The sequence below is a fragment of the Erigeron canadensis genome, chromosome 4, assembly GCF_010389155.1.
Source record: "Erigeron canadensis isolate Cc75 chromosome 4, C_canadensis_v1, whole genome shotgun sequence".
NCBI lineage: Eukaryota > Viridiplantae > Streptophyta > Magnoliopsida > Asterales > Asteraceae > Erigeron > Erigeron canadensis.
Genome location: NC_057764.1, coordinates 37,621,609 through 37,757,050, shown reverse-complemented (window position 1 = coordinate 37,757,050; position 135,442 = coordinate 37,621,609). Strand labels below are relative to the sequence as shown.

Here is a 135,442-nt window from a genome sequence, read left to right as displayed (position 1 = left end):
GCTTCAAAAGGTGTCATTTTTATGCTTGAATGCCAAGAAGTATTATACCACCACTGAGCCAAAGGTATCCACTGCACCCAATTTAAGGGTGCATCTAAACACATGCTCCTCAAATAAGCTTCCAAGCATCTATTTAAAACCTCAGTTTGACCATCAGATTGTGGATGATAAGCACTGGACATAGACAACTGAATACCTTGCAGTTTCATGAATTCTTGCCAAAATTTGCTGAGAAATATAGGATCTCTATCTGATACAATTCTGACAGGATTGCCATGGATTTTGAAAATGTTATCCAAGAAAAGCTTTGGTACAATCAAAGCTGTGAATGGATGACTTAGAACTAAGAAGTGACCAAACTTTGTGAGCCTGTCAACAACCACCAAAATAGTATCTTTACCCTGTATTTTGGGTAATCCTGAGATAAAATCCATTGATATATCTGTGAAAATAGAGGTTGGTGTAGGCAATGGTTGCAGTAAGCCTGGGTAAGGTACTCTTTCATATTTAGTTCTTTGGCATGTAGAACGCTCCCTAATAAACCTTTGCACATCTTTATGGCATCCCTTCCAATAAAACATTTCTTTAAGTCTAGCCAAGGTGGGAGTAATACCTGAATGCCCTCCTGCAGCAGATGCATGTACTAATTGCAGAATTTCAGTCCTCAAATTTGGATCTTTTGGAATTAGTAGTTTGGATTTCCTTTTTAATAACTCACCATTCCAAGATTTATTTGGAATGGTACAACCCTGCTCCAATTGAGTGATCAGTTCTTTGGTTTGCTGGTCTTCCTGCCAAGCCACTTTTAATTTCTCCAACAATACAGGATTAAGGGTGCTAATTCCCATTTGCAATAATGTCATACCCTGAATTCTGGACAAAGCATCTGCAGCTACATTTTCTTTCTCATGTTTGTAGCAGATTTCATAACTGTAACCCATCAATTTACATAACCATTTTTGCTGTAGAGGCGTTACTATTTTCTGTTCCATGAGAAATTTGAGACTTTGGTGGTCTGTTCTGATAATAAATGATTTGTGATCAAATAATGGTGCCAATGTTTGACTGCCAAAATAATGGCCAACAATTCCTTTTCATAAACTGACCAACTCTGTTGCGTGGCAGATAATGCTTTACTGATAAATGCCAAGGGATGATTATCTTGCATTGATACAGCACCCAATCCTTTAGAAGAGGCATCTGTTTCAATGACAAAAGTCTTTGAGAAGTCTGGTAGGCTTAAAACAGGTGGAGAACTTAAAGCTTTTTTCAGATTATCAAAAGCTATTTTTGCTTCTGATGACCACTTAAAACTATCTTTCCTCAGCAATTCATGCAATGGCTTTGCTAAAATTCCAAAGTTCTTGATGAATCTCCTATAGTAGCCTACAATTCCCAAAAATCCTCTTAATTTCTTCACATTATTTGGTTCTGGCCACTTGTATGGCTGCTATTTTGGCAGGGTCAGTAGAAACACCCTGCTTGCTGATAACATGGCCTAAATATTCCACTTGATTGCTTCCAAATGAACATTTAGATCTTTTTGCCTTCAATGTATTCATCCTCATTACTGCAACACTCTTTCTAAATCCACCAGATGTTGCTTCCAACTGTTACTATATACCAATATATCATCAAAGAAAACAAGTGCAGATTTCCTCAAAACCTCCTTAAATGTGGTGTTCATTAAAGATTGGAAGGTAGCAGGTGCATTAGTAAGGCCAAAGGGAAGTACCAAAAATTCATAATGACCCTCATGAGTTTTAAAAGCTGTTTTATGAATATCCCCTTCATACATTCTCACTTGATGATAGCCTGAGCTCAAATCCAACTTTGAAAAAATTTCTGCCCCTTGCAATTCATCTAACAATTCTTCTATTAAGGGAATTGGAAAAACATCTTTTTTGGTGGCATCATTGAGTTTTCTATAATCTACACACATACGCCAAGACCCATCTTTCTTTCTCACCAACACTACTGGTGCAGCAAATGCACTGTTACTCTGCCTTATTACTCCTGAGTCCAATAATTCTTGGGTCATTTTCTCAATGATATCTTTCGGTGTACCTTGATACCTATAAGGTTTCAGATTTAAATTCACTTTTTCATCCTTCAATTCAATCCTATGATCACATGGTCTAGGTGGTGGTAATCCAGTTGGTACCTCAAATATATCTCCATATTTTTCCAATAATAATTCCAAGTCTTTATTTCCTTTACTTTCTCCCAAAACTGGTTGCATTCCATTATTGTTTGACCCATCATTTTGCAACAAATATAACTCTACTTGAGTTATGCTGCCTGCATTATCTATCATGTTGGATAACTTTTCCATTGAACACAAACTGACACTTTGTTGTTTCATTCCTTTCAATTCAAACTGATTGCCATTTAATTGAAACTTCATAGTTAATTCCTTGAAATTCCATATGATATCATTCAAGGTTTCCAACCATTGAATGCCCAATACAATATCATAGTTAACCAACTCCAATAACAACATATCTGCTTCAAACCAATCTCCTTGCATCATCCACTTAAATTTCTCACATAATGCTCCAGTAGCCATATTGATTCCCCCTGCTACTGCTACCTTAACATTTGGAATGTCCAATAGGAAACACCTCAGTTTAATTCCTAATGTTTGACTCATGAAATTGTGTGTTGAACCACTATCTACCAAAATATGCAACCTCCTGGTTCCTATAGTTCCCACAATTTGCATTGTTGAATAAGAAGGAATTCCTCTAAGAGCATTTAGACTTATTTGTGGTTCACAATGCATCACAAACCTTTCTACCACTCCTAATTCCTCTTCTCCTTCTTCTTCTTCCACTTCAATTACAAACAATTGTTTTTTACCCTTACAAACCTTACTGTGGCCAGCAGTGAATTTTTCATCACAGTAAAAACACTCATTCTTGGCCATTTTTTCCTCCATAAACTTGGTATTTACCCTCCTTGGAACCAATGCAGTAGAAGTTGTACTATTAATGGGAATAGCCAATAGTGGTGGTTTTGTGGCATTAGGCAATTGATTAGTTTTATACCCAGACCCTTGTAACCATTGTTGTTGCTAGTACCCACCCCCACAGTATGATGAAGCATTTTATTAGATTGATTTTGTAATTTTGCTAGAGAATAAGTGTCTTTCAAAGTCTTGGGTTGAAACATCTTTAATGGACACTTAATTTCGGGTTTTAATCCCTCAATATACAAACTGATTGTATATTCCTCACACAAATTTACTTTATTCAAAAGTTTATCAAATTCATCATTGTATACCTCCAATTCACCAGTTTGAGTTAGTGCCTTCAAGGTTCCCATAGCATCCTCCATCGAAGAATCTCCAAATCTGGCCATAGTTGATCTTGAATATACGTCCCACTTAATCTGATCAATTGTTTTCCCACCTGATTTGATGTATCCTTGATGCCAAGAAAGTGCTCTCCCATCCATATGAACTGCTGCATACCTCACCTTCCTGTCTTCTGGTGTATCATCAATGGTGAAGAAGTGATCACACTTGTATAGCCATCCTTCCACATCATCGCCTTCGAATCTTGGAAAATCTAATTTTGCCAAACGGTTATTGCTGAATCTTTCCCCACCTTCTGTTCTAGTCACCATTGTTGTTCGTTGTTACTCCATTTCCGCCATTTGTGCTAACAAGGTTTGCACCGTTGATCGAAGAGAAATCATTTCATTTTGCGTAATTGTAACTTCTTTTGTTAATCTTTCGTTGTCTTTAGCCAGTTTTTCCATTTTTTGGCTTTGATTTCTGGTTCCCATGGTGGAATTGTTGTGAAAAATGGTGGATTTTGTGTTTTAAATTGTGGAGTTTGCTTCGCCGGAAAACAGAGCTTGCCGGAGAAGATGATCGGAATCTAACCGCCGAGGAACGGACAGCTCTGATACCAAATGATAGAGAGAAATATAGAGATAGGAGAAATGTATTGTATTGATTCCAAACTGAAAATGAATTTACAGAGATATATCGTTTATATAACCCAAATCAACAACAACTTCGTAACTAACTTATAACAGACATTCAAACTATTTCTAATTGTGACACTTTCAGTCCCTGTACTTCCGAGTTTCTCCATTTCTTCCTTAATTTGGATAATATGTGTAACAAACTGGGTGAATGGTGACGTTGTTTTCTTGTAATTTCATGTTTATTTTGCTGTAGGATATTAGTTCATCTAAATATCAACTAATTAATTGCCATGAGTGCCGATTTCAAATTAGATTACTTGAATGTCAACCTTGTTTTTAACAAAATTGTAAATCGTATCAGTAAATGGTTTATAATTGATAACACCCACCCCAGATTTTCTCTCGCGTCTTGAATTACATACCACAAAGGCACAACCCACAACTATGTTCTGATCGACAATGCACTTGCAAAAACTAACACCTTTTGAACCAACCCGAAGCAACAATGAATTTTCGTCCATCCATTTTATTATCATCTAAAGGTTAAAACCTTATTTTATTTGTTCTAAATCAATATTTATTTTACAATAATCAATATGTACGTACGTAGTTATTAGTTGATTACCCCTACATATACTATCAAACACATAAGTGATGGATTTTTTTTTTTACAAACTTCTGTGTTCAAGCGATTGGTAATTTGTTATGAGTAGTGTCCTTCGATTAATTATAGTGAAAGTTGATCAAAACATCTACAAACCCATTAATTTGGCTTTAGGAAAAGCTGATACTTGAAACTTGGTTGTATAGCCTATTATGTCAAAAATTTACTAATGTAAGACATGCACGGACCCAGACGATGAAGTGGTGGTCGTGACAGCGATGATGTGGTGGTGAGACGTCTGTTAGTGGTGGAGACGACGTAAAGTGATGCATATAATTGGTGTAAAAGTAATTGATGTAAATGGTTAATTGTATATTTTAAAAGATAAATAATTGATAGTGCAATTTAATCATTAATTTTAAAATGATAGTTTATGCGAAAATAATTTAAAGGGTGTTAAGTGAAAGTATTACATATTTTTCAACACTTACCAAAATGAGGTGGTGTTTTTTCTTATAATATAACTAGCATAGTACCCGCGCAATGCGACAGCAGTCGTTGTGGTGACGATGTAGTGGTGGGAAGTGGAAACGACTGTTAGTGGTGGAGACGGTGTTGAACGATATAAATAATTGATGTAGAGTAGAATAGAATGTCGTTCTAAAATAAAAATAAAAAATATGATGTAATAATTAATGAAAATATTTTGAAAGATCAATGATCGATAGTGTAATTTAATAATTAATGTTAAAGTTAATGTACATAAAAATATATTAAGGGTTGTTATGTATAAATATTACACAAGTATCAACATTTTTCAAAAACAAAAAGTTATTTTTTTTATAGTATATTATAGTTGGGCGGCTTTAATCATTAATGTTAAGAGGATTGTGTATGTGAAAGCATTTTAAGAAATGTTAAATGAAAATATTACATATTTTTAATATTATCAAAAATAAAAAGGAATATTCTTTTTATAATATAGTATAGATTATAGATTATATTATATATTATAGCTATACGATTGAATCTTCACATATTTTAGTCAATAGAATTTAAGCAGATTAGAGATAGGTATTAGAGATAGGTCTCCGAATTCCCGAAATTACATGTAGCACTTGTGGAATACTCATATTTTTCTTTTTTTATGAATGGTGTTATTTTAGGATGGATTTTTACTTTTGTAGTACAAGTGTTGGCAAATAAAGGCGCCCTTTTCGTTATTTCCTTCATGACTTTTCCAACTAGAGGTTGTCAAAATTTTCCATTTCATATTATCAAGTTTCATTCATTTAGGGATGTTTGACATTGCGATTACAAAACAAATTTGTGTTTTCAAAATAAATTATGCGTTTTCAAAATTGCGTTTTGAAAAAGCATGTAGGTACATGTTTTTCCAAAGCTGCGTTGTCACAACCAATAATCATTTTTTAACACAAACACTTTTTTAGATTATTTGCGTTTTACAAACGTAATTACCAGATAATCACTTTATAACGCAATCTTGAACACCTTCTTATTTTATTTCACGTTATTTCCCTTTGGGTATATTATATTATCAAGTTCCATCCATTTATTTTATTTTATTGTTGTTCTTATATCATTTAAGACAATTTTTTTTTCATTTAGGGATATGCATGGTCCGGTTTAGACGGTTTTAGTTTAAAATCTCAACTAAACCAATAAATACGGTTTAACGATTTTTCAAACCAATACATTCAAATTGTTATGTCAAACCAAACCAACTAAAACCAATTAATCCCGTTTAGTTTGGACGGTTAAACGTTTTTTTAAAAAAATTAAATTTATAAAAGCATAAAATAATACGTAGCATTTAAGATTTGATATCATGACATAACAAAATATTCATAAGGCTTGTTAGACAAAACAAACATAACAATTTAAGACTGATATCATGTATACAACTTTGACAAATAATAAGTTATATATATTTATATGATTAACTATTAATATAAATATAAACTTACAATTATAATAACTAAATGGTCCGGTTTGGTTTTACCGGATTGTAAAATATTTAAAACAAAAACCAAATCATACAAATGGTTTACGAAAAAAACAAACCGATGGTTCAAAATTTAGATTTAAAACTAACCAACCTGTCTAAATAACTCGGTATAAATAGTTTAGCCGATTTGGGCTGGACCATGCACATCCCTAGTTTCATTACATACTTGTCACCTTAGCGAATGTTAGTATGACTCTGCAGTATTTTACTTTTGAAGGTATGTAATGAATCAATAAGTCATATTAAAAAAATAAAGGGATAACTGCAGAAAATAGAAATGAACTTTACTCAATTTTACGAAATTAGCAATATCCTTTGAAAGTTTTATTTTTTAGAAAGCATCTTTTGGTTATTAGCAGAAAAAGTAACATTTGACCTGGTAACCTGTTGACGTGTTAGTTTCATTTTTAATTCACAGAATTAGAAATGAACTTTGGATGAATTCACAAAATTAGCAATGTTATTATTTTAATTAATTAATAATAATAATAATAATAATAATAATAAAAGAACTTTTATAAATAGTAATAATAATAATAATAATACAGTGAATAATTATTTTATATTTCTTAAAATAAATTTAATAGATAAATTAATATTTGATAACTTTATTTAGCATTATATTTCAGTCATTTAGTTTTCTTGCATTTATCTTTACTTTATATTTGTTCAACTGAAATCTGGATCGTCTCACTCAGTTATCAGATTGGTGAAGCTTGCGAGTCATTGTCATTAATATTGAGGTGTTTTCAAGTATCCATACAGAATTACATTAAAATTTACTTAAAACTTAATTTAAATATCATTATTATAATGAGTATATTTGTTGTTGCTGTTGTTGTTGTTATTGTTATTATTATTATTATTATTATTATGGAGAATTACATATATCTCCAAATATGCAAGCAAAATTACTAATATCCCCAACTAAAAACTTAAATAACAAATATACTCATCATTTTCTTTTAAACACACATGTTTACCCATTTCATCATATAAATTTTATATCATGACCATTAAACCCTTTTTTATTAACAAACTTGAATTCAAGCATCTCATATTAGCTAGCTAAAATTTTCACCCACACATAGAATCTATCCAAACTCAATCACCACTCCAGTCAATTGCAGATTACCAAGTTACATAATTGATATTCCAAGCTATGTCCCAACTAACCAAAATGATAAAAAATAAAAAATAAAAAATCGCTAATTTTTTTTCTGATGATATACCGCTCTGAATAATCATACGAAGGATGTTTTTTACAAAGAATAGTAGCGAAGGTTATAAACTCGAAAGAACATAATTAGATAAGAAGATATTTTATGAAAAAAGAGTAGTTAATAGTGAATATCATTTTAGTGGTACTAGTTGGATGCATATGTGATTTTCAATGGTTGTTTGTCTATAAACAATTATCATTAGTTCATGGTATGATAGTGAATATCATTTTAATAAAAAGAGTCATTTTGTCAACGTGTTTTATAACGGTTGGTGGTACCACGTTATCTTCACATAGGTACAATTGTTAATTCGATAGTCAATCAAACTAATTGTTGGAAAAGTTGTCTAGGCATTGGTGGTACCGGCTTGGGTAATTTAATTAACAACTTGAGTGATTGGGTAATTTGTTCACGGTTGGTGGTACCACGTGAGCACCTTAATCCTTTCATGGTTATCTTTTCAATTCAAATGAATTTGGTCCTAATTGAATGCAATCACATTTGAAGTTAAATGAATTGAAGGTGGATGATCCTTATTTATATTTGTGACATCCGTCACCAAAACCAGTCATTTATTTTAGTCTGTAACTTACATTTTTAATTTCTTGACTAGTCAATGTGCCTACATAGTATAACAAACGTAGAGATGTGTGATCATTCTAATATGTGACTACTATTATTTTATTTTCCAATAATTTAAGATTTAGTCACTTTACATGACATATAGTTATGTGTCATATTCATTTCGAGAAATTCATAAATCTCTATACATTATTTAATGGTGAGTCAAAATTTATAATCATCAAGGTTAATAATAATAATAATAATAATAATAATAATAATAATAATAATAATAATAATAATAATAATAATAATAATATAGCCTAATTATATCCAAACTCAAACACTTATCTCTATAACAAATATAATTGAAATATCCTAAATAAAAACTAAAACCCTTTGTTTTTTTTTTCTACCATCGAACAACACAAAATAAAATGGAGCACCATCATCAAAATCTTAATTACTCTTTGTCATAGCAATCTTGGTGAGTTTAAATAGTTTTTATTATTACTTTAAAAATCTTTTATATATAAAATCTATAGTTAAATTCTTATAGATTTATATTCAATTTTGTCAAGGTATCTTAAGGAATGATCATCAATCTTGGGGTAAATTACTTATCTTTTTTTTTTATATATAACTATATTTTTTATTTATTAATCTTTATTTATAAGTAACCTATTTGATGAATATATATTATGGCATATTTATAATAATGAATGAAACGGTTTTTTTTTAGGGTTAAATCAAAAGCTTGAAGTATAAATCATATTAATGTTAAAAGTTTATGTATTTATTGTATCATAATAATTAATGTAATTAGAAAAATTCAATTATAAAGGCATGAAAATCATAATAATAGATGTAAATAGGTGTTGAAAAGATTTGAAAGTTTATATATGAATATTAGTTGTAGTAGTTTTTAAAATAGTAAGTTTGGGTTATTTCAGAATCTGGACAGATTCGGTTTGTTAACTTTGAAAGGTCGTATCTTGGTCATGGAAGATGGTTAAGTCACGTTTTTGGTGTCTAAAATTAAGTTCAGAAAGTCTACTTTCTGGTGGAAGTGGTTTCGTGTCAAAATATGAAGTTTAAGTTTGTCAAACGAATTTTATAAGAAAACTGCGCAAATCTGAGTTTTCCGAACAGATTTGAGTCGACTTCAAATAGTCATATCTTGGTCGATTTTATGAACTGGAAGTTTATTTTTTTCCAGAAATATTTTTAAGATGTTAATAGTGTATAGTAAAAATTTGGATTTTTTTTGAAGCTTCGAAGGCCCTTAACGTTTATAAAACTTTTCTGCGCGCAAACAGTGAATTTTCTGACTAGTCTGTGATTATGGAATTTTTTAAAAATAGTTAACGTGCGAAATAAATTAAGTAAAAATTCATGTAAGTTTATAACACTCTAAGGTTATAGTAGTTAAGATTTGAAAACTTAAATTGTTCGTCTCATCCTAATAAAAAATAGATAAAGTTACCAAAAATTTCAGTGAATAAGAGCTTGTAGAATTAAATCATAAATCATTAAAACAAATACTCTATATTAAGTTATGTGACTTATAACTTAATAATATATGACAAATCAGTTGGGAATATTTTCAAAGTAGCCACACATATATATATATATATATATATATCATCAAATACGGGTTACAATGGACGGTTCTTGACCATGTCCATAATTGTAACTTGTTCATATATACGTTGTGTAGATTCTAGCGACCTTGTTGGACTTCGCACAACTGCTTGCTGATTGAGGTGAGTTTCGTGGCCCCTTTTTGTGTTATTTCTTTGGGGGAAAATGATGCTCAAAATATTTATATTTCTTTACTAGCTGTGCCAAAGCTAGTTTGTTTATTGGACATATACGTGTACTTATGAAATGTGTATGTTAGCTTGCTTGTGTTGATTTCTATGATGCAATAGATGTCTGTTGATATCTATTGAAGACTATTGGATAACTATCGACCAACTTTATACTTCAGCTGGTAGTTGTTGGTATTTAATGTGTGATTGAGTTGTTGGCAGGAGTAATGGGGATTGTGTTGTTGAATAACTATGATGACATTGATCAGTATTCACTATGCATACATGCTACTACATGTTAATATTTACACTATTGTCCAAACTTTATATATCATGCACAACAAACTCATTTGAATTACTTTAAACCTACGAACTCACCAACATTATGTTGACATTTTCGAGCATTCATTTTCAGGTAATAACAATGCTTAAGGAGACTGAATATAAGGACTTTAGGAAGACTAATAAAGAGATACTTCATGGACTCCTAGTTGCATTTGAACATTGAATTCTATTTGCTACATCATTTGCTATTTGTTGGGCGTGTTGCCTAATCTTATTCCGCTTTTGGGAATTACATTTATGGATTTCATTTAGTATAACTCTATTATAAATTCCATGTGCTATGTTATGTCTTTTCGTTATATCCTACAATTCCGCCTAAGGTGGGGTGTGACAATATTGCTTGAAGATTTCCTTTACTTTTATATGTTTTGTCTTTTAAATTTACTTTAATTTAATAGTCAAAGTGAGATTTGAAGTAACACCCTTGTAACCTTGTTTCCAAACTACTTTACTAAACAATTATTTCAAAACCAATCCCCGCGAACGAACACGGACTTACTTTTTAACTATATTGCATACGAACGGGTCCACTGCCCGATAGTGTGTAGTAGTGAGTTCAAGGTATTTTTAGTTATAAATTTAAAACTCAATTTTGCACATCAATAAGCTAAATAAAATAGATTACATATTAATATTCTATCTAATAGATTTGATACATTTATATGAAGTTGATCATCTCATAAATAAAAAAGAATATTTTCATAATAACATAAAAATCATACGTACACCAAAGAATAAATCTTTATTATATAAAAAGAGAAGTATACAATAAATGGTGGCAGATTAGTGATTTAGAGCAGTATGTGACATTGAAAATAATGACTTATTCTATACTGAAGTCGGAGAACACACATGATAAGTTGTCGTCTAAAAAGAGAAGGGTATAATTGTCTAATTAATAAGATTATGTATATTTGTTATTTAAGTTTTTAGTTGGAATCTTTGTAATTTGATATCATATATGGGGATATATGCAATTCCCATTATTATTATTATTATTATTATTATTATTATTATTATTATTATTATTATTATTATTATTATTAGTATTTTTTTTTAATAATAATAATGATACATCACTTTTAGTATTACTATTATTATTATTATTATTTATTAATTAATTAAATTAATAACATTGCTAATTCTGTGAATTCATCCAAAGTTCATTTCTAATTCTGTGAATTAAAAATCAAACTGACACGTCAGCAGGTTACCAGGTCAGATGTTACTTTTTCTGCTAATAAACAAAAGATGCTTTCTACAAAGTAAAACTTTCAAAGGATATTACTAATTTCGTGAAATTAAGTAAAGTTCATTTCTATTTTCTGCAGTTATCCCAAAAATAAATACTCGTATAAAATGATGAAACTTGATATTAAGGTATAATTCAATTCCGGGGTACATAATGAGATTAACCTTTTAAAAATTTTAGGAGACCTAGAGGAGTAGTAATAAAAAAAAGATAGACCTTTCTTGCCATTTTTTAATTAAAAGGACAAAGTGTGAATACGTAAACAAACTATAAGGATCATCAATATAACTAGCTCTCTCTACAGATACAGATATATAATGGTAACAAGTAAATTAAATTGACTAGGTTTTCGTTTCTTCCCCAAATAAGTAAATAAATATATCATGTCGATGATGATTAGTCTCGTGGGTAATAAAGATGGGGCGGTGGTCCCGAAGTTTGAATATGATTATATGGGAGGTGAGATGGCAGTGGTAGATCTAAGATGCTGCTTTGAAGCTGCTGATATCCTGGAATATGTCCAAAGGGGATTTACATGCGAGATACCTATCAAGCTCCCTAAAAATATTGTTGAATTGGTTAATGAATTCTGTGTTAATCGTTGGGAGACTGCCAACAAAAATGATGATGATGATGATGCTCGTCTTGCCGCACTGCAGAAATTTGATTGCAAATTTGCCTCAAAACAATCTTTGTCGGTTCTTTTTAAGCTCTATAAGCTACGTCTTTGCCAAATCTAACTTCGTTCCCTTTATTATATATCCATACTAGTTACTTTGTCATCTTTATGCATGTACATTTTATAACAAGAACGTCAACATCTCTTATTAGATTAATTAGGAACCGTACCATACCAATTCTCTGGCCAAACCCACTCCCCGTTCCTTATCAGTTGCCACATTAGCTTTATGAGGGCAACCTTAATCATACTCTCTGTCACAACCTTAATCTGAAGCATTCTCCCCAACTTACTTACTAACGCAATGTCTTCTTACTATGTCCAAATTTCCCTTCCAGCTCCAAGCCGCATTCCCATGAGTCTTCACCTGCCCAAATGGATTCACCCTTTATTCTCTTTCTACGAATCCATCTAACCTCTAAGAATTCTTTCCTAGTACAAATGTTCCATCGAGGTTTAGTTACTAGCCTAACTTTTGCTCCTGATTGACTTGGCTCTAAACTGCTCTGTTTTCATTCCGGCTTATTTTTATTTTTATTTTTATTTCCTGCCTTAAATGGATAGTCCAACAATAGCTGGATCCGACCAGCCACAGCTGAGTCCTATAACCCAATATGGTCTGTAGTGCTTTCTTAGTTGTTTTTTTTCTTTAAAACGGCAGAATTTATTATAAAATAAAGAGTAAACTAGCAAGGAGCTAGTCACCAATTGTACAAATACAAAGTCTAGAATAGCAACGAAACAAACAATATCTAGACTCGTCCCGAGGCATTAACTGCGAGGACTTCAAAAGGAGTGAAAAAAAGGAATAGTAACTTGTCGATTAACTTTTACCTCAGATCCTTCACTAAGCCATTGCAACTTGTAAGGACGGGGATGCTTAACTGTAGGCAATTCCAGTTTTTTCACCATATAAGTTGAAGCAACATTAGCACAACTCCCACCGTCAATGATCAGACTACACACCTTGCCTTTAACAGTACATCTGGAATGGAAAATATTTTCTCTCTGGGCAGTGTCAGCTACAATTTCATCAGTATGCATTACCCCTCTTACCACTAGCATCTCTCTAACATCTGCACCTATGCATGTCTCTTCAGTTTCATCTTCATCATACACTGGTTCGTCTTCTTCGGTGTCAACATCTGGTAAGCTTTCAATCTCTTTAGCAGTGAGTGCTCGTTGGTTAGGACACTGTGCCTGGAAGTGACCAAAACCATGACACTTAAAACATTTTTTTTCCAACTAGCTCCTTGAATCCTCCAGTTTCCTTTTTTTTTGCCTCTAAAGGACTGTTGACCAGTTGTACTGGGTTTCAGAATTGGTTGACTAACTGGTTGACTAGAACTGGAAGAAGTCTTAGTAAAAGGCTTGTACTGGACCTTCTTCTTCAGTTGCTTCTTGATGTGTGAAATCGAGTTTAATAATTTATAACAAGATCTACCGCTTACTGACTACCACACACTTACGGGCAGTGTACTCGTTCGTATGTAATATAGTTAATTGGTAAGACCAGGATCGAACACAAGGACTGAATGATGTACTTAAGGTTGTAAAAAAATGTAAATCAAGAGAAAGTTTGGTTTGTGACCGAGTTGTCACTTTGCGTTTCAGAAAGCTAATTAATTGACAAGTAAAATAAATGAAATACTCAACCGGTGTCAATCGAGAGTATGCGAAAATAGTTTCAGTTGTAACAAATAATTAAAAAGCTATCTATGTTGAATCCGCTACACAAGAAGTTTAGGTTGCATATGGTTTAAGCTCAAAATTCAATAATGTTGGTGACAATAATCGTGACAAGTCCAAAACACAAACGGGTGCACAACGTTTGTGAAATTCACTCAATCACCTAATCAACCCAATTTCTTGCAACAAGTGGTACCACCAACCCTATTACAATTCTTTGAACTAACTAGTTTGTTTGATTATCTAAATAACAACTTTATCTTTGTGAAAGAAACGTGGTACCACCAACCGTTAAATTCACTTGACAAAGTAATATCTATTAAACTTATATTCTTTACTATCATATCATGACCTAGCAAAAGTTGTTCATAGACAAACAACTAAAATAATACTTGCATTCAACTAGTACCACTATTGAAGAACACAAATATCACCAAGAACATAAATTTAAGTAGAAGAAATCACTTCATTAAGATCTTGACAAAATGTTAAGTAAAACCAACTTGAATTCAAAATACTATGCAACCATAACTAATTATTTCACTTCATCTTCATAGATGTATAAGGATTTAGCTACTCATAATGTTAAAAGCTAAAGATTGAAATAGAAAGGAAGACATAATGTACCCAATATAGAGAACAAATCCAAACCGAAGTTACAATCGAGCTACAATGAGTAACAATAGCTAAAATTAATCTTCAAGTCTTCAAATGATGTTGGAGTAGTGAAAAACTCTTGAAAACCTTGGAAAGACGGCTGAAGTATAAGTGTGTGAGCTAAAGTGTCCAAGACTAGGGTTTGGGTGGAGTGGTGGATGGTATTTATACCCCAGGAGAGACAAAATGGTGATGTCAGATAGATCTCGTGCCGCTAGAAACTTGGGTCGCGCCGCTAGAGGTGTTCTTGAGCATTTCTGTCCGAAAAACAGAAAAATCGCGCCGCGACCTCCCATTCTCGCGCAGCTACTGCGTTGAATTACCCTGGCTCGCACCGCTATCTACTTCAGGCTGAAGTTCTGACTTGAATGTCCTCCACTCGCGCCGCGACCACCCTACCTCGCGCCGCTAGTTCTTGCCTGGAGTTGCCGTTTCAGCTTCGTTCTTCTTCCGTTATTGCATATAGACCACTTCTGAGCTATTTTGTACCATTTGGGAGCAATATACCTGTTGTAGGCCTGAAACCACTAGCAAATACCATAACGCACCACAAAACAAGTATAAACGGCTATAAAACTAGTACAAAACGTCCAATTCGGTGTAGGGAAACATGTACAATTTGAGGCTTATCACTTCTCAATCTGGAGAGCCAATTTGCAAGCACCTTCATATGTCCAGATGGGCTGCAATTCTATCTTCTCAGTAATAGATGCATTCAACCCACCAAGGAATCTGACAATAGTATGTTCTTCAGCTTCTTTCACACCAGTTCGAGTCTTCAGTTGCTCGAATTCCCTGATATACTCCACAACTTCTTTTGAGCCTTGCTTCAAATTGTTCATCTGAAGATATTGATCTTGCTTGTACGACCGAGGAACAAATCTCTTATGCATAACTTCCTTCAGTTTGGACCAGGTCTTGATTCTGCTTTTCCCTTTATAATTTCTTTCATCTTTCATATTATCATACCAGGATGAAGCATACTTTTTCAACCTACTAATGGCAACCTTAAAACTTTTCTTATCATCATACCCTTTTATCTCCATTATTCTATCCATCACCTGAACCCATTCAAAATAATCTTCAGGATTTGAAGAAACAATAAAATCTGGTGGATCTATTTTAATATCTTTAGTATCATCCTTATGTCTCCTATGCCTTCTTCTAGACTGATTAGACCCATCATCAGAATCACTAGAGGATCTATGAATACTATCAGATCTATCACTAGGATCTGGAGATTCATCATCCCTTTCACCTACAACACGTTCCCTATTGAACCTTAAACCACCATCTTCTAACAGATTAACAACCCCACCAAGTGTTTCTTGTAGATCTTCAATCTGCCTATTACTCCTAGCATTATGAGCTTCTTCTAATGTCATATTTCTTCTATAAGCCATTAATACTTAACAATCAAACTCAACAATAACAGATCAAAACAATAGACAACCAAATAACAAAACCCACGGACAAAAAGATTAAGAAACCTTTTTTCAAACCTGGCTCTGATACCAATTTAATGCATAAAATCACGCGAAAAACTAAGCACAATGGAATTTAAAACAACTAATTTTGGTATTTTCTGATTTTATATGAAAACAAACAACAAACAAGACAATAAAAGTAAAAATGATAGATAAAGAATCCACCACCAAGACTCGTAAAGGCTAAGCCACCAGAATCAAGGATAAAGAAAACACTCCAACCTACCACTATGTTTGATAAAGGTCTAGCCACTACAAACACAGATAAAGGAATCGAAGATTTAAGACCTCACCACTATATTTGATAAAGAACAAGTCACCACAAATATAGATAAAGGGGTCACTCCAGACCACCAAGATCAAAGATCCATAAAGGTAAATGAAGATTTTGTAAGAATTAGAGACTACTCTATTAATTTCATTCAATTCAACATAACTTAAGTTCTTACAAGGAAAATGAGCCCCTATTTATAGATAACTACCTGTCTATGAATCATCGAAATTATAAAAATAGTAAGGAAATAGAATAAATAAAAGGCTGGTACATGGTGGGGACAACCACTAACAAAATGGACCAATAGAAAGCACACATAAAGCTTCTAGAAATAATCCTTTTGTAGCCGGGCCCACAAACCGTTAGAAATAACGTTGTCACACGCTCCTCTTTTTGTCTTTATCACAGCTGTCATCCACCTTCTCTTATTGGGTCCACCAGACACATGACTTCAGAACCATTCTATTATTTGGAAACTGGAATATAAATCTGGAGCATTCATCTGGAGTGCTTCAGTACCACTGGAGTGCTTCAGTGGACTTTACTGGCGCGTCACGGCTTATTGTCACTGGAACTCCCTTCGACTGGAGAAGTGTTATCACTGGCGACTGGTTCCAAGTATTATACTTTGTAAGTTGTAGTACAATAATCACAAGTTGCCACTGTCATTATTAGTTGATACATATTGATAGAACTGTTTATCGCAGTCATTCTACAAAGCACATGTTACAATAATTCCTCTTATGTAGAATATTTTGAAACTAATTGTACTCAAAATGTGATTATTTTAAAAGACAGTTAATAATTAAAATATATACATACTTGTGATCGTGTACTTGAAATTCAAGTATATGTATTTGATCGTGATGTGGACCCATAACATGAATCTGTTTATTTTCAATCATTTGTCATGTGATAATTATATAACAATTACGACTGTTTTCATATCCTTTGATAACAATTAGGACTCTTAATTTGAGTGACAATTGTAACTTTAAACATTAATATACAAAATAATATATAAAAAGGAGAAAATTTTGTACCTTCTTATTGAAAGATAGACTGAATCATGAATGAAGTTCATATTGATTTAGAATTCAAGTAACCATATATTGTAAATCGTGCTTATAAATTAAAAAAGTGTAAACTAATGAGACTTTTCTACAAATATTAATATCAATACTAATATAATAATATATTTAGATAATGATTATTATGATTTTTAATTTATATATAAATTAAATGATGACATAAGCGTGAGTCAATTTGATGAAATTGAACGATTTGATTGGTTAATAAGTTATTAGGGTTTGAAATAAAAAATTTTAGACAATATTTCATATGTTGACATTTTTAAAACTAATTAAATGATCAAAAAGTTTAAAATATCCTTTCAAGTTGATAGCTAAAAATAAATATAAGTTAATTATTCATGGTTAAAAAGTATAAAATATCGATGAAAAACAAAAAAAAATATAAATTGATAAGACTTTTTTTACAAATTAATACATATATTAATAAAATAGTATATTTGGATAATCATTATTAGGAGTTTTATGTTATAATTAAATTAAATAATGACATAAGCGAGAGTCAATTTGATGAAATTAAACGATTTGATTGGTCAATAAGATATTAGTTTAACTGTCTTATAGAGTAATATATATTATATTAAGATTAAGATTACATTTGTTGTGTATATCATAAGAATTCCCACTTGTATAATGTTTTTTTCGCTGAATTGAATTTTTTTAATCAAACCGTAAACTATTAGTTTAATAACTAATTTAGTACCGTGTCAAATAAACAAAATTCTTGCACATTTTCAAGGTAAAATTAAGTATATGTAATCAAAATAATCTCATACATTTTAATGTAAAAATACATGAAAAAATAAACAATTAATCCAAACGTAAAGAATGTAACTATAAAATGTACTACTAGAATATTAAACAATGACCTAATAAGTAATATTTTCTAAGATAAATATATTTTAAATTTAAGTGAGAAAATGTGAGTCCACAAAATATTTAATTATTAATTATATATACATAGATGTAACACGTGACATTTAAAAAATAAGGATTTTCAAAATATTTACCTAACGGTGTCAAAAGAATAACGGGAACAAGCTTTAAAAGAACAAAACCAAAAAAATATGTTTGGTTCATTTATTAAATGATGTTACTAGTCATATCATCACAATAAATTCAAATGTGAATTAAACAGTTGTTCAACATAAAAAAACTCACATCAAAAGTAATTGCAATGTCGTTAACATCTAAAAAAAATCAAATGTCCAATGAGAAGCTAGTATGGATAAACTAAAGTCATATTCATTTGAATTTATCCATGTCTCATACTTTATTCATCGTATAGCTCAAGTTTGCTAAACCTAAAGAGAACAATACATTTCAAAAAACAAATGTTAGCTAAAAATTAGATAAATAAGATAACACATGGTTAATATATCATTTATCCATTTAAACATTAAAGAAATGTCATAGTATATCGTCAAGACACACATATCACATCAAAGCATCACATCCCTCATTTGGACTATTCAATACCTCTAGTGATGCGACGAGTTGCCCATTTGATGTTGTTTGGTCATTTCATGTCCGTTTGAGCCATTTTAGTTGGTATAAGTTTTGAGGATGACCCGGGCTTATTAGGAGGTGTCATTAGAGTCTGATAACGATAATGTATGGGTATATGTTGTCTGGATCTTGTAGCTTGAATGGTATCTACGTTGGTGAGTTGTTGTGCATCTTGTGAGGTATGATACATGACTTTTGACACGAAGAACACGATGAGAACCTAGCTTTCACAATTAACGTTTTTTAAAGGCCCTTCATACACTCGTTAAGTCCCTGATTAACCAAATTCAAGGTACTAATATTCGTTTTCGCCAAACCAAAAAGTGTAAACTAGCAAGCCTTTTTATAAATTATAAAATGTAGGAATTACTTTTCTTAATTAATGATTATATTTGAATTTATTAAGTTGAATTTAAACTTTATAAAGTTTTAGAAGACATGTAACATCATATAACTTTAACTGAAATTAAACTTTATCTAATAATCAACCCTTCTCAGACTATGAATTAAAAGTTCTCATTTATTATCTGTTATCTTATATTATATTATATAAATACATTGTGACTCATCTAGAAATGATTAGAAATTATTTTGAAGTTTTCTTAATTAATTAAATAATAATGATTGTAAATTTTAAAAAATTCTTTCAAGTTAAGGGCTAAAAATACATATAAATTAAGTATCCAGGGCTAAAAAATGTAAATTGTTGATGGAAAACAAAAAAAATATAAATTAATGAGACTTTTTCTACAAATTAATTTAAATACTAATATAATAATATCTTTGGATAAATGTCTAATACACGGGGCTTACGACATTATTAATATTGAATGTTATTGTTATAGTTTAAAATTTGATATACTATTATGAGAAATAGAAACTTCATGTATTTGAATTTTATAGTGAAATATTTTTTAAAATATTTTCATCGAAGTTGTAAATGTGACATGCTTAACAATATTTGAATATTACAAAATATAATATGTCCATCAAAGTTGTAAATTGTGACATACCTAACGATATTTGAACATTAAAAACCATAGTAGGTTACTATCATTTTATTTTCTTTATTGTTAGACATGGTGTATTACATTTTAATTTTACACTAATGAAAATAATATCTTATTTTCAAATTAAAGATATATCTATATGATAAAACATATTATTGGATATATATTAGTTATTATTATATTTGATATATAATAGTTATTTTTCTATTGCATAAATATTAAGTATTATTTTATCGGATATATATCATCGATTATTATTTATTTATTATATTAAAACTATTGGGTAAAAAGTGTATATTTATGATGGAAAACAAAAAAATATAAATTAAAGTTAAAATTGAAACAAAAGTCACTTTAAAAAATCCTAAGTTATGATTTGTCAATAAATTATTAGAGCAAATGTGTTTTAGTATAATAAAAGGTATAAATAGATTGTGACTTATCTAGAAATAGATTGTTAATTCTAACATGTATATATGTAGAGACAACTTTTAATATTTTTGGTCCAAGTAGTTCAACGCTTCAGGTGCAAGAAACTCAAAAGTATCGAATGTAAAGGGTATAAATACGTGTTGGTGCAGCGGGTGATGCATAGTAATGTTATGACGCCACGATCTTTGAATGTAGTTTTTAAACGCCTTAGTTTTGTTATACAAAAAGGTGTAGCGGCGCAGCTTGTTGCCTGTTTACCTTCTATCTTTATGTAAGTATACTTAAAATTAAAAAAAAATAAAAAATTTACATGTTAGAATTGAAATAAAGGCTAACTTGATGGTCAAATTTATTTGGGTTATATTTGGATACCCAAAACCCGATCCAACTATAACAATCCGAATCCAAATAACCTAACTTCTTATTAAGTTTGGGTAATTGGGTTGAGAGTTACGTTATAATTTTTAATTAAAAGCCTAAATAATCCAACCCAAATAACCGATTAGCGAAACCTAATACAACATTCATGATACATGTATGAACTTTGATATGAATGATATATTCAAGGGGGCATTTAACTGATACTAAAACCCGAAACCCACTACTTGACTTGTCATTCTCCATTCTCTGCCCTCCTAAACCCTAATTCTTATAAACCCTAATCCATATTATCCGTTCTCGACCGAAGACAACAGGTAATGGTTCCTCTTCCCCCCTAATTCCAATCTCTGCTTATGTGATTTTTAACCTCGATATGTATGATTAATGTATGTTAATTAAATTTCGGGTAAATAGTTTTGTTACCTTAAAAGACTCAAAATGTCGGTCCAATTTGTAAGTCAGTGATAACAAGTTAATCAATTTCCGACTTTATATATATGATGTTGCTTATACAATCTGCTCATGTTTGCATAGGGTGATTTTGCATTAGTTGTCTGTAAATCTGTAATGTATTTTGTTTCTTGATTGCTGCTGATGTATTAGTTTTGATTGCAGGCCAGCCAGCTTGTTAAATTATCATGAGTGAAGCAAAAGAAAAGGCTCGTATCAGCATTGCGGTCATTGGAGATGCAAATTCTGGCAAGTCAACCACCACAGGCCACTTGATCTACAAGCTAGGTGGAATTGACAAGACTGTGATTGAAAACCTCGAGAAGGAGGCTGCTCAGATGGGAAAAGTCGAGTCAGGTATGCTTGGGTATTGGACAAGCTCATGGTAGAGCGTACAAAGGATAAAACTGTTGACATCAAACTTTCGAAATTTGAGACCACTAACTATTACTGCAATGTCATTGATACTCCTGGGCATTATGATTTTATCAAGAACATGATCACTGGAACCTCCCAGGCTGACTGTCCCCTTCTAATCATTGATTCTGTAAATGTTGATGATGGAATGACCATTGGGAATCTACGCGAACACATTATGCTTGCATTTACACTTGGTGTCAAGCAAATGATTTGCTGCTGTAACAAGGTACCTGTTAACCCCCCCTTCCCTTTATGCAATTGAAGGAGACAGATGTTCTTATTTCTTTATGGTTAAGTAGCTAGCTTTGTTATTTTTGTTTTGCAGATGGATGCTACTAGACTCAAATACTCCAAATCTAGGTTTGAAGAAATTGTTCAAGAATTGAAGTTATACTTGATGAAATTCGGATACAACCCTGACAAGATCCCGTTTGTCCCAATTTCTGGTTTTGATGGCGATAACATGACTGAGAGGTCACCTAACCTAGCCTGGTATGAGGGCCCAACTCTACTTGAAGCCATTGACGGGATCAGTGTGCCAAAAAGACTAGTTGACAAGCCTCTCCGCCTTCCAATTTCTGATGTCTACCACATAGGGGGGATTGGAACCGTGCCTGTGGGACGTGTTGAAACTGGTGTGCTGAAGCCAGGTATGGTGGTCACTTTTGGCCCAAGTGGATCGACAGCCGAGGTCAAATCTATTGAGATGCACAAAAAACCACTGCTTGAGGCATTGCCAGGAGACACTGTTGGTTTCAGTGTTAAGAATGTTGCATTGAAGGATCTTAAACGTGGGTATGTTGCTTCAAACTCTAAGGATGACCCTGCAAAGGGTGCTACTAGTTTTACTTCTCACGTTATCATCATGAACCACCCGAGTCAAATTAGAAAAGGGTATGCACCAGTGCTTGATTGCCATACTTGTCATATTTCTGTTAAGTTTCATGAGCTGTTGCGCAAGATTGACCGCAGGTCTTTTGCTGACCTGGAGCTGAAACCTGAGTTCTTGAAAAATGGCGAGGCTGGAATTGTGAAGATGGTTCCAAGAAAGCCGATGGTGGTTGAGACTTTCTCTGAGTACCCTCCATTGGGTCGGTTTGCTATGAGGGACGTGAGTCAGACGGTTGGTGTGGGTGTGATCCAGAATGTGGAAATGGACATGAGTCAGACTGTTGGCGTGGGCATGGTCCATAGTCTGGATAAGAAGGATGTATTTGGATGAATTTTCGCATTGTTATCTTGTACTTTCGTAACCGTAGGACATTAATGTCATCTAATCGTGTAAGCAATTTCTTCCCCCGAGTAGGGGTATGAAGGGTGTGAATGTCTGCATTCCACCCCATACCCTTATTGCTGTTGTACATCAGTGTCATATAATATTTAACTAATTAATTAACAAGTTTCCTTTCTGTGTGTTGATTTCGAACTAGATTACTTAGATGTCAACTCTGGTTTCAGCAAGTATAGTGATTGACGTGCAGTTGGTATAAACTTAGGAAACAACAAGAGAAATTGAGCTACACAAAGAAAACGAAGGGGTTTTTATTAAAAAGAAAATCTTACTGGAATTTATAAACAAGAAACTTATTGGATAAGAGAAAAGAAATAATGGAGTTTTTGGTAGGATGAAGTTATGAAGAATGGAAATGAATTTGACAAAGGACATCTATTTGATTGTTTGGTTTAAAGATGGAATCAGAAATGAAAAAATTGATAGGGAATGGTTCTCATCTCTGTTAGGTTATGTAAGCAACTGCTTATAACGCCGGTGACACGAAACAACGCCGCCCACAAACTTGGGACTAGGGATGGCAATGGGGCAGGGATCTTAATCTCCATCCCCGTACCTGATTTTCACTTTTAATCCATGTTCCCGTCCCCGTCGGGGATTTAAATTATATCCCCGTCCCCATCGGGTATCGGGGATCCTCGTCGGGTATCGGGGATCCTCGTCGAGTATCGGGGATATCTTTTTTGAATGAATATGAATTTCTCTTGATAGAAAATACGTAGGAGAATGTATATTTCGACATTTTCTTTCTATGTATAAACTAATGTATATGTTAAGTAAATGATTAATAAAGTATACCACATAAAAATTATTAAATAAAAGCTCTAAACTTAAAATTGATTTTAGAATATTAGTAATAACTTCAAGTGATTCTAATAAATATATATAGTATTTTCGGGTTTCGGTATGATTTTAATAAATATATATAGTATTTTCGGGTTCGGGTATGGGGATTAGATTTACATTCTCATACCCGTCCCCATCCCCGGTCAAATCGGGTGCAGGTATCGGGTTCCCTATTGGGTACGGGTATTTTTGCCATCTCTACTTGGGACTTAGGAGACACGTTGTGTAGACAATGTAGTGGGGCCGAGTAATGGTCAAAAATAATACGTAATAATAATAATAAATATATTTTCTCAAAATTCAAACGGTTACTTTTTTTCACTTCTTTTTCTGCACCATAACATTATATAAACAACCATCCATCTGATTCATTATATCCACATCTCATACAACTTTCATAGCATATCACATTTGAAAAATATCGAGTTCATCATCATATCCTCTTTATGAAGAACTAATGGCGGTCTATACGGAGGTAACTATCGCGTGACGTAGTAGGTTTTTACTCGTAAGAAGTTTTGATTAAATTAAAGTATATTAAATATAAAAAATAATAAGATATAAAATGTAAAGTATAGAGTATAACATGTTAATGTTAAAATATAAATAATATGGAATGATCACTGGAACCTCCTCTACAGGGGAAATCTCTTACTCGACTAGAGCGGATCCCAAGACTTCACCCGTTCCTCTCATCGTTGATTGACTTGATTCTGAACATTTTGAATATGGAATAACCACCTCACTTATTCGTGAACACATTTTGCTTGCATTTATACTTGGTGTCAAGCAAATAATTTGCTGCTCTAACAAGGTACTTGTTTTTTTTTCCCTTCCTTATGTATGCAATTGAAGAAGACAGTTATAGCTAGCTTTGTTATTTACTGTTTTGCAGATGGATGCTACTAGACACAAATACTCGCAATCTAAGTTTGAAGATATAGTCCAAGAATTGGAGTCCTACTTCATGACAGTCGGATACAACCCTGACAACATCCCATTTGTCCCAATTTCTGGTTTTGAGGAAGATATCCTGACTGAGGTTACCCAATCTAAACTGGGATGAGGGTCAAAAGTTATTGACTGAATCAGTGACCCAAAAAAACTATTTGACAAGTCTCTCTGCCTTCCAATTCATGATGTCTACAACATTGGTGGGATTGGAAATTGGGAACCGTGCCTGTGGGACATGTTGAAACTGGTGTGATGAAGCCTGGTATGGTGGTCACTTTTGACCCATTTGGTTTGACAACTGAGGTCTAATCTATTTTTATTTTTTTATTTTCGAACCGCAGAATAATATTAAATAACCAATTGATCAACTAGCAACTTGCTAGAGATGCAAAACAAAGCATTGCTTGAGTCATTATTATGTAATGTTAAACACATGCAAAATTGTTAGTAACTACATGCAAAATTGGGTCTCTACAGGGATACATTCAGCTTTTCTAGTTTGTTGGTCTCCTCATAAGCTTTCCCTTGAGAAAAACTATATCTTGCCGGACAGTATCAAAAAAAGAGAAATGAACTAAGTCATACGAGTTGTATCTGAATGGTCCGTCCATTTGCTACGCATGGCACAAACTATCAAATGTTGCTTTTGATATCTATACAACTTTGTAGCTCCAAGTTCAAAATGGACCCTTTTGATTTCTTGAAAAATGTAACTATGACACCAATCTCGAACCCATCTAACAGAAACGGTTATAAAAATGAACTGTGACCACCCCCAAGTGGTAATCTGGGACTGAATTCAGCTGATACCTTCAAACATTGACAACCGATGAAGCAAACACTCTGTACATAAATAGCAAAGTTTGTTACAAGCCAGAAAATGGATATTCGTTCAAGAATGTGTGTGAAAGCACAACCAGATGTTTCACTAAGCAATGGGAGTCAAAAGGGGATGGTCTTACCGGGATGCTTAAAATCTGTCCTCTAGGATTGACCAGAACAGGAAGGCTTCTTCTTGCAGCAACTGGAATTGACTTTAATAACAAAAAAGCTCGGTGTGCTGATTCTCTAACTGCATTTAACTTTTCGAGTTTAAAACCTTCCAAATTATCGCTCCTGCTTAATTTAGAAAGATACAGCCAATCAGCATCAACCATATGGTGCACCTCCATGACCGAATCTTTGTCAAACCCACAACAACAAACAATTTTTCTATCACCAAATTCCCATGAAACCAAGAATCTATCCATGAAATGACCTATTTGCCTATGACGAAGTTCTTTAGCTTCAACCAATTCCACAACCTTCTGGGACTCATGGTCAAGTAAAGCTTCGGGTTTTAATTTGAACTTTTCAAGTTCAGTCTCGTGCAAAGAAAAAATTGCTTGATATGTTGGTTCACTAAAAATCTTGACCCGTTTGGCTTCGGTTAAAATAGAATCAACAGACGTCGTGTTTAAAAACCACACGTCTGAGTTATTTAGTACCATTCTATTTGAATATGATCTTCCAGCTTCTATAACTTGTGCTAGGCCGCTTGGAGTGTTGTCTTTCGGTTCATTAGAAGAACCGACATAGAATGATTTCATCCTCATAGGTAAAGCAGAATTGACTGAACAACAAATAAGGATCTTTGTGCCTTTGGAACCAGGTGCTGCACATAGGAAACAACCAGCAGCAGTAAAAGAAGACTGCAGTTAAAAAGAATAACAAATTATTGAATAAATTAACATTAAAAGATGATAACATTACTGACCAAAAGAAATTTATCCAACAATGAAAAAATATCTACGAAAGAATTAGCAAAAACTATATAGATGATAAAAATGGGCTAATCAATATATACAGATCAGGAGTCCGATAGAGGTGATGTTTCAACTGAATACTTAGAATGGGTGGATTTGGATTTTGTTTTATCTCAAATGGGTAAAAAAAAGGTGCAAGCTAAAGAGGGATAACTGAATAGGGTTTGAACATGAAGTCACCCAAACTTTATCCCTCATGCAAACAACCTCCTAATAGTTTGTGATAATATTGATGTCATTGTCATGATTAACACATTTAATATTTATAAATAGACAAAAATGTGTTTCTGGCAACTTGGCGTGCTTAGGGACATACTAAAAAATGATTGTTTGAACATGAATCTGTTTACTAACTACCCCATCTTACCACTAGAGTTGAAGTTGATAAAAATAAGACACCTTGCATGGGAATGTACGAAAGTAATCCAATAGCAACTTCTGTGCACTGCCTCGGACTGCTCGATCTTTGCAGTTTGCCTTTGGGATATAAACTAGAATATAAGATCAGGCAGAATTAGTATATCTTGAAAACTGCTTGTAAAATTTTTAAACATATTTTATTGATATACCTGCAATAGAAGTGTCACAAACTTGGAAAGACAGATATCTGACACATTTGAGGGATTTAAAATTTCTAAATCAATTATGGCATATCCTTGCTGCATTCAACGAGCAAGAAATTTACTTGATTGAAGAATGGGAGAAGTAGAAAGAAAGTCAACCCTGTGACCTTCTATTCACAATTGATTAACCTATTCTTTTATTTCTTTGATTTATCTATTTGTGGCTCCATGCATCTTTTACTGCCTCATTTTTATATATTGTGAGGTTGAATGAGATACTACAGAAATAAAGAAGTATTTACAGGCATAATAGTCGCTGCTTGATTAATCAAATCTTGAGTAAGTTGGTCAACATAGATACGAGTTCTCCGACAGGCCAATATGATTGCTTGCAACTCAGATTTGAATATAGCTGTAGAAACAAGTGTAAATTTGTCAAGTGTGTAAGGTACGCTCCAATAAAACATGTAAAGGAACCTTGCATCATCGATTATATAATATGTTACAAATTCCAGAATCACTATAGTTATCAAACTCACATGACAGACAGGTTTCCTAATGACAATCGAATCCTATTCCGAGCAAAAATCATCTTTTGATTTGTGGGATCTTCCACCCACTCCTGTTTGGCCCCTTCAGTCCTTCACATATCTGGCAAAGAGAGACAACATTTTTAAAAAGATTCAGGGTAACAATATGATCATTGACCGACGGTTTAAGTGTGATATAAATGAAAAGTAGACATAAAAGCAAGAACAATAGCAGACTTTATACAGATCTTGTTTCGAAATATCCAGAAGTGGCCGAACTATTAAAATACTATCTGAATGTCCTTTAAAATTCGGATTTATAGCAAACAATTGTGTGGCCAATGCCATTCCAGCAAGTCCAAGAACACCACTATTGCGAGATAGTCTAAGGATAAATAATTCTGCCTGCATTATATTAATGTCTTAGGGTCATGAACCATCTAATAATGAATCCAAATTACAAATTAAGATCTTCGGTGTTCCACTTCAACTGTTCATTTTAGAAAATGCTTTTACCTGATCATCAGCATGATGTGCTATCAGTAAAACCCCCATCTGATGCTTACTACAAACATTCTGTAATTTTTCATACCTGCAAAAGATACAGGTCACAAATCCATAGTGAATGTTTACAGTAAAGCCTAATCTTGTGAAAAATAAGAGACATTTGGCTCAATCAATAGGCCAAAAGTAGAGAATAGAAATTGTGATGTACACATATTGAAGATAAAGACATGTAATATTGCGGAATCCTCTGGAAAACTTGTTATGAGAGTGCATATGTTTGTAGATGATCCTGGGTCTCCTGGAGACAATGATGCCAAAAGTAGAGGTGGCAAAATGGGTGGATCAGGCAGATTAAGAAATGGGTCAAAAATCAAAATGAATAGGCGGAAACATTGCAGCTAACTTTCGACCTGTTTGACCAACTTGACCCATTAGTTATTTAGCTACTCTTTATATCTGACCCTTTGGAGATAAAAAATACATCTTGTATCAACCCATTTTAAGTATATGGTTCGAATTGGCACCTGCTGCACCTCTAGTCTGAGATACAGTCTTACAGGAGACGAAACACACTCATACACTCTCACAAATATATATAACTCTTATACCTCATATCTCGAGCTGCTTCTTGTAAATGACCCATTTTTGGTCTACCATCTGTCCAATTACAATGAGCAATCTCACATCTGATTCCTACAAAGATCCTACATTAACCATCTCGTGTCCAGATAAACAAACTTTAACTTTTAACACGAAAAAACAACTTAAACCATGCATTGGATAATATCAAATACCCATATCCAGGACCCGATGTCAGACCATCTGTGCCTCATCTTTACTCTCTGCACGTAATCCATGATCAACAATTATTGCCAATAACCCGTCAACAAAATCATATTTCCCACTGGAAGCAGCATTTAGTCCATTAGTTTTCCAATCCGCAGTTAGTAAGCATAATGCCATACTGTCAGGGCCACCTGAGACACCCACAGCTGAAACAAAACAAATTTAGCAACAGCGATAAATCTTCATCAAAATACCCACCCATTTATGCAAGTTCAAATACTTTTGCCCAAATATCATATCTATCTATAGAAAGATCACATCTTTAATGTAAGCTTCGTGAAGTTCCTGCCGAATTATCTGAGACACAACATCCATTTCTTTTTGGCTAAACAACCCACCAACATTTTTAAGTATCCGATAAGCTACACCCTCTATTCGCCTCACCTTCAAACCCAATAGCGAAGCATAAAGATCAAATCTTATCGATGTTAGCTTCTTACAAATCGTCTCAAATCCAAATCCAACTTTAGCTACTCCCACAACCTCAAACTAAAAATTTACTTAGGGGGTGTCTAGATTAGCTTACTTTTTGGATTTATTCGCATAATTGTATCTTTTCAAAAAAGGGGATAAGCTCATCTTCACACATGTTATCATATATCAACTTGAACTTAAGGGCTAATATAAGCAATTAACTCAAACTCATACGCAGTGTTGTAAAATAAAGATTACGGGCGGGGGAATTGATACAAGGTCAGTAACCACTCCTGTACTGCTTAACCAGCCAAAATAACTGGTTTGGTCACAAAAAACTGGTTTGAAGTATTGATCAATTTATGTCAATATTTCTAAATATATTTCTATCTTCATGTGTACATGACATGCATATAATTTCTGTATGTATATAAGTCCAATCTGAGCACTCCCCACCTAGGCCAAAAAATTTGCGATATGCGATTTGCGATTTTGAAATTTTTTAAATTCATGCTTGATATAAACAGATCGATATCCAGCTCCATTACATCACCTAATGTTAGTACTTTTCTTCAAGTGGCAAATGCAAACGATGTGTCGATGCTTTGCTTTAATGAAAAGGGAATTCTATTTTTATTCAGCTCCATTGTCCACTGTAGCAATGTTAAAATGTCTACTTGTCTTCTAATCTAGTACAATACAAACCCATGAAACAAACCATAACTTGATGATTTGATCGATATTAATTTCGGCTATGACAAAGTGGCAACTGGCCAAGTTCACGTTCTTCATTAACCGTCTCACTAGCACAATATACCGGATGCAGACATATTCACCAAAGTTCTACAATCATCCCCATGGACCCTATTTTCTTAATTTTTCGCTACAGTTTCAATGCAGGGGCGTATTGATATTTACTATTACTACTATTATTGATATATTTAATGGGAAAATGATCCGTACTGCAGACTTTACCTAAGCTTAGGTAATGCCACATTAAAAAAAGTTACATATTAAACCTTTGAATTTAATAAACATACATAACCCCCCCTGAATTTTACATAAACTCCCCTTGAATTTTACATAATCACCCCCTGTTTTACCTGAGATAGGTATTACATGCTTTACCTAACCTTTCCCCATATTTAATACGAGTAATTTTGGTAGAATAATTTTCTTGTTATGATTGAATTACTTGGTTACAGAGTTTAATAATATCGATATGTTTATATGAAACTTGTAGCTCTAATTCAAACCAAAGCATCGACACATCGTTTGCCTCTGCCACTTGAAGAAAAATACTTACATTAGGTGATGTAATAGAGCTGGATATCGATCTGTTTATATCAAGCATGAACTTAAAAAATCTCAAAATCGCAAATCGCAAATCTGATTTAAGATTTGCGATTTAGGTAATGAGATTTGCGATTTAATGGGTATTTTATGAAAACTCAAAGAAAGTTGGGTGTTTTCGTATATTTAAAATGATTTTTGGGTACTCATGCTATTTTCTCTTAAAAAACACTCAATGTAGGAGATCTGAAGTAGAGATTATTAGTTCTTATCAAAAGCTAAACATTCATATATATATATATATATATATATATATATATATCATACTTCTTACATAAAATCATTACTTTTATATTTATTGAATCTTAATCATTAATTATAGCATTTTCCAACAACGTATATTTATAAATTTATGAAATTAATCATATCTATATATAAATTTATAAACTTTTTACAAAATATAATTTTCATCAATTAAAACATTTTTATGTATTATTTTGTTTTCCTTTGATATTTTTTCTCCTTTTTCACTGGATCACTTCACACGCCAAAGGTATTTGTAAAAATTAATTTGTAACATTATTTAAAATAACTGAAATATAATTACTGTATAATACGCTACATTGTTTTTCTATTTATACTACTTATTAAAAAAAACACCCCTCATGTTGAAAATTACATTAAGGAAATGTCTAAAATGCCTTTCCATGTAATATTTTTATCGATCATACTTAAGATATGTAATATTTTTACTTAGCACTAAAATATTTTTACTTACACTATCCTTTTACATTAATGATTAAGTTATACTATCAATCTTTTATTTTTTAAAATATCCCCATTAATAATCTACATCAATCGACGTATCATCTACCACAAATAGTCGCATTTACCACCACATCGTCACCGCCACGACTACCGTTACATTGCGCGGGTAACCTTTTAATAAAATTCCAACATAATGTCAATATTTCATCATGACAAAAGGCTTCATTTCTATTTTCTACATTAAGTATAAACACCCCAACCTGAGATTCACTTAAATCTTTCCGCTTCCAATGAGTGATTTGCCCGGCCACTGTAACCAAACTCCGGCGACCGGAAAATGATTTTCAAGAACACCATTTTTAATCTTTCACTAATCATTATCTTAATCTCAATCTCTAGTTTTCATTTCAAGAAACCCATAAATGACCAAACCCTAATCTCCAAATCACAAAACCAAACAAACTATATAGTTAGATTCATAGAATACAAGAAAGTAGAGCAGCATAAAAAGTATCTTGAACAAGAAACAAGCAAAAAGATTCAATCTTTGAAGTGGAAATGGGTCGAAAGGAATAACCCAGCTGCAAAATTTCCAACGGATTTCGGGGTTGTGTCGATTGACGATGAGGCGGTTGGTTCGGTTATCAAGGAGTTTGAAAAGCTGAAAATGGTGAAAGATGTTAGTGTTGATTCAAGTATTCAGCTAAGAAACTTGCTTGGTGGTGATGAGAAGGGAAAGGATGTTAGAATTGGCGCGTTTTCGGATGGGAAGAAACGGGCTGGAAAGATTTTTACTTCAATGTCATTTAGTGAAAAAGATGACGATAGTAATTATACAATTCATTGGGGAAGAGAGCTACTTTCAGGGGTAAAAAAAAGTTATATGTTAAATGTGGTTAGTGTTAACAGTTTGGTACTTGTTAAGATATTATTGATTAGGCTAATCAAGAAATGTGCTTTTTTTCAAATAAATGTGTTTAGTTTAGTGCGCTGAAATTTATGTGATTAGGGTATCGAAGTTTTGGTACTTATTAGGATGTTAATGATTGCAGTAATCAAGAAATCATTTTTCTTAAAATTATGTGTTTACTAAGTGTGATCTGTGTGTATATAATTATATATGTTTACTTGCAGAGATCACAAGTTACATCGTTGTTTGGGGCAGATGCACTTTGGTCAAAAGGGTATACAGGGGCTAAAGTTAGGATGGCTATATTTGATACTGGGATTCGTTCAGATCATCCGCATTTTCGTAATATTAAGGTTATAATGGTGATATTTATTTGGATGGATATGCGTTATTTCATTTGGCAAGAGTGTGATTTTTGTTTGGTTATGTTGTTAGGAGCGAACTAACTGGACTAACGAAGATACTTTAAATGATAATCTTGGACATGGTACATTTGTTGCTGGAGTGATTGCTGGTGAAGATGCAGAATGTCTCGGGTTTGCACCAGATACGGAGATTTATGCTTTTCGAGTGTTTACAGACGCGCAGGTAATGCATAGTGTAAAGTTTCGTGAAGCTTACGTCACCTTTAGTGTTACTAGGACAGCTATTTTGACTTTATGGTATTAATAGATTAGGTGTTTAGTCATTTTTATAATTTTCTTAAGAGAATGATAAGTTTTTATTCAGCTTTTTGTAGGTTTCATACACATCTTGGTTTTTAGATGCGTTTAATTATGCTATCGCAAGCAATATGGATGTCCTAAATTTGAGCATTGGCGGGCCTGATTACTTGGATCTTCCTTTTGTAGAGAAGGTTAAAATCTTTTTGATTTAAACCCCTTTTGACCCCGATTCCCCAAAAATGGTCTGTTTTGACTTATATCACTGAATTGGGTGTAACAGGTTTTGGAATTGACAGCTAGCAATATTATAATGGTATCTGCAATTGGGAATGATGGGCCCCTTTATGGTACACTGAACAACCCCGCTGATCAAAGTGATGTTATTGGTGTTGGTGGTATTGATTACAATGATCACATTGCCTCATTCTCATCACGTGGTATGAGCACGTGGGAGATTCCTCATGGGTAATCATCTTTTTGGAGTTTCATGGTTTCTTAATAGGTTTGATGATACATAATGTCTGCTGGCTGACACAATATTGAACTTGGCAGCTATGGACGTGTTAAACCAGATGTAGTTGCCTATGGACGAGAAATTATGGGGTCCAAGATTAGCACAGGTTGTAAAACTTTATCAGGAACGAGTGTCGCAAGTCCTGTGGTTGCTGGTGTAGTGTGCCTCCTTGTCAGTGTCATCCCTGAAGGTGACCGAAAACAAGTCTTGAATCCAGCAAGCATGAAACAAGCTCTAGTTGAGGGGGCTGCAAAGCTTTCGGGTCCAAATATGTATGAACAGGGAGCAGGCCGGGTTGACCTGTGAGTTTTCTTATTACATAATTACATATATGCTTGTGCAGTCCTGATGTAATAGAGGGAAAGTGCATATATGGTGACTAGTTTTTAATGATAAAACTATAATTGGTGATCAAGTGTCTAAATGCATTGACTAGTATCTTTTTGTAATTTGTGAATGGACGAATCAATCATAATCATGTGATTTCTATGCATGCATGTTAAGTATCGTGTAAGGGGTTACGAGTATGAGTTTTGAATGATAAACGAAAATAACTATAATCATGTAATTAATTTTAATGGATGATTATAAAATAACTTTTATAGAGTAGTTAAAACAAGTATCAGGTTCTATTTAAAATTCAAGTCAAAATTACTAATTTTTTAAAGATAAAATTAAACAGTTTTTAGATACCTATTTCGTTTCTTATTTAAATTTTATACTAAATAACCCCCTACATCATACATAAAATGCATACTGAATTATAGATTAATTGTCACCATTTATGAATTTAGGCACTTTTTTTGTAATAATTATAAATGCAAAAAACATTGATTTTTAACCAGGTTGTCATCGCTTCTACTACTAACCTTTTTATGATATATTAGGTTAGAATCATATGAAATATTAAAGAACTACAAGCCACGAGCAAGTATCTTTCCGAGCATTCTTGATTACACCGACTGCCCGTATTCATGGCCGTTCTGCCAACAACCACTGTATGCGGATGCAATGCCAGTTCTTTTCAACACTACCATATTGAATGGAATGGGTGTAATTGGGTATGTTGAAAGTCAACCTGTTTGGCATCCTTCAAATGAGGAAAGCAATTTTTTAAGTATTCATTTCACTTATTCTGACATCATTTGGCCTTGGACCGGTTATCTTGCACTCCACATGCAAATCAAAGAAGAAGGAGCTCAGTTTTCTGGAGAAATCGAGGGCAATGTAACGGTTAAAATATACAGCCCACCAGCTTTAGGTGAAAAGTCGTTTCGACACAGTACGTGTGTGCTTCATTTGAAGTTAAAAGTGATTCCGACACCTCCAAGATCAATGAGAATTCTGTGGGACCAATTTCATAGTATCAAGTACCCACCTGGTTACATTCCCCGGGACTCGTTGGATGTTCGTAACGACATTCTTGATTGGCATGGGGACCACTTGCATACTAATTTCCATATTATGTATAATATGCTGAGAGACGCAGGGTATTTTATTGAAACACTTGGTTCACCTTTGACATGTTTTGATGCTCGTGAGTATGGAACTCTTTTGTTGGTGGATCTTGAAGATGAATATTTTGAAGAAGAGATTCAGAAGTTGAGGGATGATGTTGTGAATACTGGACTTAGTTTGGTTGTTTTTGCTGATTGGTATAATGTTGATACAATGGTCAAAATGAGGTTTTTCGATGATAATACCCGAAGCTGGTGGACTCCGGTTACAGGTGGTGCTAATATCCCCGCACTGAATGATCTTTTGGCACCGTTTGGTATTGCTTTTGGAGATAGGATATTAAATGGCGACTTCAATTTAAATGATGAATTGATCAGATACGCTTCTGGGACCAATATTGCTAAATTCCCGGGTGGTGGCTATGTGCATAGTTTTCCATTTTATGACAGTTCGGAGAGTGGGGCCACACATAGCTTCCTAGCATCTGGCACAGACAATGTAAGCAAACGTCAGCCTAGATTTGAATTTATGTTACGAAACTGTTCATCTGGTTGTTCAAATTTTCGTAGCACATGATGCTTTTGATTATCATACTAGATGGGGTTTAAGATATCAATTTGGATATTATGCTTTACACTAGTTATAAAATATAGCAATTAACTTACCTAATCTAGTTTGAGCAACACTTTTTCGTGAGATGAATTCCATTTTTTTGCACACAAGTGTCCTTTTTAGTTGTTGGATGTATTGCTTTCTTAAATGTCCAGAAGTACAATACCCTTAAATAAATTGTTACCTGATTAGAATGAAAACACCAAACAGCAAAAGCAGATCTGAATATCATCTCCTAAAAGCTACAACCCTTTTGTTACAGTTGAGTATCTGGTTTTTACTATCCAAAATCATACATTCACTTTCATAGTATCTCTTGAATATATTATGTCCGAGTGTTTGAGATGTAAATTACTTCTAAAATAGTAAATAATGGCGTGTATGACCTGTAGCAGGGAGACTCAGCAATTCTTGGACTATTGGAGGTGGGAGGTAGCCGAATTGCTGTATATGGGGATTCCAACTGTTTGGATAGCAGCCATATGGTTACCAACTGTTACTGGCTCCTAAGAAAAATACTAGAATTTACGGGCAGGAATATGAAAGATCCCATACTTTTCTCAGATTCGGTCAAACAAAAAGTACCCTTACAGCAAGATGATGACCAGTTACCCTCCCGGAGGACTGATTTGAACTTTTCGACATATTCCGCGGTTGCTGGAAAGGAATTGGTTTGCAGGAGTGATTCCAGGTTTGAGGTGTGGGGAACAAAGGGGTATGGATTACAGGTTAGAGGACGGAATCGTAGATTGCCAGGGTATAAATCAATTGATCTTGGCAGGGGCTTAAATTCTTCATCTGATATCCCTATTCCAAAGGGTCCTAAGATTCTTGACAAAAACAAAGAGAATTCGTCAGGCAACAAATTGTTTGGCTTGCTGTACAGAGATGATGTAAGTAAATCAAATATCATAAATTTTTCGTTTTCTCATTTAATATCTCAAAGTATTATTATGTCATCTGGACAAAGAAGTGGATGTGAGTTAATATTGGTTTGATTGTATTCCATCTCCTTCTCTCAGTTGGATGCTCCTGTTGTGTTTCCGAGCCATTGGCTTGTTCCTGCTGCTGTTGCTGTTTTAGGTTCGTAAACTATTAACTATTGCAAAGATATAGCATGTGTTGAGATTTCCGTTTGCTTACAGAAGTTTATATGTATGATTTTTCTCTTTTTAGGGATTTTGCTCCTGATAAATTTCTGGAGAATCAGACTAAAGAGGCGTCGAAGAAGGAAAGGATCTACATCTAGCCGTTATACTAACCTCTAGGGATCAAATTTTGAGTTGAATCTGCTTGTGTAATACTAGTTGAAATACTGGGGCTAGTGGTAGTTTTGCATAAATAGTAAAAACCAGTAGCATTTTTATATAAATGGAAAGAAACTATATGAAATTTTGCAGTGATATTTATAAGCATGAGTTTTTTTTTTGCTTTTTTTTTTTTGGATTTGCCAAACCTCAAAATCTTTTGATGTGGCACCAGGTCGAGTAATGGGACAAAATGGCTAATTATCTTCTACATTGTCGTCATTGGTCGGTTGACAGGGAAGGTTTCTTGTCCCAAGTTTATACTCATGGTGTTATATAGGATTACAAAAACTGGAAGCTTTTTTAGGTTGAAATAAAATATATTAGGAGGTTTTTACATCAAAATACATTTTGAACAAATATTGACATGTTTGAACTTTTAGATTGTGCAACTTCTTCGTCACGCATTTGACATGCTTGACAAGTTGACAACATATCTTATTTGACATTTTGACCTTTCAGATTAAAAACATAATCACCCGAATTGAATGTTTTAAATATGTTACATTTACTAAATTCCATTACAGAAGTGCAGAAAAGATGGATTTTGGAATGCCAGATCCAGACCAGACAATCTTCTTTTTTTTTCCCTCTTATTGTTACAAGGCACATGATCAAGTTATTACCAACAAAAAACTGGAAAAGAAAAATAATAAATAATACTCCGTAATTACCTAGACAGTAGACATGCATTTTTACAAAAAGGAACCTTTCAAAAAGACGAGAGTAAATGACAAGATATTGGGATGGAATACTAGCTTTCTTCATCTAAAGTCTTGGTTTAGCTCCATTTGTGAGTCAGTCAAAGTCAATGGTTTCAAAGTCAAACCCCTATCAGATCATATTTGAAAATCTAAAACACAGTCACCAAGCTTCTCTGCTGCGGCTATTCGAGTCAAAGTTGCACATTGATTTACAGGAGATGACGACAGAGTTTGTTTGATTTCTTGAGATGTACGTTTATGGCTCCCATGGTTCTGATCCTTCGCCAAAGGTGCATTTAGTTGAACTTCAGTTTCAAAATCAGATCCCGAAATTCCTTTACGTCCTAATTCCGGTCATAGAAGTATTAACAGTGTTAATAGTTTCATAAACTAGTTCAATAAGGAAAATAAAACCGACGTTCTAATATGCAAGGACTCTGATTCTAGCAATAGAAAGAAAAGAAAAACCAAACATATGGATAAATAAAACTCAAGAGATGGAAAATTTAACCCATTTACTTATAAATGGTTAGATTGGGTTGTGTTTACTCCCAAACAAGTGAAATGGGTTGAAAATGGCCAACAGTCAATATTTGATCCATAGTTGCACACAAACTCTTAGTTCACTTAATTCGAAGAATTGGATTATTGTAGAAATAATAATCACTTTGTAAGTATAACTTAAACATGAGTTATCCATACAAAAAAATTGTTGGATCAATCCTACCACTCCACTCCCACACTAAAATGACACTCTTCAATCTCAGCTTGTTTTGACCCATTACCCAAGCTGCCTGACCTGACACGCCCATATTCCCACATCCCACCTTTAAGTACACTCAATTAAACATCATTGTTACCTTTGGTCCCGTTGATAGACTTTTGGTTATCTTTACTTGACTTATCACGTGTAACACATAACCATACTCTTTCCTCTTCAGAATCTTGTTCTGAAGCAATAGGAATATGCCAATGGCCTGTTCTTGACTCCTGGCGAATATCAAAAGGTTTAGAAACTTATCCTTATCTTTCAGTTAATGAAAGATTATACAACTCGATAGTTTTCAATGTCTTTGACTGATTTCTATCATACATCCAACACCAAGATACCAGCAGAAAAGTATATCACTGACCTGAATCACAACCGAACATGGAGGCGGCATGTGATACACTGGACCCATTTCAGAAAAGTGGAATCGGACCTAAGGAAGAGAGTTATAAATTATTATAACTGACAATTTGTTATTTACCCCCTATTTAATCAGATAATTAAAAGTAAAATATGCTTTATCCAAGAATATAAGCATCACCTGATGCCTTTCTTTCCATTTAGGGAAAAAATCATTCCCCAATAGCTGAAACAAATGGTCTCTCATCTCATCGTTAGTCACAAGCAAGCACTTAAACTTTATAGCTGCATACAACCAGTACCTGATAGAAAGAATGTCAATCTTCACAATTGATTTTTTTTTTTTTTTTTTTTAATGGCAAATTTGGGCTTAGCAACATTGCCTCTTCATATACCCAACTCCAATTCAAGGGGAAATCCATTATGGGAAAACTCGTGTCATTAGTCCTGGGAGCATTTTGCTCACACCAAAATTTGAACCCAAGACCTCTAAGTCTTCACAATTGATTTGCAAATGAAAGAAAAAAATTGTGATAAAACCAAAGCTTACCAATCATCATTCGATCCTGTAGGTGTTGCATAGAGCGAATCAGCAGTTTTCCACTTCTCAATTAAGGTTTTATTCAGTCCATCTTCCATTTTATCACCGGTTATACGCCTATTGTGCAAGATAATAAGTGGGTATTTCTTAGAAGGAAGTATCTGCCTGATGCCATTTGCAATGGTATTGACCTAAAAGTATACCGAAAAGTTAAATAAAAAACATAAACTATGGAACAAACTTTGGACCCATATCCAATTTGCCACCTCTAAGAAATTTTTAACTTGGAGCATGCTTAATGAACAATCGCCAAACAACTTGCCTTAGATGGTTTAAATCTTCTCTGGCTGAAAAGGCCGACATTTGCTCCATCTACAACAGCTTCAAATGGTCCGTAGTAATCAAGCCATTTCTACAATAGAACCATAAATATGTATAAATAACTTTTCGACTATTAATATATAATTTAACTAAACTGAATAAAGTAGTTCTCATTGCAAGTCGATTAGAGAAGGTTTTATGTGTTTTTGGCTTTGAAACCAATTTATGAAAATTATTCAAAATGCAAATTTATAAGCTTGTTTTATGAAAGTATATTTTATTATCCTGATATATGTATGTATATGCTGGTTTAAGGAAGCCATGAGCTTATTAGGTTTAAGACTGACAGATAATGCATGTACAAATAACTAATATTATAACGGTAATGAAAGTAAGTATGTTAATATGGGCTCCATACTTGAAATTTCTTAAAGCTTGAATGCCTATCTCTTTGTTTAGCAATTTCTGCGACTGATTCAGCAAATTTTTCCGTCTCTATTGGATCAAGATCAATGGTTACAAGTTTCTCACCGCAACAACTACATGATCCGTCTTTTCCAACAGATGATCTCAAAACATTCCATTTCCCATTACCCAACCAGCCTTGTCCGTGCCACCCTCCACCACCATTTTCAATCGCTTCACTAATCTCATGTTGATCCCATTTTCTTTTCCCAATTCTTGTAGCACCCTTGCTTGTAAACCACTTTTCAATCACATCTGCGGTAGAAGGCAACACTTTTCTAACACTTGTTCTTAATTTATGCAACAAGTAATAAACTTTATCACTCCTATTAGCTTCTATACTCACTCTTAAGAGTAATTCCAATTCGGGTTCCTCTGGGTAAACACCATGTGACAACATATGTTCTTCGATTTCAAACGCTTTTTCAAGGTTCCCGTTATTGCAAAAAACAGATAATGCAGGACCGTATGATCTTAATCTAGGGTTTATGCCCAAGTCTTTCATTTGTTTTACCATCTCAAATGCCATTTCACCATCATTTCTAGACATTGCCATTCGAGCTAAAGATGTCAAAATCGCTTCATTCATTGGGACTTCATCAGAAACCATTTCTTCATAGATTTCAAAACCCCTTTTGAGCGCGTACTCTTTGATATTATCTCCTACTTTAATTCTATTTCTTACTTTCGAGTTTTCATGATGTTTGATCAACTCGGTTAATCCATCTAAGGTCTGACAATAAGTCTCTAATCCAGGAGTTTGTGCTTCAAGATTTTCAGAATCTACGTTAGAAGTGGTATCTGATCTCCCGCTTTTTGCAGGTTGAACAACTCCTACAGCCGCAGATGAACAAAGATACAAAATCACAGCATAATGATACTGCCCTAAACTTATACCTTCTTTTTTAGCTAAATCAAAAATTCCAATAGCACCCATAACGTCCCCTAATTTCGAACAAATTTCTAAACTTATTCGCAAGATAGTTACAGGAGATTCAAATTTCCCCTTCTTAGGCCTTTTAAACCTCTTCACATCCGAAACTGTATCTTTTGAAATCTTTTCACCAGAATCATTAAATTTCATCTTTTTACTATCAAGTCTATTTCTTGAAAACTTATCTTTCTCTTTCAACACCATTTTGTCAATTTCTACTGGTTTTCTCTCAAAATTTTCATCTTTAGTCTCAGAAGATGAAACCCCATGTTGAAATTTACCATATTGTTCTGATTTTTTCATAAAACTTTCATCTTTAGCCTCAACCCCATGTCGAATATCGCCATTTTCTTGTGTTTTTCTCATAAAGTTTTCATCTTTAGAATCAAAAGATGAAAGCCCATGTTGGATTTTGTCAAGAATTCTTCTACTAATTGTGGGTTTTGAGTGGTGTTGGTCTGCAATTGATGATTTTGTTTCAGAGTGTGTGGTGGTGGTGTGTGCTTGAATGTAGAATAAAGGTGAGTGCTTTTTTTGTGATAAATTTGAGAAATTGTTGAAATTAGAAGAAAGAATAGATGGAGACTTACAGAGGGTGAAGGAACGAAGTTGAGTTTGGGGTTTGAAGGTGGAGGAGAAGGCCATTTGAGGCCTGTTTTTATGTAGCAAGCTCACTGAGTTACCACTTATATTTGGATGAGGCTAAGTTACAGTATATAAATCTTCCGGATGGACCCCTTTTGTATCAAGTTGGTGGATTAAAATGGGTTTCATATCAGCTGCTTAAAAGACGAAGTGAAGTGATATTTCTACTAAAGGTGTAAGAAGCGGTTAACCGATTTCGGTTATTAATTTTAATAATTCGGTTATTTTTTGAAACAGTAATAATCAACTACGGTTAATTTGTACCGGTTAATAACCGGTTTCTAGGTTTTAAAACTGGAACCTATTTAACCGATTTCGATTAATAATAACCGGTTAACTGTTACCAGTAACCTATTCGGTTTTTTTTAACCGCCCATTATAATATTGAGAAAATGGTGAACAATGTGAAAAAACAATCATTTCTGACAAGCTTAAGCGACAAACCCATATTCCGAAAAAACTTATATTCCAAATAAAACATCATTTTCTAAGCACAACAAATTTCATCATCCCAAATTTCTAAAACAACCAAAATTGATGTTGGATCGGATGAAATAAGCATTAATCTATATATAGTATAGATATATTGAAAGCAAATGAAATAATCTGATAGTGCGATCTTTCTGATTATATATAAGTGTATGTATATAGTATGATTGATATTGATATATATATAGATTTAATTAATAAAATGTATATAATATGTGATTAACCGGTTAACCGGTTATTATTTGGAATAATTAACCGGTTATAGGTTAACCGATCAATAATCGGTTTTGGTTTTGAAAAGAGTAATCGGTTAGTAACCTACGGTTTCTGGTAACCTATAATCGGTTTTTACTATCCCGGTTATTAACCGATTTCGGTTACCGGTTACAAATCGATTCAGTTCGGTTAATCGGTTTTTTCTTGCACCTCTAATTTCTACATCAGAATTAGGCCATCTACAATAAATGTATAGATTTTTATGCACCGAATACAACTGCATGATGCAGTTGTAGATTGGTTAAAATGTGTTGTATGAATACTATTTTCCAAATATGAAACTTATTTATTAATCGGAAATTATACTATCTTATATATAGTTTTTGTTTGAAAAACAACCCGTCAAAAAAAAAAAAAAAAAAAAAAAAAAAAGAAAATCAGGCTATTAGCTTCGTGTTTATCCAAATAACTGACTTAAGACATTAAAACAATATGTGTTGGTTTTAGGTTGGGTTCATCACGTATTAAGTATTGTTAGCCTTATATTGTAATATTTACATGTTTTTACATCCCTTTTAAATCATCAATTCCCCTGACTTTCTTGATGAACTTATGATAGGTCTATATACAAACTGAACGAACACGGATGAAACTTGTTTATGTTTGTTTTTCTTGAGTTGAGATGAACAAACGAATAAACACAAACACTTGAATGAACATACACACAAATGTAATGGTCGGACATAAACGAACAAATAAGACACATGTTAATTTTTATGTGTTTTAACTAAACGAACAAAAGATATTATTCATGTTCCTGTCCGTTCGTTTATTACATAAACAAACTTCTCCCTATACAATTTCATGAACTGGTCACAAAACTTTCTGTTCATTTACAACCCTACGTCACAAAGATCAACTTGCATGAATATCAAGCTCAAATACGTTGATGAAAGTCTATGTCATGTATGGTAGTTTGAAACAGTCGATGGCTCGACGCAAGTTCCCAGTGGCAATTTATGTTTATCCATCTTGAGTGCTTTATTAAAAGCATCAGCTCTTTATGGTTTACACATGACAATACACACATTTGCGTATCATTCTCTTTGATTCAAGTATTGTCATCCCTCTATTGACTTGCAGTTGTTCAATATTTGTTAACTTTAAATCAAAGATGTCAATCCACTGTATAGTTTTCCCAGCTCACATGGAATTCTTTGACATTTGAAAATAGACGATGGTTAACACATCCAGCATTCCAGCAACTGAAAATAACTATGAAAGCTTAAATACAATCAGATAGACACAACGATCATATATGTTTGTGTAATTGTACTTTCGGGCAACTAGTATCTTGCTAGTTTGTTCTCATATATATATATATATATATAATTTTCTGCCGTTCAAAAAAAAAAAAAAATCATATATGTTCATGCAAGATTTTTATCCTTTGGTGTAGGTTCATAAATCATAAATAACACTTGACATTTGTAAATGCATAGATTCATGTCACCTCCACATTAGACATATGTACCATTATTCTAAATTTAGTGATGCTTTCTGAACCCCCCGTGTATATAGTTAGCATTAGTAAAATATCGATAACAAAAACAGAAGAACCAAAATCCAGTGAAAAATGAAATTTGGGCTTTACCCTCTCACTTCTCAGTGAATATCCTTTGTACAATCTTGTATTTATTTTCAGAACAACAGAAAATTCAGGCTGAAGGGGAAACAATCAAGTGAAAGATTCAAAACATATTAAATCTGATTTCTTGTGTTGACTTGAATGACATAAAACTTTTAAACCTAAGTTGCATTACATGTCAAAAGAAAGAACTTGTATGCCCTATGTTCCTACTCAGCAGACCTCCACATGGCGTAAGAAACCAAAAAGGAGCTGTCATAAAGGCATTGAAATGCCTGCAATATCAAACCATTAAAGAACATCAGAGTCATATTATCATCAAGATTACTAGGCTTATCAATCCAAGATTATGTAATAAGTAGGCGAGATTAGAGGGTGTTTGGGATTGCATATTTCCAAGAGTGTATAGTTTATAGCTTTTTCTAAAAGCCAAGAATCCATTAAAAGACATACAATCAGTTTATGCATTTTAGCTGATTTTCAATTAAAAAGATGCAATTTCCAAAAACACAAAAAGAGGTGCTTACTTCAAATGCAATGAGAATACAGATTATGCACTCCTAAACACCCCCTTAATATAAACTTCATTAAGTAGCTCAAGTAAAATCAACCCCTTTAATAAAATCATGATATCTCAAAACATGATGAATATACCAACATTCTGAACTTCAATAAAGAGAATGATCTAACGGTTATTAATTCATTATTCATCCACTTTAAGTGTTACGGCAATAACTCAATATCAAGCACTATAAAATGACAAAAGCCAACATTGAAGGACTAGTCCCTGGTTGTGAGACTTTAATGATAGACCAAAGTTTGATCACGATGTGATCTCACTGTATTCGTTGACATCATAAAATACTTCTGCCGAAAAAGTTGAGTATAACTTGACGAAAGACGAAAAGACCAACGTTTGGTAATTTAGAAGATCATTAAGAGATGGATCTAGTGATAGTTAACTGACTACACATATTCACTTACAGTTTTGACTTTTGAGTCTCAATATACAAAATTAAACACTATGAGATGATAAGTCAAGGATCAAAAGCAAACCTTGAGGAACTAATCCCCAACTTTGGGACTCTAGCGACAATCCTGATTTTAAGCAAGATGATGCAATGGCACTATGCAATGGCAACATTGTTATCAATGCGCTCAGCTCCACTGGTAACCTATCACAATAAATCACAGTAATAAGTAGGGTCGTAGAGGCGGCAATTCTCAACTTAATATAGGCATATAGCCCAAAAAAGACAATACATAGATTAAAGTTGGGTTTAAACAGTTATGGGTTGTAAATAGACGGACATACTCAACCGGATAATCCAATTAACAAATGGGCAGCGTTCTTGTTACATTGTGGATCGAGAGGTCACTGGCCAAGCCGAAGCCATTGATAAATAAAAAACCATATATTCTAAATTCTCAATTGGATTACAACCCCCTTAACCCAACAACCAGTGAAACCATTAACCAACACGAATTTCCAACCCAAAATGAACCAGATACTACTGTAATCACATCAACCATGTTTTAAACTCTTTAACTATATTTATCTAAATTCAACCTGTTTGCAACCCAATTAACCCGCTGACCCATTTGAGTGGTTCGGGTGAGTTGGAATTCTGTTCAGGTCAGACGATACCAACCCGTGGACCCGATACAAATTGCCAGCCCAAAGACAACAAACTACTACAACACTTTTACCCAACCATGCATTTCTGCACCTTTCAACCCCTAACTAAGGTTTCAAATCCATAGCCATATTTATCAAGAGTTAACATTTCCTATTGTCATAACCAAGATTCACAAAATTACTAAGAACCCAAATCAGCAAACAAAAAAAGATTACATTTTGATATAACATTGCAAGATTGACATTAAACATAACAAAAAAAAAACTCAAATGAATAAAGATGACTTTTTTATTGCAAAAAGATCAAACCTTGAAGCAATGCGAGATGATGATGAAGAAAGTTGAGGGCTTAATGTTGATTTGATGAATGATGGTGGAACAGAAATATTATGGGTTCTGAATTTGGGAGATAAAGACTGAATTTTAGAATATAATCTTGATACAGCTCTAGTAGTAGATCCCATGATGAACAAACCCTAATTAAAACCCTAGTTCAAATAACACAAATAAAATAGTATATCTATAGATATTTGGATTCTTTTTTCTTGTTTTTTCACTGGACAGAAATACAGAGGTTATTGGGTCGGAAAATAAGCCCATTTGTAGTTGGAGCCTAAATATAGCCCATTAGTTTGGTTGTAGACTACTTGTAGAGTTGTAGCCCATAAACTTTATATATTATTGAGTTTATCATATATTATTGAGTTTATCTAATATATTTTTTAGTTTGCCAAATGTTTTATAAAATTGAAAATTATAACTTTATATTGCCATCTCTTTATTTTCATCATAATGATAACATTCTTAATAATTTTAAAATATATTGATATACTATATGATTGGAAAACTCTACTTCGAACGTATGACAATAATGACCAAAAGTTTTCATTTGGATGATAACTTGGATTTTAATCAATCGTACTCATTTTATATTGATAGGCATACATATAAGTTCTATGATAAAGAAATCCAAAATTACCCTCTATTTGGGGACATCAATGCTTAGAAACATAGAATTGATATCTCTCCTTTGCTTACTCGTGAAATCCATTGAAATCAATATATAATGATTCGACTCTCATATATACTATCTACTAGTGCTTAGGTCCGTCTATTAGACGAGTCGTCTCAAAATATATAAATCTTATAATAATTGTGAAACAAAAAATGTATGACAATATCACAATTTGATGAATACGAAAGTTAAAGAATAAACATGTGAAAATTAACTTCATATAAATATTGATTTCAGTTTACCCCTTTTTTTCCAACTTTAGTTAAATAAAAAAAAGAAACAAAAAGTGTATGACCAGTAGCATAACTTAATCAACACGAAAGTTAAAGAAAAAAAATATGAAAATTAACTCCATATAAATATCGATTCCAGTTTGCCCTTTTTTTTTAACTTTAGTTAAATTAAAAGAGAAACAAAAAGTACAAAGTATATAATTTGAAAAATACATACAAATTTATCAATAAAGACCATCTCGATCGTTTTGATTTTCTTCGGCTTGTTTCACTCTGAAAAAGTCCACACATGCACAACACGGAGCTGTAGATGATGGTTAACATGTATTGACTTAATATTTTCAAGATGAACAAATGTGGTCTTATTTACAAGTCTTACTGTTTTGAATTTTGTTTATTCCGAAAGAAACAAACAAGCTTTTTGTTTGGTTAACAGAAGTTAGTGTTTTAAATAGCAGCCCAAAATTCGTTTGTTGGCGGCTTTGGTCTTCTAATTCTTCATTGGCAGGTTTTTTTCAAAAGTATGATTATTATCTTAATTAGTTTAACATCATAAACTAACAAGTGACAATTACTTTATAAATTTCTTCTTTCTTGCTATCTTTTTCTTTTTCTAATCCACTCACCAACTATTTCAACACTATAATAAATGTCAAAATGATTATTAACATATAAATGGCCCCAAAATACAACGAAGGTCACTTTCTTACCATTCTATTTCTTGCCTTTTTCACATGTTCTCATAAATGTTTTATTATTATAATTGATATATATTATTTTGTTGTTGAAAAAAAGAGTAGTTAGCTTATGCGTTCATATACCAACTTACAGGGAGGCCTAAAGAGACAACTTCGATTTTCGAACAGCGCATAATATTGAACGGAGCATAAAATTTGAACATTTTTAATATATATTATATATAATAATGTAGGGTAACACTCCAGTGAGAACAGTTTTAAAATAAGAACAGTGAGAACACCTTAAAAACATCATTTTGATACATTAAAAGTCCATAAAACTAACATAGTGGAGAACTAATGTAAGAACCCAAACCTTTTTAATCAAAATCGAATAATTTTTTTTAACCCACTGCAGCGCAGTGAGGCAAAACACCTCCACTGCGGCGCAGTGGAAAACTTCAGAAAACAAAAAGCAAAAGCTCACTGCGGCGCAGTGAGGCATAATACACCCACTGCGGCGCAGTGGAATCCCACGGATCAAAATGACCACATGCCCACTGCGGCGCAGTGAGCTGGGAATGACTCCCACTGCAGCGCAGTGGGACGACCTGCAGAAAAACCTCTTCTTTTAAAATCAACTTTCCTGTACCATAACACAAAGTGGTTTCAACTAAAAATGTCAATTTCCTTCAAAACCTGCTTATGACATATAATACACCATTTCAAAAGACTTGACATCTATACAAGCTTTACAAACACATTGTTCAACAAGTGGGTCGGATGCCCAACTTGGATAATTCATCAAGTCTTTCAAGACTTGCATTTCCCATTTTAATACAATTTTCCAGAATTTCCAAAACAAGATAACCAAAAGGGATTTGTATCAAGAGCCAATAAGTACCAAAGGGATCATCTATCCAAATCATCCAAAATGCCTACCTTCCAATGGCAAGAGCTTCAAATTCTAACTTCACTCAATCGCTTCTTTACCCTTGCTACTACCAACTCCTATAAAAAGGGTCAAACAACTAAAACATAAGCAACGTTTAGTGAATGCATACACATATAATCATAATCATGTCATTTCAACTTTGTGCACCAAGCACCATTTAAGCCTAGTAAGCTAGCCTTTTCATACAATTCAAACAACATACATTTATTTTCAACATGGCCATGGACAATTTGGCTAGTAGGAATTTACCCACCTACTAGCTCTTACAAACAAATTGACTAGTAGGAATTTATCCACCTACTAGTTCTAACAACAACTATCAAATGGGTCATAGGAATTTACCCACCTATGACCTCTAATAACAAGAACATGATTATATGCATATACACTCACCTCAAACTTGGCTATTTGACACAATAAGGCTACAAGTTCAACAATTTATTCTTCAATACCTATACAAGAATAATCACATATCATCTATGAGTTCCATGTCTCAACTACTTTCAAACATCTAGTTGCATTCAACAACTCTAAGATTATGGTGTTTGGTTACTACACACTTTTCCAACAAACTCTAATTTTTCATGATAGAACTTGGTTTCATGATTTATAGCCAAACACCGCCAAATATGGATTTCTTATTATGGGGGATTTTCCATTATCACCAACTCTTTAAATCAAACTAAAAATTCCCAAATCAAAATATTAGGGTTCTTCTTGGAAATTTCAATTAACATAAACCCCCAAATTCTAAGGTTAAGAACCCTAAATTTCAATAACAAATAAAACTAGGGTTATGAAATCAATACTTAAAAAATGAGAGACAAAGAATTAGGCTTTTCAAATGGAAATTCTTCCCCTTTTTCTTCCTCAATATTTCGGTCACCACCACCTCCAAGAAAACCCCAAACTTCAAATTTTTAATTCAATTGGAGATGATTATTGTTATTATTTCAGGAATACAATTTTTTACTTTTAGTTTTGAAGTTTCAATTGCATGGATTTGAAGGACTTTGAGAAGAGGGAGTAGTTAGAAGAGAAAAGAGTTTGTGAATAAGAAAGAAGTGGAATTGTGGCTAGCTTATCTCCCTGATAGCCACGTCCCAAATCATATTTAGTGGGTAAAACACCCGCTAGCCACTAAAGTTCCATCTAATTTAAACCCTCATCTCAAAACAAAATACAAGGAATTTATTTTAATGTCAAAACTACAAAAAAGGTTAATTTTCTATTACCTTAAAATATTGGGATGTTACAACTAATTATCTTTATTTAAGTGTTTAACAACACATTCATCCGTCAAAATCGAAATAATTATGTTTTTTGTATTGTGCATCCATCTTGGATGCATAATCATCAAAAAAACATGATTTTTTTGGATTTTGATGAATCAATGTATTGTTAAACACTTAAAAAAAGATAATTAGTTCTGCACTATGTTAGTTTTATGGACTTTTAATGCATCAAAATGATGTTTTTAAGGTGTTCTCACCGTTCTTATTTTAAAACTGTTCTTATTTAATTGTCCCTCTAATAATGTATATATTATATATATAGAGAGAGAGAGAGAGAGAGAGAAAAGTGAATATAAGACTGTCCGTCATCTAATATAATAATCTATATATTATTATTATAACATTGTTATGTACATATTTTATATTTTAACATTAGTTATCATTTATTAAAAAAATATATTTGTATATTTGAATTCGCTAGAAATTAAGAGCGTTTTTCTCCATAGTCGACTTGGGTGTTGCAATTCTCAAGGCCGTCACTGTCAATCTTTAAAAAGTGTTTTGATGAAAAAGTGATTATCTGCTGTGAAAACGCAGTTTTGAAAAAACATGTACATGCATGCTTTTTTAAAACGCAGTTTTACAGTTTTGGTCTTTTGGAAACACGAAATCTATTTTGAAAATGCAAAAAAATCATTTTTGAAAATACAACACCAAACACCCCCTAACGCGTATCATGCTGCATTATCTATTACGAATGATGCATTTTGTTTCTCGACTCATCAAATAAAAAGTTGGATATATACAAGTGTTGAGGTTGATTATTGTAAAACAAATATTAAAGTAAAACAAATAAGACAATATTTTGAACTTCAGATTATGATAAAATATTCATGAAGCGCGCACGCGCGCACACACACACACATATATATGTATGTATATATATGATAAAATATTCATGAAGCGCGCGCACACACACACACACACACATATATATATATGAGAAAATTTTTATAAGGTTATCCAACACCTAAGCTTAGGTGTGGAACCCCTCATATACTAATATTTTATTATTTATTGTTTAATAAATAAATGCATGGGCCCCCATGATTTTTATAAATTAAAAAAACAATATGTGAATGTTCCACACCTAAACTAAAATACCCGACAGTCTTATATTCCCATCCACACAAAATATATATATATATATATATATATATATATATATATATATATATATATATGGGAAGGTAAGGTGGGGTAGTCCTACACCCAACTTGGGTGAAAAACCCCTCACATCTTGATTTTTAATTCCATAAAAATCAGGGGGCTGATTATTTATTCATTAATATTAAAATATTAATATGTGAGAGGTTTTTCACCAAACTTAGGTTTGTGACAACCCCACACTCACTTTTTCATGATACACGGTGATTTTTCAGTGAAGATAAACCTATTATATTATTTATTTTAATTTGATACTAGCTAATATACCCGGGTTCAACCCGGGCACATTAACAAATTGTAAAAATGTATCCTCGCTACTCTTTACTCATAACCTCAAAATAATATACATTATGTTTTAAATAAATATAATTTGTTTATTAACCCACATAATATGCACATAATTTAGAAATTTGCTATGTACAAATTATTAGAGTGTTCAAAAGAAAATAAAAACATTTTTTCTTAAAATGACATTATAAATAAAATAAATAAATAAACTTCAAGAAAGAAAGTATTTATGAATTTATAATTAAATTATAAAAAAACAAATTTTAAGAAAAATATTAGAAGTGACAAATAAGATAACTTTATAAAATGATGATGTCATTACAATCCCTTTTTATTTAATATAGAGATAGAGATTTGTTTTATTATACCTAGTTAATTAAAATACAAGTATATTTGTTAATAGTAGATCTATTTTCTTTTTTTGAAAGGGTAAAAAGGGCATCATTCATTTTTAAAAAGTTCTGTTGAATTGGTAACCTTGGATTAAATTTTATTTAAAAGTTAAATAATAATTTCTATATAATTTTGGATGATAAGGATGAATTAATATGCAGATAGAACAAAACATTTCATTTTGGATTAAATTTTATTTAAAAGTTAATAATCATTTTTTGATGATAAGGTTGGATTTAATACTGTAGATAGAATTTAAACATTTCAAGTTTTCAACTTTCATGCTAAATCTATTTTAGGCATAGAATTGTGAGCCAAAAGTGATAGATGCAAATAATTGCTAAACACATTTTTTTATAAATAAAATAGATGCAATAAACAATCTAACACACAAGCTTGGTGAGTTGTTGACTTCCTTTGGTCAAGTTTTTCACACTGACTCTAACCAACCCTCACCCTTTTATATTGCTTTTTCAATCTCTGTACGAATCTTCATATATATACACACACCTATATATAGTGATCATCTTCTTCTTTGCATATTGACTTTGTTAGGACTCTCTATCACTCTGTCTGCTCAACAAACAAAATAACCAAAAATGGCACAGATATCTGTCACCATGGAAGTTGGTTCTGATGGTGTTGCTTTGATCACCATTTCTAATCCTCCTGTTAATGCTTTAGCTCTCCCAAGTAAGCTTCTTTCTTTCCAATTGGATTTTTTTTTGATAAATAAAATGATAATTAAATCTCATAAAAAGCACCTTACTTTATCAATTATTTTCTCTGGGCTTTTGTTGTATATCTTTTTCTTGATTTTATTTCAACTGGGTTTTTAATCTTTCATGAAAAGCACCTTACTTTATCAATCATTTTTTTCTGTGATTTTGTTGTATGTAATTGTCTTGTTTTGATTTTAATTGGGTTCTTAGATCTAGTGATAAAGATGTAGTTTGTATTTGGTAGTTGGAAAATCTTCAGTTTTTATTTCGTGTTAATGACTAACCATTTTTTTTAAAATTTTTTTGAAAGTTCTTGCTGGATTGAAAGAGAAATTTGCAGAAGCTATGAGAAGAGATGATGTCAAAGCAATTGTTTTGACTGGTAATTTCTTATATTCATCTTTTACTTTTTTTATTGGGCTGTCATTGCTATGGTTTACAATTAGTAAAATGTTGTACATGATGGTTGATCTTTAACATTAGCGGGCGGTTATGGTTAGCAAAAGCCTTATAATAAATATTTACATTTAGGATCTGTCTGGTAAAACCAAACAAAGAAAGTGACTGCCAACCACTTGAAATCTTGAACTCGAAAAAATTTCATCAAGATAGTCTGTTTTGGTAGACCAATATGATTTAGGTTCGATATAGAATGACCAAACTTCCATTTGTTAATAAGGGTTTTTGATAGAACTTAATAATATAATGAGTCTTTGGAAAAACTATTTGAAAATATAGTTATGACTTATGACTTATGGTATGTTTAGTGGAAGGAATTGTTGTAAATAATTCATCTATTCAAAGTTTTAAACACTCGACAGTGTTAAGCCTTTGAGAACACAGGTTTAACTTGGCATTTGATATGCATATTATCTAGAGACTAATATCACCAGTTTGAAAGTTTTAATGAGTAATAGTGTCATACCCAAGTAAACATAATGATATAAGATACAAAGTTTTTGAGAAAAACACTGATTTTTAAGACTTATGTTAGGATATTCGAACGCTCTTTTGCCCTTGTTCTTGAACAAATGTGATACCCATATGATTAACGTCAACAAGATCAGAAATTCAAAAAATAGCCAATTTTTATTTTTCATAAGAACGATTCATTTTCACTAGTGGGTCATAAGATGAGATTTATCAGAACAAAGTAAATTGATTTGCAATTTCCTACACTGTTGATGCAAAGTTTGTTACTAATTCATAACTAATATCTTCAACTGTTATTCTTTTGGAATTATGCTTTATATATTCAGTGGATTATCGAGTCAAACTAATAACTTGCATGCCTAAAGCCGATCTTTCTTTCTCTATGAAGGGAATAATGGGAGATTTTCCGGTGGATTTGACATCAATGTGTTTCAGAAAGTTCACAAGACTGGTATAACTTCTTCGGCGTCACCTTCATAACAGCTAGCGTTCTATATGTTTTTTCTCTTTGATATTTTTCTGTATGCTCCTCAAACCTGTGTTGAGAATTGGCTTTTAACATGACAGGAGACATAAATCAACTACCTGATGTATCTGTTTCCTTGGTAAATAACACCCTTGAAGGTTAGTTTCCCAATCACTAATATTTGTTGTAGAGGTGGCATTTACCTAAAACGGATTGACTTGGGTGTTTTTTTTCTCCAAAGTCAAATGGGTGAACTTTTTAATTCCTTACTGGTCAAATGAAGTCAACCAAAGTGAGATCAATTGCTTAAAATCATCTTGATTTCTTTTTGAAATTTAAAAATCTGTTTTAATTAGAGATACAAATTGTTATTTTGACAATAAATATTTTATTTCTAATAGACATTAATAATTCAAATTTAGAAAGATAGATGTAAAACTGTAAAAGATGGAATGGGTTGGTTCAACTCAACCCTAGGTAAGATCATCTGAAATGAGAAGTTACGCACTCATATTCTCACCTCCTCGGCTCCTCCTTTTTGTGTAAAGGTCTTTATTCATTAATACAATTTGCTTCGCTGTATCTTTTGGGTACACCTAGATGCCAAGAAGCCCATAGTTGCTGCTGTACAAGGACTTGCACTTGGGGGTGGCCTAGAAGTTGCAATGGTTTGTATTTTTGTTTTTGTTTATTTATATTTTGCCTCAATATTTACCTAAAACGAGTTTATCTTATTGGTTTATGCAGGGGTGCCATGCCCGTATTGCAGCTCCAAAAACTCAACTTGGCTTGCCTGAACTGTCTCTCGGAGTGATGCCAGGTTTTGGAGGTGCATATAACTTTAATAACTTTTTGTAAATATATATTAATATGATTTTATGAAGGGAGTTTATCATATATGTAATATGGTTTTGAAGGTACGCAAAGACTTCCTAGGCTTGTGGGGTTGTCAAAGGCGATTGATATGATGCTGGTGAGCTCTTCACTCCTAATTTCAACCCATTTAATTATCACTTATGAGTGGGTCTATTAGGGTTAGGTCTACTGTTGATAGGTCATATAATCCAACCATAACGCTTAGCTTAAATCAGAACAGGTTATATGGGTCAAATTGTTCCAGCTGTAGTGTTTAATCGTCATGAACTTTTAAGTAAATCTGTGATATTAATTAAGAATTTCTCTTGTAGACATCCAAACCGATACTCTCCGAGGAAGGTGCAAAACTTGGTCTCATTGATGCAATTGTACCTCCTCAAGAATTGTTGAATGTGTCTAGGCAATGGGCTTTAGACATCGCAGAAGGGCGTAGACCTTGGGTGCGTTCACTTCATCGTATTGACAAGATCGGTTCCTTATCAGAAGCACGCGAGATAATCAAAAATGCTCGACAACTAGCCAAACGAACAGCTCCTAATATGCCACAACATCAAGCATGCCTTGATGTGATTGAGGAAGGCATTATTCATGGAGGATATGCTGGTGTTCTTCGGGTATTTTTGTTTAACATTTCTCTCTCTTGCTGATGAGATTGGAAATGCATTTGAAAGTGATCATCTAATAATTTGGATAAACATATTGATACCTTCTACACCAAAAGTTATTCACTAATAAATAGAGTCAATTTAGCTATATACGTGTATTTTATGATTTTTTAAATATCATATAAAGTCTGTCAAGTATTCAACGTCGTCAAAGGTTAGTATTACAAATTCAGGCAGAAAGAAACACATCTTTATAATTTATTGCAGTACAGTTTATAACAGCCGGTCATATGATTCTAATTATTCAATATTACATATCTATTAATACAAGCTAAAGAAGATATAAAATTTTGTTCTTCAGGAGGTCAAGGTGTTCAATGAGCTTGTTCTTTCAGACACAGCAAAAGGTCTTGTTCATATATTTTTTGCACAACGTGCAATTTCCAAGGTACAATCTTATATTTATGTACATCTATTATCTTGTGCCCTCAAATTTCAATATATCTACAATCTAAACTTTGTATTCTTCAATCAACAGGTACCTAAAGTTACTGATGTTGGTCTCAAGCCAGGGAGTGTCAAGAAGGTTGCTGTGATTGGTGGCGGTCTAATGGGCTCTGGAATAGCTACCGCCCTTATCCTTAGTAATATAAATGTTGTTCTCAAGGAAGTCAACTCTGAGTATCTGCAGAAGGGAATAAAAACAATTGAAGGTATACTTTTATCCATTTTAGATAGGTGCCAATATTGACCCGTTAATAATTAATGGTCGATTTAGGTTCAGTTTTATCTCAAGGGGTTAAATAGAAAAATATTGCAAGGGGAATGGGTCAAGCAGGTCAAAAGGTTAAAGGTGATCGAAAGTCTTTCAAACGCACTCCTAAATTGTTCTATCCAAGATTTAGATTCTGAATTTAGTACTATCATGTTTGTATTTTGTAATCACATTTAATGCATTGTATTATTTTTTGAATGAAGTAAAAAAAAAAAAAGACTGTTTTTACTAAATCAGGTTTAACCTGTTATCTTACCTGCCCATCTTGCGACCTGTAAATTTAGAGTGTCTTAGTTGATTATGTAACTTACCTATATTAATAAAAGGGATTTCTGTTGTTATGAATCTTAATGTGATTATACTTTGTGGTGGTAGCAAATGTTAGAAGTTTGGTTGCAAGGAAGAAGTTAGGACAGACTCAAGCTGAGAAAGCCTTGTCAATGGTTACAGGGGTATTAGACTACTCACAATTTAAAGATGTAGATATGGTTATAGAGGTATGCTCTCCTTAAGATTAAGTTATAACATCCTAAAAAAATTAGAATATGAACCTTATACGTAACACTGTTTGATAACTCTATCATTGCTAAATTGAGCTGTTCTAATCGCAGGCAGTTATAGAGAATGTTCCATTAAAGCAAAAGATCTTTAGTGAGATTGAGAACATATGTCCTCCTCATTGCATTTTGGCAACCAATACGTCTACCATTGACCTCAATTTAGTAGGACAGAAAATTAAATCTCAAGATCGAGTTGTGGGCGCACATTTCTTCAGGTTAAATAACAGAATCCACATCTTTGTACTATTTTTTGATGTTTTTGTTATAAAGCAGATAACTTGAGAAAACTTACCTAAAATGGGTATTAGTGGTACTCTTTGGATGAACCTCCGAGATTACTAACACCCGTGGTATAAAAAAAATGAAGATTAGAGGTGGCCACTTTAACCCATTTAGAGTTGAATTGGTCAATTAGGTTGTGTTTTATTTCAAATGGGTCAAATTAATCTATTAGTAAAAAGCCGAACAAACTAAATCTTTTTAGAATATTGTTATTGTAATCATGGAAATGCATCAATTTTTTCTTAAGAAGTACCGTTTCAAGGATATAGTAAAAATGACATGTTTCATCTCTTGCTGTATTGACACGAAAATCTTGCCATCTCTACTCAAGAATGAGAATTCTGAACTAACCTTTATTTCTCTTTTATTTTTTTTAAAAGGCTTATTTCTCTTGTATAATGATTACAGTCCGGCTCATGTGATGCCTCTACTGGAAATAGTCCGAACAGAGAAGACTTCTGCACAAGTCATTCTTGACCTTATGACAGTTGGGAAAATGATAAAGAAATCTCCTGTTGTGGTGGGAAATTGTACAGGGTTTGCTGTTAATCGCACCTTCTTCCCATACAATCAGGGAGCACAACTTTTGCTTCATTTAGGTGTCGATTTTTATAGAATTGATAGGCTGATCACCAGCTTTGGACTCCCCATGGGACCACTCCAGTAAGTTCTTCACCTTGGCTTTTATATGAGGTTGACACCTGCTTTTAAACTTCAGTTTGATATGAGTTCCTTACATTATTATTCAAATGTCGTATCCTTAAATTGAGTGTGTCAAGAGACACGTATACACGATAGGGATGTGTTCTAAAATTTTCCGTATACTCTATTCAAATTTGAACTTGAAAACTACTTTTATATGCTGTCCTGCAATTCAAACTACCATTGTGGGGAAATCGGATTTCAAGAATATCGTTTGCAATTTTGATTATAGACTTCAGGATTTAGCTGGATATGGTGTAGCTGTTGCTGTAGCTAAAGAATTTGCTACTGCTTTTCCTGATCGCACATTCACTGCTCCTTTAAATGACCTTCTGATTAAAAGTGGACGAAATGGTAAGGCATTTTATGTGTTATGTTACGTTCATATTGTCATGACCTTGAAAGCAATGCTCTTTTGTTTACACAAGACCTCTGTTCCAGGTAAAAATAATGGAAAAGGATATTACATTTACGAGAAAGGTAGCAAGCCAAAGCCTGATCCCCAAGTGCTCTCGGTTATCGAAGAATCTAAAAGACAAGTCAATCTTATTCCTGGAGGGAAGGTAATATTTATTTCACACATTTACCTACCAAAGCACACCATTATTAATTCTACTTAAAATCCTGCGAAGGTAATACAAATTGACTTTCACCCCATTCACTTATGAAATTGGTTACTTGTCTCAAGTGGATCACATAAAAAGAAAGCTAATCTAGGACTAGTTTGAACGCGCCAAATGGGTTGAAACTTGAAAGTCGCCAAGAGCATATGTGTTAGTCTTGTTTTTGTTATCATTAACTATGTTTAATAAGTCGTGATAGGATAAAACGTGTTTGTGGTCAACACAACTCTACCTGGCCCAGATAAAAATAACTCATTTTCACTGGAACCGCTTTCGAACCCGTCTGGCCCACTCTCTTTCCACTTTGTCGAATTACCTAAACAGAGAGCACAAACTTGCAAGTAATATGTTTCCTGAAATATGTGTGCCAGTCTATAAATATCACTGATCAAGAAGTTGTGGAGATGGTACTGTTTCCGGTGGTGAATGAGGCTTGTCGGGTTCTAGAGGAAGGAGTTGTGGTTCGGGCATCTGATCTTGATGTTGCATCTGTTCTTGGAATGAGTTTTCCCTCTTACCGGTTAGTTATTCTATCTATATATGCCATTCTTGATCTGATCATTTTAGGACAACGAAAAACATGTTTTTATAATCTATCTTTAATTTATTGCAGTGGTGGTATTGTGTTCTGGGGAGACCTAGTTGGGGCTAAACACATATATGCAAGTCTCAAAAAATGGTCTGAAAGATACGGAAACTTCTATAAGCCGTCAAGATTTCTTGAAGAAAGAGCCAAAAACGGGGTCCCACTGGTGAGGATGAGCCTTTCCGTTCGTTTTTGTTCACTTTTTTCCGGGGTAATTTTTACATAAGATTCTGATATGTTTTTGGCTTTTGCAGAGTGCTCCATTATCGACATCTGCAAGTTCGAGGTCTTGTCTGTAGGCAACGGCAACACGTCAATTATTATTTTACAAGAAAGATGCTGCTTTTGTGATTAATAAATATAGTATCTGCTGTTAAATAAGTTTGCTTTACTAGTCGAGTTAACTATTTGTACTTGGGTTCTTTATCGTCTTTTTCTGGATATTTGTACTTGGGTTCTTTATTTGTACTAGTCGAGTTAAATATATTTGTACTTGGAAATGTGATTTAGCAGTTCCATTTTCTTCTATGTATATCTCTGATTTTAGTTCCATATACATGAAATAAGTTTCAAATGTGTCAGTGGCTTGATTTGTCTTTGTTATTGGTAAGGCGACTGTTTTTAGCAGTTGCATCATTTATTAGTGGGTGTTACCAAATTACGGAACTGATGGCCAACTATTTGTACAAATCTAGTCCTGATTTAATAGCTTTTTCCGAAACGAAGAACCATTTTTCAGACCAAAAACCGTTTCTTAATACTCATTCCGTCCCAATTTAAATGTCATAGTTTGACATTTTGGGTCTTTCGTGCTTAACTTTGACCGTTAATATTTTTGTTTGTATTATATAATATTTGATATAATATATATGATTGGATAGGGTTTTAAATGTATTTTACATTGATATGATTTTCATCAAGTAATATATAACATAAACAAAATTATTTACGGTCAAAGTTATGAAAGGAAGACTTGACAAGTCAAAATAGGACATTTAAATTGAGACGGAGGGAGTATAAAACTTAGACTGGTATCATTTTGTCTGGCACCTCACCCCTAGCATCACTATGAATAATGTATATTTACGTCCTTGTTCATCATAGTACAAATCGAGTTCGACTAGTCCTAATTTAAATAGAAAATGGTCTCCCAGATAGCACTTCAAAAAGATATTTTGATTTTACTTGAAAGTTCGCCGTCACTAATTAAAAATGAATTGCTTCAAATAAAATAGCAAACATTAAGTCACTCTTTTGTCCTGACCTATCAACTCTGAGTGACAGCAAATTGAGGTTGCTTTTTTGACCGTCGATTTTGTATTTACAAAACTATCATGTCTAGATAGCCCTTTTAAAAAATGAAACCACCAAAGCGGCAAAGCATAACCATTATCTAATAAGAGTTCACAACATTTGCAACACACCTGAACCACATGAGTCAAGCATTCAACACAAGTTTACACTCTCCTAAACCCAAAACCTCTAAATAAATCTCAAATCTAATATGGACCACGTTCCACAGCCCTGCGCTCATCACGCCCCCTGTCCAAGTAACCATCTCGCCTATAATCTTTAGGTGACTCTAGCCCGCCCCTAACAGGAGACCTGCTTCGTTCTCTTTCATCACGAACCCATCGTCCACTGCCTGCACGCCCCAAAGAAGGTGGTGGTGGTGATCCGGGTGGGGATAGAGGTGGGCGCCTGTCATACACTTTTCTGTCTCTTCCCCAATCCAGTGGTGGCCCTGGCCTGTCAAATCTGTTCCTCTCTCGCATCTCATCTTCGAAGTAGTCAGGCCTGTGATGATCCCTGAAAAACCGCCCTTCATGCCTGGGGTGGTGCAGTGGAGGAACTGGCATGCCAAAATCCCTAGGGCCATCTCTACCAAAACCTCGAGGAGGGGACCGATAGCCATTGAAAGATCTCCCTGGTGACCGGTCAAGTGGAGGTCCAGGGAACCGGCGTGGCATGAGAGGTGGGCCAGGGTAGCCTCTTCTAGGACTCCCTAGAGTGTAACGGGACCGATTGCAGTTGTTACAGTATTCACGCCTTGCAAAGTTCAGATTGTTGCATCTGAGAGATAATACCAACAAGAAACCAAGTAAGAGAAAAATAAATTTGCTTTAAAAAGGGAAGCATATATATACCAAAATAACAATCCACGAACCATGCACCAGGTTTCAAAGCATAAAAATCACACTCTCCTGTTTAATATTGATGCACAAACCATGCGCCAGGTTTCAAAGCATAAAAATCACACTCTCCTGTTTAATATTGATGCACAAACCTAGAGGTGGAGATTTCAATCCATGATGGGTCAATTTGGCTTGATGTCTAGCAAGTTAACCACGTAATGTTAACAAAAGGCTAGTGAAAAAGGGAATGGCTCAAACGGGTAAAAAGCTGTATTTGACACACTAATTGCCTACTTGTTTAATATATTTAGAGATATGGATTATAAGTGGACAGTTCAACCCAGCCCAATATGACTTGTTTTTAGTTTTAACCCATTACCCATTTTGCCCAACTTACAGATCATGCAACCTCCATAAAAACCCAATGAAACAAAATACGTAAAACCACCCATCATTGAGCAAAAACCTACAAAAAATGTTGTTTCAACTTCCAACTGCTGTTCTACGCAGAATAACAAATAGAAGGGCTCGGAACTTACGTCGGATCAGTGCACATCCAATCTCCCTCTCGTGGGCGCACATTAGGGTTATTTCTAGGTATAACATCACCACCTCTGAAGCCAGCGTGAGGAGGGCCATCAAACCTACCACCAAACCTACCACCACCAAATCTGCCACCCCCAAACCTACCACCTCCAAACCTTCCGCCTCCAAACCTGCCACCTCCAAACCTGCCACGGCCATAAGGAGGTGGCGAATAATCTCGATACCTACTAGTATCTCTCTCTCTGCCAAATGCACGGTTGCGAGGACTATCTGTATGATCATAGTCAGGACTGTAGTGACGACTTCCATTTCCACGGTGTGCTGGAGAAGTAGAACCTGCACGCATTCTATACCCTGAAAGCCAATTAAATCCGAAGCATTAAAAGAAAGTCACACCAACATATATAAGATGTAATACCAAGTATCTCTTCCATAAACAACCCAATAAACTAAACCATAATCAACATTCACATGTCCAGTAATTAGCAAGGAAGTTGCATCAAGCCCATTTACTAATAGTCCACATTGTACCTTTAGATAACCAGCCCCAATCAGTTACTGTTTGGAGTCTCGAGTAAGCAAGATACAACTGGTCAACTACAATACCAGACCTAGCCACTTAAGTGTATATAATTGTAAATTTACCATTAAAAGACCTGAAAATGAAAGCCCGCTCATTAATCTCAAGCACCAGGTGTCAAAGAAAGTATAACTACCAGAAGATCTCATCTATGCTAAGCCCGTATACATATAATGTGAAGGCACAGTTCAGTGAAATAGTGTCAGTACAGACAGTAAGATAAAAAAAACCGTCCAATTTTGCTAACCGCCTGCAGCGAACAGCAATATAGCAAGGGAAACCACATAGAAAGCAGATACCAATTCCCATCGGACATTAACTATTTAAACCTAGTCATGAAACTCACACAACCCAGCTATTTATTTCCCTTGAAACCCTCTGTCTGATTCGAAACAATGACCCAAAAGAATGTAATGAAACAAACCTAAAGTTAGTCTTTAGTATGATAAAACATGTGGTCAGATCACAAAAATGTCCCAAAGTTACTACAACCAGATAGCATCTCCAAGCAAGCATGCCTAAGAACTAATCCAGTTAACCACCGAAGGCATCCAGATGGTTAAAAGCATACATTCTCCTGCAACCAGTCAAACCAAGGTAGTGGTGCCCAAGTTCTTTTGTCCCTAAATTCTAATAAAACCACCCGTAAGTGACCAGAATAAGTTCTTCAAGATGTGTCATACCCATTACCATTATCATTAGACCCAAATATATAATAACCCCCACAACAGCTTTGTAATCCTTTTCAAACCACACGGGACCATTCATTGGTGTCCTAACTAAATTTCCCCCCTTCAAAACCCAAAAAAACAATTCCCAGACCCACACTCATATATATCAATACCGGCATTCAAATCAAAATAACCGGCTTCCTCAAGACCTCAAGTTCTTGCACCAGCTGTCTTTTATAAGCTGTAAAACACAATAGTAAAATCAATGACAAATTTAACACTCCAATTGAGTATTGCTCCACACAAGGAAAGGCATAAACAACATGCTGCAAACACCTTCTTGCAGCATAATGATACTGTTTCATATATTGATATAAATGCCACATGAATAGAGTTAACAATTGCTTGAGTAGCAAGAAAAGTTCCTCAAAATATTAGATGGAGATCATGAGTTTTAAGTTTGATCAAGTAATGTCATCCACAAGTTATTATAGATGATGATATATTAAAAGAACCAAGTGACGAAAAAAAGCAGCACATTGTTGCGATGAGAACCTTATGGGGTTGTCATGTACATGCTGCTTTAACATAATTCAATACTAAAACTGCTTCTCCTGACCATAGATATAAATGTCCAACAGAAACAAGGCATACCAAATACCAATCCTTCACTTAATTGAGTGGACCCAACGTAATAGTCTTTTGCACACAAACTAAAAAATCCAAATCAACTGTGTCTGCTGCTAGACATACGACACAAGCAAAATCACAACAAAACTAGAAAAGATCATGTGTCTACAATGTTACAAGAACAAAATCATAAACCAACACATGCTTTCCAGGATTGTCAGGAAACAAAATTTAAGTACATTTGAAGCAAACAAAGTCAAGCTGAAGCTCTTATTGGGTCTCAGCCACCCGAAGCTTTTGAAAATTCCGTTGCAAATGTTTATAAAGGGCAAAGGATCACCATCCACTCAGGTTATAATAAAAAGACCGGTCTTGTTGTACTTGCAACAAAATAAAAAAATTGTGATGGCAGCAAAAAAAAAACAAGTTTAGTTTCAAAATACGAGAACCATTTCGATTTTATGTTGCGAGACACCATGACCGTTTAAAGCATAGTTACAAGTAGCTAAGTAAGTTGAACCAGCCGTTTAAAAGTCAATCCCAAACAAACAAATAACATTTCACAGTTATAGCATCTGAAACAATTACATTGTGAAACCACAAATGCTGCAGGAAAAACTATCTCACCCAAAGCACTCCATAATCAATGATGAATTTCTTATCCCTTTTTTTTTTTGATGTTTTTATCTACGGTTTAAAAAAAAAAAAAATTGTCAATCGACTTAATATATTTTATCATATAATAATTAGCATCATCAAGCAGATAAACAGTTTCAGTAATCTAAATTCTAAATCAATTAAACAAATAAATGCAAATGCAAAAATTAGGTCAAATTATTAACCTCAAACTATTCCTGTCAATATATATTCAAAATTATACATATATCTATATCAATATATATATATAATTAAAAGCAGATCTATAAATAATAATAATTTATAGAGAGTAAGAACGAACCATGAGGAGAATTGTTATTAGTATTATTATCAATAGTATCAGAAGGGAAACGATCAGGACGGACTTCGCCGGGCTCGTAATCGCTGCCGCCAGGGCTGTCGTCGCCGTCGTTAGGTGGACGGACGACGAGGCTGCTGAGTAGTGGCTGATGGTGTGCAGTTGTTGGATCCTTGTCTCGCGAACTCATTTTTTTAAAAGAAAAAATTTGATAAATCTGTATCTGTTTCCGTTTCACGGTGGATGTGTGTCTGTGTATGTATATATATGTGTGAGGTAAATAAACCCTAATTTTTTAAATCAATTTATTGCAGGTTGTGCCCGAATAGAGTCGAATGTATTAAAACTGGATCGGGTCGAGATTTCATGTCCGTATCCAATCAAATTGTTTTCCTTTTTTTTTAAAAGTTTTAATTAAAGGTTTTTTAATCACTAACTCATAATATTCCATTCATTACCTTTAATCACAAACTCATAATATTCCATTCATTATTAATTCATTAGCACGGAACCCGCGTAATACATAACAGTGTCAGCAACTCAACATTGATTGATATAAGTTAATGTAAATATAATTAATGTAGAGTTGATAATGAAACTATTTTAAAATCTAAGAGTTTAAGATGTAAGTTAGTAAAATAATGATTTAAATGTAAATTGGTTAATTAAAAACAAAGTGGTTACTAAATGGCTTCAAATTGCTCCTTTTCCATGCATACTCCTTCTAGTATTTCAAATTCTATTGATAACATGTATATTTCGTTAGAGAAAAAATATATGATTGAAGCTATTATGTGGTGTATGTGGTAGTCGATTTAGAAGTATCGTAATGATGTCGTTTTTAGTAATGGAAACCGTGCTAGAGAACTGTTGTTTGACCTTATCATTGCTCAGTTGTATGTTTGGTACTCGATTAGATGAACATATTTTTTTGGTGAACTGACTTAAATGTCCGTTGCTTGTCACTTACTTGGTAATGTACTTAGGATTTGCTGTTCTTGTTTGATCCTATATATTGTAATTGTACTTACTTGTACTTGTACTACTATTTTTGGCAGCTAGTGCTTTGCTAGTTGCTTGTTATTTTAATATAATTTGCCGTTCTTAAAAAAGAAAAAACAAAGTGGTTAATTGCTTAAAATTCTTTTTAAAAATAGTTCATTATAAGGACAATTAGGTCATTTTTAGACTAATTTTTGTTTATATCTTTAGCTAATTATGAGGTTGGAGACTTTTTATATATAGTAATATAGATAAAGATAATTAGGTATTTTCAATGTCATTAATAAATCTTCCCTAGTTATTAATCAATTACTAATCTATGATATAAATGGAAAAAAAAATGACTTAAAGCATTTTTGTAGGAGTAACTCATTACCTTCTGGGTGGTATGCCAACATGGGCGTTCTTATTAGTAATAATCATTGTCAAAAGAATAACTTTATAAGTTTCAGTATTAATAAAAGTCTCGACGACTCATTATTTTTTAAATTTTACACTTTTAAATGATAAAAGAACTTTTTTCTCCTTTCAACTTCACTCATTAACACCATAACTAGCTAATTCTTCCACAAGTCAACCTTAATGATGTTGGACGATGAGAGGATCACGAGGACATTGTGATTTGTGACCCTTTTAGGGGCAATACGCTAGAAACCCCAACTAAACCGTCCGAAGGCACGACATTTAATTGGGGTAAAATCCTGTCTGCTTTACTAGAGGACTTTTTGTGAAATTCATTTTAAATGTTTTTTCCATATCTCGAACTCGAGATCTCCAACATGTAAAGCTGGTGCTCAACTATTGAGCTATAATGAGAAGTACACTGAATATAATCATTTAATACATATTTAGTCATCATTTTACAAACCAGATATGAACATGAATAATCTATAATATAACTAAAAGAGGGGGTTGGGGGTACACTTGGCACCCCTAATCACCCTCCTTTAGCCTAATACTCTCACCTAATTAATCCTCTATTTATTTTTATATTTTTCAAAATTTTGGCCGACTAGGTATATGGACAAGCACAACCTTAGCAAAATTATAAAATAAAATTGTTTCATTAATATTTGATTTGCTGAGTTCCTTATTTATTGAATCCTTCTCTTGAAGAAAGTTAATTGGAAAATTATTAATCGGGTATTTGATGTAATTTTTTTTTTCTTTAAACAATTTTTTTAAAAATAAGACCACATTAGTTAATCTTGAAAATCTTAAGCCAAAACATGTTAACCATCATCTATGACTGTTTTGTAGTGGAACAACTCGAAAAAATTCAAAACGTTCGAGATGATCTTTCTTGATGAATTGCTATGTATTTTTCAAATTATATACTCTACACTTTTAATTTGTTTCTCTTTATATTTAACTAAAGTTGAAAGTAAAAAAAAAAAAATGGAATCAATATTTATATGGAGTTAATTTTCATATGTTTCTTCTTTAAATTTCGTATTGATTAAGTTGTGATATACTCTACACTTTTTGTTTCTCTTTACATTCAACTAAACTTGAAAAAAAAGGGTAAACTTGAATCAATATTTATATGGAATTAATTTTCATATGTTTCTTTTTTAACTTTCGTATTGATTAAGTTGTAGGTCATACACTTTTTGTTTCTCTTTATATTTAACTAAAGTTGAAAAAAAAGGTAAACTTGAATCAATATTTATGTGGAGTTAATTTTTATATTTTTCTTCTTTAACTTTCGTATTGATTAAGTTGTGATATTGGTCACACTTTTTGTTTCTCTTTTTATTTAACTAAAGTTGAAAAAAAAGGGTAAAACAGAATCAATATTTATATGAAATTATTTTTCATATGTTTATTTTTTTGCTTTCAATTCGTATTCATTAAGTTGTGATATTGGTCATACATTTTTTATTTCACAGTTATTATAAGATTTATATTTTTTTAACCTACCCGTCCAATGGACGGGCCTGGACACTAGTTATATATAAAACATTGATTCATGTGAAAATATTTTTACATTGTCTTCATATTTAAGTATCAAGTAACTTCGACTAATTTGTTACGATTTGTCAATATATTTCCGTATGTGGATTTAGTACTAGTAGAAAAAACCGGGAAGCACAACTTTGTTGATAGAAGAATACAATTACACATACATAGATAACATTCCCCAATAATAAATATCGAAGCCTATGAAATTTTGGAAAATTGATGTCAACTTTTGAGACCGATTCATCTATAGATGAACCTTTCCTAAGCAGAACAACCTCCACAGACGATGCCCCTGCCATTAATCCATATTTGAAAACACATTAGAGTTTGAACATGAGCCTATTTCTGCAAAACAAAGAAATAAATACGACCCAAAAAATGGAGATTGATAATGCAAAATGCTTACGCGAATAAGCAGCTAGAACTTTTGTGTCTTTTTTGTCTTGTCGCTAACTCCTTGCTTCTTGGTGGTTGTATCACAGCCTTGATCGCAGTATCAAAAACCGCTTTGACGTTCTAATAGATCATCCAATCACAAAGTAGCAACTTTCTTAATATGCGAAAGCCGGCTAAGTGAAAGAAAAATAAACAAAAACAAGTCACTGTCTAATGGTTAAACATTTATCGTACCTGTTGAGTCTTAGAGCTACATTCAATATAAGCAACTGCACCAATTTGTTTCCTTAGCTCCTCCCCCTAAATATCGATAATCTCGTTAAAGTTCAGATTTGACTGAATTTGACTTTTATGAGTCAAATCTGTTAGTTTTTGCAAGATTAAGTGTTTTGTTAAAAAGAAATAAAAGAATTAACTGATCATGACACATTGACACACTTAACTAAACTGATGAAATATAAAACTGAAGTATTGAACAAAATTCAAAAGCAGAAAGTCAAAGAATCAACATGAATCTGAATTTTCAATGTAGGACTGTTTGTTTGAATTTTCAATATCTCAAAATTTGGGAGTTGTTAAAAGTTAAAAGGTAGATGTTATAGTACCTGGGCGTATGTGATTGCATTAGAACTTACATGATCGGCTAAGTATCCCTTGTCATCACGAAGATCTGGAGACAGGGATGCAGGAAAACATTCTTACATAATTGCTTACATACTTGTCAGAAAATTTAGATTGCAAAACATGAATGCGAAATGCAAAAGTATGCTATTACCTAATTTTGTTCCGACTAGTACAACTGGGACGTCGGGTGCAAATCTCCTAAGCTCAGGCATCCACTGTATGAACATTTGAATTCAAACTTAACATGAATTCATAGCAAAGTAGTTTTAACAAATGAGAAAGGCTTGTACTTAAGGATATGTGGGCTTATTTTATCTCAAGATTCTACAGATAATACCGAATTTGGAATCAGAAAGATCAACTTTACCTCCAGTCCTCTATGAACATTATGCTAACTATTTAAAATCTTTTGTTTATGAGTAAAATAAAACATTTGAAAACTTTTGCCGGCCACAATTAACATACATATAAAATTTAAGGTTGTCATTGGCAAAGTCCTAAAACTTGAAGTCAACAATTAAAAGAGAGTACCTTCTTGATTACATTCTCATAACTTGCTCTGCTAATTAAAGAAAAAGCCAACACAAAAATGTCTGCACCTCTATAGCTTAGTGGCCTTAATCTGCTATAATCTTCTTGACCTTCAAAACCAACAAATACAGCTCACAAATAAATATAGTAAACCTAAAACAGTAAAATTACACCGTTGGAGACAGTAAAAATTGAATCTTTTATATCATACCAGCTGTATCCCAAAGTCCCAAATTCACAATACTTCCATCAACAGCAACATTGGCACTAAAGTTATCAAATACCGTTGGAATATAGTCCTGCGAATTAACCCAAATATGAGTATAAAACCCCAAAGATTCTAGCTTTAATTACCAAAATTGGAACAAAATACAATGTGATCATCAAGAATATGAACTTTCTTTGCATTTCTTGAAATACCCACAAATGACCCAAAACAATAAAGGTCCTTAAGGTCACAAGAAACCGTGTTCCAACTTCACTAGCTATAAATCTTGTGAGTATTAGACAAAAAGTCTAGGAACTTGCAACCAGAACACCGGTTAGGCCGCATACACAGAGCCAAATGCCCGACTTTATGTGACAGCTTGAGCAGGAATTCCAAGGTCACTTTAGTTCTTGTGTGTATGTGTGTGTGTGTTAAGATGAACACATGAGTGACAAAACTCCAAAGATACAAACTTTAATTCAAGAAACACCAAAGTAGAACAAACCATCATGTGATAATCAAAATATACAACTTTTTTCCATTTCTTGGAACACCCATCAATTGTACTAAAGACCAATAAATGGTATTTTTAGCCAACCCAAAATGGGCATTCTGCGCTGGGACTGAGGAAATAGATACATGTTACATGATAAGATACACACACACACACACACACATATATATATAGAGAGAGACGTACAGTGGGGAACCTGTTACTGGTGTAACAAATGAGCATACAAGTTTTACCAACAGCTCCATCTCCAACACAAACACATTTTATGAACTTTGAAGCACTCATCTTCTTCTTTTTAAGCTTATTATTACAGAATAAAAGTGGCGTTATGTGTTATCAGAATTTTGAAATGGGGAAGTGAAGAAGAACTGGAGAAGAGGGTTGAAATTTGAAAAGGACTAGAAGAATTTTGAAAAGGACTAGAAGAATATAAAAAAGAAGACAACGGTGGAATGTGTATATTTAAAATGTAGAGACAAACACACAAAGCTTCTATAGAAGCCGCCCTTGTTCCAAAGTTAATAATTTTAAGACAAATTTTACGCCCATTTTTCTAAAAAGAAATTTGTACTACATATCGTTAATTAGTCTAATCGTCAAACATCATAATGATGTTTTTAATATGAAAATGATTAATACTTCTAACCAAATAGTCTAATAATTCTTCTAATTATGAGATGATGTAATGTGAAAAAAATCAGAGAATTAATAAATACAGATGTCACATTCTCAATGTTTTAGGAAGATCTTAATCTTAATCTTAATATATACTATAAGACAGTTGAACTAATGACTTATTAACCAATCAAATCGTTCAATTTTATCAAATTGACTTTCGCTTATGTCATAATTTAAATAAACTATAAATTAAAAATCCTAATAATAATAATTATCTAACAAAGAGTATGAAAACAATCTTAATTGTTATCTAATTATCATAGGATAAGTGATTGAAAATAAATCTATGTGTGTTATGGGTCCGCATCATGATCACATACATATACTTGAATGTCGAATACATGATCAAAAGTATAGTTATATTTTAATTCTTAATTATATTTTCATAATAATATTACATTATGAGTATAACTGGTTTCAAAAACTTCTATGATAGGGAAATTATTGTAGCATATGCCTTGTAGAATGACTATGTCAAACAATTCCATCAATATGTCTCAGGTAATAATGACAGTGACGAACATACGATTATTGCACTACAATTTGCACATTTTAACACTTAGAACCGTATATCTTCAAAATTATAAGATTTTATAAATTAAATGTATGAAGATATAATATTAATAATATCGTAAACCCTGTGTCCAGTGTTGGACTGGACACGGATCTAAAATCTAGTTATTAGACTATTTGGTTAGGAACATTTATCATTTTTCTTTTAATATTTTTAAGAAAAATCTCATTTGAAATTTTTTAAGATGAACTTGAGGGAAATAAAATAACTTACAAATGACCCTTTTTTTTATACACTACTCGTAATATTTAAGGATAAGGCAATATATATCTCTTTATGAAAACAATTTCTTCTTTATTTTTTGGGATTAAATTACATTGTAAAAAACAACTACGGAGTACTTCTTTATTTTTTGGGAGGGATAATGAAGTACATGTACGTAGTACTCGTATTATTATATATATATTTAATATTAAAATTAAATTATGTTATCAAAAATTGGGATCACTTTTTGACTTTTGATCATGAGCCTTTGAAATTTTTTGAAATCTAAAGACAGATCGTTGATTTAAAATGCAGAAGGCAGGCCCTCTTCCTAAACGGTAACTATAGGATTCCCTATCTACACTGGGTCACTGGTAACGTGTATACGAGCATATATTTGGAACTTTTCCTTCTTTATTGTTGACTCTAGTTTTAAGTATTTTTGCATAAGCAATTGTAATTTAAATTTACATCATCAACACCTAATCATGTCATGATCTAAGTTCAAATCATCATATCAAGCACCTAAAATTTAACTATGATGTGTTTACTTTCAAACAAAAAAAAAAAAAGGAAAAAAAAAGTACTTGTGTGGATGTGTGAGCATGCGATGGTCCTTTTCAACATGGCGGCATTATGGCGTATAACCGTACCAAGACCACCGTGGTTTCATCGTGATGTCCTCAGCACACTAGTCCAGTAGTTTGATCAGTGACGTTTTTTTATTAGTCTTAAAAGTAGTTTGCCATAAGTAGTCATAACCGATACCACGCTTGCTAATATTTATATTAACATCAATGATGGGTTTGAGTGAAGGATCTTAGATCCAAATGAAACAACCAAAAGCGACCACATCATAACACTGGTACATGATGGTCTGAAAGAAACCAAATGCCGAAGGGTATATCTGATTTAGATGTAACTGGAATGAAAATGGTACCTGTTCCAATAGGAATATCTATTTTTGACAATACCAGAACTCATAACCTTACAAGTTACAAGTGAATCAAGACCTTTTGATAGTTTGATAGCCACAAAGTGAAATAGAAAACTGCTGGTAATTTTACCTAAAAGATATCATGCAGAAATACGTCAAATCATGATTACTCTACATGTATCTCAAATATCGGATCTTTTATTATCGTTTAAAAGCATAAGGTTAACAAGTGCTTAAAGCACAAACCTCAATTTGCATAACTTATAGATGTAGATGGAAAATTCAAAAACAAAAACAGAAACAGAACAATTCGGGCCAACGTTTGAGATGTTACAATAAAGCAATGTAAATTTACAGAGCTGATAAGATGTCATCTGCGCTGGACACGGTGAATTCTCCACCTGTTTCAATGTTAGCAACCACCACTTTCAGATCATCGACCAACAATGCAAACCTCCTGGAACGAACACCAAGGCCTTTCTCAGAGAGGTCAAGCTCCAGCCCAAGTGCATGAGTGTAGCTTGCAGACCCATCAGCCAGAAACTTCACGTTCTTGGTGTTTTCATACGATTTCTTCCACGCCTTCATCACAAAAGGGTCGTTCACTACATTTTTTGCAAGAAAAAACATCCTCTTTTATAAGTATATTGCAATTTAAGAAATGATGAAAAAACAAACATAATCCGTCTTTAGAATAGACACTTACCACTAATCAACAAAAGTTCTTCCACACCCTTGGCTTTAAGCTCTTCAGATTTCTCAATAAACCCGGGAACATGCTTCATGCTGTTTCACACAAATAAAAAGAAAGAACTAGTTTCAAACTCCGCAGATGAAAGAATAAGCTCAGTTTTTCCGGCTTACGCCTGTTATTTCAACTATTTAAGACAATAGACTCAAGTTTGATAAGCATCCCTTGTAAAGGTTAAAGGAATCGTTCTAACGAATGGGGTTGTCGTTGAAATCCGATTCCAATTCGGACTTATTGGGTAACTGAAAAAATCAAAAGGCAGTCAATTTTTGCTGCCTAATTAGCTAAACAACTTGAGCTTAAACAAGCAAATCATAAACTGGTAACAAAGAGCTTCTTATTAGATTTTCAATTTCTCAATATAGTGTGAAATAGGCCCCCAAAATAAGCTGATTGAAACATTTCACTAAAGAAAATGTCAATCTAAAGTACCAAATAAATAAGGTGTGTATATAATAACAAACAAATAAAAAGCTTAGTGCTTTTGGAACCACAAAGCTAGCAGTTAATTATACTTTAAGTGTTTGTTGTAACTTTTAACTGATAGTAATAAATTATTGAAATATAATTTATAATATAAATTTCCATGACTTATGGACTAGTTAGTTATTTCACATATTTATCATTCATGTATAACAACAATATATATTGCAAATCTGATGGTAATATTTGGTATTTTTGTCCTTGGTCCCTCCGATACTGAATATACATATATAGATATAGATATGGATATACAAAAAAAAAAGAAGAAGAATAGTGGTATATGCCTGCAAGTGGGAGTGAAGGCACCGGGAACACCAAAGAGAACGACTTTCTTGCCGGCGGCGAGTGAGTGAACGGAAACCGATTGCAACTGATCATGCTCATCGAAATACGCCACTGTTCCGTCTGGAAGCGAATCTCCAACTGCTATCGGTGCCATTTCTTTCTTTCTTTTCTCTGTTTTTTTATTATTATTATTTTATGATATTTGATGATGATTATGATGATGATTTGTTGTTGGTGGGGATTGGCTGAATATATAGAGGGAAAAAGTCAGAGTGGAGTAGACTGGACCGGACTTGAACGGGTTTTTACTTAACTATTTTTCATAGAATTGGTCTGGGGTCCGGCTGCTTTTGACTAATATACCCCTTTAATATCCATCTGTTAAGAATTTATAATTTAATATACATAACAAAGTATTAGATTTTTTATGAAAAAACAAAGAACCATTAGATGATTCAAAAATATCAAATTATTATTAAATAAATACAACATTAGTATTTCTATTATACATAATTAAATTTTGTGTATTTAATTAGTCTTTCAACTTTACATGATTAAACTTTGTGAATTTAACTATGTTATTTTGAAACTCAAGTGTTTAGCTCACATATTGACATCGTGACAGTTTGATTGAGTAACCAAAGAATTGTTCGTGTTTACGCTTCACTTATTTTCTACCTTAATAAATTATATGTGTTTTACTTACGTTGTTGAATTTATTAATGATTTGGGGTTTTCAAATATACAAAAGTATATTCTCTTGGTTTATTAAGAATGAGTATGAGTTTTGTGCGTGTGTATAAAAGTTAGTGACATATTCTAAAATCGATATATTTATTATGGTGCATTTATGGTGGTTCATTAGTTTCATATATTATTTTGAAAATAAAAATAATAATATTTTAAGTAAGTATACATAAATGTTGTTAATAATGGCACAATTAAATTGTGTTCATAAATGTTTGAAACATTTAAATTAAAGTAAAACATTGGGAACCAATTTTAATCTAATGTTTCTGAATTCATATCTTTTAATAATTTAAAATTTTCTTTGCTGAATAATAACTTAATCCTATAATAAAATATTTTTTTTAACAATATCAATAGACATTTCAATCTAACTTTTTCAAAACAAAAATTTAGACCTTGCATTAGTTCAAGAATCATGACAAAAGTTTTATCCCTTCTCTATATAGATTTAGAAAAAAATAGATAAAGTCACTAAAAACAATAATTTTTTTTTTTTTTAACATTAAAATAACCCATTTATTAATAATAACTAGCGAGGCGCTAGTGAAAAGTACAGTTAAACGGGGTACAAGGTTATGTTACAGATTTGACATATTGATATTGATAATAGAGATGAAAAAGTAAAAACTTAGGAATCAATTTCAATTTTAGTGGAATCACCTGAATAAACTTTGACACAGTTAAATCATTTTTAAATGTTGATGTAGTGAGTTTAAACAAATTTGAAAGAAACTTTGGCACAAATAAATTTTGTAATAAATGTTGATGGAGTGAGTTTAAACAAATTTGAAAAAATCAATTACATCTATGTTATAAAAGTATCCGTTATTAATTAGTATTCCCTATATTCCATATTAAATGTCTAATTTTGACTTTTCAAGTCTTCTGTTTGCGACTTTGACCATAAATATCTTTGTTTGTATTATATATTAGTTGATAAAAGTTATATCAATGAAAAGTACATTGAAAACTTAATCCGTCCATATATTTTATATAAAGTGTTATAAAATATAGACAAATATTTTTACGGCTTTATTTAGCATTTTCCATAAATTGAATAACATTACATCACATTTTTTTACAGCTCAATAGTAATAAATGGTCAAACAAATTTGAGTCGTTTCAAACTATTCATTATAGTATTTTGGTAATAATAATTATTTTTGATAAATACTCGTATTATTTTTTGAGTTTTGTTAATCACAGCCCTTAGAGCTCTCAGTATTAGTTAATTTGATGCATTAAAATTTGTACTTTATTTTGCAAAAATTCAAAGACGGTTATTGATATATATAAACTACTACTTTTTATGCATATAAAATAGTTTCTTTTTCATGTTCTATTTTTTCAATTCTCTTGAGTCTTGACATGCGTTTGACACTCAAAATTGAAAAAGTCAAATTTGTGATAATTCATCTTTCCATCATCTTCTAAAATTCTTCTAATAAATGATCACGATACTTAACCCAAAGACACGCTAGCTATTTTGAAGAAATTTTTTAACCAACTCAATAGCCGTATTAATGCAGTTCATTATTTTTTTCTTGAGAAACAATCTAAAGTCGACATTATTCAAAAATGTATTATTGCCATTATTATGAAGGCAAAATATAGGTCTCATGTTCCGATGGCGGAATCATATGGAACCGAAGGTTGGCCACAACATTCCCTTAAAATTTATAGAACTTTATATATATATTTTTTTAATCTTTTCTATGTATAAATTTAGTCCAAAGTTAAATTAGACGTACATAACATTTATCCGTTAACCCCCGAAACATATACTGTATAACCTTTGGACATCATTGCCTGTGCATAATGCATTAGAAAGGGTCTTGTACGTGGGTGCTGTCATGGCAAACCATTTTTTGTTTCCAGACGATTTAAGGAATATAATATGTGACTGGTAATGTAAATTCAGGTGTCACATAAAAGTTAGATGACTCAAAGTATAACTTATTTACTCCTTGACTCAAAACATGTTATGTCTATTACAATTGTACATATGTATACTAGAATCCATAACAAATTATCAAATGACAAACAGCTTTCATCTCCTTAAAAGTTATTTCAAAGTCTCCATCCTTTTTATTAGCTTATTCCCCATACCTGCAAATCAGCACAAAACAACTTCATTTAATCAACTCGAGAACAGTTACTAGACCGAAATTTTTATAAATGACTTCTAAAGAATATCATTGCAATTTACCTGAACTCTACCATCAGACGTCCCTATAACCAATACATCTTCAGTGCCGTCGAGAGCCATGCACAAAACTTTACAACTGGCCGTACCAACTTGTAGCGTTTCCTTTTTAACGAGTTTACTCTTACACCATACTTCCACTGTCCCCATTTTGCAACCGAAGTAAATAAAATCAGAACCGATCGCCATTGAACGTACTTCACTTGTTAAAGATATAGACTGGACCAAACTGTAAGTTGAAGCGTCCCATATCTTTGGGGAAATATTGAAAAGAATTATAGAAAACGTTAATTCAAGAAACATGATAAGTCCAGTTAAGCAGAACTGTAAAGATAACAATTTTAATTCGTTTTAGATATCAAGAGTTTATCTACTATGTTATGTACTTATGTTCTCAAATGGGACAATTGGGTCAGACGGTTAAATATGTCAAAACGGGTTGTAAAAGGTCCTAAGTGTGAACTCGCAACCTTGTAACTTGCAGTATGCAAAATAATTAGATTGATATTACTGTATAGTTAAGGTCATCATATTTAACACACTGATTAAAGAAGTAAGACATATAATTTTAAGCTGTAGGTTTTGACCCGCTACCGACCCACCCATTTTACCACATCCTTAATGAGCTACTCAGCTACAATATACCTTGAATGTACTTCCTTCTATAGAGGAACTGGCTGCGTATAATAAGCCATCATGAACTTGCAACACATTGACTCGATTCCCTTTTGCTAGAAGTTTTCTTGAACCATTTTGAATCGAGGTTAATGTTCCAGTAGCCAAGTCGATTTCCTGGATAGTTTTTAATTTTGATTATAATGAGATTTAAAGCAGTTAAAATGGGAAATCACAAATTAATTTGGCACCTGAATGCTATTATCCAGACACCCAGAATACAATCTACCATCTACAAGATCCAAACATTTAACATCTTTACTTGGATTCAGTAGTTTCGATTCTCCACTCCATGAGTTAACCTGTGATAGAAGTTTAAATTAAGTTGGACATGTTTTTTTCTTAAACTGTATGTTTGAATGGTACCTTGATTCCAGCCCCTTGTGGAGTAAAACACGAAATGCTGTTTGCGACTAACAGGTTGTTAACATGTTCTTTCACATCATACACTTCTTCACAGTGAACACTTCCATTGTTAATCGACCACTCCTGCTTGATCACATTAGATTAGATATAAGGATCTTTAGAATAGATTAAAGATTCTAAGAAAGTCAATTAATACGTTTATAAATATGCTATGTTACCCTGATGGTCTTATCGTGGGAGCCGCTATATAGAGTATTCCCAGATGGTACAACAATTAAGCTAGTGACTGCTTTTGCATGTTCCCGAATCTCTTGAGTAAGACGAAGAATACTACTTTTACCTTTACCTTTACTTTTACCACTCCAGATCTTCGTAGGTTCGTCCAGAATTTAAAAAAAAAAAAAGAAAAGAACTCATCATCAGTTCAATGAAAGATGATAGATTTATAGCTTGGCCTAAATCTAGTCCGATGAATAAATTAGGCTTACCTTAATCGTACCATCTGAATGACCTGAAAAGATCCTGTCTTTACGAAATACTATTGATAGAACAACTCCATTCATGCTGCAATCTTCTTGGGCTAATTCTTTATGATTCCATAGTTCCTAGCCATAAAGCTTGATTAGTTCAGACTCAGTTGTCAAAATTTTTTTTTTTTTGTATGTTTTGTTGTTTTGAGCAGGATATGGTATCTTGTTCAAATGATGATGGGTCTGTAAACTTGACCCTTTCATATTCTCACAAAGTTAATAATCACCTGTAAAGTCTGTGATAGTTTTCTTTTTAGGTACAACACAAAAATTTTTGGAAAGCTCGAGAGTTTCTACTTTTTAGATGTGAAGACAAAGACAATTACAAAACCGAAAAAGAATGGTTAACCAGCTAAAAAGAGGTAACTTACAGGACTGGATTCACACTCCTTGTGGAAAACGTTGAGTATTTCACGTGCTACGGTAGAGGATTTCTTGAATTCTCTTAGACCTTTACTGATATCCTTCATGTGGATTGTAATATCACGTAGCCCATCTGAAAAAAAAAACCCCTCAAAAAACACCAAGGTCAATTATATTCTTTGTCTGACCATTTGTTTCTCCAACTTTTTAAGAACGATAAGTTTACAGTTAAGTATAAATGGTTCTAACCAGAGTCACGGATGAAGCTGCTAAGTGCAAGCATGGAAAGGGCTTTATCGTCTGTGTCTTTTGCAGACTTAAAGATTGACACAAATCGTTTGAGAAGGCAAACTCGTGCTTTTTCTTGCACTCCCGTGTCAGGAAGCAGAGTCAGCATGTGTAAGATCCAGGTTGCGGAAACAAAACACCCGGAACATATTTCTGCGTATCTACTCTTCAATCCATCTGATAACGCCTCAAAGATAAGCCCAGACTCATGGTTCACTAACACAAATGCCATCCTTTTCTCCCATTCCTGTGCAGCTTTTTCCTCTTCCTAAAGTAGAAGGTCATATAAGTGAATCTTAATTATATCAAAGCATTTTTCCATGTCAAACTGCATAGAAAGGTAACCAACTTAATTTAGTCTAAACTACGTTTTAAGTAGAACTTAATCACAACAAAAACCACTGAAGTTTCAAAACTATTACCTAAGGTAATCTTCAAGTTAACTCATTTTCAGGTACAATAAAAAAAAGTCAAACTTGCCAAAGATAACTCAGGTCAGCTGCCACATCATTGATTGATGTGGTAGACATGTCATACTACCTTAAATCAAAAGTGTTAGAAGTAGGCGCACAACAAGTTTATACTGAAGTTGTTTACTCGGCCGTGTATGCAAATATTTTAGAAAATAGCAATGTAAAAGTACAAAACGAACCACAGTTTCTTTAACATCTCCAGGCCGCATTGCAGATCTATAGTTTTTATCAAGTCCAGCACGTTTAAGAAGAATTTTACGAACAAGAGGCTTCCCAGAATGTGTGAATCGTCCTTGAAGTTCCAAAAGTGTGTTAACAGCAGCAATTTGAGTGGCAGGAGAATCTGAATTCCTCAGACACGATATAATATTATCTATTGCTTCTTCTCTGTATATACTCATCTTTCTTGGTTCTACCTGCAATATAGTTTTCATTGTTTCAACCATTAACATTTTTACTCATATTTATATTACTAACCATGTATATAATGTTAATAGACGTAGAGAGTCAGACCAGAAGGTCGAGCTGAAGAAGGAGACCGGCAATGATTGGAATCTGTTCAGTAAGAGCTGTTTGTAGATATATGAGTAGGGTATGCATTGTACTAAAAGTACCTTCATCTTTTATGATATGGAGCACTTGATCGCTGAAAGTTCTCCTAATTACCATAAAGAAGATGCTAATCTTTTGAAATTCAATATACATATATTATAACAAATTTACATATATACACCTTTATTTGACTTACGTGAATCATATTTGTTGCAGTGAAAGCTATACCTGTTCAACTTAACTAATTCGGAGACAAAATGTACAATATCAAACCGCTCTTGACCATTGGCTTCAAGAAGACTCTCTAAAACTGGAGCAAGTTCAGCTTTATCAGCAATGATGTTCCTGCACTTTCCATCTTCTTGTATACTTCTCAAGAGTATTCTCATGGCTGCAATTCTTTCTTCTGTTGCTTTTGATTCCAAGCTCTTTATAATGGACTCTATTGCCTTACTGGAAACGAGACTTCTGATGACATCTAAAACGGCTTTATCATCGTCATTTTCAATGATCTGTGCCAATAACAACACAGAAGCTGATTTGGGATTCATACACATACTCAAAAACTCGTCTTCTCGTTTCTGAACAACACTTAGAAGCTCATTCGCCATTTCCATTATTAGAAAGGTGGAAATAGAAGATTTCAAGAAGTAAATCAACACAACAGCCTCATACAAACCTTTCTTAAAAAGGGAAACTATGCATTCCACATCTGAATAAACTCTTGTTAGGGTTGAGATCACATCATTATCTCTCGATGCCAACTCTGAAAGGAGAAAAATCGTTGCTTTTAACACACGTTTATCAACCGAGTTGAATAAAATCTCCACAAATCCATTGACAACAGATGGTTTTGCCAACATATTCTGTATCTCCACTTCCATTTTTGCTTCCTGCCAGAATCTTTCAATCTTAAGAACAGCCAATTCTGCCTTTTTCAAAACCTGTGAAGTACAAAGATCAGTGATCACAGTTCTGAGTTCATTAACAGTGCCATCGTTCGTTGCTCGGCTTATGACACTTTCGGGAGAAAATGGTTGAGGCACATGAACATACTTGTTCTCTTGATACTGATGCTCAGTGCTAGGTGTTAACTCTTTCCAATTAGCAATCAGTCTTTTGAGGACATAATTAGTTTTAGGAAGTTGAACACTGTGAAGCCTCTGGTGTGTAGTTGGGCAAGTGGAGTTTCCTCTATCGATCCATTCTTGAATAGCTTTCCGTTCATAAGTTTGACCCGTTTCTAAAGTAACCGGATCATTAAATATAAGGGTTGTAATTGGACACACAAAATCTTTAGGTGGTGTGTGTTTTCCATCATTGATCTGACTCCCATCATCTTCCATGAGAAAATCAAACCTAACACAAAAAGAAGAAAGATTCAAGAATTTAAAGAGTACTATTCTGTAATGCTCAAGTCCAACAATGGAATTATAGATGGTTTGTCATATTTAGACATTTTCATTGTCCGGGACAAGATTTTTCCTGGGAAAGTCAGTCAGAAAATAATGATAAGATTATGTTTTTCTAGTAATTATCGATTAGTATATCTGGTTCAGCATTAGAATATCTGGGATCTTTAGTCCAGCAGGAATGTTTTCTTGAAAGCCCTCAAATTAGAATCTTTATCCGGTTATATCGTCAATATATCTGTACAGGTGATTTGTGGTTATTTAAGAGCCTTTTAAGGAAAAAAGATTCAAACTCGGACAAAAGTTTTGCATTGCTGGTGTAAATATGAACTTTTTGTTTCTGCCAAGAAAAGATCAGACAAACAAAGATTAACAATATTAATTTATATGATCATTAGTTCGATATTAAACTGTTTATTTCGTATGTCTCTACATATAGTAATTAATATTCCTTTTTTAAGATACAAGCTGTACTATTTCATATTTTCTTGGCAGACAGAGGAAACTCCAAAGCCAAACCAACAAAATTGAAGTTTTCTCAAAGATTGAATATTTTCATTTAAAAGAAAATAATTTATATTACAAAGATACTTTTGTACATGATAGAAATCAATATATAACTTATACTACAAAGATACTATTGTACATGAAACAATAAAAAACAAATGTTACAAAACAAAAGTTAACAAATTTTTACAAATATTTTGTTAAAAGCTGCAAACAACTTTGTTATGAGGGCAATAACTGCATAAATTTAATCAATGTAACAACTGCATTTTGAGCAGCCAAAATTGCAAAGGTGGAAGCTTCATTAGAAACTGCAGAGCCTCCTCCAGCTAAATCCGAAAGAGCCCTTATTGCGATAAATGGAATTTTTTGTTGATGGCAAATCAAGGCAACTGCGGCACTCTCCATATCAATTGGGGTCACATTAAACTTGGTATTTAGAAACTTTCTATAAGCTTCATTGTCTATAAACATATTCGCACTCACGCCTCTCTGAACTCTTGCCACTTTTGGTATCCTGGGTAAACAAGTTGTACCGTTCACACATCTTTCTAACTTCATGCCCTGCACAATCACAAAGTACTAGTTTGAATTTTTATTTTTTTTTTCTTTTCAAAAAGGATCAAAGATCTAATAGTGGGAAGAACAGTACCTCAAGTTTCTTAGCAAGTGCAAAGTAGTTTTTGTTAACGGGCACCCAAAAGGCATGTTGTCTGGTTTCAGGGTATCCGTTGATTGGGAATACTTCTTCAGGTTGATACCAAACGTTGTTTAAAAGGTTGTCATTGATATCTGTGTGTCGTGTAAATGTGTCATTATTGTAGTCTGAAAACTTTAAATAGCCAATGTTTCTTGTGTAGTCCCCGTTGGATTCTAGAGGTAACTCGCTTTCAGGTCCTTCTCCATATCTCTATAGTGGCAAATTAGCAAAAGTAATCATTATTTGGGCCAATGCGTCGTTACATAATTCAAGATTCTAAACGATTGACTTTAGTATAGGAAAGTAGCACACGTTTGTAGCATTTAGTACTCGTAATTTTTTTATGATACTGAATGACTTGATCTGCACAATAATATTTCATACCTGCCATACCCACAAGCCTGTATGAGCCCAAAACTTGGGGATTGCTACATCACCGATTTGAAGTTCAGCGTTTGCATTTCCAGCGATACCAAAATGTAAAATTCCTTTGATGTTAAATAGACTTAACAACACTTGTGTGGTAATACCTGCGTTTAGCTACACAACAACTCATTAATTAATTAAAACACCAACCCATATGAACTTTACTAAATAAGATCGATCAAAACAAAAAAAAGACAAGAAGTTATCCATCAATCGCTTCAGTATATGGGAGAGTCTAATTGAACCCAAAAAAAAAAAAAAAAAGGAGTATGAAAAATCTGCTGTTAGATGTATGGTCACATACCATGCTTAATCCAGTCATGACGATTATGACCCTTTGATCCTCCAAGGTTCCTATCCGAAACCTTCTTCCTGTAATGATTCTTAATTTGTCAGCAACATATATATTTCAAGACTAATATATATATATATATATATATATATAGACGTATTACAGCTACTTAAACATGATTATGAATTTTTGTTATTTTTAATTAAAGCTCTTATAATTAAGGACTAATGCCAAACAAAATAACAACAACTTCATTGTAAGGCTAACAAATAAAAAAGATTACATGACAATGTATACAAGAATTACTTCATGTATCTAACGTATGCATGTGTACTTGTGCATATAACGTATTAGGCCAGCTGATCATGACCTGAAATATCAAGATACGGCCGCTTATGATTCTCAACGAAGCTTGAAGATTGTAAAAGCGGATTCATCTCAAAACTGTTAGGCACGACGATGCCTATATACGATCCAACCATGTTTACACTACGAATATCTTTCGATAAATTCTTGGAAATCATACATTCCCCTCTATTCACCATGAAACATAAACCTATTGTAAACCATGCAATAACAACTATCATGGCCCTCATATTTGTGTGTGTGTGTGTGTGTGTGTTATTATGTGTATGTGTTTAAGGTTTGCTACAAACAAAAGAATGTTGAATGATCAAAGCTTAAGTAATTGGATTTATATACTCTATGAAAATAGTCTCCAAGTATTAATTGAAGTGGATGTATATTAAAAGAGTGACATGTGAGTTTGGGCCTAAAGATTAGGGAAGTCCGTCAACATTAATACATGTGGCGGATGCTTGTTTGGCAGATTCGACTATACTAAATTATACAAGTTAAAAATAATAATAATAATAATATAAACTCGATCACGTTTATCATTATATAACTGGTTTTAATATTCAAACTTCGAAATAGGTTTTTTTTTATTTACAAGCAAATGATTTTTGACATAATTAACGTAAAGTCATGGGTGATGATCCATGATTTCATATCTACATTAATTTTTAATATGCAATATAGCCGCTACTTATATACGAACTCTGCCGGGCTGAACCACACCAAATAGGCCGGTCCAGTCGGAGCCCTAGCTCCCAATGGTCTAGTTACATCATTTCAATAAAATCCCATTAGGTCAGGATTTGAGTAAAATCAGGATATAACAAGTACATGGCTCGATTTTCCTCAAGAAAGAATATTAATTACGCTGTATATTATTCTATGATACGTAACCTTCACTAGAAGCTACAAAGGCTATTTTTCTACCGAAGAAATATCAAAATTTTGGAAATGTCTAACTGATTTGACTTTGAAAATACATTACGTACTCAAATACCCCAATGTACATGATAGAATTATATTCAAGATTATACATCTGTCGATCTCTGTATAAATAATAATCAAAAGAAAAACGTAACTTTTATCTAGATATATACTTCAATTCTGCATTTAAATCTAAAAATATAGATAGTTGAGACAGTACCATAATATTACCCTTTTTTTTTAAAACATACTATTACTTGATTTACCATATTGGTCGTACGTGAAAGTAGCTGAGTGGTAATAATGTAGTTCTCTTTTCCTTTTTTTTTTTTTTTTTTATAAATACTAGCATTGTACCCGCACGATGCGGCGGTGGCCGTGACGGCGACGGTGTGGTGGTGGAGGCGAGTGTTGGTGGTGGATGCGACGTCGAGTGTCGTAGATAATTCATATAAAAGTAATTGATTTAAAAGGTTAATGAAGATATTTTAGAAAAATAAATGATTGATAGTGTAATTTAATTATTAATGTTAAGAGAATAATGTATGTGAAAATATTTTAAAAGGTTATAGCCTTGTAGGTAAAAATATTACATAGGAGGACATTTTAGACATTTTCCCATGTAACTTTCAATATGGGGGTATTTTTTTTAATATAGAGTATAGAAGTATAGATAATACAACTTTTAGACGTCAAATAGGCATAATAACACAAATTTAGCATTTATTATAAACTAAAATCGAGTCATGAAGTAGTAGACAACTAGCATTACACAAGGCCATCTTATCCATACTTGTATATGTGAATACAAAAACAATCAAGAATTGCCTGCTAATGCTTTTTTATACGGTCCATTTGTAAACCAAATTGCTATTCTATATATTTCATTTGTAGCCCAAGTTATCTGACTATATTAACTTTAATTCAACCTTCACGACCCAACACATGTTTCTTTTAAATCAAATAGCTAGTTTGAACAGTTTTAAATATGGCTAATCATATCCCCCTAAACTATATCCACATGTATGGATATAGATATACTAGACAAATGTCCACGCGATGCAGCGGTGTGACGACGACGGTAACGGATGGTGGTGGTGGTACTAGTGTTGATATTAACATAAAAGTAATTCTTGGATGTTTAAATTAATGGAAAAAAAAAGTATTTTGAGGTTATCAAGTTATCAACTACTTAAAGTTAAAAATTTTGGAGGGAACAAATGTTTTATAATATTGTAAAGAAAAAGATAAAGATAATTAAAATGAAACACGCCTTATAAATAGAAGATCATACTATATATCATGTAAACCTATATTGTAAAGAAAAAGATAAAGATAATTAAAATGAAACACGCCTTATAAATAGAAGATCATTCTATATATCATGTAAACCTTTTTGTCAGTGCTTAGAAATGGAACTAGCCTAAACCGTGAAAATGGGATTATAGGAGAGCAATAGAAGTGTTGCACTATTCGGCAAAGCAATGGAATGCTACATCTAAATATCTAATTAGATGGTAAGCAAGAAAATTCGGTAACATATAAGTTCAATAAACAACATAAAGCAAAATTAGGATATAAACATTGATACATAGAATCAAAATATGCTGTGTGTATTTTGGATCAAAAACTATGTAGCATAAAAGTAAAAAAATAAAGTTACAATTTTTACGAGGCATGAATAGGTATTGCTGGATTTTTCTGCCAAAGAAACACTTGATAAAATTTTCTAAAACTCCCTTCAATAATAACACAAAGAGAAAAACTAGTCCTCCAACAATGCAAAAATGCAAAAGAAACCATCTGCTTTTTTCCTCAATCATCCTGCTCAAAAAAACTCATTAGACATCTCAATTTCTTTCAACTTCTTAACATCATCAAGAGCAACTCCAAGACTTTATTTATTCCGACTTTGGCTCAATTGACTCACCTAGAGTAAACCGGACAAACCTCCTAACCTTTATGTTCTCACCAATGGCTGCAACGGTTTGCTTCACAAAATCTTTTACAAGAACTGAATCATCTTTAAGAAATGGTTGTTCAAGAAGAGCAAGCTCCCCGAGCCTCTTCGCTACCCTCCCATCTACGATCTTTCCCCTTATACTCTCAGGTTTTGACAAAATATCCTCTCGTTGCATCTCAATGTCTCTCTCTTTGCTCACGATGCTCTCGGGAATATCTTCAATGGAAACATACTCGACCTTAGGGCATGCAACAACTTGCATGGCTAAATCATCGACTAATTCTTTGAATTTTTCACTTCTTCCCACGAAGTCTGTTTCACAGTTGACTTCTATTAGGACTCCTATACGGGAGTCGTGAATGTAGGACCCGATTCTACCTTCAGCCGCTAAACGGCTTGATTTCTTGTCAGCGGTTGAAAGACCTTTCTTTCTGAGATATTCTTGGGCTTTCTCAAGGTCACCTCCGGTTTCAGAAAGAGCCTTTTTGCAGTCCATCATACCTGCACCAGTTTCTTCACGTAGTTGCTTCACTAATGTTGCTGAAATTGTTGCTTTTGGAGCCCTAAAGAAAGAAAGAATCATGTCATTTCAAGTTTACGAAAGATAAAATTAAATTAGAGAGAGAGAAAGAGAATTGATTTTGGCAAAATCTGAAACAGAATCAAACTATGAACCAGAATCTAAAAAAAGTTTTGGGACAGAAAACCAAACAGAATACAAGCAGCCAGGGTTGGCTCCTTGAGTTTTGTAGGTCTGGTTGAAAAGTTCATATATTTTGACCTAAAAGTCAATTTGTACTTCTTTTCTTGAACAGATGAGTAACTAATAAAAATCACTCACCAATGCAAGCACATGTCTTAATGAATCTTTAACTGCAATAATCGGGTTGTAAATCACACTTTTTCACATGGTGCTGTGTTGAAATGGCATCTAAAGAATTTTTGGCGATATACCGTCTACTTTACACCCCAAAAATTAGAAGAGGGTGAGCAGGTTGGGTAATGCATTAAAACGGGTCATTTCTAATATAGCTGAAACAGGTTTGGCTAGGCCGACCCAAATAAATTTTATTCTTTTCCTCTTTCATTTTGAAATAGAAGTAATGTGTTATTAGAAACTACATCGTTAAAGTTATAAAAATTTCGTAAGCTCTTTATAAAGAAAGTGATTTAAGATATTTTATGCATTTGGCCCGTTTCCTTTTGAGTTAAATCTTTAGCTTTAACCAGCTGACCCATGAAGATAAAACATAACCCAAAGTGATACATTTGTTTATATATGGGTTGAAATTGCCATTTCTACATAAAAAAGAAACAATCAACTTACACATCAGCAGCGTCAACGGTTTCCATTGCTGCAGGCTTTGGCTCGGTTGTTGGTGCTGAGACCTTCTTTGCTGTAGTTTGCGCAGCAACTTCGGCAGCAAAATCTTGTGATTTCTTTTCTAACCCTTCACCAAGGTTGAACCTCACAAACCGTTTGACTTTTATGTTTTCTCCAATCGTTGCAATGGTTGACTTTATAAAATCTTTAACCACAACTTTATCATCCTTAATGTAAGCCTGCTCAAGCAATGCCAGCTCATCAAGCCTCTTCTTGATTCTTCCCTCAACAATTCTAGGCCTAAAATTCTCGGGTTTTGACAAAAGGTCTTCTTTTTGCATTTCGATTGCTTTCTCTTTCTCGATGGTCTCTGCGGGAACGTCTTCTGGAACTAAATATTGAACTTGAGGGCATGCCGCCACTTGCATTGCTAAATCATTAACTAATTCCTTAAATATGTCTCCACGTGATACAAAATCGGTCTCGCAGTTGACTTCTACGAGGACACCTATTCTGCTATCATGAATGTAGGAACCGATTCTACCTTCAGCTGTGGCCCGACTTGCTTTTTTGTCAGCACTTGCTAACCCTTTCTTCCTTAAGTACTCTTGAGCTTTGACTAAATCACCCTCGTTTTCTGCAAGTGCTTTCTTGCAGTCCATCATACCCGCACCAGTTTCTTCACGAAGCTGCTTTACAAGAGCAGGGGATATCGTGGCTGCCATAGAAAATAGAAGGTGTTACTAGGGGAGTAGGGGATAGGGGATGTTTGGATGTGCAGTTTGAACGTGATTGCCTGATATTAGATACTAAGAATCAGAGAATCAACAAAAATAGAACCAAGTACCGGAAAGGGAATATAACTTATATTAATAATTAACCTTTAGTGGCAGCCGCTTCAACTTTTTTGTCCTCAACTGGAGCCGAAATTTCAGCAGCTGTTTCAGCTTTTGCTTCTGGTTCCTCAGTTTGCTTTTCTATGACGTCATCAACTAGAGCCGGGATTTCAACAGCTCCTTCAACTTGTGCTTTCGGTTCCTCAGTTTGATTCTCTATAACTTCATCAACCGGTGTGGCCAAGGAAATTTCAGCATCTACTAGCAATGGATTACTAATTAGAGTTCCTTATCATGCATAACATGAAAATATTTAAATGAAACCTTCTCTTAAAGCCACCAGTGGAACATTAATGAGAGCAAGAAAATGATAGAAATATGCTTGTTTATTGTTTATCTATTTATTTGGCAACAACAAATTAGACAGATTATAAAAGATATTCTTTAACAAAAGTTGAAAACTTCTCGCAATTACAATAGACTAAATTGAGATCCTATCTGAAAACTGTTTCAGAAACAATTAGATTGGAATGCCTCCAGAAACATAGTGAGCTACATGATGAGAAAAGATGCTAAACTAAAACTACAATGACCATCTGTCAAAGAAGCGACTAGACTAAAGCCCGTTGAAACAGGAGCGATGGAAACCGCAGCTGAAGGAGATGACAACTTTTCTGATCCATAGAGGCCACATACTCAAGAAAAGCCTGGATGACTCGACAAGAAACCATGTCAATGATCTACACTGCAAGCAAGAAAACGAGACTACGCCTTCACAATCATGGACAACGAACCATTTGAGATTTTAAGAGAACCACGTATGAATGTGACTTGTTTATATAAAGTAAATACGTCATGCTCATTTTTGTTTTGGGCCTGGTATTTTTAAGCACCACCATTAAGAGACCATAACCAAATTCTTGTTTTGATTTGAAAAAAACGACATTATTGGTAATCAAATGCAGGACACTACACCGTATTATTATCATGTTTTTAGAATCCATAAATATATTACTACACTTGATTTCCATTTCTATTTATGGGATGATGTTACCAGTTAACGTCTGAACCAGTAACTCATTGTTCATCAAACAGAAACGAAAACAAAGTATAGCCCTTGTTTGTGGTTTTGGAAGTGCAATGCCTGAAACATCAACGAACATAAAGTTTGCTTCTTATCATGGAAATTAATCCTACATGTTACCACATTGTAACACCTCATGCATTTCAAATTACCATGGATATCACAAATACAATAATGTAACTAGAAAACTATAAAAGCTGAACATGTGTAGCTGAAGAGTAAGAGTGCAGACCTGCGGTCACAGTTTCCTCTGTTACAGGGGCCTCTACTTGATCACTTGAGCCTGTAATACTACTTTCCTCCACAAGTATCTCTACTTGCTCTTCACTGGTAACACTACCATTTACATCAGGAACGAGTTCGGTTTTTACATCCTCACCTGATCCATGAATAATTTCAGTTACCTCATCCGATAATTTCAGTTTAGGTGGATATCAGTAACAAATTGAGGTTAGAAATTATTATTTTTTTGTGATGAAAGCTCATTGCATACAAAATGTACGATAGTTCATTTTCTACTTCGGGGTACTTTCGATACAACATGTACTTTTAGAAGTATAGACCTCAAAACATTCATTTTGGAAGTATGCTCCTTGAAAAGGAAACAGAATGGAAGTATCAAGTATGTACCTTCTTTTAGATGCAGTTTACCAATTTAAAAGGTACATTAATCATGAGTATAAGTAGCAGAAAAGCGAGAGTTTAGACCTTCAATCACGTTTTCCTGGGTTACAGGAACATCTATCTGTTCGCTTGAACTCATTATACTACTTGTCTCCTCGGGTATCTCTATTTGCTCTTCGCTTGTAATGCTATCAGAAACCGGTTCAATTTTTACATCCTCCTCAGCGCCAGATGCTTTTCAAGTTAGAGTTGATCAAAAATAGATAAAATTAACTAAAGGTAACTACAATATAGTAAAGGCACATGAATAGTATAAGTAGCTGAAAAGCAAGAACTCAAACCTTCAAGTACATTTTCCTCGACTACAGGGACATCTACTTGTTCACTTGAGCTCGTGGTACTACTCGTCTCCTCTGGTATCTCTACTTGCTCTTCATTAGAAGTAACTTCGAGTTTGACTTCCCCATCAGAAACAGGTTTGACTTCAGTCTCTTCAATGGATGCTTGAGTATCGGCTTCACTAGGAACGTTTTCATTTTCTGCTTCAGGAATCTCGATTGTCTCCTCGACCTTTTCCCTGTCATCCAGAAATGAAGCAATATCTTTGTTTTTACGAAACGCTACAAGAAAAGGGTTTGTAGCTGTAAAAACTTTTCCTTGAAGCTGCGAGTCTAAAGCTTTATTATCTTCATCTTTCTTCATGGTCAGTGTTACTTGACCTCTTGCAATCCGTAAGACCCGAACTTTGACTTCTTGACCAATCTCAAGCGATGAACCAGTACCCATTATACTTCCAAACCCTTCATCAGCTTCTTCTGAGGCGGGCAAAAACCCTTCTTCCCCTTCCGGGAGATTTATAAAAGCACCTGATCTTGTAAGATTCTTTACCGTGCCCTCGAGATCTTGACCCTTCACAAACTTTGTACTTTTTCTCCCTTCGTTTTGCCTCTGGTTTGACCTCTGACCTGTTTTTCTAGGAGGCCGAGAACTCTCGCCACCACTAGCGGGCTCACTTTCACGCATGGTCAATGCTATTCGCCCCGTTTCAATGTTAGCCTCCACTAATTTTACCTTCACTTCCTGTCCAACCGAAACTACGCTTGCAACATCCTTCACATAGCCGTCACTTAAACGTGAAACGTGAACCAGCCCGTCTGTGAAAGCACCAAAGTCAACAAAAGCTCCAAATGGTTGTATCGATCTTACTTTACCCGTGAAACTTGCACCAGGGACCAATTCTTCATCTTTCACTGGTGGCATTTCACTCTTTCTAACTGGTCTTGATCTTTGTTTCATCTTATCAACAGTTGATGTCGGTTCTGATGTTTGAGATGAAACTTGCTCAGAAACAGGGGAATCTGATTGATCAGCTTGTTCCACAGCTACATCGACCTCGGTGGCTGATGGCACGCCAAATCTTGGTTTGTAGTGCGAGCCAAATGTCCTAATATGTGAAAATAATCTAAGGGATGTTGACAAAGGTAACACACAATCTTGAGCATATAGGGTTCTACTAGTAGGTCTTCGTAAACTGCAGCATTTTATCGAACCATTGATTGTTTTTGTATAAAATGTAGGCCCAGGGATGAGAGAAATACTGCTTGTCGATGAAGGGGTAACAGGTGTCATGTCGTGACTCCAAAGATGAATCAAGTTTGGTCTGGTTTAGTTCAATTGAATTAGGTCAGTAAATAGGCTAATTCTTCATCAGCTTCTTCACCTGCTAAGCAAACACAATGTGTCAGTTATCAACATCAAATTGGTCAAGTTGCGTCATACTTTATTATTCACAGGTCAAACAGATAAATTTCAAAAATTAGCTTAAACAGAAACAGGGCCAAAACGTTAAAAGTCAACCATGACATAAAAATGGATGTCCAATCTCCTAAAATGCTTATACTGTTACAAAACTCGAAGGACAGATATAGCGTTCACAAGTCAGCTCAACCCGACCCATTACGCCCATATCCAACCAACCTATTTTCCGATCCATGTTCCTTGCACATGTTTTATTTTTCTTTATATATATAGTACTACACTGCTCAAAAAGTAAGAGAGCCTCTTACTTGGAAAAGACCCTCTACCAATTCATAACAAATTATCCAAATTAAACTCCATATACAACATGTGGTCCAATTAGCAAATAAATATGTTATCTTGGATATAATAAACATTATCCTGAATACGATATGGATGTTCTTATAAGAACCAAGTTATTGAATATAGGATAAGACCTGAGTATGAATATAATTGTTTTAGCCAACAATGTACTCAAATTATGCTACACAATTAATCTATGGTGAATTCCTTCTTAGGAAAAGGATTAAAAAAATTCAACTTTTACAGTTTCCCCACAATCACACATACATTTAATCTTTACATTATATGAAAATGAATATAACTTTGTGAAATGTTATCCAATTCTACTGCAGTCAGATAAGCCATACAAAATTTCAACAAACTAACATCATCAATTAGGGATAAGGAACAATTCACAAAACTAAGTTCAAAGACTTGCCCTCCATGGGTAATCTAAAGTCCTAAACACATTAATAAATTTCACAACTTTATAACTTCATCATCAAGAATCCAAGGAAAAGATTATAAAGTTCACAACTTTACACTGACCCAGTATGTAAAAAAGATTGTTAATACTTAAATTGCATAAATTAGAGATACCCAGGTGAGAAGTAAAGTTACCCTATAAAGAAAGCAGGTATCTTTAATGGAGGTTCTGTGATATTGGTATTGGGTGACGATATATGTATCTATATTACCTGAGCAAATGAAAGGTGGGTCTTTAAACCCTTATCTCATCATCTTCAAGATTTTATTTTATCCTTTTTTTTTTAAGTCTTTTTAATCCAATTTTTAATGATTTTATACCGGCGGTGAAACTTGCGGTAACTAAAAGAATGTCCGGACAAATTTATTTTAAAATATATTAAGTATGAAATAAATTATGATTAGAATAAACCGATAATTGAAGCTAAGTTAAACCGATAATTGAAGCTAAGTTATAATAAACAGTAATGATAAATAAAAATTTTTGTAAACAAAGTTCTCTTATTACGGGGCACAAATGTTTAGATTCAACTAATTGTCTTAACACGTGTTTGATTGTCATCTTTTACACATTTTAGGCCATTTTCTATATTTTGACCTATTTTACCTTATAAAAAAAATTATGATAGCTTTATTATTTGTCGTATCTGATTTTAATAAATGAAACAAAAATATTTATCTGTAAAAATTTTCATCATTTCTCATAATGCTAGGGCCTCATATTCTCTAATACACTGTAAAGCAATGTTTTAAATCTTGCTAAATATCGGTCGGTATTATCGGTACTGGAGGGTACTTCAGTATTTTAAGCCTGATATTTTTTTGATATTTTCACTATTCAATACCGTCCGGTATTTCCGGTATTCCTAGTATTTTTTGGTATTACCTTTCCGGTATTTTCACTTTTTTAAAAGTTTATTTTTATGATACTTTAATGCTACTTTTGTTATTTGTGAACTCTAAACTTATATTTTGTAAAAAATTATTTTTGAATGAATTATAATTGTATTTTTTATTATCTTTGTTAAATTGTAACAAGTTTTGGACTTGTATGAAAAAATATAAAATAAAAAAAAATAGTCATACCGGTCAGTATTTTCAATATACCAAAAAATTGTTTAACACCAATATGATTAAAATACCATTTTATAAAACATTGAGTCAACAACTAAAATACCATTTTATAAAACATTGAGTCAAACAACTATTTCCCTGTATATTGTTTTTCCTTTATGTAAAAATGCACGATTGTTCCCTTTTCTTTTCTTTTCTTTTTCTTTTTCCATTTGTTTCTACTTTTTAACTTTTAACCCGATTACATTAAAAGGGCTAACATCTAATGGGCTTTTAACCCAATACATTAAAATAGGCAAAATACATAATGGGACTTATCATGAAAAGGTACTATATACGTCAAACCTAAAACAAAAGTAATAGCCCAAAGCTATATAACTGATCTATTTTAGCAATTGAGTAACCCGTCCAACTTGTTAAACGAGATTCGAGACACAAACAATCCATAGTCTTATTCTGTTGAGATTAGAGTTGTAAATTAATTTTTGGAACCCCGATTAACTACTCATAAAACACACTAATGCTACTTTTAATTTTTCATGGTTCTAATAGTGATATTATAAATGATAATGTCATATTTCTAGTGTTAACGACATAAGCCGGGTCACATATATTATTATTTTTTTCCTTAAAAGATAAAAACCATAGTGACAAACTTAGTAAACTAGTGTGTAAAAATAGTTAGGAGATAATATCCTCTTAACTTATTAGCCTAATAATTATAAAATGATGCCATTCAAGAAAATTAGATTATGATAGATAATTAATGAAATTCACATGTCATATATTCATAGGATTATAATAAGATTTTTAAACTAATGTTTAGGAAGATCAATCATTTTCCAAAATAGTTTGACACTTGAGTAGTTGAAAGCGTTACTATTACACGAGTTTTCTCAACAAGTACAATTTAGTTATAGTACAATAATTTTTGTGTTTAGAAAATTTTCAATCATTATACAAGTGATCACATCTAATATTTTGTTATGGCTTTTCTAACTCACGTATGACTCTAATTCAGTTCATCGGCCAGCCTGGTTACTTTGAATGAATATAAATGAACTAGGTACACTATGTATTACACAAGACGTACTATAAATTATTGACCTTATCAGTTAATATGGGACTATACCGTACATACTTTAATAAGAGTTTAATTGGATGGCTTTACCTCGTTGATTCAAATTTTAAAGAACGGTATAAACAATCAATGTATGTGTAATTCGTAGAATGTATAATCCCATGTGTGATAATTTTAACAAATGCATATCAATGTCCGTGATGAATGTATAACAAAACATGTCCCTATTTTGGGAGGAATTAGAATATATTGAAAGCCAATGGATTAGTGGCCCATTGATAAATGGTAAGATTTTAAACATTGAAGAAATTTGTTAAAGTTCGAATCTTACTTCCTACTTTTGTAGAAGTGGATTATTAGAGAATCAATAGCTTATATGCATTTGTATTTATTTATTTTACATATTCCGTTCGGTTTAGATTGATACCTTAACAATATACAATTCCCTCAAACCGAATACAATTAGACATCCCTTCCATATGCTACATGTTAGAATTGAATCACAAGGGCCAAAGGCTAACTATTCTAGCTACTCGTTCGTAGAGATCAGACTAATGGGTTGCAATACATGTCTCAGATCCACATTCGGGCCACAACTCTAGGTCGATTATACATGACAAGACATATATTTAAACAATCATATATTTACATTTACCCGAAGGCTTATATAGCCTTCGTTCGGGTAAATATTAGATCCTATTTATGATTAAAGAAGCTAGTAGTTGCTCACACAGTAGAATTTTGTTTTCACTTTACCATTGTGAAGTTAACATATCTAGAAGAGTATACTTCTCATCTTTCTTTCATAACTGGAAATCTTGAATTGTACTATAATATATTGTCATTGTGTAGCCCATATATATCTTAGTTAAATAAGCCTTGAGAACAAATGAGGTCTATATTAAACCAACTATGTTTATGTAATCGTAAGGATCTAAATCATCTACACTACATAATATTTTTTTAAAAAAAACGAGTTATATGTTACATGTTATGTTATGGAGTATAATTTAATACTTCTTAGCATACAAAATTTGAAAAAAACTAAATAAAGTTTCATATATTTTATTAGGTTCACAACATTTTTAATTAATATACTAAACTCATTGGCAATTAAAAGAAAAAAGAATTGGGCTTTCAGTGTATAATGTCAGCCCATTTAATAGCCCTTTCACAGAATCACAGATACTTTTAACTTTATTCAATATCACACGGACTATATAATACTATCTGATATATGGGCTATGATATATTGACTTTCAAGATTTCAACAGTTTGTTGTTTGTTACATAGTTTAGTACCACAGGCTTTTAATAAATAACAACTGTGTATGACAACAAAAAGGTTGTGATTTATAATCTTTTAATAGAAACTTGTGGTGAACTTATTGTTTTTTCTTCTGTAATTAATATGACACTTTGACCGAAACCACATTTCTTGCAAAGCTCGCCTCGTGGTGATTGTGGCTACATTCTTTTTTTACCATGATTATTGCTGTAATTTTATTTTTATTAATTATGGTGTATATGTATGCAATTTGGAAATATATATTCTCTGTATCTTTTAAAAAATAAAAACGACCTGTTTGATTATTATTTACTCGTAAACTATACTCCCATTGACCATTGCTTTAGTTAAAACTCACAATCCAAAGATGGATTAGTCATTGGATGACTATGGATTGGTAATAACATATTTAGTTAGTAATTACATTTCTACCGATGCTATAAGATATTACTGTATATCATTTCTTTTATGTTTTCCAGGTCGGTTATTTTAAAAACTTATCAAGGAAAAAAAAAATACTATTATTATTCCTGTGAAACTGAAGTCTCTAATTTTGTTTTAATAAATATTTCGTTTTATAAATTATTGTATGAAGTATTATCTATATAGGGTAATATCAATGTAACCACGGGTAATGTATTTTGATCTAATGGTCACACAGCATGATGGGTAAATATTTTGAATGTGACCATTAAAAAATTTGAAATTGATCACATGGATAATCGGTTTAGGCAGTGTACATTTGAGTAAAATGTTTGTTTTTTTCCCAATAGCATGAACAAGAAAAACCTTATCAGTTTACTCATTTATCAATCGTTGTTAAATGTATACAACCTTTAAAATTACTCCTAAAAAAGTGCTACTACAAAATTAAGCTACAGAGGAATAATTCTTTCTTGACTTTTTTTACCATTACATCAAAGAGAAAGTTAGAAGGAAAGTTGAATTGGTAGAGGATAACATAGTTAAAACATTCGTCGTTGCTAAAAATTGATGGTATATAGTGTACGGATCACTGCCCGTATTAATATGGATCATGACGAGAGAAATATTGAATTGTATAGGTGTTAAGTGTATGTGGAAATATAAATTTTTTATTTTAAAAATAGAATACTTTTATAGTAAAAAATAAAATATAAATTTTTTATTTTTTATTTTAAAAATAGAATACTTTTATAGTAAGAAATAAGAACAACCAAGTCTCAAATCCTATGCAAATTATTCAAAGAAACCCATGCCTTTTATTGTTCATTTATTATGTAAGATTATCGTTGAATACAAAAGTTATTAGGGATTGCTAAAATGCTAACCGTGATCGGGATCATTGGTTAATAATGCATTTAACTTTTAGAAAAAGTAAATGACTTTAATAAACTTAAATTCTCTTAAATTATAAAAATATTTCATATAAAATTGATAATTATCAAGTTGAATTAATGAGTAGTTTCTAATTATTTTGAAGAATTGAGTTCATTAAATATATAACTTTTAACGAACAACTAATATCATGTCAGATATTCCGTATGTAACACCCTAGTAGCTAAAGGTATACACCAACTGGTCTGGCCTAGACAAATGAAACCTCTATCTCAATTAATTTCATGTTCCAGGGAAACCCACTAACTCGTCTCCTCATTAGCAATCCCAAATTATTATGTGTAATGTGTTGGAATCATTTAAAAAAAAAAAATTTATTTATTCACACTTTCTTCAAAGAAGCGTGAAGAAATTTCTTAATTTATTCACGTTTAAAAATGTTTAAAAAGTATACACATATAGAAGTGTGAAAATTTTTGAAAAATTATAATCTTTTCACACTTATATACGTGGAAAGAAAAAATTCACACATAAAAGTGTGAACAAATGTTAAATATATTCACACTTAAAAGTGTGAAAGTCAAATTGTAACACCTAATTTCTCCACACCTTCCTTGTGTGAAGAAATTTGGTGTTACAAATTATTCATTACACTTCTAAATGTGAACAATTGATATAGTTTTACATATGTGAACCTTTTTTTTCTCACATATATAAGTGTGAAAAATGTTATGATTTTTCAAATTTCTTCACACTTTTAAATATGAATACTTAATAAAAAATTTTAACTGTGAACAAATTAAAAAAAAATCACATTTATTTAAAGTAAATGGAAATAAATGACATTTTTATTGTAGTGAATAAAAGAAAATATAGATCCATGAATTTATTACGACAAAATAATACAGGAATAGTTAAATTTAAGGCGTCCATGCCCAAAGTATGTGCGTACTTCTGACAAGGAAGATTTACAAATGTCAGATAAAATATAATAGTACACAAGCTAAAAATGTTAAAGATAAAGACGTACAATATCTTTTGATGTCTTGTGAGGATTATTGCATCTTCTTTTATGTTAGTATATTAAATTAAAATCAAGAGTATTTTATTTATCAATCAACTTACTCATGAGTCATGCCTAGCAAATAAACTTTACAATATTGCTTTTGTTTTCTATTATAATGATATGATGTCTACACAATTAAACAATGAACTTTAAATTGCATTTCTATGTTACTTGATTCTAGAAGAAACAATATCTCTATATTAAAACATTATTGTTTATATTCCACCGATGTTTTTTTATGAAATATAAAGATGGCATATTAGTATAAGTTTGATTATCAAGGGTAAAATTACATATAAGATAATAATGATTGATAATAATAAATTAATAATAATATGTTTTTGTTGCTACGGAGGTTTACCCACGATGATTCCGAACTATTGGCAAAATAGGTGATTGTTTTGGGATGAGTTGGCTCGCATAGCATGTCGAATACCAATGTTAATTACTTAATTGGAAAAAATATACACTTTTTTTCCTTACCTCAAATACTCTTTTCCTTAGCTTGTTCATTTTCTTTGACCCTCAAAGTATTAAAATATATGTATAATTTTGACGGCGAAATTTTTATAAGTTCTCGAGAATAAATAATGACGATGCTTTGTTATCTAACACAATTTATAATTCTTTACTAGTTTTACACATGGTTGGTTGGTAGGAGTTTTTATTAATTATCATTGCTTATCGTTTTAGCTTATTTCACTTGATTAAGTTGAAAACAAACCAATTACATCGCTAGAGCATCTTCAAATAATGCGGGTGAGACTCCTCGCATTTTCGAACGCCCATATAACTCATGGCATGTATTAAAAAGAAATTAACTTTGTTGTTTTCCAAAATGTGAACCCATTTTAATACTACTAATAAAAAATTTTTTTCTTTTGGAATGGTTTTCAAAAGTGTATTAGTTTATTCTCCTAATATACATGGGCAAAATTATACACTTAATAACACATTATTCATTCTTTGCCTTTTTAAGCATTTTACTCTCTTATAAAATTTATACTTACTTCTTATTTGCAAAAAGTAAATTTATACATCATTAATTTTCATAAAAAAAACCCTCACGAGATCCATCCACTTTTTGGGTTATGGTGTTTGAGTAACTCCCAATGCCGTCTTTCACAGGTTTTGAGTCTCAATACCGTCTTCGACGGTGTATGGGGGAGGTTGATATGTAGACAGCATTACCCCTACCAAAGGTAGAGAGGCTGCTTCCAGGTTTTACCATAGGTAGAAAAAGACTTCCAACCTTGCTGGGCATGAGGATCGAACCCATGACCTCTATTTCTAGAGGCATGAGCTCCAACTACTGATCCACCCAGTTGGTTTTCAAGTAGAGTAACTCCCAATGCCGTCTTTCACGGGTTTTGAGTCCCAATACCGTTTTCGACGGTGTATGGGGGAGGTTGATATGTAGACAGCCTTATACCTACCAAAGGTAGAGAGGCTGCTAGAACATTGATATAGTTCATACCTCCACACTAGTTATCAGATAATTAACGTCAATTGATTTAAACTTCATTGGCTTAGATAAATGATTTGCTAGATATTACATAGCATAACATAGCTTACACTAAATGATTTGTTACAACTTGGATTCTTAAAATGATCAGTTTTATTTAGATTTTTCAAATGTATAATTATGCTTTAAAAAAAAAAGTTCACAACGCTATCACTACTAAAAATTAGACGACCTATATGCTATATACTTGATAATTGATGGCTTTTTTATGCTTTAACTCTTCTTTATTTATATGGACATGAAAATTTATGAAGAATCAACCCATCACCTCCTTTTTCTTGTGCCATGCTTTCTTTTGAAAATGACCATTCATCTAAAAATGTTTTACGAGTATCTTTCAATGTGTAAATTTCTGATAAAACCATTCTCATTCTATCGCTTGTTCCACATTTGGTGACATGTGATCAATAAAATGAATATCATGTATGTATCTTTAAATAACAGACAATTGACTTACTACTATTGGTCAGACGAGGTAACTTTATTATTATATAAAACATCATTTTATATAAGTTTTCTTCAACATATATATTTAACGAAGATCTATATTTTATTAATTTAGAGATAAATATTTTCAAAAGAAAAAGTAAAATTCTCATTTGAATAATATTAGCACATGCTTGCATTCGTGGCTCATGGATATATTGTCATTTTTCATTAATCGAATTCTGTACACGACAATATCAACTAAAACCACAAATGAAAAAGAGAATCTGATCAAAGTAGGTTTCTAGTTTGTACGATAATGTCTTCATATGACAAACTATATAGAAACTAGAAAGATTCATCTAACAAATGAAAACTATATTCATACTACTTATTAAAAAATTCCATAAACCTGTTGTAAGTTACAGTATATATTATATAATTTGGATGCTGAATATACATAGGTTCAGTGGCGGAAGATACGAAAGACCAAAGGTAGTTATAATCCCTCCAAAATTTTGGACCATATTTAGCAATGAGTATATATTATTTAAGGATAAATAAAAGTTTTTATGTGTTTTTACCCATTCAAAAACCAAACATAGATGCAAAAAAGATAAAACTTAAAACCCCAACAAAATTTTGACCTCTCCAACACTGTCGTTCAAGTTCCACCGCTGCATATGTTACCTCTTTAATTACATGTTTACACCATATATATATCTAATATCTCTTATAATCTAAGAAAATTTACATATATATCATACTTAAGAGACATAATTACATATTTATCCAAAGTACAAGTTTTTAATGCATAAATACAATGTTTTTAAAGTATGCTTTGGTTATATATGTAATTATGTTTTAAAAGTGGGATATATATGTAAATCTCCTTATAATCTAAAATATCTACATTACATTGTTTCTTTACATCAATTATCTACACCAGTCAATGCCGTCATAAACAACAATCGTTGTTGCCGTCATACTTTTTTTGGCGCATTGTGCGAGTAACCCACTAGTGTGTAGTTAATAATGCTCGTAATTAGTTTCACTAATCAAAACGTACATGTTACAATAAGATGAAGTACAAGAACTTATTAAAGAACAAATATATTTAATAAGATTAAAGGTGATCCGTTGCTTGGTTGGATTGATTTGGAGGTTATGATCATAAATAAGTTTATCTATTTTTATTTGTAAAAATACAATCTTGAAACAGCATTTTTTAAGGGATTTTTCTTTGAAAATCGTGTGGTGTCAAGTGATAAAAACCTCTCTGTTATTCCATGTGCTTTCAATCTACTGTAGATATTCTCCACTTGCTTTTGTCTTTGTATTAAAGCTAAGTAATTTGAAAATATTTGATTAATTAAATCCCAAACACACAACACAATCGAACCAAATCTATTAATCAAAGGAAATCCCATTATTAACCAATTAATTAATTTTCGTGACTTTAATTACAATCCATAATCCAGTTTTTTTCATTAAATCTTGAGCATTTGCATATAAATCTACGGTTCATTTGTTGACACGTATACGGGAGGGTTTTTTTTTTTGAATTATAAATATAGATATATTGACTTTTTACTTTAATATAAAAATAAGAGGTTGAATATTGTAAAACAAGTATTAAAGTTAAACAAATAAGACAAGATCTTGACCCTTAGATCATGGTTAAACTGATGCACGAAGATTTAATTGATGCACGATGATTTTTATAATGCACGTCTGCACAATAATTTCCAGTGAATAGAAACTTATTGTGTTATACGTTTTACTTTAATACTTGTTTAATTTTACCTAAAACCTATAAAATAAATAACTCATCTATTTTTAATTTTTTCAAATTTCAACCTTTAAACTATCTAAAATACTCTTTTCTTTAATTTAATAATTTTAATATCTACACCTAATTTCAATATGATATCTTTAATTAAATTATTATACATCCATCAACCCTTAAAAAATCTACATTAACCCCATTTATATCAATTATTTTTACATTAATAACCAAATCATCACCTCCACCACCGTCACCCGCCACCGCCTCTATCACCACCGCTTTATTGCGCATGTACAATCTAATTTTTTACAACAAATTAACCTAATATTTAATATATTATTTTTAACTTGAGTTGAGTATATATATTTTTATACTAGTTTTGTGAGTTTTGATCCCATGAATTGTCTTAGGATACTACAAAATTGTTTCTAGGAAGTAGAATAAAAAAAAAATTAAATAAAGTCTTGGCTTTACTTAATGTGCATATAAAAAATTATACATTTTTATATCAAAGACTTTTTGAATTTTATGATAAATATACAACTATATAATGCATCTTAAAAAAATTAAGTTTAAGACTTCATTTAGCAAAATTTAAACAAAAAATCCAACTTACTATAAAACAATAGATATTTGAGTCTATAGTGTTGTTAGTATTGATAGAAAACATATATATAAAACTTTTTTTTATTTGAGCTCTACCGGCAATATATACTATAAATATATCGATTATTTATGACAACTCAAATTATTATGATCCAAAATATATGGCGAGCAACAGCTCCGATTGGATTTGTTGCATGGATACTCACCATTATTTATTTATTTATTGATATGAGATAAAATAAAACACATACTCCCATGTTTCTAACAACTAGTAATTTCTGTACAATAAACTATTATCTCATTAATCCTATGTTTCCTAGGCATTCTAGTGACCAAAATACCTTCCAACTCATACCAAGGTTGATCATTTGTATAGTAAAATTGGAGTTCTTTTCATTCACATTCAATAAGAAGTTTTTTATTTGAACAGCTAGATGTTATTTTCCTTTTACTTTTTCACACTAATGTAAATAGCTTTTGTAGTTTCTCAGATTAAACCTAAAGACTCTCATTAAAAACGAAATGTCTCATTAAACCCTTTACTAATAGAGTTAGGGGTCATTGATGATTTAACCTAAGAACTCTCATTTAAATTTGAGTTTTTCAGTCAATTTTAATCAACAAAGTCTTAATATATAATGGAGCTGTGTAACAAAAAGCTTTTGGGAGTTTTTTTTCTTTATTATTATTTTTACTAAAAAAATAACTTTATTTGGATGCTGCACTCTAGATATCTAGATCTCTTTGAGGAAGATATCATCCAAGAATATCCAGAGGCTGCCCTTTTTATAGACACGGATCGAATATTACAACGGAGGGTTTAGACTATGTTGTTTTAACTAGACACACGCTAAAAAAACCCTCTCACCCACTACCTAGTAAGAGGGAAAAGACCCAAATAGTACGTCCAAAGGCAGAATAATATATTAGAGAAAAAACCTTAATTGTCTCTTTAAACTTAAACATAAGTCTCTCCAAATCCAAACCCTCACCTAGTACCAAGCTCCAGCTTTAGGGCTCCAGCCCCAATATGAAGCTGTTTGGCCGAACATAGTTTAGAAATTTGCAATAATTAATGAAGAAGTTTAATACTTGTTTTATTTTAAAACCACGGTGCCGACGCCGGCAGCAAGGGCTTCGCCCATACCATAGCAAACCGTCACCATCTCTTGGATCGCCGCCCATCAAATTCATACGATTCCCATATGCGTCACTTGACAACCAGTTTAGAACGGATGAGGGTCACTGACCCGTACCGTATCCACCAAAAACGAACCCGATTCTCGCCGAAAAGTCGCCGGAGATGTTGCCGGAGGTGGCGGCGGTGGTTGTTTACCGAAGAAGAAGAAAGAATGAGGAGGTGTGGCGGTCGCCGGAGAAAAAGGAAGAATGTTGTACTTTTTGTACTTTTTCCCCCCTTGTACTCAAAATAACCCACCCCTAGTGAAAAGATAATTATAGTACACACAATCTAAAAAGTACAAAAAGTACAAGGTTCTTCTTCCTTCTTCTCCGGCTAGACTGTCGCCGCCAACCACCACCACCTCCTTATTCTCCGGCGAGACAAACACCGCCACCACCATCATCTCCAACCACCCCAACCACGACGTCGGTGCCAGCAGTAAGGGCTTCTCCCGTACCATATCAAACCGTCACCATCTCTAGGATCGCCACCCATAAAATCCATATGATTCCTATACGCGTCCCTTGACAACCAGTTTAGAACGAATGAGGGCCTTTGGCCCATACCGTATCCACCCAAAAATGAACCTGATTCTCGCCGGAAAATTCACTGGAGATGTTGCTGGAGGTGGTGGCGTTGGTTGTTCGTCAGAGAAGAAGGAAGAAAGAGGAGGTGTGGCCATCGCCGGAGAAGAAAGAAGAATGTTGTACTTTTTGTATTTTTTTCCCTTGTACTCAAAATAACCCACCCCTAGAGGAAAGTTAATTTAAGTACACATGGAAAAAAAAGTACAAAAGTACACTCCGTAACCGTTAGATCAAAGCTTTGGACATATTAGATCAAGCCTTCTTCCTCCTTCTCTGGCCAGTAGTCTGCTTCTTTTCCGGCGAGACTACCACCGCTGGCCACCTACCTCCTTCTCCGGTGAGACAACCACCACCAGCCACCATCATCTCCGACCACCCCAACTAGGGATGTCAATGGGTTCGGGTTAGCGGGTTTGGGTTCACGGGTTGGCGGGTCGAAAATCTCTAACCCTAACCCAACTCACTAAAAGTTTCAGGTCAGAAATTTCAACCCTGACCCATGACCTGTCAACCCGAACCCAACCCACCAACTTGAAAAAAATCGGGTTGGCGGGTTAAATGGGTTGGTGGGTTAGAGGATTGACGGGTTGATTTCAGGTCAAACAGGTCATATGGGTCGTGGGTTGGTGGGTAAATTTTAAGTCAAATGGGTCATGGGTTGGCGGGTCAAATGGGTTGGTGGGTTGACCTATTAAAAAAATCATATAAATTTAAATTCTTATCAGGTTGGCAGGTCGACCTGTTAACCCAATGGGTCAACCCGAACCCAACTTGAAAAAAATCAGGTTAGTGGGTTAGCGAGTTGGCGGGTTGACGGGTCAAGATTTCACAACCCTAACCTGATTTTTATCCGGTTGGGTTTGAGTTGGGTAGAGATTGACAGCCCTTATCCCCAACCACGGTGCTGGCAGTAAGGGTTGCGCCCGTACTGTAGCAAACCGTCACCATCTCTTGTATCGCCGCCATCAAATCCATACGATTCCTATATGCATCCCTTGACGGTTAACTTAAAACATATAAGGGCCACTGGCCCGTACCGTATCCACCTGAAAAGTCGTCGGAGATGTCGTCGGGGGTGGTGGAGGTGGTTGTTCGCCGGAGAAGAAGGAAGAAGGATGAGGTGTGGCGGTCACCGTAGAAGAAGGTGGCCGGAGAAAAAAAAAGGTTTTACTTTTTGTACTTTTTTTTCCCCTTGTACTCAAAATAATCCACCCACATATATATATATAATTTAAATGTTAATGAAATATATTTTTTAAATAAATATATTATATATTTAATTCAGTTAAAGTTAAGGTTGGCATAACAGGTCACACGAAACCTGTTAAGACACGAATTTGTTAATGTCAAACACGAACACGACCTATTAACTAATCGTGTCATTTTTTTCAAACACGAACACGACACGAAAATTAACAAGTACACCTGTTAAGACCTGTTAGTAAACTTGATAACATATATTTTATAGAATTCTTGAGTATTATTAAAAAAAAAACATAACGATACAAAACTTTTACAAATCTCAACTATTATATAATGATAATAAACCTTACATTACAAAAGTTCATAGACATCTTACCTTATAAAAATCATACATCAAATCATAATAATCAATTCTTAGTATTTATATGTATGTATAACCTTAACAAGTCTTAACATGTCCTAACAGGTCCTGATCTGTTAAGACACGAAACCTGTTAAGGTCAAACACGAAACCTGTTAAGAACATGTCATGTCGTGTTAACAGGTTTCGTGTAAAAATTGGCAGCCTTAGTTAAAGCGGGATCTAATGATTAGTAGAAGTTTAAAAGCAAATCAAATTAGTGGTAGAAAAATAATACTAAGGCCAAAGGAAAAAGTAACCGGTCGAGAAAAATATAGAATGAATAAGATTAATTAGTTTCATTTGGGAAATGATAAATTCATAATATTATTTGGCCATGCATTTTTTATATAATTATACACTATGCAATATAATATGTACATTTGTTATGAATAGTTAAAATATGTTATAGATTTATCACTTCCCGTTTAATTTTGATGAGACCGTGAGATAGGTCAATCATATCAAATGTGACATAATGCATGACCAAATCAACCTGACTCAATTAAAATAAGAAAAAGTTATGTATGATCCACTATACATATTAACATCAAACTTTGACTTATTAAAAGGCATACAATTAAAGAGTGATATTTCTACAATATTCATATACAATAAATATACATATTTCAGTGTGTAGTATAAATTCAAAAGTTTTAGGGTAGACGTACGTGTTTCAAATTGTAAAAATCTAAAACTTTTGGAGCAAATGTGTATTAATACAAAATAATAGGTAACAAATCATCAAAACTTGCGGAGCAAATATAATTATTTTTTTTTGCTTTTTTACAACCTCTTAAGGATGTTGTAAAAAACCAAAAAATTAACAACAAATCACATTTTTATCAAAAGGGAAATGTTGAATGTTCTTTTTATGTTGGATCCAATCATTATGAAAATTGATGGTTTGTGGAATGGAATTTTGTGTTAATTATCATATGTATCATTGTGAATTGGTAGAAAGACCGGCAGAATGTTTATAGTAAAACGTTAATGTCCTATAGGGTGGACACTGTTACTAAAATTGACACATCTGAATATTAATTTGTTATACGTTATGAAAGAGCATATGCACGCTTTGCGGAAAAGTGTAAAACTTTATAAGGGGACTTATAGTTAATTTTGACTAGTAGTAAGAGTACCAGTACGTACGTCTTGTGGGCGCGCACAAAGAGTTCACTTCACCCGTATTTAAAAGTGATTTGCGTGACCACTCTATCAAGTCCTATATGTGTAAAATGTTAGAAAAGCTATATACACTACTAATAATATTATAATTATCTATACTTAATGTGAACACATTTTTAATTTGCTCACATTTTTATTTGTTTAAAAATATGTTGAATTAAAAGTGTATAAAAATTTATCCACATTAAAAAATGTGGTATTCTAAAAGTTCACACTTTTTAGTGTGAACTTTCATATTTAATGTGTAACACTACATTTGTTCACACTGCTACATTTTTAGTTGATGTGGACAAATATGGTGTAACAAATTAACTATAAAAGTTCACACAAAAGTGTGGATAAATTTTTACATGTACACTTTTAGTTCAACAAAAAATTACATACATAAAAACGTGATAAATTTTTTAATTTCTTCACGTTAACTAAAAGTGTAGATAATTGTAATATTATTTGTAGTGATATACTAAAAGATTTATTGTATGTCTTTTTTAAATATTGTTATGATGTTGCATGAAAAACCATAGGTCTTACATTAGCTTTGGGCTACCAAAAATATTTTCAACAACACAGAAAAATGATCTTCGGGTAAATATTACATGTAAAGCACAGAGCCCGAACAACATCTCAACTTAGATTTAGTGTAGACGATTTCATGACCAAAGTAAGTTTATAAATCGGGTTTGATTAATTTTAGAGTGACATTGCATAAAATTTAGTAATTCTTTAGATAGAAATATATGTTCTTACAATCTTCCTCTTATATAAAAAGCAAACCCTCTTCTTTTTTCTCAATAAACAAGCAAATTATATAAATTATCCATCTCATTTATTCTCCATCACCGGCACCACTAGTTGTCGTCGCCACCCGTGGCCATCACTGTCCCCACCACAGCCACCACCACACCACTATCGCATTACTACGCGTACATACGTCTATACACAATCTTTAATATATACGTCTTATATATATATACGTCTTGTATATATGGGCTAGGATTTTCTCAAGTTAGAAGTAACTTGAGAGATAAAATTAAAAATTTATCTATAATACCTTATAAAAGAAATGACATATTCTATATTAGGTAATTCTGCCTTTGAATTACTAGATTTGCCCTTAGACTTTTTTGTTTTTTTTTCTTTATGTAACTACCTAAAATCTCTAACAGACCGTCTTCCCCACTACTACCGCCGCATTGCGCGAGTACCATGCTCGTTAATGTTCAAGTTTCAATTATCATTTTTGAATCTTTTTTTTGAATCTTTAAAGTTACTCAAGTTACATAGTTAATTAGTTAATTAATACACAATCTTTAAAATTCATCCACGAGCTCGGTACATTAATGATGGGCATATATATTATTTATTATTAAAATATTCAATTTAATATCAATCAAAAATAATATATATGTATTATTTAATTCCCATTAATATGGGTTCTACGCATTATATATTGTACTTATGAGACAAGATCGTCTATCCCAAAAGTCACCATAACCAATTTTTTAATTGGGTAGAAGTTTTTTTATAAATAATAATAATAATAAAAGGAATTGAATAAGAAGAAGGAGGAAAAACATAGTATCTAAGCAAATATAAATAGAAATGATGAGGGTCAGAATTGATGATCCTGCAAGCTATATCTAAATGCAATCTCCTCCAGCGATGCATAAGGTTTTTTATACTCCATTTGGTTGACAGCTTTAAAAAGGCAATCATATATGCTAGCTTAAAGAGATCTTCTTTTCTTCTTTTTTTTTTTTTATATATATATATATTTATAAGTTTACTAGTATATGTATATGTTTTGGATTCGATTCGACGAAGAAGAGAGGAATTAAGGTGAATAACAAGGTTTTTAATAAATTACTTGTGAAAGATCACATATAGTTGGTTGGGATATATATTACATACAAATTTTGATCGAAGAGATATATATATATCGAAATCAAAGATGAATTATTATGGTGGGAATGAAAGATCATCGTCTGGATCATCGTCAAGGAAAGGGAAAAAGAGCGGTTCGGATAAACCTAAGCAACCCCAAAGAGGACTTGGTGTTGCTCAGCTTGAAAAGATTAGACTCCATAGCCAAATGGCAGGCTTCCTTCCGCAGGTACGTACATCTTTCATCACTACTTAATCATCATCTTTTCAACTCACAATTAAGTCCATAGTATATATCTTTGAACTCTTTTCCGATTTCATATTCTCCAACGATATCTGATGAAAGACCTGATCAATGGACCACCATCGCTCAGTAGTAAACTTGTGTGAGTTCATTCAGGTTGACTTATGAAAACATACATAAATACCTACCTTAGGGTTTTATAAGTTTCAACAAGTCCTAATTAACCTTTCACTTGTTCTTGCATACATCTTCATCTTTAAATTAAAGCCACTATATATCAAACTAAACTACATATATATATATATATATATATATATATATATATGATGGATGGTTTAAAAAGTCAAACTTAATTACTAGCTTGATATTCGAAACTAATTTCTTGTTTGATGATATGTAAATGTGCAGGAGGATATTAGAATGCAAACACCATATTCATCATCATCATCTTCCTTCTCATACAATTCACCATCTACGGCAGCTTCTTTTAATTCTTTTCAAGGAACCCATCATTCCCACATGGTACTTATATATATATCCACATTCTCATTACACACTATATATATATAATTACTCATCAATTTTGTCTAAACCAGTTGGCTAATTTTCCTCTTCATGACTAATTTGATTACTTCTCTAATTAAATTCCCATTTCATTGATATATATATATATATACACATTTGTACGCACAAACACGCATATATATTGAACTATATTGATGACCGGGGTCGCATCTTTGTAAAAATGCAGTTGGGTATGAGCGAATTAGATAGAACCAACTACGCATTTGGTGAATCGCATATAGCTAGCATTAACCCCAGGTAATTATTTATAGTCCTTGTACACATATACATATGGATGGCTTTATACTACATATATGCTTAATTAACTTCGATTAGCATTCCATTTTTCTTGCAATTAATTCGCTTAAAAAAGGTATATATATATATGTATGAACAATTAAGTCATGATCCTAGCTAACCATCTTGATTAAAGCAGATGGGATGCAAGCAGTGCCATCTTAGAGGCTCAACGCTATGTCGAACCCATAGGCATAAGCAGTAGACACCTTTTTAGCCCAGAATTACTTGAGGTAATTACTAAATATATCCATATATATAGCCCTACATTAATTTTGCTTTTTTTTTAAAAGTATATATTGAATTGAAACTTGAAGTTTATTTTACTTTCCGTAATATTTGTTTTATAATAATGTGTGTATTATTAATTTGAATGGTGAAGGATTCATTGAGGAGTAAGAAGACAAGGAAAGATCGAGATGATTCCATGGGATCAAACAGTCAGAATTCGGATTCAAATGGTAGCCACGAACTAGATTTGGAGCTAAGACTTGCGCTTTAATTTTAATTTTATTCGACATTATATATTATTTCTATCCTGTGATCGATTACTTCATGCATGTTTGCAACTTCTAGTGATCTTTCATATGATTTGAGGTGAAAGTTGTTTGTATAACTCATTGGAAATTCATTCTCAAGTTAAAGATTTCGAGAATCCAACATAAGATTATATTGACAGATTTTAGATTTTGCTAATTAAATTATTGATATCTTAATTTCTTCGTTTTTTTTTTAAAATAACATTTATTTTATTCATATACTCTTATGTATGATACGAAAATCAGGACTCTCAAAAACCTCCCTATCAATTCACCCATATAAATATGAGAAATGTGACTAGTATCTAGCTAGATAGTAATTCAATTCACTGTACATTAGAAAGGTAAAATACCTAAAAAGTTATACAATTGTAGATCCTTTCCTTTTTTCTCTTGAAAAGCTAGTTTACTTAATTAATTAGTTGAACAAACACATGAGTATTAGTTTAGAATGTATGTTCAAACAAAAAAATAGTTTAGAATGTAAAAGAGAAGATTAACGAATTTTATTTGGATTCATTTTTACGAGCTAGAGATTGAAATTTATAACTTTCTTAATGTTATGTTTTTATATACTCGATGATAAAGGATATACTGGCTATTACTATCATTTTTTCCACTATAAACGTGAATATATAATTTCATATGGATAATTAATATACACATTATTTTGGCTCCATTTTGGAGACCCCCGTACATGCCTGGAAGTTTGGAATCATTATACAACTGTTAAAAAAGAATCCACATGACTGCACATAAACAAACAAATGTGTGTACAAATTTTTGGCTATATATCAAGCCTAATCTTATAATTTAATGTATAGGATTACGAGTATATTATACGATACTCATTACAAAATCTAATTGGAACAAATTTATTTCTTGACCAATGATGTGAAAAGATTATTTTTCAATACAATTTTTGTAAGAATCTTTTTACATATCAAATATTATTGAGTTATAAAACAACATCTCACTTTTTTTATTAGTAAAGTTTATAAGGTTAAAAGACTCTCCTATGGGTTAGTTGACAAACATTACTATTACATATGTTCACCTTCGTATTTTGCGTGATAAAAAATTAATAATCTAATTCTAATTCTTTTTAGATAATAATTTATGACTTAGAAACATCAGATTATATTATTATTATCATTATATATACATATTGATCCGTTTGAAATTAATTAATAGGCAACACAAGATTTTAGTTGCTACGATTTGTTTGGGTTTCGAGGATTATTTAGTTGTTTGGATTCCGAGCATTATTAAGATTGTTTATATATCACATCATAAATATATTATTTAATTTATATATCCTATAAAATATACAGTATCGGATTTTAGAATGATAATGTAATTAAATAACCAGTATCATATAGCCTGGAACCATTAATCTACTAAAAAAATGCATCATGCTTGACACATGTGTCTCAACCACTAAAATTCAAATCACATGTGCGTACATATATAATACGAAGATATCGTGGTTTAATACATGTGTTACTAAAGTTAAAAAACCGTACTCCCTAACACTCATGGAGAGAGACTTCAGGGCATGCTTGGTAAATTGTATTAAGAGTTAAGTGATAAGAACCTGAAATGTCCAATCTACCTTCCAACTTATTATATGTATACTTCCATTAAGAACTGTTACGAACTGCTTAGACAAATATGCCCTGGCTAATACTGAAAAAAAAAAAAAAACTCTGTAAAACTAAATATTTCCACAATTGTATATTCAAAAATATCTAGAATGTCTAAAAGTAACTTTGCTTTTCTCGGTAAGATACCAATGGATATAAAGAGGCTGTCAATAGATATACAGAAATGAAAGCGAGGTTCCATGATGATGCAACTAAACTAGAATAAGATTATCGATAGTTGGTTGATTATTTAGCTTTGTATATAATAACTTACAATTCATTTTTTTTATTTTGAAATACGGGTAGACAAGTTTGTTTACATGTTGATAAATAAAGAAAAGTGGGTGATTTTTGATTGTTGTGTTTACATATTGATATTGATAACCTATCTTATTCGTCGTCACCATCACCCGTTGCCTCTACCGTTACATCGCTATCATCATCGCCGTCGCATCGCGCGGGCATCCATCTAGTTGATTATAATTAATGGTGTTTGGTTTGTTATTAACTAATTAAGCATTGACCATTAATGGTTAATATATCAAGCAATGAATATATATATATATATATATATATATATCAAAATCTACGCTTCATGGTTGGATAACTGACCATGATATATATATATTTCTACTTTTTTTTTTAATGTTATGATTTCATGAATCATTTTCAATTACTATTATGGTGTCGTTAAATAAAAAAAAACTCATCATATAATGGTGAATCATTTGGATTTGACAACATTGTCTTAATTAATGGGCCCAGAAAATCCCACATACATGTCAATATTTTTTTTTTTGGAACGGCAACACATGCCAATATTAAAGTTCAAACTCATATGTTATAATGTTATACAGTTTTGGGTAAAACTCAAGTGCTCTATCAATCAATGTTATAAATACCGGTAATTTAGTTGTACTGGTTGGGTACTCGGTACCGGTATACCGGCCGGTACATATCGGCACGATAATTTAATTTTTGTATTTTTATTTTTATAGAAATTCTACAAAACTTGTTACAATTTAACGAAAATAGTCAAAGTACAAGTATAATTCACTCAAAAATAATACCAAATCGGTATTTTATAACAAAATATAAGTTTTAAAGTTTACAAATAACAAAACATAACATTAAAGTATCAAAAAATAAATTTTAAAAAGATTAAAAATAAAAAAAAATCAAAATACTGGTATTACCATTCCGGTAATACCTGAAAATACCGGAAATACCGGCCGGTATTGAATAGTGAAAATATCGGACAAAATACCGGGATAGTTGTACCAGAGTACCACCCGATATCCGGTATTCCTGGTAATACCAACTGGTACGTACCGGTATTTAAAGCACTCGTATCAATTGATTAGAAATTTTTGCAATAAAGGTTTTTATGAACATAAAAAATAAGATTGATAGTTTCTTGACAATTAAGTGCCATATTTACTTTATTTTAATCTTTGTTAATGGAAATTTTACGAGTAATTAAATTATGTTTTATTTTCTAAAAGGCATATCTTTTAATTAGCAAGTCTTTATTTAAAAGGTATTTATTAGATACATTTTAATTCTCCTAAACAACAAGTAAATAGTTATATAACCTTTTAACTTATTTCAAATGTTTGTTTTAAAAATTTTTTTAGCCTTTTCTTTTTAGCTTTGACAGTGAATATTTTAGTTTGATTTTTTGGGTGGAGGTTCTGCATTGGAAAAAGTCACTTTGATTTAAGGGTTTATTACTTTGATGTAAACAACTTTACACGTACAAATTGTAATAGTATGTATGAAACTTCAATTATGTGCATTGTATATAATGAATTTTCAAATCTCGTGCATTGTATATATCCGGGTATATATGTGACAACTATAAGCTGTCACCTGTAACTATTTGATTGGTCGGATATATATAATGCACTGGATTTGAAAGTTAATTACATACAATGCATAGAATTAAAGTTCGATATACAATATGAAAAATCTTGTAACGTTGTTTACATTTTGAAGTACTAATCCATTGATTTAACATGTGAGATGCAAATTTAGATATCTTACTTGAACTTTACTATGTTTTTTAATTCCGAAACTTGCTACATGGTTAGGTATTTGTTCATGGATGTTACTTTGTGTTTGAACGATTAATTAATTAGTTGTGGATTATACTTTTTTGTTAAAAGAAAATTGTGGATTATGTTTTTCTTTTAGAAATAAAATTGTGGATTATATTTGGATAGTTTGGATGGTCAATGTAACCTGGTGCTTCTAAAAATTACTCCATCATTTTTGATTTGTGGATGGATAATTAGGGAGAGAATAGCTATTTTCGATATATTCAATTGTAGAAAAAATTGTATACGAACATGCGACCTCAATCCGTGACAAAACAATCTGTCGGGAATCTTATAACATAGTCACATTAACTTCAAGTATTTTTTCGAGTCAAGTTTTAGCTCGTCTAAACTCATAATCGAACTCACATTACGATCCGGCCAGTCAATTAGAAAATAACGGAAAACTAACTAATCAACTAAAACTAGACGATATATATATATGGAAACAACTAGTATACCATAAATAGAGACACATTTTGTAGTAATTAGTAACAACCGGGCCTAAACACACGGCGGGTGTTTTAGAGGATCATCCCAACACAAATTTGGATACTTTCAAACTCATGATGATGATAGCTTTAATTTGATGAAAAACTTTAGGTATAGACGTATATATGAAAATTAACCACAACATATTTAAGCTCCTACTTTTATTGACGTCCCTAGACAGCATTTGAGAAACATAAGTTTCCATTATTAGAAATTTCTACTTTTAGGAGGTAAGCATCATGTATAAAACTGTAGGGAAAATACTGATTACAAAAATAATATATATATATATATATATATATGCATGTCTGCCAATTAATGGCTTCAATCAAGTTCTATATCATCCTCCATTTGTTACTTGCAATTACTTGTGCATTTGCCCATGATCTAATCGACATAGATTGCCAATGTAAGGATGGCAAGCTAATCAACTGTGATGGAGACAGGGGGGCCATAGATCAGAGTAAAGCTGGCGCTGCCGAGGGTGGTGGTGGTGGCGGTGCTGGGGACAAAGGAAAAGACACGGGAGGCAATGATGCGGACAAAGGAAAAGATGGGGGCAAAGGTTCAGGAGGCGACGATGCGGGTGGGGACAAAGGGAAGGATGGGGGCAAAGGTTCAGGAGGCAACGATGCGGGTGGGGACAAAGGAAAAGATGGGGGCAATGATGCGGCTGGGGACAAAGGAAAAGATGGGGGCAAAGATGCGGCTGGGGATAAAGGAAAAGATGGGGGCAAAGATGCGGCTGGGGACAAAGGAAAAGATGGGGGCGGTGATGCGGCTGGGGACAAAGGAAAAGATGGGGGCAAAGGGAAAGATGGAGGGAAAGATGCGGGAGGCAAAGGCAAACCCACAGGTCCAACTGGACCCGTGGGTCCGCCAGCTAATGCCCCGTGGTACGATCCACCACTATATGGACAAAAGCCGTTGGATACCGATTATAAGGGTGAATGGATTATACATAATCCAAATGTGGGTGTTAACGCAATGCAATTTCAGTTGATGCCAAACAACAAGGCTGTTTGGTTTGATACCACAAACCTTGGCCCTTCTACCCGAGAACTCGGTCCTAAGGGAAACTGTCCCACCAATCCAGACAATAACAACGAACCTGATTGTTTCGCTCATGCTGTCCAATATGATGTCGAGACAGGCGAAGTAGTTTCTGTTTATGTAAGTGCCTTGTACTTCTTCGAATCAATCATTCACATTATTGTAAACCATATATATATATATATATAGTCTCAATCCAGTGAGAACACCCGACCTTAAAATGAAAACAATAACACTAAAAATATATTTTTGATGCATTGTAAGTCCATAAAAATAAGATAGTGCATACTTAATTAATGTATATTTTTGTAACAACATTTTTGTATGCTTGATTGTAGGTGAAAACCGACCCATGGTGCTCATCGGGACATTTGTTGCCCACTGGTGACCTTATATCAACCGGAGGTAATAGAATGGGTGATCGATCTGTTAGATTGTTCTCACTCAAAGATCCCGAACCTAAGTTCGTTGAAAGAGAACAAGCGCTCAGTGCTGCTAGGTGGTACGCATCCAATGCTGTTATGGAAGACGGAAGTGCATTGATCGTTGGAGGCCGAGATTCTTATAGTTACGACATTATGCCACCACAATTTGACTTCAAGCCAACCAAGATCGACTTCCCGTTTCTTCAACAAACCACCGAGCCAGCCGTTGGGGCGGGCCAACACGTTGAGAACAATCTTTACCCGTTTCTGTTTTTCCTTCCTGATGGAAACATGTTCATTTTCGCAAATGATCGCGCTATTAGTTTTAACCCAAAAACAGGCGCGACCGTTAAGGAGTACCCACCGTTAGAAGGGGGGTCTCGCAACTACCCGCCGTCAGGTCAATCCGCACTTTTCCCTCTACGGCTTAGCCCAGACAATTCTAAACCGGTCCCCGTTGAGGTGGTGGTTTGTGGTGGTAATAAAAGGGATGCTTTCCCAAATGTTGATGCCAAGTACACCCAAAACAGAGTGTTTTCCCCTGCTTTGGCCGATTGTAATAGACTCAAGGTGCTAGCTGATAAGCCGGCTTGGGAGAAAGAACAGGACATGCCATCACCGAGAACCATGGGCGATCTTTTAGTACTTCCAAACGGACAGTTTCTTCTAATAAACGGTGCGAAAAAGGGTACTTCAGGATGGGAAGATGGTGAGGACCCCAACCTCACACCGACCGTATATATGCCAGAAAACGAAATGGGCAAGAGGTTTAAGGAACTTAAACCAACAACCATTCCTAGAATGTACCATTCATCTTCCTCGGTGCTTCCTGACGGAAAGATTCTGGTCGTTGGTAGCAACGCTCACCAGTTCTACACATTTGATGGTCCTTTCCCAACAGAGCTACGGGCCGAGAAATTCTCACCTCATTATCTTGATCCTAAACTAGACGAAAAGAGGCCCGTTATCAAAGAAGATGGTACTGATAAGGTTTTGAAGTACGGTAAACCATTTAAGGTAACGTTTACAACAAAATCGAATAACAATTTGGGATACGGGGATGTTCTAGTCACTCTTTTGTACCCACCCTTTACGACTCATGGTTTCTCCCAAAACCAAAGGCTGCTCATCACTGGGGTGGACAAGATTGATAAAAATGTGATCACCGCCGTAGCGCCACCATCAGGGAAGATCGCACCGCCTGGATATTACTTATTGTTTGTCAACCATCTCAACATTCCTAGCCGTGGCATGTGGGTGCACATTGACTAGTAGCTAGTTATTTAGACTAGACCCTTGTTCTAGTTGATCTATATATGTAGGAAAAAAGATGTTTGTTTCATTTCGATTGTACGCACTACACTCTCTTTTAGCACATGTTGCATGCATTTGAATTTGAATAATAATACGGAGTAATAATAGAGAGGTCATTTTTTTGGTATATATTTGTTTCATTTTGATTGTACATCTCTCTGTCTTTTAGACACATTTTAGCATTTGATTCGAAAAAACAACTGTAGTAATAATACTTCAATGAATGTATTTATTAGTATTTCTTTTAGGACTTATACAAATCAGCAAAAAACTTGGACTTTTTGAAACAAAATAGACAGCAATAAGAATGATCTTCATTCAAATAAATGGAAATGAGTTTTCAGTGTCACAAGTCTAAAATTGTGGCTTGGAGCATTCTGGTGGAATTTGACCTTTAAAACGCTTGATATCGGTGCAGTAGTTGTAGATCATGTAGTTATCTCTAACCCATTTGAGCTGCCCCTGTTGACTCATTGTAAGTTGCTTGTAAACAGAAGATGTCCACCAGCTGGCTCGGCTGGAAATGGCACACTGGGTAATACTTACTGGCCCATTCCACTTACAAGCTCTAGCCCTGAACCTACGGTAGTTAGCTACAAAAGGTGCAGCCGTCCAGTCTATTTTGACCAGACCACCTCTTGTAGCCCAGTTATCGGCATTCCACAAACTGGAGTACACTCGCATACCTTGTTGATTAGGGTAACCAATCCCTTCACTCTGATAGTTTCTGAAGACTCTAACAGGAATGCTATCAACGAACCATCTGTAATATATTTGCAATACATTAACAAGATGAGTTATAATAATAATGAACTGAACAACCATCTAACAAAAAGACTAATTGTGCTTTTGACCTTGTTCACTTACACAACTTCTGTAGGGTTCCAGTGAATGGTGTAGTTGTGATAATTGGCAGTCGGGTCAAACCATAATTTGAACTGTTGCTCTCTGTTACCCTGACCTTGAGTAAATATGTTTGTGTGCACCGTGTAAGGTTCTCCTGTCGAGTTCCCCAAGAACTCAAAGTCGATCTCATCATGCTTGGCACCCGTAGAAGACAACTGTCACCATCCAACATGATATTTAGTTCTCATCACTGTAACCGTACTGATAACCTAAGTAATATACTTATAAAGTATCACATGAGTAATTTAAGCACACACATAATATGCGGTTACAGTTCCCGCAGAGTTCCCTGGAACCAACTTGATTAGCATTTCGATGCTTCCAAATAGGAAGGCCCTCTTTGATTGGATACCTGATCCTGTAAAATTTGGAGATTCATTTGTTAATCATATAAGAATGAGAAGCAGTTTTTTATTATTATTATGATAATAAATGTAGATTACGTTTCACTTTATACCTGAAGTTTGGTCCAAAACAAGCTGAAGATCATCACCATTGCCTGATATTGAAGAATGGTGAGCACCCCAATTGAAGTACATGCTTTTTGAGAACTTCCCGTCAACCACGCAAGAATGGAATGCAATTGCAAACACATAAACGACCATGAACAAAGCTCGAGAAACTGCCATTTTAAAGTTGATGGCAATTTCTTCTCTTCGTTTTAACTCGTTAGGTATTTAATTATGTATGTCGTTGGTTTGCTGTTCTTCTTGTTGCTTAATGTCTTATATAGCCTGTGTCCAACATATGAACCTCACACATTAGTCCATTTTTGTCTAATTGGTCATTTCAGATTATTTAATTAAACTTGTTGACCTTCTCTTGCATTTTGACATTCTTTAAATGCAGTTGTCATAGTGAAAGATTCATGGTTTTTGTGATACAGCACAACGTACTTTTGTTAAGGTTTCTGCATTTTGACATTTTTGGTGTAGTTGTATGACTTGTGAGCATGATTGCATGAAACACAACAAGTACTTGTCAAGGTTGTTAACCCCAAGTGGTTAAGGGTTTGAGACTATGAGATGTGCACCAAGTTGGGTTTTGGTGAACCAGCTAGAACCAGCCTTTTGTTGTTTAGGTCTTTAAGACGTGCACCCCAATTGACACATGTAGCACCAGGGTTTTTTTTTTTTTGGAAAAGCTATGTAAATAATACATACATTTTTTGAAAGGCTGACTTGGATTACCAACGGGCCACTGGCCCACCCGCTCATCTCCACAAAATAAACTAAAAATGCTTATTAAATTTTTCATAAAATTGTTCGATGACTTAAAAAGTGTTTATTCTAACTCGGTTTTTAAGTACGATAATTAACATCATATAACTTTTATCTAATATGTTTTAGAAGACATTTTTTTAAAGTTATTTATCAAATGAGTTATGATTATGCACACGTAAGTAATTTTCAATGGGTTGCACGTCTTAGATAGAAAATATGGATATTTCCTAATGATCAACTACACCATTATTATATTGCAAGGCTACATCAATCAAGATATGTTAAAAAAACAAATATCAAAAGAATATTGTGACACACAGTATTCATGTTGGTAAGGTGTATATGTTAGATACAACCAATATAAAGCATCAAAAACCAACAAACATACATTCCTAATGTATCACAGAAAAGGATCCTTCATCATTTATAAAAATGGCGAGTTTTCGCGCTTTGGTAATGGCTGTTTTAGTGTTTTTAGTTGTGTTCTGTTTCTCCATGGTTAACGCAAACTTCCCACAAAACATGTATTTCAATTGGGGTGCTCAGCATTCTTCTATTCCAGGTAATGGTGATGATATACAACTTGTTTTGGATCAAACTTCGGGAACCTGTATTGAGTCAAAGAGGGTGTTTTTATTCGGGAGCTTTGAAATGCTAATCAAGTTGGTTCCAGGGAACTCTGCTGGAACTGTAACATCGTTTTATGTAAGTGCAAGAATAACTCGTATGATGCTTCATAAATATTTTATATACATTAAACGTAAAATAGCAATGAGAACTAATTTCTTGTGTTAGATTGTGGCAGCTGTCTTCTACGGGTGCCAAACACGATGAGATTGATTTTGAGTTTTTGGGGAACTCGACAGGAGAGCCTTACACGGTGCACACAAACATATTCCTTCAAGGTCAAGCTAACAGAGAACAGGAGTTCCAATTATGGTTTGACCCGACTGCTGATTTTCACAACTACACCATTCACTGGAATCCGACTCAAGTTGTGTAAGTCAAACAAGTCCAAATACCATTAGTATTTATGTCAACTGGTTGTTTAATTATCCTAATTACATTTGATCCTCTTAATGTGTTGCAGATGGTATGTTGATAATGTGCCTATTAGAGTCTTCAGAAACTACCAGAGTGAAGGGATTCTGTACCCTAACCAACAAGGGATGTGGGTCTACTCCAGTTTGTGGAATGCTGATAACTGGGCCACAAGAGGTGGACAAGTCAAAATTGACTGGGCTGCTGCACCATTCGTGGCTAACTACCGTAAGTTCAAGGCTAGAGCATGTGAGTGGAGTGGGCGTGTTAGTATTAGCGAGTGTGCCCTTCCCACAGAAGCCAACTGGTGGACATCTCCTGTTTACAAGCAGTTGACCATAAGTCAACAGAATCAGCTCAAACGGGTCAGAGATAATCACATGGGCTACAACTACTGCACAGATGTCTGGCGTTTTAATGGAAAGATGGCTCCCGAATGCTCTAAGCCACAATACTAACCAGAGGAACATTAGTCATTTCAAGATTCTTTTCTTTCACTCAAGTTTCATCGCATTTTCTCGCTCTTTTGTACATGTCATCCGTAGAGGCTAGAACTACTGATATTGATAATAACTATTACTCATTTTGTAAATTTCATTTGGTACCTCGGATTCTTGTTTACATTAACTATAGTCTTAAACAACACCTATCGGATTAAAAAACGGAAACAAATTTTCCTCCGGTTGGTTTTAAAAGCGTTAAGACAAATAGCTTGAGACTTTACTCTCGTAATGTGACAGACCGTATGTTTGTGCCTTATTTAATGCTCTAAAAGGCCTCAAGATTACTGATCAAGCTTCATTTAGCCTTTTCTTCTATTCACATATTACAAATTACCAAGTGTGAAGATTTCAAACACTTATGCGTTCCAAACTAAAAACTGACATATAAACAATATTCTTAGGGTCCTTGAACGTAAACAACCCATGATATTCAACAAAAAAACACCCCTCTTTTATAGTACTTCTCCTATACAACTGAATCCTACATGGAAAAAAAATTGAGTTCAAACTTCAAAGAAGTGTCACAACTCCTTCACATGACAACCACAGTGGATCAACTTGATGCCAAGTACATATATGCAGAACCCAATCCTCTTGTATACGATGTTATGACCCATGAGATCAATACTACTCACAGCTGTTACATATAGGTAGTTTTTCAAAGCCAATATGCTGTATATTAAACAAACATTGGGAGATAGAATTGAATGTTTCCCCATTTCTTGTTAACTAAATTTCTCACACTTGTCTTGCTAGTCCTTAAGCCTCGGGGTTCCTTTATATAAAGCCTCTGTTACAGTCAAACGAAATTCACCATTTGTGTCGATACTTATCATACTTACCATTCTATATTCCACAATTTGAACAAGATACCCCATGAAAAGACCGTAAAAGAGGCAATAAATGGATTAGATATTCAAATTCGATTTGCGATTTTATGCATTCATGGTCTTGCAAACAACCCATGCAGGTTTTACATGAAAAGAGGACATCTGCTGGTTGGATTACCACTTGTGAGGTTCTATTGATCTGCATGAATATATAAATAGCAATAATAAAACATATGATGTTACACCTGAGAAGAAACACACATAGGAATGGCCAATGGGACAATGCCATTGATCATACTTCATATGCATATATGGTTCTATATTATATGTTATTATTATAATATTTTAGTTAAATAATATATAGTAATATGATTATTGATGTGACCATTATTTTCTACTAGGATGCACGTCTTACAAACAGCACAAGTCCTGCACCACTCCATCAATCTATTCACACTCTATGATTTCATATGTACTCAAGTTATTATCACCAAATACACCTACTAAAAGCGTGTTCTTGAGCAGCATTTACTTTACATATTGCATCATCATATCATAATGAATTAATAACGAATAAGATATGGTCACAAAACTAGATGACATCGGATACACAATGTTTTATAATACGAGTGGCAATTATGCCAAGTTTACTTAAAAATGGGTCTTGTGAATCAAATATGTGAATTTACATGTTAGCCAAAAAAGTTAACTAATCAATTTGGCCTCAAAGTGTTTTCAAATGATCAAACCTTCTATACCACTTTATAAAAGTAACAAGACCTTAACACAAACGTGCTCCTAGCGACCCACTTTGACCTATTACCCAACCCACCTATAATGCCACTTTAAGAAAGTGGACATACCTGAAACCCGACCGTACCCCTATTGAATGCGACCCTCTTTGACCCGTTACCCAACCCTCCTATTTTGCGACCCTTAGAAAATCCATATTTTGAACTGGCCCTAAACAAAAGGTTTAGTATATTACAATCATATATGGAAACATTAATTCATGTAGGCCTTTTTAATCAAATTGTATTATTTAATCACACTTTATGGAGCATAACACGAAACATAGATATTCATATAATTACAACTACAGCATAAATGCTGCAAGGATGTCAAATTGAAAGACAAGGTCAAGATATATTATATATAACAAAGTCAAAAGAATAATGAAACACAACAGAATTCATACTGGTAAGGTACATATGCTCAACAAAGGCTATATAAACCATGGAAGAATCAAGAATAATGGCAACCAAAAACCAACAACATACATACTTAATTACCAAACATAGAAACAAAGTGACTACTTACCAGATTGAAAATGGCAACTTCTCGAGCTTTGTTCATGGCTATTTTTGTGTTTGCAATAGCATTTCATTCCTCTGTGGTTAGCGCAAACTTCCGAAAAAGCATGTATTTCAATTGGGGTGCTCAGCATTCTTCGATTTCAGGCAATGGTGATGACGCACAGCTTGTTTTGGACCAAACTTCAGGTAACTCATTGCAAACCTTATTGTTTGTTACAGAATATACAGTTTGACTGTACATCTTTTCATTTAGAGGAATTCCAACATTTTAATTACAGGATCTGGCATCCAATCAAAGAGGGCGTTCTTATTTGGAAGCATCGAAATGCTAATCAAGTTGGTACCAGGAAACTCTGCTGGAACTGTAACTGCATATTATGTATGTGCAGAATAACTCATAAGAAGCTTTGTGAACTATACTACTTAAGTTATAGGTAAAATGTCGATGAGAAGTAACTTTTGTGTGTTGGATTATGACAGTTATCTTCTACGGGAGCCAAACATGATGAGATTGACTTTGAATTCTTGGGCAACTCGACGGGAGAGCCTTACACTGTGCACACAAACATCTTCACACAAGGTCAAGGTAACAGAGAACAGCAGTTCCAATTATGGTTTGACCCGACTGCCAGTTACCACAATTACACCATTCACTGGAACCCCACAGAAGTTGTGTAAGTAAAAAAAGTCAAAGGATCACTAGTTTTCACTAATCATTTTTTGTTAAACGTGTAAAAGATTTATAGCTATTATGAATGTATTGCAGATGGTATGTTGATAGTATTCCTATCAGAGTCTTTAGAAACTATCAAAGCGAAGGGATTGGATACCCAAACCAACAAGGTATGCGAGTCTACTCCAGTTTGTGGAATGCTGATAACTGGGCTACAAGAGGTGGCCTAGTCAAAATCGACTGGACGGCTGCACCTTTTGTGGCTAACTACCGAAGGTTCAGGGCTAGAGCCTGTAAATGGAACGGGCCAGTTAGTATTATCCAGTGTGCCCTACCCACCCGACCCAACTGGTGGACATCTCCTGTTTACAAGCAATTGACAACGAGTCAACAAGGTCAGCTCAAATGGGTTAGAGATAACCACATGATCTACAACTATTGCACGGATGTCAAGCGTTTCAAGGGACAGATGGCACCGGAATGCTCTAAGCCACAGTACTAACCAGGAAAATGTTATAACTTGCTAAAAGTTTCATTCTTTTATAGTGCTCCGATTTATCTCAACATATTAAATTTTTTCCTCTTTCTTTCTGCTCTCTTGTATGGGTCCTCCCCAAAAGACACTATTCATAATAATTCCATTATATAAAAATCAGTGTATTTTGTAATGTAATTTGGCATGGTCATATAATCACAAAGTTCTTCAACCGATTAAACTTGTTAGGGTTTTTTATTGGAATTTTTTTTTTGCTGTTGTTTAATTGGTTAGGGCGTCTAATACGAATACGAATTTGAATTTAATAATTTTTATATCATGATGATGACTACTGGTTCAGCTTCTGCCTCCCTTAATCCCCCACTTGGCGGCGGCCATTGCGTCGATGATGAACTCCAATGGTTATGTGATACGATTTCTCAAGATCTGCTCATTACAATTTTCACGACTGCTGCGGAAGCTTGGAAAGCCCTCGAAACTGTCTTCATTGATTATCATCATAGTAAACCCCCCTCACAAAAACTCTCAAACACAAATAATAATAATAATATCTCTGCAGATCAACAACCGGCTGCTAATGATGTCGATGCAAAGGTTAATTCTGGTGTTGCCACTTTCTTACAACAAACCACTACTCCTGATGCTCGCTCCAAATTAATATCGGAGGAGGAGGCTCGAAAGAATGCCACAACAACTGCTACTGCTGCTGTCTCTGACTCACAGCCGGGTCGGGCACAATTTCGATCACGAGGAGGTTTTCCTAATAAGGGTTTTCAACCGCATAATCAGTCGTCATGCATGAATGCAGGCTGGAATAATGTATGCCACGCCCAATGGGTGCCCTCACTGGGTATTCTTGGACCGCGACCATCATCTCATGGGTCGCTGGGTATTCTTGGACCGCGACCATCACCTCATGGGTCGCCGGGTATTCTTGGACCGCGACCATCACCTCATGGGTCGCCGGGTATTCTTGGACCGCGACCATCACCTTGTGGGTTGCCGGGTATTCTTGGACCCCGACCAACTCGTATCTATCCTAAAATAGCTTGAAAATACATTTGGCACTACAGGATTCTCTCTTTGAAGCTATTTTCCCCCCGCCTAAAAACATCTCTTTTTTTAATGACAAGTTAATCTACTTCTATTCTTTTTTCTTATTAGTCTTTCTCTCTCTCTCCAACCCTAATATCTCTATCTCTCATCTTTGTACTAAGAAGGGATTGGAAACCTAATCATGATGGCTACATTTATGTTTCTCCATCTCATTCTCTTTTGTATCTATATTAAGTAGAGACAAATGTTTTTCTATGTATGCTTGAATTCTATTGTTTTAAAAACTTATTAATGTTTTTTTGTGAATTCTATTTAAATTTTGAATAATATGTTAGGCTATCATTTAATATGTCATCAATTATTTAGTTTTCTTAAATTTCGTTCATTATCATAAAATTCAAAACATAAGACACTTTTTTTTAAACTATTGAATACTATAACCATTATATATGAACCACAACGTAGGGATCCCGGAAAAAAATTATAAAAGAAAAGATGGTTTTTAATTTTTTACCTTTTACTCATTTTATTTTTTTTGCGAATAAAAATTTATTCTAAGAAAATTCAAAAACAAAATATAAAAGTAACCTTACACATGTATAAGATATGCAAAAGTAATGTTTAAAAGATTTATTTTTACTTTTTTTGAAAATGGGTTTTTGTTTAGAAGAAAAATTAAAATGAAAAAAACAAAAGGAAAAAAAAAAATCGTTTTTTTAAAGATAAATACATATCTAATCTTTATCCATGAACCTCATACCGAATAATAATAATAACCACTAGGTATTTGACAAAGTGGCCACCTGGAAAATTAGGAATCGAATCTCAATTCTTCATGGTTTTAGACATTTATCTCTCCGGACGCATGTTGACCATGTTATCGCACCATTGGTCTCCAGGGGTGCCTTCGGGTTCCAACCTCTAACATACTATCCGCTTGGATGTCACGGTTAAGATTCGAACTGCTAACTAATTAACACGCCGTTATAAATATAATAATAATAATAATAATAATAATAATAATAATAATAATAATAATAATAATAATAATAATAATAATAATAATAAGGGTTTATTACATAAATCATATCTGGACTATCTATCATATTGCATAAATCATACCCAAATTAAGTTTATTGATGTGGTAATAACAATAATAATAATAATAAGGGTTATTTACTGAAATGATACCTGGACTATCCACCATATTACTGATTTCATACCAATAACTTTAAAATTACTCTCATCATACCCCAACTTATCAATTCTCCACTCGGACGATACCTGACCTGATGGGCGTCAGTTTGGCCGTTAAGTTGGGGTATAACTACCGTAAATTTTAAAGTTTTAGGTATGAAACCAGTAATGTAGTGGATAGTACATGTATCATTTATGTAATTAATCGTTATTATTATTATTATTATTATTATTATTATTATTATTATTATTATAAACATCATTTTATTAGAAATTCATAGAAATTACAAGAAATTAGTGGGAAACCGAGATACTATATGGGTCTCCACTCTTCTAACTATAACAAAACCAACTCTACTAAATATATGAGCAGCTGCACGTGCTCCAATGTCTTAAGTCACGGAGAACTTTCGGATCCGCTTTAGTATAGTCACGACATCCTTTTCAAGTTGCCCAAAAGAAGAGAACGAGAAGGGGAGAAATTCATACCCAATATCCGCACACTTAGTCTTATATTTGACGCGTTTACGTTGTGCAGCATCAATCACCGCGCTATAATTTGATATATTAATAATTTTTAATAAAAAATTAAATATTTACAATAATTTTTTTATAATACTAAAGTATTCTTTTATAAAATAAAAGTAAATATTTACAAAAAATTATCAATGTACTTTTTAAAATTATTTATTCCTAAATAATACTTTGTGTAATTAAAAAAAAAAACAACAACAACCATAATAATAATAATAATAATAATAATAATTATTATTATTATTATTATTATTATTATTAATTATTATTATTATTATTATTATTATTATAGTAAAAACATCACTTTCATTAGAAATTAATAAGATTTGAAAAATAATAATAATAATAAAAATAATAATAATGGTTAATTACATAAATGATATCTGGACTATCCACTATATTACTGGTTTTATACCTAAAACTTTAAAATTTACGGTAGTTATACCCCAAGTTAACGGCCAAACTGACGCCCGTCAGGTCAGGTATCGTTCAAGTGGAGAATTGATAAGTTGGGGTATGATGAGAGTAATTTTAAAGTTATAGGTATGAAATCAGTAATATGGTGGATAGTCTAGGTATCATTTCAATAAATAACCCTAATAATAATAATAATTAATAAGCTTATTAATGTGATGTTTACTCGTATTATTTTTCGTTGGGGTGCACGTCTTGGAAAGTGTAGGTGACCCGCCACATATGTATACGTATTAATTAATAATAAACAGAACCAGCTAGCAGCTAGCTAGCCCTCTAACCAGTCGGGCACCACTGTGATCCATACAATGAACGACTCCATGTTGTTCATATGTACGTACCTACTATAGCCGTGTTCTTTAATTGTTTAGATAAGTTTCCGTTTAAGGATTATGCATGAGAAAAAAACAAATCATATCATCATCATCGTATAAGGATTTATAAAAGTTAAACATTCTCATTGTGAAAAGTTCCATGCGAGTATGTGACCATGTATATATCCTTACATAAGTTTATATGAAGACAGATTTGTAATGACAATTTTGTTAAAACAGACAACTGTAACCTGTAAAAACTAACATAGAGACATTAAATAACTTCAAGGAGACAAGATTCACCACATTAGAAGCAATATATAAGTTAATTAACTAACCCTTTATGTAATATCTTGATCTAATAATCATTACATAAGACAGCCAAAAACATGGATATGTCAATCTTAAAACTACTGCATAAGTATTGCAAGATGTCAAAAGGCAAGACATGGTCAAGATATGTTATAAAACAAAGTCAAAGGAATGACAACAGGATTCATCTTGGTGAGGTACATATGCTGGCCACAGGCTATATAAGGTATCAAGAAACAAGAACAACAGCAACCAACAACATACACAGCTACATACCTAAACGAAATGAGTCCGCCCTGTTCATCAATTTTGAAAATGGCGGGTTCTAGAGCTGTGGTTATGGTTGCTTTTGTGTTTGCATTTGCATTTCAGTCTGCCATGGTTAATGCAAACTTCTCAAAAAGCATGTATTTTAATTGGGGTGCTCAGCATTCTTCGGTTTCAAACAAAGGTGATGACCTCCAGCTTGTTCTGGACCAAACTTCAGGTATATACATATTGAAATCAGCTTCTTATCTTCTTTACATGATATGACAGTGACACTATATTGCTTCTAGATTATTAACAAAAAATGAAACGTGTACAGGATCTGGTATCCAATCTAAGAGGGCGTTCTTATTTGGAAGCATTGAAATGCTAATCAAGTTGGTTCCAGGGAACTCTGCTGGAACTGTAACCGCGTATTATGTAAGTGCAAGAGTTACTAGTTAGAAACTTTTAACTACATTATAGGTAAAACCAAAATGAGCACTAAGTACTTATTTTGAATCGTGACAGCTGTCTTCTACGGGCGCCAAGCATGATGAGATTGATTTTGAGTTTTTGGGGAACTCGACAGGAGAGCCTTACACGGTGCACACAAATATCTTCACCCAAGGTCTAGGTAACCGAGAACAGCAGTTCAAATTATGGTTTGACCCGACTGCCAATTATCACAACTACACCATTCACTGGAACCCTACAGAAGTTGTGTAAGTGAACAAAGTCAAAAGCACAATTAGTCTTTTTTTTAAATGGTTGTTCAATTCATTATTCTTATAACTCTATCTTATGTATGTATTCCAGATGGTTTGTTGATAGCATTCCTGTTAGAGTCTTCAGAAACTATCAGAGTGAAGGGATTGGATACCCAAACCAACAAGGCATGCGGGTCTACTCCAGTTTGTGGAATGCCGATAACTGGGCTACAAGAGGTGGCCTGGTCAAAATCGACTGGACGGCTGCACCTTTTGTAGCTAACTACCGTAGGTTCAGGGCTAGAGCTTGTAAGTGGAACGGGCCAGTTAGTATTAGCCAGTGTGCCATTCCCAGCCGGGCCAACTGGTGGACATCTCCTGTTTACAACCAACTTACAATGAGTCAACAGGGTCAGCTCAAATGGGTTAGAGATAACTACATGATCTACAACTACTGCACCGATGTCAAGCGTTTTAAAGGTCAAATGCCACCAGAATGCTCCAAGCCACAATTCTAAACTTGTGGAAATGAAAACTCATTTTCCAATTAATTGAAGATTATTTGTTTATTAAATTTCATAAAATTTAAGTCTCCATTTTTTCCGTTCCAGGTTTTTTCGTTTATACATGCTGTTTTGTATATCCCCTCAAAGAAGGACTTAAGCTTTCAATAAATGATTTCTATCGTGTATTTCACATCATTGCCAAATTTTTATTTCCATTCATTATAGAATATAACAGGGTCAATTGGAAAAACCTTTTGCTTTTTGAAAACAAAAGTCAAGGGTTCAATCTTCAATCCTTATGTACCACTGTACTATGAATTCTACAATATGAATTCTACAATGTTTCTTGTAAGATCACTGAGATGCACCGTTAGATTACAATATCATTGTATCAAAACGACATCAACAGTATCGAATATGTGAAAAATATTGTTTTCTTAATCTACAAAATAGGAACTGATGGATGATCAATAGTATACTGCAAGTCATTACTGACGCACTGTATGACCAAATATGAAGTTGTACCAATTGGACTCACTTCTGGATTCAGTAATCATTCTAGTTCCTTCAAAAAATCGATATTGTCAACAAAAACCTGCAGTTATTATAAAAAAGTATCAAAAATCTTCTAATGATAATCGAATCATCCAAGAAATATCATACTACTTGTCTGTACATAGACTGATAGACGGATTAATAGAACAGTAAAAACAAATTGAAAAGGCGTATTGAGTTGAGTGAGCAAGCTTACAGAATTCCAACCATCCGGATCCGAACATGCTGTAATTTTGGTGTGGATATCAGGAAGCGGTCCGGGTTCTCTGGTAATTTCGCCACCAAAAAGTTTAACTGCTTCTGCAGTTTTATATACATCATCTGTTCCTATTGCTATCTGTTAAGAATCACATTTTAGTTGCCACATTTGGTCTTTCAGAATTATTATTTGATCACCTGGTACCTATAGGCTATAAGGATAATCAAACATGCCTTTTGGCAAAACGAAAGGGTTTTCGAACCTGAGCATAAGCGTTCCCTTTATCGTATTCAGTGACACCATAATTGTATGTTAACTCCAGCATACAACTTTTATTTTCAGGTCCATAACCCATCAATGCAATAGTATACTGCAGAAAAAGTTAATTTCTTTGCATCACTATAGCATAAAATTAAAAGTGGCAGAATGGGTGGTTTGGCATCCGCTTAAAAATGTTTTGTAGTCAAAAGCAATTTTATATGTGGCAAAAAGAATAAAAATATAGTTTCATACCAAATCATTTATAAGTTTGATGAAAAATGACAAAAAAAAGTATCTGCGGTTTAACCTTTGTAAACCTTTTTTGGTTCTAGCCCAATTTGTCTGTTTGGACAGGTTGTTAAACTGAAACAGGCCCAAAAGTACTGAAAATAGTCCCATATTGACCCGCTGTGTCCATTTGGGCCATAATGGAAATGGTACAGGTGAGCAAGCTTAAGCAACAGATTTGAACATGAAAACAGATTATTACCTTATATTCAGGGCTATTTCTTGTGTGCAGGAGCTCCATACCGAAGGCCTAAAGCAATAAAAGCTAAAGTTAACCAGGATAAAAATCTAATTTAGTTACTACGAAATATTACATCAAACCTGAAAATGTTGTACTCTAATCTCTCACACCTTCTCATAGAAAGAAATAGAACGATCAAGATCTCCAACACGGAGCATAATGTGACAAAGTGGCTCTGGTGTTGGACCTCTTTCTATAAGTTCAAACCTATAACCATCAGGATCTTCAATAAATGCTATGATTGACTTTCCACCTTTGACAGGACCGGGTTCTCGAGTTACAGTGCCACCCTTGGCCTTTATGAGATCCACGGCCCTGGAAATCTATGCATAAATCGAATCTTGTCAATAATGAAGATTATAATGGTTGATTTTAACCTAGTGATCCATCCAAGCAGTGAATGTTCTCAAGGACTAGAGAGGTAATGAAGAATCAGTGATAGGTTGGGTCGATCAGAAACACTTCTCATCCAGTTATTTAGCGTGTGTTAAACATGATTGAAAACCTATCATATTAAGATGACAATCTAATACAGTATCACTATAAAGGCGTATACATTGAAAAGGTTTGTTCCATATGTAGAAAGTTGAACACAGCCCAACTTGACTCATTAATAAGCAAAGGGATCGAGTTTGTCATCTACAGCACAATGAAAGTCAAGTACTGCTAAATTAATAATATTATTAGCCTTAACGGCGAAGTTAGATGAGAGTTCTCAATCTTGCAGAATAACCAAGTCATGATGTTCAAGCATAGGGAAGACAATGAGCAAACTCACATTATCAACCGCGATACCAAAATGACCAAATCCAGATCCAATGTCATATTTTTCAATATCATAATCTGGAAGTTTAAAATCATAATTAGTAGAGATCGAAGAACCTACATGTTCATAGATTATAATGGGTTTACATACTAGGACTGTGCCCAATACAAAGTATCATACTCTGCAGAGTTCAGCATTTAAATGATCACTTGTGGTAGGGGCAGCGAGATGGGCGGATTTGGTAGCTGGTTAAAACTGGTTGGGGTTTGATAAAGTTAACTTGAGTGGGGGTCAAAACAGGTTAGGTTGACCTGCAACGACTTTAAGTCCATATTTTTAGAGATTCATACAGCATATCTATTGTGTTATGATTACAAACATTATATTTGTACTATACCTTTTTTCTTTTCTGAAAACATTTCTTAGTTTATACCGTTTGGGCCACTTTAACCCGTTTAACACGTTCAACCTTTTTGAGCCCTTCCCTTTATAGTGTAACTTTTTTTATTTTACCCATTGACTTCTTTGAGATAGAAATAAACAAGATGAATCTATTACCCATTCATGACCAAGTTTCACTAAGTTGCAAAAAGGCTTACTGTATGTTAGTTCAATAACAAAGTGTGAATCTTCCGCGCCATATCCAAGAAACGCATTGGTATATCTCTCCTCAGTATTGTCTCGTATCCGCAACAGTTTCATTCCTAAGCATTCTTTATAGAACCTGAACCCATACTTTTGGTTGAAGTCAAAGTATTGATACTAATTAAGACGGCGGCATTGAAACTAACAGTAACGTAATTAACATACTTACTTTATTGTTCTATCTAAATCACCAACACGATAAACAACATGAAGCAGTCTTCTGTTGTCACGTTTGACCCATTCCGAGGCACTTTCTTTGGTAGTTGTTGTGCTTCCTTTGGCCATACTAGCAAATGTTTTAGGAGACACACAGTTTCTTTCATTTCTTACCAATTTACAAGCTTTTAAACCAAACGGTTGTGGCTGCAGTTTGACTGGCCAAGAACACAAAACAGAAGAGCAAGTCATCATTAGAAAACCATGTACACGCCACATCATCATCCAAACATCCAGACTAAAAGGCCATAGTTTTCCCCCCGAAGGCGTTATGGAGGATAATGCTTAAAGAGGTTATATGCAATATCATGGTTGGCTTTCCTAGGACTCAAACTCACAAGTCAAAACCAATCGGGCTGATGGGTCATTTCACATCAAAAATATTGTGTTTTTGGATATAACAATTTTCGTAATATAAATGAACTTATTTGCTGATTATGACACCAAAATCTACGAGACGGCCAAATGATCATACATATAGTCAGGGGCGGTACCACATGGGGGGCAAAGGGGGGCATATTTGCCCCCCTCAAAATTTAAATTTTGTCATGTATTTTTAAATTTTTCATCGATTTTAAAAAATTTCTTATAGGTTTTTAACATTTTGACCCCTTTTATTTTTAAATTTGCTGCATATATATTAACGCATGCCCGCTAGCATGATAAATTTATAAAATAAATGGGCCTCTTCTTTTATTCCATTAAAACAGAAATTAAAAGAATGAAAGGAAATCCACAAGATGATTTTCAATATAGATATATGTTAAACGCGATCAAACGCAGTTTATATATATAAACACATTCGTAAAAAAAGAAAAATAAAATATAAAAAAAATCATACATGTAGACAAACGGAACGAATTAAGGTCTTGAGATGGATTGAAGGTGGAGAAAGTGAGCAATCGAGATGAGGATGTGATGGAGGAGAAAGGACGAAATGTTGATGAAGCCATTGGTAAGATCCTCACCATCTTCATTCTATTTTAATCACACACACACACACAAACATGCAGTTTGTAATTCTGATCAATTTGAATTGCTTTACGTGCATGAATATAATTTAATTTGTTATATATGGGGGTTTTTGGTTATGAGTAAATTGATATTCTTGACCCGTCCATAAAATTAAGTTTCTTAAAAGCTCTCGTCAAACATGATCCAGGCTTTTAAAGTTAGGACTTAAGCTGTTCCACTTTTATGTGTCTATGATGTGTCTGCTTAGCTTATTAAGAGCATATTAAGCTCTCTTTCTTTCCAACTAGCTAATTGTTGGCCTTAATAACCTATTTTATAGAAGCCCAAAAATGGAAGTTTTTTAAATTATGGGCCTCCAAAACAAATACCCCTTTCAAACCAAATACCCCTATGGCCCTATGTATACGTATAGAAAGCTTCTTTTTGAATCAATCAAAAGTGTGAATAACAGCATCTCCAATATAAAAAATTTAAACAATGGTTGATTACCACTACTATAATTAAGTTGATCTAGTGGTGAGAAAATCTCCTATTTGTACAGAAAAAAGTCTCATGTTCAAATCTTGTTAGATAACATATTGGGTGGCAATGAAGAAAATTAATTTTGAAAACGACCATGTATTAACCGGTTAAGTCGTTTACATTAGAGTCAAAAGGCTCACTATATGAAGAACCTGATTACTTGAGGGGGAAAAAAAAGAAACTTATGTCTTTAATAGATATTTCATATTGCCAAACTATAAATTTAATGAACCTTGGATAAACTATTTG

At 33.3% G+C, this 135,442-nt stretch overlaps 17 protein-coding genes and 2 pseudogenes across 22 annotated transcripts; 8 read left to right on the top strand and 11 right to left on the bottom strand.

Moving 5' to 3' along the window:
- Positions 1 to 21,163: 21,163 nt before the first annotated feature.
- LOC122595882 lies at positions 21,164 to 23,255 on the top strand (annotated as a pseudogene).
- A 2,075-nt stretch (positions 23,256 to 25,330) lies between these two features.
- LOC122597544 lies at positions 25,331 to 29,390 on the bottom strand (annotated as a pseudogene).
- A 2,522-nt stretch (positions 29,391 to 31,912) lies between these two features.
- LOC122596690 (subtilisin-like protease SBT6.1) lies at positions 31,913 to 37,227 on the top strand. 3 transcript variants are annotated; one of them, XM_043769311.1, is made up of 10 exons: positions 31,913 to 32,531; positions 32,798 to 32,926; positions 33,009 to 33,161; positions 33,313 to 33,429; positions 33,519 to 33,703; positions 33,791 to 34,054; positions 34,640 to 35,708; positions 36,218 to 36,715; positions 36,845 to 36,905; positions 36,999 to 37,227. In XM_043769311.1, the coding sequence occupies exons 1-10, from the start codon at positions 32,001 to 32,003 to the stop codon at positions 37,088 to 37,090; spliced, it is 3,099 nt and encodes a 1,032-aa protein (XP_043625246.1). In that variant the 5' UTR covers positions 31,913 to 32,000; the 3' UTR covers positions 37,091 to 37,227. The 3 variants fall into 3 exon arrangements, with proteins under 3 accessions (XP_043625246.1, XP_043625245.1, XP_043625244.1); XM_043769310.1 differs by having other exon boundaries at positions 31,913 to 32,558; XM_043769309.1 differs by having other exon boundaries at positions 31,913 to 32,558; positions 36,215 to 36,715.
- Positions 37,228 to 37,674: 447 nt separating this feature from the next.
- Positions 37,675 to 41,899, bottom strand: LOC122598406 (proteinaceous RNase P 1, chloroplastic/mitochondrial-like). The gene is made up of 7 exons (XM_043771004.1): positions 40,243 to 41,899; positions 39,826 to 39,915; positions 39,513 to 39,694; positions 39,144 to 39,264; positions 38,967 to 39,035; positions 38,694 to 38,823; positions 37,675 to 38,177 (listed from the first exon to the last, which is right to left on the bottom strand). Exons 1-7 carry the CDS (start codon positions 41,866 to 41,868, stop codon positions 37,969 to 37,971), a joined length of 2,427 nt encoding a protein of 808 aa, XP_043626939.1. The 5' UTR covers positions 41,869 to 41,899; the 3' UTR covers positions 37,675 to 37,968.
- A 2,304-nt stretch (positions 41,900 to 44,203) lies between these two features.
- Positions 44,204 to 46,368, bottom strand: LOC122598021. Its single transcript, XM_043770625.1, has 3 exons — positions 46,170 to 46,368; positions 45,278 to 45,396; positions 44,204 to 44,496 (listed from the first exon to the last, which is right to left on the bottom strand). The coding sequence occupies exons 1-3, from the start codon at positions 46,322 to 46,324 to the stop codon at positions 44,477 to 44,479; spliced, it is 294 nt and encodes a 97-aa protein (XP_043626560.1). The 5' UTR covers positions 46,325 to 46,368; the 3' UTR covers positions 44,204 to 44,476.
- A 6,005-nt stretch (positions 46,369 to 52,373) lies between these two features.
- LOC122595274 (peroxisomal fatty acid beta-oxidation multifunctional protein AIM1-like) lies at positions 52,374 to 59,565 on the top strand. The gene is made up of 18 exons (XM_043767613.1): positions 52,374 to 52,576; positions 52,916 to 52,987; positions 53,927 to 53,989; positions 54,106 to 54,162; positions 54,605 to 54,672; positions 54,752 to 54,833; positions 54,922 to 54,977; positions 55,192 to 55,494; positions 55,847 to 55,933; positions 56,024 to 56,198; positions 56,636 to 56,757; positions 56,872 to 57,035; positions 57,511 to 57,765; positions 58,037 to 58,158; positions 58,246 to 58,367; positions 58,799 to 58,947; positions 59,041 to 59,179; positions 59,268 to 59,565. Exons 1-18 carry the CDS (start codon positions 52,483 to 52,485, stop codon positions 59,310 to 59,312), a joined length of 2,175 nt encoding a protein of 724 aa, XP_043623548.1. The 5' UTR covers positions 52,374 to 52,482; the 3' UTR covers positions 59,313 to 59,565.
- Positions 59,566 to 60,362: 797 nt separating this feature from the next.
- Positions 60,363 to 64,810, bottom strand: LOC122595085 (transcription initiation factor TFIID subunit 15b). Of its 2 annotated transcripts, none has more exons than XM_043767383.1 (3): positions 64,534 to 64,810; positions 61,688 to 62,048; positions 60,363 to 61,086 (listed from the first exon to the last, which is right to left on the bottom strand). In XM_043767383.1, exons 1-3 carry the CDS (start codon positions 64,718 to 64,720, stop codon positions 60,513 to 60,515), a joined length of 1,122 nt encoding a protein of 373 aa, XP_043623318.1. In that variant the 5' UTR covers positions 64,721 to 64,810; the 3' UTR covers positions 60,363 to 60,512. The 2 variants fall into 2 exon arrangements, with proteins under 2 accessions (XP_043623318.1, XP_043623319.1); XM_043767384.1 differs by lacking the exon at positions 64,534 to 64,810 and adding an exon at positions 62,699 to 63,186.
- A 2,803-nt stretch (positions 64,811 to 67,613) lies between these two features.
- On the bottom strand, positions 67,614 to 70,190 carry LOC122595086 (rac-like GTP-binding protein ARAC7). The gene is made up of 8 exons (XM_043767385.1): positions 69,957 to 70,190; positions 69,260 to 69,347; positions 69,049 to 69,158; positions 68,669 to 68,732; positions 68,499 to 68,563; positions 68,128 to 68,193; positions 67,904 to 68,013; positions 67,614 to 67,789 (listed from the first exon to the last, which is right to left on the bottom strand). The coding sequence occupies exons 1-8, from the start codon at positions 70,053 to 70,055 to the stop codon at positions 67,759 to 67,761; spliced, it is 633 nt and encodes a 210-aa protein (XP_043623320.1). The 5' UTR covers positions 70,056 to 70,190; the 3' UTR covers positions 67,614 to 67,758.
- Positions 70,191 to 72,341: 2,151 nt separating this feature from the next.
- On the bottom strand, positions 72,342 to 73,913 carry LOC122595952 (peroxiredoxin-2B-like). Its single transcript, XM_043768438.1, has 3 exons — positions 73,682 to 73,913; positions 72,870 to 72,949; positions 72,342 to 72,768 (listed from the first exon to the last, which is right to left on the bottom strand). The coding sequence occupies exons 1-3, from the start codon at positions 73,834 to 73,836 to the stop codon at positions 72,515 to 72,517; spliced, it is 489 nt and encodes a 162-aa protein (XP_043624373.1). The 5' UTR covers positions 73,837 to 73,913; the 3' UTR covers positions 72,342 to 72,514.
- Positions 73,914 to 76,523: 2,610 nt separating this feature from the next.
- On the bottom strand, positions 76,524 to 81,231 carry LOC122597543 (putative E3 ubiquitin-protein ligase LIN-1). The gene is made up of 12 exons (XM_043770125.1): positions 80,114 to 81,231; positions 79,847 to 79,991; positions 79,435 to 79,749; positions 78,822 to 79,128; positions 78,581 to 78,705; positions 78,168 to 78,284; positions 77,898 to 78,047; positions 77,680 to 77,802; positions 77,505 to 77,615; positions 77,284 to 77,430; positions 76,642 to 76,890; positions 76,524 to 76,541 (listed from the first exon to the last, which is right to left on the bottom strand). Exons 1-12 carry the CDS (start codon positions 81,229 to 81,231, stop codon positions 76,524 to 76,526), a joined length of 2,925 nt encoding a protein of 974 aa, XP_043626060.1.
- Positions 81,232 to 82,026: 795 nt separating this feature from the next.
- On the bottom strand, positions 82,027 to 83,868 carry LOC122595667 (bark storage protein A). Its single transcript, XM_043768085.1, has 5 exons — positions 83,593 to 83,868; positions 83,235 to 83,302; positions 82,889 to 83,044; positions 82,457 to 82,714; positions 82,027 to 82,368 (listed from the first exon to the last, which is right to left on the bottom strand). The coding sequence occupies exons 1-5, from the start codon at positions 83,816 to 83,818 to the stop codon at positions 82,027 to 82,029; spliced, it is 1,050 nt and encodes a 349-aa protein (XP_043624020.1). The 5' UTR covers positions 83,819 to 83,868.
- Positions 83,869 to 86,063: 2,195 nt separating this feature from the next.
- On the bottom strand, positions 86,064 to 93,140 carry LOC122595665 (polyprotein of EF-Ts, chloroplastic). 2 transcript variants are annotated; one of them, XM_043768082.1, is made up of 7 exons: positions 93,035 to 93,140; positions 90,676 to 92,054; positions 90,419 to 90,568; positions 89,943 to 90,089; positions 88,672 to 88,887; positions 87,794 to 88,508; positions 86,064 to 87,029 (listed from the first exon to the last, which is right to left on the bottom strand). In XM_043768082.1, exons 2-7 carry the CDS (start codon positions 91,961 to 91,963, stop codon positions 86,405 to 86,407), a joined length of 3,141 nt encoding a protein of 1,046 aa, XP_043624017.1. In that variant the 5' UTR covers positions 91,964 to 92,054; positions 93,035 to 93,140; the 3' UTR covers positions 86,064 to 86,404. The 2 variants fall into 2 exon arrangements, with proteins under 2 accessions (XP_043624017.1, XP_043624019.1); XM_043768084.1 differs by having other exon boundaries at positions 88,672 to 88,884.
- Positions 93,141 to 109,385: 16,245 nt separating this feature from the next.
- Positions 109,386 to 111,291, top strand: LOC122598572 (protein SPEAR3-like). Of its 2 annotated transcripts, none has more exons than XM_043771165.1 (5): positions 109,386 to 109,744; positions 110,168 to 110,281; positions 110,511 to 110,581; positions 110,760 to 110,853; positions 111,003 to 111,291. In XM_043771165.1, the coding sequence occupies exons 1-5, from the start codon at positions 109,583 to 109,585 to the stop codon at positions 111,120 to 111,122; spliced, it is 561 nt and encodes a 186-aa protein (XP_043627100.1). In that variant the 5' UTR covers positions 109,386 to 109,582; the 3' UTR covers positions 111,123 to 111,291. The 2 variants fall into 2 exon arrangements, with proteins under 2 accessions (XP_043627100.1, XP_043627099.1); XM_043771164.1 differs by having other exon boundaries at positions 110,757 to 110,853.
- A 4,423-nt stretch (positions 111,292 to 115,714) lies between these two features.
- On the top strand, positions 115,715 to 118,305 carry LOC122597542 (putative aldehyde oxidase Art an 7). Its single transcript, XM_043770124.1, has 2 exons — positions 115,715 to 116,569; positions 116,788 to 118,305. Exons 1-2 carry the CDS (start codon positions 115,715 to 115,717, stop codon positions 118,144 to 118,146), a joined length of 2,214 nt encoding a protein of 737 aa, XP_043626059.1. The 3' UTR covers positions 118,147 to 118,305.
- Positions 118,306 to 118,542: 237 nt separating this feature from the next.
- LOC122596344 (probable xyloglucan endotransglucosylase/hydrolase protein 26) lies at positions 118,543 to 119,723 on the bottom strand. The gene is made up of 4 exons (XM_043768907.1): positions 119,552 to 119,723; positions 119,352 to 119,452; positions 119,056 to 119,249; positions 118,543 to 118,951 (listed from the first exon to the last, which is right to left on the bottom strand). Exons 1-4 carry the CDS (start codon positions 119,721 to 119,723, stop codon positions 118,543 to 118,545), a joined length of 876 nt encoding a protein of 291 aa, XP_043624842.1.
- A 1,026-nt stretch (positions 119,724 to 120,749) lies between these two features.
- LOC122597862 (probable xyloglucan endotransglucosylase/hydrolase protein 26) lies at positions 120,750 to 121,816 on the top strand. The gene is made up of 3 exons (XM_043770444.1): positions 120,750 to 121,022; positions 121,123 to 121,316; positions 121,408 to 121,816. Exons 1-3 carry the CDS (start codon positions 120,750 to 120,752, stop codon positions 121,814 to 121,816), a joined length of 876 nt encoding a protein of 291 aa, XP_043626379.1.
- Positions 121,817 to 124,021: 2,205 nt separating this feature from the next.
- Positions 124,022 to 125,182, top strand: LOC122596594 (probable xyloglucan endotransglucosylase/hydrolase protein 26). The gene is made up of 4 exons (XM_043769205.1): positions 124,022 to 124,193; positions 124,286 to 124,386; positions 124,488 to 124,681; positions 124,774 to 125,182. The coding sequence occupies exons 1-4, from the start codon at positions 124,022 to 124,024 to the stop codon at positions 125,180 to 125,182; spliced, it is 876 nt and encodes a 291-aa protein (XP_043625140.1).
- A 4,196-nt stretch (positions 125,183 to 129,378) lies between these two features.
- On the top strand, positions 129,379 to 130,537 carry LOC122597834 (probable xyloglucan endotransglucosylase/hydrolase protein 26). Its single transcript, XM_043770407.1, has 4 exons — positions 129,379 to 129,550; positions 129,650 to 129,750; positions 129,841 to 130,034; positions 130,129 to 130,537. The coding sequence occupies exons 1-4, from the start codon at positions 129,379 to 129,381 to the stop codon at positions 130,535 to 130,537; spliced, it is 876 nt and encodes a 291-aa protein (XP_043626342.1).
- A 541-nt stretch (positions 130,538 to 131,078) lies between these two features.
- LOC122597541 (probable lactoylglutathione lyase, chloroplastic) lies at positions 131,079 to 133,888 on the bottom strand. Its single transcript, XM_043770123.1, has 8 exons — positions 133,650 to 133,888; positions 133,435 to 133,559; positions 132,848 to 132,912; positions 132,180 to 132,392; positions 132,031 to 132,078; positions 131,542 to 131,649; positions 131,277 to 131,417; positions 131,079 to 131,120 (listed from the first exon to the last, which is right to left on the bottom strand). The coding sequence occupies exons 1-8, from the start codon at positions 133,886 to 133,888 to the stop codon at positions 131,079 to 131,081; spliced, it is 981 nt and encodes a 326-aa protein (XP_043626058.1).
- Between the last annotated feature and the right edge of the window lie 1,554 nt (positions 133,889 to 135,442).

What these genes read in the sequence shown, in the direction of transcription:
- LOC122596690 (XM_043769309.1), top strand. Translation starts at nt 32,001, where the DNA reads ATGATTTTCAAGAACACCATTTTTAATCTTTCACTAATCATTATCTTA. An exon ending in ATCTTCCTTTTGTAGAGAAG is followed by an intron (nt 33,430 to 33,518) that starts GTTAAAATCTTT and finishes TGGGTGTAACAG; the next exon opens with GTTTTGGAATTGACAGCTAG. An exon ending in GGAGCAGGCCGGGTTGACCT is followed by an intron (nt 34,055 to 34,639) that starts GTGAGTTTTCTT and finishes ATGATATATTAG; the next exon opens with GTTAGAATCATATGAAATAT.
- LOC122598406 (XM_043771004.1), bottom strand. Translation starts at nt 41,868, where the DNA reads ATGGCCTTCTCCTCCACCTTCAAACCCCAAACTCAACTTCGTTCCTTC. An exon ending in GAAGATTTAAACCATCTAAG is followed by an intron (nt 39,695 to 39,825) that starts GCAAGTTGTTTG and finishes GTATACTTTTAG; the next exon opens with GTCAATACCATTGCAAATGG. An exon ending in ACAGGATCGAATGATGATTG is followed by an intron (nt 39,265 to 39,512) that starts GTAAGCTTTGGT and finishes TCTTTCTATCAG; the next exon opens with GTACTGGTTGTATGCAGCTA.
- LOC122598021 (XM_043770625.1), bottom strand. Translation starts at nt 46,324, where the DNA reads ATGGGATCTACTACTAGAGCTGTATCAAGATTATATTCTAAAATTCAG. An exon ending in TCATCTCGCATTGCTTCAAG is followed by an intron (nt 45,397 to 46,169) that starts GTTTGATCTTTT and finishes TTATTGTGATAG; the next exon opens with GTTACCAGTGGAGCTGAGCG. An exon ending in TTGGGGATTAGTTCCTCAAG is followed by an intron (nt 44,497 to 45,277) that starts GTTTGCTTTTGA and finishes TTGATATTGCAG; the next exon opens with GCATTTCAATGCCTTTATGA.
- LOC122595274 (XM_043767613.1), top strand. Translation starts at nt 52,483, where the DNA reads ATGGCACAGATATCTGTCACCATGGAAGTTGGTTCTGATGGTGTTGCT. An exon ending in CACAACGTGCAATTTCCAAG is followed by an intron (nt 55,934 to 56,023) that starts GTACAATCTTAT and finishes TTCAATCAACAG; the next exon opens with GTACCTAAAGTTACTGATGT. An exon ending in GTGGGCGCACATTTCTTCAG is followed by an intron (nt 57,036 to 57,510) that starts GTTAAATAACAG and finishes TAATGATTACAG; the next exon opens with TCCGGCTCATGTGATGCCTC.
- LOC122595085 (XM_043767383.1), bottom strand. Translation starts at nt 64,720, where the DNA reads ATGAGTTCGCGAGACAAGGATCCAACAACTGCACACCATCAGCCACTA. An exon ending in TAATAACAATTCTCCTCATG is followed by an intron (nt 62,049 to 64,533) that starts GTTCGTTCTTAC and finishes ATTGGCTTTCAG; the next exon opens with GGTATAGAATGCGTGCAGGT. An exon ending in TGGATGTGCACTGATCCGAC is followed by an intron (nt 61,087 to 61,687) that starts GTAAGTTCCGAG and finishes ATTATCTCTCAG; the next exon opens with ATGCAACAATCTGAACTTTG.
- LOC122595086 (XM_043767385.1), bottom strand. Translation starts at nt 70,055, where the DNA reads ATGAGTGCTTCAAAGTTCATAAAATGTGTTTGTGTTGGAGATGGAGCT. An exon ending in GGGACTTTGGGATACAGCTG is followed by an intron (nt 69,159 to 69,259) that starts GTATGATATAAA and finishes TTGGTTTTGAAG; the next exon opens with GTCAAGAAGATTATAGCAGA. An exon ending in GTAGCTCTAAGACTCAACAG is followed by an intron (nt 68,014 to 68,127) that starts GTACGATAAATG and finishes ATGATCTATTAG; the next exon opens with AACGTCAAAGCGGTTTTTGA.
- LOC122595952 (XM_043768438.1), bottom strand. Translation starts at nt 73,836, where the DNA reads ATGGCACCGATAGCAGTTGGAGATTCGCTTCCAGACGGAACAGTGGCG. An exon ending in GCCTTCACTCCCACTTGCAG is followed by an intron (nt 72,950 to 73,681) that starts GCATATACCACT and finishes TGTGTGAAACAG; the next exon opens with CATGAAGCATGTTCCCGGGT. An exon ending in AGAACTTTTGTTGATTAGTG is followed by an intron (nt 72,769 to 72,869) that starts GTAAGTGTCTAT and finishes CAAAAAATGTAG; the next exon opens with TGAACGACCCTTTTGTGATG.
- LOC122597543 (XM_043770125.1), bottom strand. Translation starts at nt 81,231, where the DNA reads ATGGAAGATGATGGGAGTCAGATCAATGATGGAAAACACACACCACCT. An exon ending in ATTCAGATGGTACGATTAAG is followed by an intron (nt 78,048 to 78,167) that starts GTAAGCCTAATT and finishes GAACCTACGAAG; the next exon opens with ATCTGGAGTGGTAAAAGTAA. An exon ending in GTCTGGATAATAGCATTCAG is followed by an intron (nt 77,431 to 77,504) that starts GTGCCAAATTAA and finishes AAAACTATCCAG; the next exon opens with GAAATCGACTTGGCTACTGG.
- LOC122595667 (XM_043768085.1), bottom strand. Translation starts at nt 83,818, where the DNA reads ATGAGGGCCATGATAGTTGTTATTGCATGGTTTACAATAGGTTTATGT. An exon ending in GCCGTATCTTGATATTTCAG is followed by an intron (nt 83,303 to 83,592) that starts GTCATGATCAGC and finishes GAATCATTACAG; the next exon opens with GAAGAAGGTTTCGGATAGGA. An exon ending in CAGGCTTGTGGGTATGGCAG is followed by an intron (nt 82,715 to 82,888) that starts GTATGAAATATT and finishes TTGCCACTATAG; the next exon opens with AGATATGGAGAAGGACCTGA.
- LOC122595665 (XM_043768082.1), bottom strand. Translation starts at nt 91,963, where the DNA reads ATGACACCTGTTACCCCTTCATCGACAAGCAGTATTTCTCTCATCCCT. An exon ending in CGAGGAAAATGTACTTGAAG is followed by an intron (nt 90,569 to 90,675) that starts GTTTGAGTTCTT and finishes TAACTTGAAAAG; the next exon opens with CATCTGGCGCTGAGGAGGAT. An exon ending in AGAGGAAACTGTGACCGCAG is followed by an intron (nt 88,888 to 89,942) that starts GTCTGCACTCTT and finishes ATCCATTGCTAG; the next exon opens with TAGATGCTGAAATTTCCTTG.
- LOC122598572 (XM_043771164.1), top strand. Translation starts at nt 109,583, where the DNA reads ATGAATTATTATGGTGGGAATGAAAGATCATCGTCTGGATCATCGTCA. An exon ending in GAACCCATCATTCCCACATG is followed by an intron (nt 110,282 to 110,510) that starts GTACTTATATAT and finishes GTAAAAATGCAG; the next exon opens with TTGGGTATGAGCGAATTAGA. An exon ending in TTAGCCCAGAATTACTTGAG is followed by an intron (nt 110,854 to 111,002) that starts GTAATTACTAAA and finishes TGAATGGTGAAG; the next exon opens with GATTCATTGAGGAGTAAGAA.
- LOC122597542 (XM_043770124.1), top strand. Translation starts at nt 115,715, where the DNA reads ATGGCTTCAATCAAGTTCTATATCATCCTCCATTTGTTACTTGCAATT. An exon ending in GCGAAGTAGTTTCTGTTTAT is followed by an intron (nt 116,570 to 116,787) that starts GTAAGTGCCTTG and finishes GCTTGATTGTAG; the next exon opens with GTGAAAACCGACCCATGGTG.
- LOC122596344 (XM_043768907.1), bottom strand. Translation starts at nt 119,723, where the DNA reads ATGGCAGTTTCTCGAGCTTTGTTCATGGTCGTTTATGTGTTTGCAATT. An exon ending in GAACTGTAACCGCATATTAT is followed by an intron (nt 119,250 to 119,351) that starts GTGTGTGCTTAA and finishes GGATGGTGACAG; the next exon opens with TTGTCTTCTACGGGTGCCAA. An exon ending in TGGAACCCTACAGAAGTTGT is followed by an intron (nt 118,952 to 119,055) that starts GTAAGTGAACAA and finishes AATATATTACAG; the next exon opens with ATGGTTCGTTGATAGCATTC.
- LOC122597862 (XM_043770444.1), top strand. Translation starts at nt 120,750, where the DNA reads ATGGCGAGTTTTCGCGCTTTGGTAATGGCTGTTTTAGTGTTTTTAGTT. An exon ending in GAACTGTAACATCGTTTTAT is followed by an intron (nt 121,023 to 121,122) that starts GTAAGTGCAAGA and finishes AGATTGTGGCAG; the next exon opens with CTGTCTTCTACGGGTGCCAA. An exon ending in TGGAATCCGACTCAAGTTGT is followed by an intron (nt 121,317 to 121,407) that starts GTAAGTCAAACA and finishes AATGTGTTGCAG; the next exon opens with ATGGTATGTTGATAATGTGC.
- LOC122596594 (XM_043769205.1), top strand. Translation starts at nt 124,022, where the DNA reads ATGGCAACTTCTCGAGCTTTGTTCATGGCTATTTTTGTGTTTGCAATA. An exon ending in TGTTTTGGACCAAACTTCAG is followed by an intron (nt 124,194 to 124,285) that starts GTAACTCATTGC and finishes TTTTAATTACAG; the next exon opens with GATCTGGCATCCAATCAAAG. An exon ending in TGGAACCCCACAGAAGTTGT is followed by an intron (nt 124,682 to 124,773) that starts GTAAGTAAAAAA and finishes AATGTATTGCAG; the next exon opens with ATGGTATGTTGATAGTATTC.
- LOC122597834 (XM_043770407.1), top strand. Translation starts at nt 129,379, where the DNA reads ATGGCGGGTTCTAGAGCTGTGGTTATGGTTGCTTTTGTGTTTGCATTT. An exon ending in GAACTGTAACCGCGTATTAT is followed by an intron (nt 129,751 to 129,840) that starts GTAAGTGCAAGA and finishes GAATCGTGACAG; the next exon opens with CTGTCTTCTACGGGCGCCAA. An exon ending in TGGAACCCTACAGAAGTTGT is followed by an intron (nt 130,035 to 130,128) that starts GTAAGTGAACAA and finishes TATGTATTCCAG; the next exon opens with ATGGTTTGTTGATAGCATTC.
- LOC122597541 (XM_043770123.1), bottom strand. Translation starts at nt 133,888, where the DNA reads ATGACTTGCTCTTCTGTTTTGTGTTCTTGGCCAGTCAAACTGCAGCCA. An exon ending in GATTTAGATAGAACAATAAA is followed by an intron (nt 133,560 to 133,649) that starts GTAAGTATGTTA and finishes GTATGGGTTCAG; the next exon opens with GTTCTATAAAGAATGCTTAG. An exon ending in AAGGGAACGCTTATGCTCAG is followed by an intron (nt 131,418 to 131,541) that starts GTTCGAAAACCC and finishes GATTCTTAACAG; the next exon opens with ATAGCAATAGGAACAGATGA.